This window comes from Vipera ursinii, assembly GCF_947247035.1.
Source record: "Vipera ursinii genome assembly, chromosome: 2".
Classification (NCBI taxonomy): domain Eukaryota; kingdom Metazoa; phylum Chordata; class Lepidosauria; order Squamata; family Viperidae; genus Vipera; species Vipera ursinii.
In genome coordinates, this window is record NC_139513.1 from 192,405,638 (window position 1) to 192,549,816 (window position 144,179).

At 39.0% G+C, this 144,179-nt stretch overlaps 6 protein-coding genes across 8 annotated transcripts; 4 read left to right on the top strand and 2 right to left on the bottom strand.

The window, feature by feature from the left end:
* Positions 1 to 8,597: 8,597 nt before the first annotated feature.
* Positions 8,598 to 9,536, bottom strand: LOC310634936 (olfactory receptor 2A12-like; the record flags this gene model as incomplete). Its single annotated transcript, XM_083353472.1, has 1 exon — positions 8,598 to 9,536. The coding sequence occupies one exon, from the start codon at positions 9,534 to 9,536 to the stop codon at positions 8,598 to 8,600; it is 939 nt and encodes a 312-aa protein (XP_083209598.1).
* A 13,497-nt stretch (positions 9,537 to 23,033) lies between these two features.
* LOC310633793 (olfactory receptor 2A12-like) lies at positions 23,034 to 23,945 on the top strand (the record flags this gene model as incomplete). The annotated part of the gene is made up of 1 exon (XM_083351674.1): positions 23,034 to 23,945. One exon carries the CDS (start codon positions 23,034 to 23,036, stop codon positions 23,943 to 23,945), a length of 912 nt encoding a protein of 303 aa, XP_083207800.1.
* Positions 23,946 to 32,080: 8,135 nt separating this feature from the next.
* Positions 32,081 to 32,998, top strand: LOC310634937 (olfactory receptor 2A5-like; the record flags this gene model as incomplete). Its single annotated transcript, XM_083353473.1, has 1 exon — positions 32,081 to 32,998. The coding sequence occupies one exon, from the start codon at positions 32,081 to 32,083 to the stop codon at positions 32,996 to 32,998; it is 918 nt and encodes a 305-aa protein (XP_083209599.1).
* Positions 32,999 to 41,223: 8,225 nt separating this feature from the next.
* LOC310633932 (glutathione S-transferase kappa 1-like) lies at positions 41,224 to 55,135 on the top strand. 2 transcript variants are annotated; one of them, XR_014491119.1, is made up of 8 exons: positions 41,224 to 41,474; positions 43,990 to 44,071; positions 47,153 to 47,281; positions 47,476 to 47,576; positions 49,194 to 49,229; positions 50,421 to 50,537; positions 51,794 to 51,890; positions 54,314 to 55,135. XR_014491119.1 is itself a non-coding variant. In XM_083351928.1 (8 exons), the coding sequence occupies exons 1-8, from the start codon at positions 41,334 to 41,336 to the stop codon at positions 54,355 to 54,357; spliced, it is 744 nt and encodes a 247-aa protein (XP_083208054.1). In that variant the 5' UTR covers positions 41,224 to 41,333; the 3' UTR covers positions 54,358 to 55,127. The 2 variants fall into 2 exon arrangements, 1 of the variants encoding a protein (XP_083208054.1); XM_083351928.1 differs by having other exon boundaries at positions 51,797 to 51,890; positions 54,314 to 55,127.
* A 4,301-nt stretch (positions 55,136 to 59,436) lies between these two features.
* Positions 59,437 to 77,633, top strand: LOC310633931 (glutathione S-transferase kappa 1-like). Of its 2 annotated transcripts, none has more exons than XR_014491118.1 (8): positions 59,437 to 59,645; positions 63,256 to 63,337; positions 64,899 to 65,027; positions 65,626 to 65,726; positions 69,420 to 69,501; positions 70,888 to 71,004; positions 74,750 to 74,843; positions 76,843 to 77,633. XR_014491118.1 is itself a non-coding variant. In XM_083351927.1 (8 exons), the coding sequence occupies exons 1-8, from the start codon at positions 59,505 to 59,507 to the stop codon at positions 76,884 to 76,886; spliced, it is 744 nt and encodes a 247-aa protein (XP_083208053.1). In that variant the 5' UTR covers positions 59,437 to 59,504; the 3' UTR covers positions 76,887 to 77,633. The 2 variants fall into 2 exon arrangements, 1 of the variants encoding a protein (XP_083208053.1); XM_083351927.1 differs by having other exon boundaries at positions 69,420 to 69,455.
* Positions 77,634 to 88,088: 10,455 nt separating this feature from the next.
* LOC310634454 (rap1 GTPase-activating protein 1-like) lies at positions 88,089 to 127,060 on the bottom strand (the record flags this gene model as incomplete). The annotated part of the gene is made up of 17 exons (XM_083352850.1): positions 88,089 to 88,209; positions 92,418 to 92,521; positions 94,968 to 95,129; positions 100,255 to 100,389; positions 102,073 to 102,159; positions 106,054 to 106,125; positions 108,591 to 108,746; positions 110,001 to 110,130; positions 115,194 to 115,294; positions 117,225 to 117,308; positions 117,398 to 117,451; positions 119,742 to 119,820; positions 120,204 to 120,307; positions 122,912 to 123,103; positions 123,468 to 123,506; positions 126,014 to 126,061; positions 127,043 to 127,060. 17 exons carry the CDS (start codon positions 127,058 to 127,060, stop codon positions 88,089 to 88,091), a joined length of 1,686 nt encoding a protein of 561 aa, XP_083208976.1.
* Positions 127,061 to 144,179: the final 17,119 nt, after the last annotated feature.

The window sequence follows — 144,179 nt, forward strand, 5'->3', positions numbered from 1 at the left end:
TAGCATATAGATTCAAGTTATCCTTTTCTTTTAATGATTATTAATTTGTGTAAATAAAAACAAAGCCACAATTGGTACTTTTTTCTTCCGATAATAACTGGAAACTACAGAGGGATCTATTTATTCTAGATGTTTACTATAGATCCAAGTCAGCCTGAGGTTGATGATGTGAAAATTTGCACTATGTAGACATCTCAAAAAAGCCACTAGTAAAATTTCAGACTGATATTTGGCTATGGCTTTGTCTCCTTTTAAAATTAAAATATTCATTTGTTTCTTATGTTTACAAAGAATTCAAATTATATTTTACTGCATACCATTCCAAATTCATTGTGACTAAAGGTGCAAATTATATATTCAATAAATGAATAATTGTAATTCTTTATACATCAACATTTATTATTTAAAAAGCCTTCAATACATCATGATATGTATTATAGGCATTATTAGGTCAAGCGCGCCTCCAGTAATTCTTTTTGGAACAAGAAAAGTCAGAATTATATAGAATTGCATAGAATCATAGGGCTGGAAGAGATATCAGAGGAATTTAGAGCAATCTCCTGTCCAAGGCAGGAGTCGCCTACTACTCCAAGTTGTTCCAATGATTAATTGTTCCCACTGTCAGGAAATTTCTCTTTAGTTCTAGGTTGCTTCTCTTTAGCAGGCTTCTATCCATTACAAGTCCTTCCCTCAGATGCTTTGGAGAATAAATCAACCCCCTCCTCTCTGTGGCAGCCACTGTAGTACTGCACTCATGTCACCTTTAACTCTTCTCTTTGTTGGCAAAATATACCTAGTTCCCTTAGCCATTCATTGGAAGAGATGGCGAATCGATCTTACCAGTGGACCAAAGACAAGCTTTTTTTCTCTTTGGGATGTTTGTGGTTGTCTACAACATCACATTAATGGCCAATGTGATCATTGTGATGCTTATTTGGCTGGATTCTCAACTCCAAACCCTCATGTACTTCTTCTTAAGTAATCTCTCCTTCGTAGAATTTATTATAATTCCTTTGGGAACCTGTGGATCCCAAAGAAGACCATTTCATTTGCTGGTTGTGGTACTCAGATCTATTTTTTCTTTGGTCTGGCCATTACTGGGTGTGTCCTCTTTGCAGTCATGGCCTATGATCGTTTGTGGCCATATGTTACCCTCTGCGCTAAACCCTTATTATGAACCAGAAAGTCTGCATCAAGTTGATTTTAACAGCCTGGTTTTTTGGCTTCCTCCTTGCAATGGTGCATTTAGCCAATATCATCCAAATGCCTTATTGTGGTCCAAATTTCATCAACTGCTTTCACTCTGACATCCTGGTTCTGCTGAAACTTGTTTGTGTTCACCCACCTCAATGAAATCATTGTATTTTTGGTTGGGGTCTTCATCCTTTTCTGTCTTTTCTCATTTATACTGGCAACATATGTTTGTATTATAATAGCCATCTTAAGATTCACTCCATCCAAGGCATTCACAAAGGAAACTTTCCCACATGAATTTGGTGGCACTGTTTTATGGAACTGCTATGTTCATGTAATGAGACCTGGCTCAAACCATTCACTGGACCAGGCTAAAATAGTCTCCTTGTTCTACAGCATTGTCACCCCCATGTTCAGCCCCATGATTTGCAGTCTCAGGAACAAGGAAATGAAAGGGGCCTTGGTGAAAGTGCTGCAGAGATGCAAGTCTCTTGTGGGACTTCATGTTTGTTCTTGGAGGTAAGAATGAAATGTTCAGTTCAAATGTGTTGTAACTGGAAAGTGTTGGTTGATACTTTGTATTGATAACAGGGTCAGAACCAGTGAAAGTTGTGTTTTGTTGTGAGCCCGTGATCTCTGCTATTGTCTCCCAACTCAGATTATTATTATTTATTTTTATTTATTTTATTTTATTAAACTTATATACCGCCCTTCTCCTGTAGGACTCAGGGCGGTTCACAAGGTTTTTTAAAACAGTACAACAAATTACATAGATTAAAAACAATTAAAATAATTAAACTAACCTTGAAACTAAAAACCCCAATAACAATTAAGATACAATTAAAACCCCAGTTAATATTCTCACTCCAGGCCAGAAAGCTCGAAGAGCCAGGTCTTCAGGTCCCGGCGGAATGAGCGGAGGTCAGGGGCAGTCCTAAGCTCTACAGGTAGCTGGTTCCAAAGGGCCGGCGCACCCACAGAGAAGGCCCTCCCCCTGGGTATTGTCCGCCGGCAATCTTTTACCGGCGGTACCCTGAGAAGACCCTCCCTGTGGGAGCGCACAGGACGAAGGGAGCTTGATGCCAGCAGCAGGTGTTCCCTCAGATATCCAAGCCATTTAGGGCTTTATAGGTCATCACCAGCACCTTGAATCTCACCCGGAGGGCAACCGGAAGCCAATGCAGCTCGCAGAGTAGAGGTGTTACATGGGAGTATCGGGAAACCCCCATCACAACCCGCGTGGCTGCATTCTGCACCAGCTGAATGTAGAATGTAAAGTTTATGTAAAACTTTATCCATCCTCTGCATTAATTTGTGGTTTTTCCTACTTTTTAAGAACTATTATTAATATTGTTACTTCTGACAAATTAGACATTTTTGATTTAGGCATATATAGCAGGACTGGTTCTAATATCATTGCTTTTAATAGTTCCGATCATATTGTATTTCTCAATTTCATTTGTGGTTTATTTTTATTTGTCTTCAAATGAAATCTCTGGCTATATAAATAAAACTAGCATAATGTTAAACTAATGAATAGGATGTGTACTTAAAGAGAAGAGATTTGCTTGAGCAGGAATTAATTCAGGAAGGCTAATTTTTTTCCTGTTCTCAGGCTGTTTCTTCTCCAATCTCTTTATAGCACATTTTCTTCTGGATGGAGAAATTGTTCAAATTCAGACTTTGCAGTTTTAAACTGCCCTTCTGGCAGCACCAGAAGAAATGAAAACAGTAGCACAAACTACATTGATTACATTATAATTGCTATAGCTGAAACTTTGTATGATTTTTTTAGACAGAAAAGTTTTATTAGTATTAGTATTCTATTGATTTTGCATTTTTAATAACCCCAGTGCTCAGCTGGTCTGCATAATGAGAAGTATTAAATCTCTTCTACACCAAGACTCCCCAACTTTGGGGCTGGCATATTTAGTGTTTTGAGAACATGCCCTTAATTTCAATTCAAAATAGCAAATTTTGAATTTATAGTACTTAACGATTGGATTAAAAAAATGTGAAAGTGGATGAAAAAGCAGGTAGTAATGAAGAAAAAAAGGAAATATGCTTTATTTTGTTTATTTACAACATACGTATTTCAGTTTCCACCACAAAACTACTATTAAATAAAACACAATAAGAAAAACGGCATGTTTTTTTCTTAATCCTAGTTAGCCACAATGGACTTGAACAATTAATCTTGTATCTATAAGCAACATAGTTCATTTTCAGTTACAAGGTTTACTGCAATTCTTTGTTATAGTTGACACAGTTGTATTGCATAATGAGTAGAAACACTAGCTCCTTGACCAAATTCACTGTGCGCTTGTTAGTTTTAAAAACTTTCTGTGAACAATTTGTACTGAAGCTAATAAGTATCTGTACATCAGTAATGTATAAATGAACAAAGTCAAAATGCCGTTCAGAATCCTATACTTGAGGCCAGGTTGTATTGCTAATAAATGTATTTTGCTTTGAGTCTTTTACAGCACCAATACTTTATAAAGCCCAAATCAGAGACTTCTATCATCTCTTGCTTTGAATTTTGAATTTATAGTACTTAACTGTTGGATTAAAAAAAATGTGAAAATGGATGAAAAAGCAGGTAGTAATAAAGAAAAAAAAGGAAATATGCTTTATTTTGTTTATTTACAACATACGTATCTCAGGTTCCACCACAAAACTACTATTAAATAAAATACAATAAGAAAATGGCATGTTTTTTTTTCTTAATCCTAGTTAGCTACAATGGACTTGAACAATTAATCTTGTACCTATAAGCAACATACTGCAATTCCTTGTTGAAACCAGTGACTTGTCCCCTAATAACAGAATAACGGAATTGGAAGGGACCTTGGAAGTCTTGAAAGGGGCTTTAGAACCAAAGAGTGAAGCAACCTGGAATTAAGGAGAAACTTCCTAACAGTGAGAACAATTAAGCAGTGGAACAGCTGCCTCCAGAAATTGTGGCCGCTCCATCACTGGAGGTTTTTAAGAAGAGACTGGACAGTCACTATTCTATTCTATTCTATTCTATTCTATTCTATTCTATTCTATTCTATTCTATTCTATTCTATTCTATTCTATTCTATTCTATTCTATTCTATTCTAGTCTATTCTAGTCTAGTCTAGTCTAGTCTAGTCTAGTCTAGTCTAGTCTAGTCTAGACTAGTCTAGTCTAGTCTAGTCTAGTCTAGTCTAGTCTAGTCTAGTCTAGTCTAGTCTTCTAGTCGAACTCCCTGTTCAAGCAGGAGACCCAATAACATTTCAGACAAAAAATCTGTTATTCTTTAAAGTTCAGAAATTAAAGAGCTTGACTAATTTGAATTTCAGCCTGCATCACAACATGTAGCTGAAGAGCATGTCCAGCAAATATATCAAATTTCCAACATGGCAGTTAGCAGAAGACTGTGCTCCTGAGGAGACATGGATATAAATCTCAAGCCCAGCAGCACATCACAAATTAAGAAGAGAAGAGTAACTAAGTCAAGCTATCTGCATAAAATAAAAAAGTGTGACTCAGGAAACCAATGAAGCTGGTAGGAAGGGATATTTAATCTTCAATCGGAATATGTTTCATTAGCCAACTAGGTAACTTCATTAGTACCTTCATCATCATCATTAGTTATTATCATGACCAACATCACTATCCCTGATGAAGTTGAATAAATTAACAAGTGACAGGGTTAAATGAAATCTTCCAACAGATACAGGAGAGGGTACTAAATGATATGGAGAAAATAAAGGCAGAATTAAAAACTGAGGTTAAGAATTTTATAAAGAAGGATCAAGATAAGAGAGAATAAAATTAAAAGATAAGGAAGTTTGAAACAAAAAGTGAAAGCTCTTTTTACCTGAAAAGTAAACAAATAGAAAGGACAACAAATACTTTAAAATAGGTGTGCACCTTTGCCAAGCAGCTCTGTCCAGCCCACTTGCACTTTTGGAAAACTCATCCAATCTACTTTGATAAATGCTAAATGCAGGGTATCTGAAAAGTCATCTCTCCCCAAGGGGTCAAGACTGGTCCACTCGCACCAGCAGAAAATGCCTGCTAGAGAATTGAAACAGGCGGGATCAAGAAGAAGAGCCTTTTCTGTTGTGGCCCCATCCCTGTGGCATATTCTACCATCAGAGGTAAGAACTGCCTCCTCTCTCTGGACCTTCCACAGGGGTATCAATACCTGGCTTTGTCAGCTGACTTGGGGCCCTGACGGGTGGGGGGGATGTTCACTGCTGAAGGTGACTGATGGGATAAGAAGGCCTCATCCTTATTCCATCCAGCTCTTAACTCTCTTAGTTCAGTTTTAGTATAGTTCTTAACTCTGTGTTGTTTTAATCTTTTAATTTTAAAACTATTTATATTTGTTTTATAACCTGTAAGTTACCCAGAGTCACTTTGTATGGAAGATGGGTGGCATAATATGATTGATTGATTGATTGATTGTTGCACTACCAGGAAGAAGCTGTCATCTAATTTTCCACAGCCAACTCCAAGCCTCAACAACACTGCCAGCTCCATCGTTCCTACTGGCCACATAGGTCAGCAGAGAAAATGAACCAAGCTGGGATCATGTTTTGAACATTGAAAACTACTTTCTATCATGGAAAAAAAAAACTGCTTCTTGAAGATGATAGCCATTCATAGCTCAAGTAGATCAACTTTTTGGGGGAAAGAAAAGCAGAAAGCTCTAAACCACAGACATGTTCAAGGCCCCTATGTAAAACTTCATCAGGACATTGAATTACCAATATTAAATAATATATTCCTGAATCATGTATTTCTTGTTCCCCACATTATTTTGAGACACATGCCATGTTATAGAACATATTAATGTTACCGATGAAGATACATCTGCCGGGACCCAGAATAAGGGCCTTCTCTGTGATGCCCCCCCCCCGATCTCTCTGGAACATCATCCCCCCAGAGATTGGACTGGCTCCCACTCTAACACTCTATTCTGCCACCTGGCCTGGGGAACCGAGAGTGGCATTAAATGGCTAATATGAATGTGTGTTGTTTCCAGGGCGGGGTGGTGGGGTGATTATTTTATTATTTCTCTTATTATTTTTATTTCTTTTGTATGGTGTTTTTATATCTGTGTAAGCTGCCTTGAGTCGCCATGTGCAAGTAGGTGGCAATATAAATTTTCTAAATAAATAAATATCCATTTGTGCTGTTGATAGCTCACAACTGCTCACACATATGGTTCAACAATATGAAGTTTGTCATCTTGCATTCAGGGTCTCAGTTGGAGATTGCAACTGTATACTTTTGTTTTAACAATAGAGTTTTGGAATCTGAATGCTCCTGATTCCTTTTCTTGACTTTCATTATCTGTTAGAGGTTGGTGATCTAGATATGTTTAAATTTTAAGGAATTGTCATTAAAAGAACTTTGCTTTACTGTTGGGAAGATGCTTTAATCACAACACTTCAACGTATGGGTCAATCCCCCCTCCTTGACCACAAGCAATCCCTGTTCCACTGCAATAATCTAAGAATATGCAGAATGAATGAATTGTTATCCCAGAATTAATATGTGCAAATTATTAAAGCTGATGAAAACATCAAGATGCAATCCAAACAGATTCTCCACCCTGACTTTTATTGGCCAAATATGAACTCATATGTTGGATACTTTATCAAGAACTCAGCTGCTTGTGTGCAAGCTCACCGTTTACCCAACGATCAAACACTGTTGCCCTGTTCTACTATCATCGCATCCTTGGATCAAATTGAGAATTGCTTTTGTTAAACTGGAGAACCAGTTTGCCCTAATGGCTAAGGAATCAGTCTAGAACAGGGGTGTCAAACTCAATTTCATTGAGGGCCGCATCAGCATTGCGGTTGCCCTCAGGGGGCCGGGTGGGTATGGTCTGGGTGGGCATGGCCTAATGGGTGGGCGTGGCTAGAGTGCGTATGGCCTACTGGGTGGGCATGGCCAGCTCTACATTGTTCGCATCAAGGGTGCTTATGGGGGCCTGGGCAGGAGTGGGACAGATCTGAGGGTCTCTGGCAGAAGGAGGGTCTCTGGGCCAGGGCCAAGGCAGTGGGGGCCGTTCCCTCAATGTTTCCAGGATGGCTTCGCGGGCCACATGAAACCACTTCGCGGGCCGGATCTGGCCCCCGGGCCTTGTGTTTGACATGTCTGGTCTAGAATCTGGGAGACTGGGGGAGGGGGTGTGTTTCTAGTCCTTCCTTAGGCACAAAGCAATAGAATGACTAGAACTATACTGAGATAGGCTATAACAAAATCATGCAAGACTGAGTGTACTGTGTCTTCCCTTCTTCGTATACCCCAGGGAATCAGGAAAATGTTTGCCTGAGCTGCTTCTAAATATTATCTTGTTTCCCAGGTCTGAAAGAATGTTTACCCCTCTTTGCCTAGGAAATGGTTCTTGCATATTTCTGTCATGGTTTTCCTTTACAATCCAGTCGTGCCCACATCCTCACATCACTGACATTTTGGGGGGATTCTTGGTCTGATGGGAATAATAATCTGAGTCTAGTTTGGGCTTGATGGTACTTAGTCTGAATCCAAACCATGTTGGAAATCTTTTCTTTTATTGTAGTCTATTAAAATTATTATTGAAGTTGCTACAAGTTCAATGAGTTGCTATGACACAGGAATTGCAAGTGCCTTCTCTAAATAATAAGGCAAAATAAAAGTTTGAATGGTTTTGGAAAAATAAACACACAATAGTCTAGAAACATTTTCCCTCTGGTAACTATTTAATTAGCCATTCATTGCAGTTTTATACCACACTTCCTCTTAGGCTGGAGTACATAAAATAATTTCATCTTATCAACACAACAAAACAGGGTAAGTTAGACTCACCTGAGAGCAATTTGTCCAAAGTTACTTGGTTAATTAAATGAACACAATATTAATTTTAAAGTTTTTAATATATAAGCTATGAAGTCATAATCATTCTTATCAATGAGTAGTTTAAAAAAACACTGGGATTTAACAAATGACAGACCAGAAATGGAAACAGAGCATGCCCAGTCTCAATTCCTCTAAATAACAATCACAGCAATTTTTTCCCAGCAAAGAGAGCTTAAATGGATATTTCAATAAAAAAAGCAATTTCTATCGTGAAAAGTCAACATTGCTAATATGACAAATATTAGGGATGAGGAAGCTAATAACTTTCGGTTAACTCTAGCCTCACCCACCTGGTGTGCAAAAATGAAAGTGTCCCTTGCAAAATCTTTACAGTTTTTCTCTTTGCCGATGCCTTGAATGTAGCAAGATCTTACATATCCACTGCTCTACTACCATTACATTGTTAAGAGGACATAAGTCACCAGGTTATCGATACAAAGCATCAGCCACTTTGAGTCTAATGTAGTTAGACCACATTTGAGGTGAACATTTCATTGTGACCTCCAATAAACTTTTAAGTCCCATGACAGATGTTGCATCTCTGCAACACTTTCACCAAGGCCCCTTTCACTTCCTTGTTCCTGAGACTGTAAATCATGGGGTTGAACATGGGTGTGACAATGCTGTAGAACAAGGAGACCATTTTATCCTGGTCTGGAGAATGGTTTGAGCCAGGTCTCATGTACATGAACATAGCACTTCCGTAAAACAATGCCACCACAGTCATATGGGAGGCACATGTAGAGAAAGCTTTACGCCGGCCTTGTGTGGAGTGAATCTTCAAGATGGTTATTAGAATGTGGACATATGTGATCAGTATAAAGGAGAAGGGACACAAAAGAATGAGGACAGCAATCACAAACACAATGATTTCATTGAAATGGGTGTCAGCACAAACAAGTTTCAGCAGAACCAGGACGTCACAATAAAAGTGGTTAATGACATTTGGACCACAATAAGGCATTTGGAGAGTATTGGCTACATGCACCATTGCAAGAAGGAAGCCAAAGAGCCAGGCTGCTAAAACCAACTTGATGCAGACTTTCTGGTTCATAATGAGGGTGTAGCGCAGAGGGTAACATATGGCCACAAAGCGATCATAGGCCATGACTGCAAGGAGGACACACTCAGTAATGGCTAGGCCAAAAAAAAAGTAGATCTGAACACCACAACCAGCAAATGAAATGGTCTTCTTTGGGATCCACAGATTGGTTAATAACTGAGGAATTATACAAGTTATGTACCAGATGTCTACAAAGGAGAGGTTACTTAAGAAGAAGTACATGGGGGTGTGGAGTTGAGAATCCAGCCAAACGAGCATCAGGATGATCACATTGCCCATTAATGTGATGCTGTAGACAATCACAAACATCCCAAAGAGAACAAATTGTGTCTTTGGTCCAGTGGTAAGACCCAAGAGGAAAAACTCTGTTACTGTTGTTTGATTCGCCATCTCTTCCTCTACTGCAGTGGAAGAAAGAGCTTCCCCTGTAAAATACAATGACTTACATTGTCAAGTATATTAATCACTGGAGAGGTTCTATTAGAATTTACTGCATTTGTTCACTTATATTAAAGAAGAAGTAACCTTTATGCAACAATTCTAGTTTTCTTCATTCCTGCAACATTACTGGAATCATTTCTACCCAGCAGCATGTCATCACAAAATTTCAGGAGCTTCAGTTTTTGTCATTCTATTTATCTGTGTATTAAATTCATAAATTGGATCCTTTGTCACAATGACCTCAGAACTATATTTTACAAGAATGTAATTCAATTACTACCAGTAATAAAAAATAAGGCATAAACTGAGGGCATAAAGCATAAACTTTTAAAAGGAGACAAAGTGGAGCCAAAAATGAAATGTACGTGTAACAAACTGGTTATACAAATATCCAAATTATTATGCAATGTCGCATGGTCACACAGAGAGACGGACACTTGAGCTGGGTAGTAACTTCTTTATTGGATCAGGAATGAAGCTGGGGCAAAGGGGTTACCTGGAGTCTCTTTATATCTGCCCAGGTGAATCGCGACCAATAAATTCAAACCTGGGCTTCCCGCCAGTGCAGGTGGCCAATGGATTTAAACCCTGGCTTCCCACCAGAGCTGACCATGCCCTGGGGCTGTCAACGGCTTGCTCTATTCAGGCTTTCCCGCCACAAGCGGTTATAGCCTGGAGCTGTCCAGCCCCCTGCTGTGCTGACATTTCCGTGTATGCTTCAAAGGCATACACTACATTATTAGCCAAAATTAATAAGGTCCTTAAAAACAACTTGTAAGGGCCATGTGAATACATACAACTGAAAGCATCACAGATAAATAGTGAAGTTTCTTCCAAGCAAGTATGATCAGAAAGCGGGAAGACATGGTGAAACTGTGGCCATTCCCTCAATAGCAAGTTTTGCCCCTTTCTAGACCAAACTCGTCACGTCATGTGACATATCGCAACATATTGTGACTTTCCCCCCATTGCTGGAGCTGGGGTGGGCGCGGTTTCAGCATGATGCATCTGGCCCGCAGGCTGGCAGTTTGACACCCCTGTTTTAGAGTCATCCAACTATTGTTGTGCCAATCTAAAAGTAATCAGGACTGGCCCTACATCACTTCAGTGATGTTGGGGTGATGAAGTGCTTTAATTTTCTAATGAGGAAGCAGCCTAAACTAATTTAAAAATACATTAGAATAATAATATTACAAATATTGTAATATTTTAATGTAAATGTAATATTTAATATACTTTAAATAATATAAAGGTAAAAGGTAAAGGTTCCCCCGCACATATGTGCTAGTCGTTTCCGATTCTAGGGGCCGGTGCTCATCTCCGTTTCAAAGCCGAAGAGCCAGCGCTTGTCCGAGGACATCTCCGTGGTCATGTGGCCGGCATGACTAGACGCCAAAGGCGCACAGAACGCTGTTACCTTCCCACTGCAGTAGTCCCTATTTTTCTACTTGTATTTTGACGTGCTTTCGAACTGCTGGGTTGGCAGAAGCTGGGACGAGTAACAGGCGCTCACTCTGTTACGCAGCACTCGGGATTCGACCTGCCAAACTGCCGACCTTCTGATCGACAAGCTCACCCACTGAGCCACCGCGTCCCTTAATTTATGGTTACTGAATCTATTTCACTGCAAAGGGTTTTAATTAATCAGATTTATCAACAATTTCCCAAGCATTTATGGCTTTACTATTGTGTATTAAACAACTATCTATATTATAACTTTTTAGAGTATCATATGAAAGTTTAAGAAATTGTGACCAGCATTACATATCTCACAGACATGGTCGCTTTAAATAATATAAATAATAATAAACAAGAGAGAACACCTTATTAGGTATGACAAATTTGCAATTGAAAGCTAGCAGAAATTTAGCACTTAATCTTGGCATCGGGAGACAACATCAAAGATAGCATTTCTTATTTTTGTGCTCTCCAAATGTGGAGGAGAAACAATTTGCAGAATTCCTCGTCAAAGTTTCCAATACACCAGCACTGGGAAGCAGCTTTGCTTTTCACTAGAGCCCCATGATCCATCTTTAGGAATAACATGCCAAAATAGTGAGTGATTTGGCATTTAGAAATTTGTTTACCTTAAAATTACATCAGGCATTTAATTCACAAGTGCACTCCCCATACTTACTTGTTTGTTTACTTGCTTGCTTGCTTGCTTTATTTATTTAAAACATTTATTATCATCATCATCATCATTTTCATACTGCTATCAACGTTATTATCGGAAAACACTTTCTTTTTTGAACTGCTAACAAATTGTGAATCAAAACCTTTTGTGCATCAGCTGCAAACAAAGTTGGACCAGCATGGGTGAAATACTCTCCAATCCGTTGCAGACCTAAAATAGTTCCAATGTGTACACAAGTGACAACACACCAACCAAACCTAGTGCTATTTTTTTTGTGTTGAATTATAAGATTCACCATCCTCATTCAGCATATTGTCTAATCTGGAAAATATCAGAGAGGGGAGGGAATGCTAGTTAAGTACAGTTTTAATAGTGGCTTCTTAGAAAACCCTTATATTGCAAATTTTCAAATTATTAACCCCAGGCTGTCTAAAATAAATATCTGCAGTTAAAAAAATTGCTTCCTGTATAGTTTTCAGCTATGAAAAAAAAAATCAATAGCAGCTTTTTCTTTACTTACCCAGATTAGTGATGACTAAAAGAAACAGATAAATTGATTCCTGTTGTGGGTTATGTGCTACTGAGACCCTCTGTTGAGGCTATACAACTTTGTTTCAACTATATGTGGCATTTCTGAAGCCAAAGGAGCCTATTCCATATCTGTGTATTTTGTTATCACCTTCTGTCCCACCCAGTGGGGATGAAGACCAAATAATCCTCAGAGGTGAGTTGAACAGTGATGGTAAAATACGTCTGAAGAGCGCCTTGGCAGACTTTCCAAGAAACATTTCCAATCTTGGAAGCCCTGCCACTTCAGGGAGGTGTTTCCAATGTAAAGTTTTCATAATCTTTCATTTTAATGAGCATTTGGGGACTAAAGTTAACCTGAGGTTTAAATCAGAACAGAGCCAAACATGGAGACAGCACATCAAAAGTTGCTAAATTGCATTAGAGAGAGGGCAGTAAATAGCTCTTTGTGGTGAAACTATTTTTGAAGCGTAGGCAAACTATGTAATACACAGCTGGCACAAGAGGGAAAAATTTAGGGAGAACTTTCTGCTGAAGCTCTAGGCTGGAGCACTTTTAAACATCAGAAGTTTACAAAAAGGAATTGTCACTTGGTCACATCCTTTTCAAAAACCATAAACGGGCGCAAATTTGTGGAAGATCAGAAAAAGGATTGAAAACTCATAGTTTGGTTTACTGGTAAAAAAATGCCTTCCTTATGGAAGAGGAACTGTAAGTCCTCTTAATGATATCTACTGTTGTACTGTAAGTTCTATTCTTCCTGCCATGTTCATTTATTGGAAAATAAATTGTTACATACATCTTACTTTTGAAAAGTAATACTTTTGTCATAATTTTGTTTTTTTAAACAATCTTTTCTTCCAAAAGGCTTGGATCAGAATCAGAATTATTGCAAATAATACGTCTTTGTCCTTATATTTTAGGGGGGGAAAAACAGGAATGGGTGAGGTGGCAAAGCCTAGCCCCTTTCTAGTGATATCTGATGAAAGACCATGTGGAATGGAAGATTTAGGCAGTCATTTTGAGATTAGCAACAACCTCAAGCAGAGTGAGAGTGAGTGAGATTGACAGCCCTGACTCTCTAGCTCCCCCTGCGGTCAGTAGAGTTTTTCCTGCTCGTTGATTCCCTGGGACCGATGAGTTGATCACCTCTGTTCCAAGTAGGATTACATCTCTCCCTCTTTCTCTCTCTCTTTTACACTGACTTAATTCTTATTACTTCCTATTTATTTATTTATTTATTTATTTATTTATTTATTTATTTATTTATTTATTTATTTATTTATTTTCATTTATATGGCTAACCAGTGCATTTTTTGTAAAAGAAAAAGGTGCCGGAACTCACACATGTCAACCCACCTTGCCTACTCTACAGGGTTCCATCCAAAAAAGGTGCCGGAACTCCGTTCTGAGCGTTCTATGAGAAAAAAAGCCCTGTGGCTAACCCTCTTGCCACACAGATTCTGAGTGGTGAAGAGAATTTAAACAGAAACTGCAATATAAAACATTACAAACACGGAAAGTGTTGAACATACAGTTCAAAACAAAAAGGGCACCTGAGAGTCAAAAGCAATATAAAATAATATTAATGCTCCCAGGATGTGGGAGAACTGTGTGGGAAATGATTGATTCTCTGTTGCATGCTTCCACCCTGTGCCCTTGGGGACATCAGTTGTGATGGGATATATGATTTTGTACAGAATGTAGGGCACTTCCCAGCTTCTCCTACAATTGGGTCTGTTACTTTAGTTGAATATAACTGGATTTAACATTTTTTGGGGGGGTTGTATGTTAAATTGGTTTTGCATGTAATCTTCATGTGTGCTTCATGAAAATTGATTAGCCTTTTTAAAATCTCAATCCATTAGAATTTCCCTGGTATTGTGTGAAGTGAATTCACTGTTTAAAGTTTGATTTGTTGAAGTTTTGTACATATCTAAAGTTAAGAAATTGATACCGTAGAATATTAGAAAACTTTTGAGATTGGAATTATTTCTATATTTGTGTTACATCATTATTTGTGGGGAGAGAGACACTTTTTGTAGTTAGTCTTGGTAGGTTTTAGTGTTTATACGTATAGTTTATTTTATAAGAGTTTTATGATCTACATGCTGGTCAACAATAAATGGATCAGATCAGGAGGGCATTGAATGTGATTGTCTTTGACCAATTTCAAGAAAGTATTGCATTGGTTTCTCTAGATTTGCAAAAGACTTTTGATCTACTGGAAAGGACCTTTAGATTTGATGTTCTTCTCCAAAGTTAAATTTTTGAAATATTTATATCAGTTATGAAGTGCCTCTATATCAGGGCTTTTCAACCTTTGCACCCATTGTACCACTTTTAGGATATGGCAACATCCGAGTACCACCAGTCACCTAGCAAGGTGTCAAAACCTTGATGACCCAAAAAAAGGGAAAAAGGGAAAAAGTGATGAAGTACAGGTAGTTCTCGACTTACAACAGTTCACTTAGTGACTGTTTGAAGTTACAATGGCACTGAAAAAAGTGCCCCCCAAGCCACAGCTGAGCAAGACACCTGCCTGCCTGCCTGCCTGCCCGGTGGTGCTCTTCCTCCTATCCGAGGTTTTCATTGTTGTGAGCATTTCAGTTGAGGATTGGCAGCGGGGATGGGGTGGGGGTGTTTGGTTTTTATCCCCCCCCCCCCCGTCTGCTGAGTGGTTGCAGCAGGTTTTGGTCACTTCACATGATCCTGGGACACTGTGACCGTCATAAATATGAATCATTTGCCAAGCATCTGAATGTAAATCACAAGACCCTGGAGATGCTGCAACATTCCAGCTGATCGGTGCTTCTTCTGGACTCAGCAGAAGCTCCAGGATCAGTGCCGAGCTCCAGCTGGAGCCTGGCGCTGTTCCTGGCGCTTCCGCTAAGCCCTGACAGCCCTGCAGCTCCAGCCGTCACTTGCTCAGGCTTGTGCAGTGCTGCTACCAGTTCAGCTCACTCCCCTCCCCCACTACCACTTTTCTAGGATGGTCACGTACCACCTGCCAGGTGCCAATGTACCACAGGTGGTACCTATACCACTGGTTGAAAAGCCCTGCTCTATATCACAAATGATGCTGTGGATACAATGAATTGCCATGCTATTGCCACAAGAACACTGTTTTGGGAAAGCCGACAATAATAGTGCCCCCTTTCTCCCCATCTTTTTGCTGCAGAGATTACTATTTTGTTAAATGTATTGGACCTAATCTTTTAGAGCTAAAGGGAGTTTTTTTTTAAAAAAATTAACAATATCTAATAACAAAGAGTAAGTTGATGGAGCAACTTATGAAGGAGCCAGGGTGGCACAGTGGTTAGAATGCAGTATTGCAGGCTAACTCTGCCCACAGAGAAAAAGCCTGGAGTTTGATCCTGACCAGCTCAAGGTTGACACAGCCTTCCATCCTTCCGATGACTCAGATTGTTGGGGACAATACGCTGACATTGTAAACTGCTCAGAGAGTTCTGTGAAACTCTTTTTAAAAAAAGTTTTATCAATTTTCTGATTTTACACTTAAATATTTCAAAAGCAACATGGCGACTGGGTTAACCGATAATTCAATAACATACAGATTCCTATAATACAGATCTCAAAGTACCACTTTAAATATTCCCTCTCTTTTCCCCTTTAACATTTACTGTCTCTTAATTAAACTAATACATTTCTTGTTATATCAATTGAATAGAAATAACATTCTTACAATTCTCAATAATTTTTAACTTATACATATCCTAATTATTTTAACATTCAATCTTTATAGACAATCAACTTCCTAATCAGTTTTCCCAATTTTTAGTGTCTCATTAATATTTAAATTTAACATTTGTTGATTATAGTTCCCAAATTTTGAGTACCCAAAATTCCCATTATCAACTTCATCACACAGTCTAATATTCAGGATATACTTGTCTGAATATTATATATACTTTGTCTGAAATGGTATACGGTTTCCTGCCTAAGCAGGGGGTTGGACTAGATGACCTCCAAGGTCCCTTCCAACTTTACTACTACTACATCTTATCCATTCAAACATATTCTATTTCCCACCATCTTACATCATCTAATTAGTAACACAATATAACATTCTTATTTTCTATTAATTTCCAAATATCTTAATCTTAGTATTCAAAATTTCTCTTTTTCAACATCAGATGTTATCTCTTTTTCTCTTAATGTGTACCATCTCATGTTAAGCCAATACAATTCTTTATATATCAGCTAAATAAAACATGTTCATTACATTTTTCAGTAGATTTTTAGCTTATATGTGTCTTAATTGCAATTACATTCAATCTTTGTAGACAAATCAATGTTCAATTTTAACTTTTGATATTTATACTTCCAAGTTTTAAATGCTCAATATTATCTTTATCTCAGTTCATAATAAAGTTCAACTTTCAAAGTATACATATTATCTATTTAAGTATATTCTCTTTTTATCTTCACTAATCAGTTAAAACCTCATTCTTCTTCAGTCTTATTCTAGCTTTCTTTCTTTGCCAGGTTGTCTTCTATCTCCATGCTGTCAAGTCTTCAAATGGAACTCCCTTTGTTATTATACGTATTAATTGAAACAAAGGAGAGCATCCAATCTTCATTTTTGTGGGGGTGCTAGCAAAACATCTCTCTCTCTCTTTCCGTCTCGACGTAGTTGACCTGAATCATTTACCTTCCCTTCAATCTGTTTTTCTTGTTCCTCAGGCTTCTTCTGGTTTATATAGAAAATCTTTTCCACTTTCTGTATTGTCAGTCTCTTTTCTGGGTTTTCCATTAAATCAATTTGTTGATCAGTTGAATCTTCTGTAATAGTATTTGATTGTTCCGTTTTTTCTATTATATTCTGTGCAGTTGATTCTTTAATTGTAGTCAAAGTTTGAGTTTGTACACCTGGGCTGACTTCTTGTTTTTTCTATAACCTCTTATTTCATCAGTAGCTGTTTGAATAGTTTTAATAAGTGATCCCATCAAAAAAAGAGTCTGTTCCTGGTCTTCCTCCATGTTTTTTTAATAGTGCATAGAATTAAAAGCTTTACAGTCAGAAAATAAGAGTAATTTTATCACTGAGTGTAGAGCACAGCTGGGCTTCTCAAAGGAGATACCTTCCAGGTTTCCAAGAGTCTTATCTAAAGTCTGGGCTGCAAGCCAAGTCTCAGTTTAGCAATAACAAATTGTGATCTCACGTTTAGCCACAAGGTGTCACTCATACCACTTAAAACTTTTACTTCATTTTGTAGATAAAAACCCCAATCTTCAGTGAAAATGAAGTAAAAAATAAATCTTTTAATCCTCAAACTTTAGGAATATAAAAGTCCAGTTAGAATCAGTTAAAATCAGGTTAATTCTTTCAATGTTTTAAACTACCCTGCATAGTCAGTCGCTGCTGTTATTAGAGGGTGGAATAGAATTTCCCTTCCCTCTCTCCACAGTGGGAAAAGTACTTTAGGGAGCTTATGCAGGTAAAAAAAATTGGATATAAGAGAGGTAGATTTCACCCAGTCTCTTCCATGCTGCTTTATAGGTGCCAGATGGTAGATGCGACTTCAGCTGTCTGCAGCCTAGTGATTGGCCATATTTCTATGGCTGGTCTTTCATCTGCTGGTTTGGAGGGATTCGACAAGGGCCAGTGAGGGCCCCTACTTGCTGGTTGCCCCTTCAGGGCTACTTTCGACCCTTTTCAGGGTCCCCCAGCAATCCAAAACTGGATGGGGGAGACAGATTTCATCTCCCAGGCGTCCATGGTGACTGTATTGGCAAACCGGAAGAGAGTTCTGTAAAACTCTATGGAGTGATATATAAGTTTAAATGCTATTGCTATTGCTATTAAGTTGATGGTATTTGCTCTTTTATATATATATATCCTATACAAATTCTATCTGTATCTGTTAGTCTCAATTCTCTTTCTTTTTAAGAAACATCTAGTATGAGGGACAACTAGATCAAATCAAATTTGGTATGCTAAACTATTTCAGTTTATATACACCAAAAGTTGGTTACACTATGCAGGCTGAATCCTAAATGAGTTTCAAACTTCTGGTATTTCAAAAATACCAAGAAATTTCAATATATTAAAGACTAAAATGACACTGGATCTTGTTTTTTTGTTTTGCAAGCAATGCTCATCCCTCTACCAACCAAGACACTTAACCAGTAGCAAGGGCTTAAGTAGATCAGTTGAATTTGAGGAGATTCGGGTAGGAGGTTTGCCTACACATAACCAGATATTGTTCGTTAACTGAAATAATTGATTTTTCATTGCTGTAAATGATATAACAAAATTAGGCAAGAACAGTTCTGACAATAATGCATCATATGAGTTCTTTAAAATGAAAAATAACCAACAATAAAACCCAAGACTTATCAGTGGGGTTTTTTTTTAAAAAAGCCTACACTTTCCTGATAAAATAATACTGTGAATCATAACACCATGAGGACAAGGGCTTTCAAACTTTGTATTGCAAGGAATTACTGAAGTTTTAAATACGATGGATATTTCTTAACCACTTGAAGATAGGAGGAAGGTGTATGTTGGATATGTTGGCCACCTTGAGTTATTTGTAAAAATAATAAAAAGGATACAAGCAAGCAAACAAAATACTGCAAGTAGGAGCAGGGGGATTTTTTTATAGTTCTGCCTTTGCTTTTCCTAGATTGTAAGAATGCTAGACAGATGCAACTACTTGAAAGATATTTTATAAGATAAGCCTCAACTTAAGGAACCATTCTAATTTATGACAGCCATGAAAAAAAGTGACTTATGCTCAATCCTCATACTTACAACTATTGCTGTGTCTCCATGGTCACATAATCAAATTTTGCATGCTGGGCAAACAGCATGTATTTATCACAGTTGCAGCATCCCAGGTCATAAGATCATCATTTGCAATCTTCTAAGCTGGCTTCCGGCAAGCAAAGTCGATGGGGCAAATTGGTTTTGCTTAAGAACCAAATAAGTCACTTAAACAATCGGGGTGATTCACTTAACCATGGCAAAAGAATTCTTAAATTTGTGTGCCACCTCACTTAGCAACGGAAATTCCTGTCACAACTATGGTCATAAGTCAAGGACTACTTGTAGTGAACTTGCTGAATTCCTGTTCCACCTGTTCATGTCACAGTATCTATCCTGAGGAAATAGGATCATTTAAGATTCTTTAGTGAAACCTCAGATAAGCAAAGTCTCTAAGTGGCAAATGCAGACTTCTGTTTCCTCTTAGTCAGGTGTCATTCATACACCCTTCTGTACAGTGCTAGGTTTTCTCTCTATAGACCTATTAATGATGGTGCAGGTATATTCTAGAACTGAAAAATTCCAAGAGAAGAGATATGAGAGGGAACCCCTGTTTTACATGGAGATGTTTCCTGAAGATGGATAAAGGTAAAGGTAAAGGTTCCCCCGCACATGCGTGCTAGTCATTTCCGACTCTAGGGGCCGGTGCTCATCTCCGTTTCAAAGCCGAAGAGCCAGCGCTTGTCCGAGGACGTCTCCGTGGTCATGTGGCCGGCATGACTAGACACCAAAGGCGCACAGAACGCTGTTACCTTCCCACTGGAGTGGTCCCTATTTTTCTACTTGCACTTTTACGTGCTTTCGAACTGCTAGGTTGGCAGAAGCTGGGACGAGTAACAGGCGCTCACTCTGTTACGCGGCACTCGGGATTCAACCCGCCAAACTGCCGACCTTCTGATCGACAAGCTCAGTGTCCTAACCCACTGAGCCACCGCGTCCCTTGAAGATGGATAGAGTATATTGAATGTCATATGAATGCACACATATCGAACAGAAAAAGAAACTGGGTGACAGACTTCTGAAAAATGGCTTTGATGATCAATTATAGTTTGAGATGCTATTGATATCCAGTTTTTGTTCTGTTTCAAAAATATTTACAAAAATATAATTAAGTATAATCTTATACTTTATCATTAATACACACACATATACACACATATCCCACATATACAGAAGCATCAGAATTGTGTTGCACTTTGGTTTTTTTTTATCCATAATTCAACATTTCTACTGTGAGTAAAAAGGAAATGATAGGGTCCTATACTTGTCTACAGCAGAATTCACACTATACTTCCAGATGAGGAAATGAACAATTTGCCAACTAACCAACCAGCCTACTAGCATTTTTTCACAGGGCCTTGAAGGTCTGACGTTTTGCCCAGGCTTTTGGCTAGGATGGTTGAAACCCCTTCACAATTTGGTGTGTGGGTGTGAGTGAGTGCATGGGCACACACATTCATGTAGATATATTTTGTACCCTAGTTTTGCCATCGTTTTGCTCCTTTGTTTTTATTGTAGTATGTTTTTTTTCCTGTGGCGTTTACTTTGTGAACCACCCAGAATCTCAAATTCAATAAAAATAACAAATAAATGAGTTTACAATGTTGACCATGAAAGATCTACATGTTCAGTGTTCTGGAACACTTTATTACTTCACGGAGGGAACATTTCCTTATATTCACATGGCTTAAGGTCAGTAAAAAAATGTTTGCTAATATGGCAATTATTTGTGTCTTTGTTCTTGGGTGTGTATTATTTGACAGAAGCAGTAAAGATTTCAAATTAGATGCTTACATGAACACAAATGTTAACAGTTATTTCTTAGAAACATATCCCTTATCATCTTGTAAGCATTAGACATCACTATTTCACTATTAAATGAAGTGAGATTTATTTTTCAACCCCACTCGTTGTAGCAAGGGAGCAGGAAACAAGTTCTCTGAGGGAATATTTGTGCTTCAGATAAACAAGTTGGAAAATAAGTGGGCTTTGCACAGCTTCTGTTGGTGTTTTTTCAGGAACACTTAGTGGATCACAGCAGGGCTGCAAGCGAAGGGGTAGTTTTAAGTTGCAATGAGAGTAGTTCTCTGATGACGGTCCTTTCAGCCACATCTAGGAAGAAGTCTTCATAAAGTGCTGAGTTAAGATTACATGCAATTCTGGTAGCTGGATGAAGTTTGGAGACAGCAGTTGGGAGGGGTACAGGGAGCGTAGAATGGGCAGGTAATGGTGGAAGACTAATCTGAGAGGAGAAGAACCACAATGGAAAAATGGGCATAAATTATTAAAAAGTTCTGCTAAGGTAAGTATTACTTATTTGCAAGAATGCTAGAATAAAAAGTTGGAACATCCCATAGTAATAAACCAATGCCTGAGTCCTTACAGAATATCAAAATGTTACTTATTTAGAGGAGACTAATTCAGGTTTTTGCTTCATGTTTAAACAATGATGCTGCGTTGATATATCTTTAGACAAAAGATTTGTCTGTTATGTTGAAATTACTAAATGGAGGAAGAGCACTATATTCATGATAATGGCCCGTCCCTCATTTATCTGATGCCAGCAAAATCTATACTTTGCATGGGTGTGCGTACAATCTCCTCACTTGTGGTTTCAGTGAGTTTTAACATTGTAGAAGAAGCATAGAAATTTCATTATCCCATTTCTATAATGGGATATGGTCATGTTTGGTAATGTTTGTCCTTCTGCAACTTTAGGCTGAGATTAAGAGACCCATTCACTGTTCTGGCTCCAAAGTATTTGCGGTTTGGAGGCAGATATCTTTTCCAGTTCCACCATTTTTTTCCCAGTATAGACCATATGTGACTATAGGATATCAAGCATGGTCTTAACATAGATTTATTATATTGGCAGTTTACCTTTCAGTTCTGTTCTTATTAAGTATGAAGTTCATTTTTTTACAGCAGCTGTACACTCATTCTGTTCATATACACGTGAAATTGTATAGTATTTAAAGCCAATTGATGGAGGAAAAATTGCAGTTACTGTTTGCATTGCAATTGCATATACTGATCAATAGTCTTAATTTTTATATGAACTGGTGATAATTTATGGTTAAAGGTAAAGGTAAAGGTTCCCCCGCATATGTGTGCTAGTCGTTTCCAACTCTAGGGGCCGGTGCTCATCTCCGTTTCAAAGCCGAAGAGCCAGCGCTTGTCCGAGGATGTCTCCATGGTCATGTGGCTGGCATGACTAGACACCAAAGGCGCACGGAATGCTATTACCTTCCCGCTGTAGTGGTCCCTATTTTTCTACTTGCATTTTTACGTGCTTTCGAACTGCTAAGTTGGCAGAAGCTGGGACGAGTAACAGGCGCTCACTCTGCTACGCGGCACTCGGGATTCGACCCGCCAAACTGCCGACCATCTGATCGACAAGCTCAGCATCCTAACCCACTGAGCCATCGTGTCCCTTAATTTATGGTTACTGAATCTATTTCACTGCAAAGGGTTTTAATTAATCAGATTTATCAACAATTTCCCAAGCATTTATGGCTTTACTATTGTGTATTAAACAACTATCTATATTATAACTTTTTAGAGTATCATATGAAAGTTTAAGAAATTGTGACCAGCATTACATATCTCACAGACATGGTCGCTTTTTCTAATCATCATTGCCATATGTATCTTTGGGTGGAAGAACTATGGTACTGCCCAATACTCTGTGATCACTGCAGTTTCTGCAAAGGGGAAACTTTGCAGGTGTGCATATTCTCCCCTAATCTTCATAATGCAGCTGTCCTGGTTCGATGAAAATATGTGTCTATACAAGTAGGCTTCTTTCCCTTTTCAAATATTCAAATGAATGCTGAGAATATAAGAGGTTTTTTTCACACAGTGGCATACTTTGGGGAAATTGAAGATGTTTGTGTAAGATTTATAAGCACAATCATTTTTTGTTGTTGTTCCTCATGTATATATTCAGGTCCTTGTCCATAGATCCAGTGACCACCCCCCAAAAAGCATGATGAACCAAACATCTGTGACTGAATTCCTTCTGCTTGGTCTTTCCAGGAGCTTGAAGATCCGTCTCTTATTGCTTGGACTTTTTTCAATTTTCTATGCTCTCACTCTGCTGTGCAACACGATCATCCTGATGCTTATCTGGCTGGATGTGCGACTCCACACCCCCATGTATTTCTTCCTGGGCCAACTTGCCTGTGTAGACATCTGCTATACTTCCTGCACAGTCCCCCAGATGTTGGCTAACCTTCAAAGCCCAACACAAACCATCTCATTGGCTGCCTGTGCCATACAGATGCATGTTTTCCTGGCATTGGCTATTACTGAATGCATTCTGCTTGCAGTAATGGCATATGATAGATTTGTAGCAATATGCCACCCACTGCATTATGTCTTCCTCATGAACAAGACAGTGTGCATGAAATTAGCTATGATCTGCTGGACTACTGGTTTTTTATTGCCAGTGGTCCATACTGTTCTTACCTGGCAATTGCCGTTCTGTGGCTCTAATTTGATCAATCATTTCTTTTGTGAAATGCCGGCTTTGCTGAAGCTGGCATGTGCTGATACCCAAATGGTTCAAACGGTTACTTCGGTGGGGTGCATTTTCACCTTACTTATTCCCATCTCCTTTATCTTGATGACTTATATCCGCATCTTAGCAGCCATCTTGAAAATCCAGTCTGTACAAGGACAGCACAAAGCTTTTTCTACATGTGGTTCCCATATGACAGTTGTGGTGCTTTTCTATGGCAGTGCCATATTTATGTACATGAGACCAGAGTCCAGCCATTCTCCAGGCCAGGACAAAATAGTCTCTCTTTTGTATAGCATTGTCACACCCATATTCAATCCCATGATATACTGTCTAAACAGCAAGACAATGAAAGACGCCTTTCTAAAAATGCTATAATGATGTAAGTTTTGAATGATGATTAGATTGCAAAAATGGCCACTTTTTGAGATAATAGAATAGAATAGAATAGAATAGAATAGAATAGAATAGAATAGAATAGAATAGAATAGAATAGAACAGAACTGGAAGGGACCTTGGAGGTCTTCTAGTCCAGCCCCCTGCTCAAGGAGGATAACCTATACCATCTCAGACAGATGATTGTCTAGTCCAGGGGTGTCAAACTCAATTTCATTGAGGGCCACATCAGCATTGAGGTTGCCCTTAGGGGGCCGGGTGGGTATGGCCTGGGTGGGTGTGGCCTACTGGGTGGGCATGGCTACAGTGCATATGGCCTACTGGGTGGGCGTGGCCAGCTCTACATCATTCGCATAAAGGGTGCCTATGGGGGCCTGGGCAGGAGTGGGACAGATCTGAGGGTCTCTGGCAGAAGGAGGGTCTCTGGGCCAGGGCCAAGGCAGTGGGGGCCGTTCCCTCACTGTTTCCAGGATGGCTTCGCGGGCCACATGAAACCACTTCGCGGGCCGGATCTGGCCCCCGGGCCTTGTGTTTGACATGTCTGGTCTAGTCTCTTCTTAAAAATCTCCAGTGATGGAGCACCCATGAATTCTGGGGGTAAGCTGTTCCACTGGTTGATTGTCCTCACTGTCAGGAAGTTTCTCCTTAATTCCAGGTTGCTTCTCTCTTTGGTCAGTTTCCAACTATTGTTTCTTGTCCTTCCCTCTGGTGCTCTGATGAACAACCTGGCCTCCTCTTCCTTGTGGCAGCCCCTCGGAACAAATATAAGTTGTAATGAACAGTGGTCTACATTATTATTACTATTGATCAGAACTGATTGAAATAATCTATATGAGTTTTTACAGATTGATTGATTGATTAAATAATTCTTCATAAATGTCCACATTAGAGAAATCATGTGTAATTTCTTACTGAGCCCATTTCTCCCTGGAATAGCATCTGCAAATGGAGCAAAATTTCCCCTCCCCTGCTGACCATTGTGGCTATCCACACTAGTTTTAAAGCATTGGGATGTATTCTGGAAAACATTTTGGAAACACACAGGATGCCTCTGTAGTGGGTGGAAGAGATTGACCAGGTTAAGTCCACTGTGCAAGTAACAGTGTGCTCGCAATGAGATACTATTGCAGAAATTAAGTCCTTTGTTTTCAAATGATAAATATAGATGTTACATTAGGTAACTTCTTAGAGGAAGTATTTCCTTAAATGCAGTGGTGGAATTCAAATATGTGAACAACCGGTTTTCTGTGTGGATGTCGCCTCCGGAAGTTCATTCTGGGCCTGGACAACAAAAAATTAGCTACCGGTTCTGCCAAACTGGTGCGAAGTGGCTGAATCCCACCACTGCTTAAATGCACTAAAGCAGGAAGTGCTTATGCAAAAATGCTCTCTGTTGTAAATTTTTAATTGATGAAACAGTTTTTTTGAAAATAGAAAATCTGTTCTCTGATCAAGAAGAAAACTTTTAATCAACTGAGTAATCAATAACATTTCCACAAAGTACAATTTATGCTTTCTTCCTGGTAGGGATTCCAGACAGTTCAATTAATCAATAAAGTAGAATATTTGTAGCTCACGATTGAAATCCAAAAACACCAGGGAACTTCTAGAAGCCTGGCACTCTGACAAATCAGCCATCAATAGACACACAGACATTAACAACATCTATAGACTATGCAAAAGAGACAATCAACCAGCCCAAAAAGGAACAAAAAGACCCAAGCATCTCTCCACCAGCAATCAGCACCCAGATCAGCATAGATTAACTCCAAGGTTAACATCAGACCAACAATCAAATAAACAATCCCCCTATCAAGAAACTGCCCAAGAAACCAACAGCAAACAGTCCAACCAAAGCTCTAAGACCACCCTCACCAACGCTGCCAGCCCAACCCTCTAGAACAGTAATGGCGAACCTTTTAGGCACTGAGTGCCCCCAAACTGCCCCGCCCTGCCCCCGCTCCGCTCTAGAATATAAACTGATACAAACCACACTCCTTACTAGAACTGATGTTGTTACCTGTTTGGGTAATGCTGCAAGAAAACAAGCAAGCCCAGAGAGCACCAAGTACCCCTCAAATCAATTAAACCAGGGGTGTCAAACTCAATTTCATTGAGGGCTGCATCAGCATTGCGGTTGCCCTCAGGGGGCCAGGTGGGTATGGCCAGGGTGGGCGTGGCCTACTGGGTGGGCGTGGCTAGAGTGCATATGGCCTACTGGGTGGGCATGGCCAACTCTACATCGTTCACATCAAGGGTGCCTATGGGAGCCTGGGCAGGAGTGGGACAGATCTGAGGGTCTCTGGCAGGAGGAGGGTCTCTGGGCCAGGGCCAAGGCAGTGGGGGCCGTTCCCTCCCTGTTTCCAGGATGGCTTCGTGGGCTGCATGAAACCACTTCGCGGGCCGGATCCGGCCCCCGGGCCTTGTGTTTGACATGTCTGAATTAAACTATACAAAAGAATTAAACACTGAAGTCATAATTATCAAATGGCTAGTGCAAAGACCTTTACAAAATATGTAACTGAAGTGGCAAGTTCACATATTCTCACAAATTATGGTGAACAGCATCGAATGCTTTCATAAATACACAATTGACTTATTAATAATCAAAGGGACGGGCTTTGGAGAGAAACCTCATTGTTCCAACATCACTCATGCAGCAGCAGAAGCTGTTAATAATAGAAAGTTGCTTATAGCATCATAGCCATTCAAATCAAATGGGGGAGAAGAACTGCAGGGTCACCTGTGTGTCCATGCAGTGCATATTCTCCTGGCACTGCTAGCACAAATGTAATTTATCCACCCAGATGAAAAAGATTGATGTTGATGGAAATTATTGATGGATAGAGTAGTAAGTGTGTAATGCACAACTCTCTTCCAGCTGACTGTATAGCTTCACAGAGAATTCTTACTGCTCTATATGGTGGTTTCCTTATAGGTGCCTATCATTGCTAGGGATGATTGGCTGCAGTTACATAATCCATTACCAAAATGTCAATGATACCACTGAGATGTCTTTATGCATTTATTTGAAGCACGCTTTAAAGCAGGGGTCCCAACCCCTGGTCCGTGGACCAGTACCGGGCCACGGCGTGCCAGCAACCGGTCCGCACAAACAATCAAAGCCCCATCCGTGAGATGCAGGCAGCACACAAATCCATGCATCCTCCGGACTGTGAAAAAACCTCTCTCCATGAAACCGATGCCTGGTGCTCAAAAGGTTGGGGACCTCTGCTCTAAAGGAAAGAAAGATGGAAAGCCTTGTTTAATAAATGGCAGAGAGTATTGGAAAGGGAACAAAATCAACACTGTTCCGGAGAATTGCCTAGCTGCAGTTCCAACAAGGCAATTGTATTCTCTTCCATTGAAAAGAGCTGTCCCAAGTGAAGCCACATGCAGTAGTCCAACTGAGTGATGCCAAAGAATGGATCACTCACTTGTCCAGGAATAGCATATCCACTAAAATGGTCAAAAACTCTTATTAGGCATAGCTTCCAACTGCTCTTTCAGCAGAAGCTATGAACCTTCAGAGTAGCTTTCAGAGCAATAGCTGGAATATCCATGGCTTCTGTATTGACAGTCTTGCTAGGATTCAATCTCAGCCAGTTTCACCCCATCCAGTACCTCATGGACTCTAGCAATTCTCCACTGTATCTCCAGCTCAGCCTGGGACAGAAATGCAAAGCTAGATATCATCGTGTTGATACCAAATCCCCGACAGATAGTTATTCTAAAGTCTTTGTGCAGAGGTTAAACAAGATGTGAGAGGATCAATTTCTGGGGTCCTCCAGACTGGGGTGCCCGAGGGCAAAACTGCTCCTCCTGCAACTAAATCAGAAGGAACTACCAGGAAAGATCAGAACTCCCACAGAACAATTTCTTCAATCTGCAACCCTCACAGATAGCCCAAATGAATGCCATGATTAATTGTATTAAATAATACTGAGAAATATCACTTAAAAAGTGCTCCTGAAAGACTTGCTACAGGTCATCCACAAGAACAACTAATCTGTTTGATTTTTTTGTGTTCAACTACAGTATTTTCCCAAAAGGCTAAGTACCAATTAATTGTAGACAGACAAATTGGAAATATGGTAGGGATTATTTGTATTTTTGTCTCCCAGTAGATTTGAAAACAGCCAACAAATTGTAGGTGCGTTTAAACTGGATTGACTGGATTGGCAGATGAGTGGACTTCAAATCCCAGTATTCCCTAGCCAGTACGGCTGGTTGAGGAATTCTGGGAGTTGAAGTACACTCAAAGTTGCTAAAACAGAGAAACACTGGTCTAGATCCAAAAGAAAGTCTCCAGGGCACCACACAGCAATTTGTGTTATGAAAGCTCCACTGAACTTAAGGTCTCCTTCAGAAGAAGCATGTGTTTGGCCACTGGAGCACTAGTTCCTGCCACAGCGACAGAGATTTAAAACTGAATTGAAGAAGTCTCTCTGCCCATAAATGAAAGCATGAAAAAATACTGGATGTAATACAGGCAAAAACAGAGTAAACCTTTCCAAAACATTACAACTAACAGGTGGGTGCATTTCAGTACAGTCTTTGTATTTTTAATTGAAAATCAATACAATGTTTTAGCAAAAGTTTCAAAATATACATTTTAAATATGAAATAGAATACAGTACCAACAGAAAAAAGATAGTGAATATACAAGGAAAAACATATACCTAGGTACATTATGATTGAAATAAACTAAACATTACAAAAAAGAGAAAACAGGTTAATAGAAAAAATGATTTCAAAGAGTTATATTATCCATTAATAATACAACATTAATTCAGCCCTTATGTTTATCATTAAATCTATGCCCCGAAAGCTCTAATAAGCAGGCATATACATAGAATGAAGGCTATTGCTAAGCACATTTGATTTGTGCTTAGATTGTAAGCCGCCCTGAGTCTTCGGAGAAGGGCGGGGTATAAATGGGATTAAAAAAATAGAGATACATATTGCTTCTCATCTCTGGAAGACAGAGCATTTTCAAAAATAGACAACATACTTAATCTAGAATCCATTCTTTAAAATTAAGAAGGCAGATTTCTTTACATGAAGGTAAAATTATCTTGTCATGCTGGATTTCAATAGAGCCAAAACTCTGTGAGATGAGAGATTCCATTCTTTAAGTATAAAGATCCTTCACTTTATTTCTTCCCAAAATTATTCTAATTGATGTAAAAATCTGAAACCAAACTGATTCTAGCTGGACAGGATCAGTTCATAAGAATTTTCAAATTTCTTGCTATGCCAACAGACAAAAATCTAACATATCACCCCTTTCAAACATACTTTGAGAGGTCCAATAAACATGAAATGGTATTTTTGAGGAATTAGTATTATGTTTAATCATAAAAATTATGTGGTTGTTGAAGCATTGATTCTCCACAAATTGGTATTATCACTTTTATTACAAAATACAGATATATAACTAATACTGACTTTCATTTACTTTTAAATTCCTATTAATATTGAGTTTTGGTATTATTCAAGTACTACTCTGTTAAAGATATTTAAACTGTAGGTATCTTGTCAAGAAAAATTATAGGAAAGTCCCATCTCTCAATATCTTCAAAATAATCATTAGGAATCTGCTAAATATTTTACTAAATCTTTGCACTATTTTCAAATTTGTGTCATTTCACCACAACAATTTCTCATGATTTGGAATCAAAACATCAGTATTTAAGGAAGGAAGGAAGGAAGATTCCTATTTAATGTGCCTGGATCCTAAAATGTGTTAAATTTTCAGAAGTGTAACAAACTTTCCAAAAAGACTCATGGAGAAGAATATTCATAACTTTTTTTCCTAAAAAGTTTTTATTGTTAAAACAAATGCCCAATTATGTAGTTGAGGCTCTATAGCCATTATAATTGTAACTAACCTCAATTTAGCCAAGAATACTCAAGAGTTTTAGCCTGCCATAAAATAATTTTTTCCAATAACTCTCTACGTACGAAAATATCTAATGGGGTTAATATTGGATACCTCTTAAAATATATATTAAACTCCATATAATACTTATTTTGATAACTGTACTAAGTATATTAAATGCAACATTATTGTATGGTCCACTGAGTCATTCCTGCTTCCTGGTGACCACATGGAAAAGTCCCTACAGGTTTATTGGGAACATTTCCAGAAGTAACTTCCTACAGCTGATAACTGAGGGATAATGAGAGGCCCAAAGTTATCATATGTAGATTAGATTAGAATTCATTCTCTCCTGACTTCTGGTCCAGTATCTTAAACAAGGGAGCAAACATTGGAGAAGAATAACTCCTTCCAAATTTACGTAACCTCCACGTTTCTTTATTCAAAGTGTGGGATCTGGTAAAGTATTTACTGTTTATCTGTCTGGCATTAAATAGAGGTAAAGCTATATAGAAACAGAAGGACATATTGCTAATGATTTGAAACAATGAGAATCAAGACATTAACACAATTCAATCCCAGATTTAGAACAAATGAATACATAAATAAGTAAAAGCATGTCATAATCAGTTGGATTTAATAGAAGTAAACGATACTTATAAGTTGAACATTATTATACAGAAACATTTTGAGAAAGGTAAGGATGAAGATAAAGTCAGCCTTATGAAGTTCAGAAGAAATAGAGCAAAAGAATTGTTACCTCCATTTGGGATGGAGTGAGATAAGTTTTTACAACAAAGAAAACGAGGAAGCAGTTTTAAATATTATTTTACATTATAAAATAAACAGAAATCTAATCTGGAAGATGATCAAGCAATATTTGAACAAAACTTTGCTTGCAAAATTTGCTGATCTCAAAAAGACGTTTTTAATTATGCTGTAACTAAAATTGAAACTAACGAGTCAAAGAGATTTTAGAAACCTGTGTCTATTTTTTTAAATAATTTTAGCAAATAGTCAAAAGTATGTGTCATGAATTTAAATTGGAGATACCGGTATATACATTTTATTTATAGTATGTACTGACATAAAAGTCTAACATTTTATTCCATAGTGAAGAACCTTTGATTTAAGAATACAGAGTAAAAATTCTTACTTGTCTCATCTTCCCCATTTTGTACATGAATGCCAAATTTTCTAACTGAACTTAGGCAGACAGAAAATTTAGCATGCAGACAGAAGGGAACATCAATGAAGAACTGCATAGCAAGTAGGCAACCTAAAGGAAGGTTTAAAGCCATCATTTTCTTTCTTTCTGCAAAACATAATAATTGGGCTTCTAGTCTCTCAATGAGTCTACACAAACTATCAATATAGGCGAAGTCTTAAAATTCTTACAGAATTACAATTGATTTATTCTGCAATCAATTTTTGTATAGCCTTTTTTGACATTAAAAAATGCAGATGAAGAATTCACAGAACAAAAAAAGTCTATAATGAAAATAAATTGATGTTTGGGCCAGAAAAAATGGTTTTCTAGACTAAAATCTGCACAAAATGGTTTGTTGCACTTCTCTTCAAACTTAACCAATAACCAAATATATGTATGTATGTATTTTAGTAAATTACCATTATTCCTAGAGAACAGCAAATCTCTCATGTACACTAATTTTCATGGTCCCTTGATGCACTGCTTTATTTTATTAGACACATAGTTTTGATGAAATAAATGGGGCTGTGTTTGCATTGAATATGCTCCCCCCACATTTTATTATCTTTATCGCATTTCATTTGAACAATTTGTTTCTAATTCTTTCACTTGACTTTGCTTTGGATGACTAACATTTCTGCTGATTATGAAGAGATGTTTGGTTTTCTATTTGTTTATTAGTTGTATGCCACACAGAGTCACTTTATTGTAAGATGGATGGTCATATCAATGTGACAAATACATAAATAACTACATAAGTTATTGATCTGAAATGGACTAACAACACTGCAGGAAAAAATGGGGTTTCCTAGTGATAAATAGAGAAAAAAAGAAATGCATGTAGATCAAGGATATTTGGTAAACGTATTTAACCCTATCTTTTATAGGAATAATTGCATTTCAGATATTGAGTCTACTTCTTTTTTTGACAGCAGTGGATGTGACTGATATTCATTGCTCCAGACATACTATAGTTGACAGGATTTCCCTCTTGTGTGTGTAAAACGAGACCAGGACGCTGTAATGGCAAACCAAACCTATGTGGTTGAATTCCATCTGCTTGGCCTTTCCAGAAGCTTGAAGATCCGTCTTTTATTGCTTGGACTTTTTTCAATTGTCTATGCTCTCACTCTCGTGGGCAACACAATCATCTTAATGCTCATATGGTTGGATGCCCGACTCCACACCCCTATGTATTTCTTCCTGAGCCATCTGGCCTGTGTGGACCTCTGCTATACTTCCAGCACCATCCCCCAGATGCTGACCAACCTTCAAAGCCCAGGACAAGCCATCTCAGTGGTTAGATGTGCCATGCAGATGTATATCTTTCTAGCCTTGGCCACAGCAGAGTGCTTTCTCCTGGCAGTGATGGCCTATGATAGATATGTGGCAATATGCCATCCATTGCACTACACAGTCCTCATGAACAAAAGAATGTGCATCTTTATGGCCATGACATGCTGGACTAGTGGCCTTGTCCTCCCAGTGGCCCATACAGTTCTCACTTGGCAGTTGCCGTTCTGTGGCTCTAACCTGATAGATCACTATTTTTGTGAAATGCCAGCTTTGCTGAAGCTGGCATGTGCTGATACCAGAGTTATTGAAAAGATTACCTCTGTGGGATGCATTTTTACCTTGCTTATTCCTATCACTTTTATCATGATGACTTATATCCGCATTCTAGCAGCCATCTTGAAAATCCAATCTGCACAAGGGCAGCACAAAGCTTTCTCCACATGTGGTTCCCATATGACAGTTGTGGTGCTTTTCTATGGTAGTGCCATAATTATGTACATGAGACCTAAATCCAGTCACTCTCCAGGCCAGGACAAAATGATTTCTCTGTTTTATAGCGTTGTCATTCCTTTGTGCAATCCCATTATTTACAGTTTGAAGAATGGGGATATGAAAACAGCCTTGGCTAAAATCCTGCAGTTCTGAAGGCTTTGTGGAGTGCCAAACAAACATCTTGTAGTGGTCTATAAACTCTGGATTGTTTCTTCTTTTGGGCAACAGTTCTTTATTGTTTCAGGCAGGAACTTTCTGCTAACTTATATTGTCACTTTTTTAATATATTATTCTGTTGGATTTTTATTTTCTCATATTATTATTGTTTTAATGCTTTTATTTGCGGGTCTGTGACCATAATAAAGATTGATTGATAGGGATTACAGGGTCGTAAAAAAGGGAGTTTTACTCATGATAGGGATTTAATTTGAAATCTTCTAGGAAATAGTCTGTTCAGATTTGTGATCCCACTCTTTCTAGAATTGAGAATCTACTTGAAAATTTTGAAACAAAATCTTCAGTCATTGCATTCATTAAATAAATATTTGCTGAAAAAAATACTGTAGTGCAGTAGCAACAGGAGCTGACATGTACTGAGGTTACTTAAACAAATTGGAGATTTGCTCAGATGGCAATATAATGGTACTATTTTGCTCTGGGTTCTCAGGGCATACCCTCATAGGATCTTTGCACCACTCCAAGATAAATTTTGCATCAATTTGATCTCTGCAATTGTCATTAGGGCTCAGCTCCTGAGCTGATTTATTTCTACTTGAGACACAGTGGTGGTTTCCTTACAGGTAACCCTCATGCTAGAGATTCATTGGCTGCGGTTACATAATCCAGATGTGCACTGGAAACCAGAAACAATTTCTTTCCATTACCAAAATATCAACAACACACTGAGAGGTCTTTATGCTTTTATTTGAAGCATGCTGTAAGGGACAGAAAGATGGAGAGCCTTGTCTAATAAATGGTGGAGAGTATTGGAAAGGGAATAAAAACCACACTATTCCAGACAATTGCTTAGCAGCAGTTTCAACAAGGCAGTTGTATTCTCTGCCATTGCAAAGAGCTGTCCCAAGTGAAACCACATGCAGTAGTCCAACTGAGTGATGCCAAAGAATGGATCACTCACTTGTCCGGGAACAACGTATCCACTATAAATGGTCAAAGGTCTTTTAGGCATAGCTTCCACCTCAGTGGTGGGATTCAAATATGTCAATAACTGGTTTTCTGTGTGGATGCCGCTTCAGGAAGTCCATTCTGGGCCTGGGCAACAAAAAATTAGCTACTGGTTCTGCCGAAGTGGTGCAAACCGGCTGAATCCCACCACTGTTCCACCTGTTCTTTCGGCAGAAGCTATGAACCTTCAGAGTAGCTTTCAGGGAAAGTATAAGCCCTTCTAGATCAATAGCTAGAATACCCATGGCTTCGGGGTTGACAGTAATTTTGTCTTGCTAGGATTCAATCTCAGCCAGTTTTACCCCATCCAGTACCTCATGGACTCTAGCAATTCTCCACTGTATCTCCAGCTCAGCCTGGGACAGAAATGCAAAGCTAGATATCATCATGTTGATACCAAATCCCCAACAGATAGTTATTCTAAAGTCTTTGTGCAGAGGTTAAACAAGATGTGAGAGGATCAATTTCTGGGGTCCTCCAGATTGGGGTGCCCGAGGGCAAAACCGCTCCACCTGCAGCTAAACTACCAGGAAAGATCAGAACTCCTGCAGAAAGTTTCTCCAACCTGCAGCCTTCACAGATGGCCCAAATGAATGCCATAATTAATTGTATTAAATACTACTGAAAAATGTAACACGCAAAAAAAGGTGCATTGTAACCCTGAAAGATTTGCTACAGGTCATCCACTAGAGCAACCAATCTGGTTTGAGCCCCATACCCAGAGATCCAAACAATCTGTTTCACTCAGGATCCCAATCATCTTCCCAAGAAATGAATTGGAAATTGTCCAATAGTTTTCCAGGATTGCTGAGTAAAGATATAGCTTTTTGAGAAAAGCTACGTCTTAACCTCCTTCAAGAGACCCACCTGGATATCTTAACTTGAAGGAGCAATCTATACTCTCTTTAGAAGGAAGTTATTGATCCTTCTGTAACTAAAATTGAAACTAAATAATGAGTCAAAAGAGATTTCAAACTCCTGTGACTATTTTTAAAACAATTATAGCAAACAGCCAAATGTATGCCTCATGGATTTAAATTGGGGATTCGTACGTTTTATTTATTATATGTACTGACATTCAAGTCTTAATATTTTATTCCATAGTGAAGAATCTTTGATTAAGAATACAGAGTAATAATCCTTACTTGCCTCGTCTTCCCTATCTTGTGCATGGATGCCAAATTTTCTGTTTAAATTCAGTTACAAGCAGACAGGAGGGAATATCTTTGAAGCACTGCATTGCCAGCAAGCACCATAAGGAATTTAAAGCCATCATTTTAACAGAACAGAATAACAAGTGTTGGGAGGGACTTTGAAAGTCTTCTAATCCAACCCCTTCCTCAGGCAGGAGACCCTATACTATTCCGGACAAATGGTTGTCCAATCTCTTCTTTAAAAACCTCCAGTGATGCAGCACCCACAACTTCTGATTAATTGTTCTGTCAGGAAATTTCTCCTAAATTTTAGGTTGGTTCTCTCCTTGATTAATTTCCATGCATTGCTTCTTGTCCTGCGTTCAGATGCTTTGGAGAATCGGTTGACCCCCTCTTAGTGGCAGCCCCTTAGATATTGGAAGACTGTTCTCATGTCACCCTTAAAGGACAAATGACTGTCCAGTCTCTTCTTACAAACTTCCAGTGTTGGAACATTCACAACTTCTGGAGGCAAGTTGTTTCACTGATTAATTTTTCTAACTGTCGGGAAATTTCTCCTTAGTTCTAGGTTATTTCTCTCCTTGATTAGTTTCCATCCACTGCTTCTTGTCCTGCCTTCAGGTACTTTGTGGTGACCCCTGAGATATTGGAACACTGCTATCATGTCATCCCTACTCTTCTTTTCATTAAACTACACATAGCAAATTCCAGCAACTGTTCTTTATATGTTTTAGCCCCCAGTCTCCTAATCATCTTTGTTGCTCTTCTCTGCACTCTTTCTAGAGTTTCAACATCTTTTTTTACATTGTGTTGGCCTTTTTTGGCAGCTGCAGCACATTGCTGGCTGATATTTAAATGATTGTCCACTAGGACACCAAGACCCCTCTCAGTTACTACTATTGAGCAAGGTATCATATATGCTATACCTGTGCATTTGGTTTTTCTTGCCTAAATGTAGAACCTTACTTTTTTCACCATTAAATTTCATTTTGTTAAATAATACCCAAAGTTCAAGTCTGTCAAGATCCTTCTGTATCTGAAGCCTATCTTCTGGAGTGTTGGCTATTCCTGGCAGCTTGGTGTTATCTGCAAATTTGATGAGTTCCCCGTCTATCCCCTCATCCAAATCATTGATGTTGAAGAGCACTGGCCCTAAAACAGAGCCTTGGGGTACCCCACTGCATACTTCCCACTATGAAGATGCAGTTACATTGATGTCTACACATTGAGTGTGATTGGTCAGCCAGTTACGAATCCTGTGATTGGTCAGCCAGTTACGAATCCATCTGGTGGTGATGCTGTCTAACACACATGTCTCTATTTTATCAAGTAGTAGGTTGTGGTCTACTTTATCAAATGCTTTACTGAAGTCCAAGTAAATTATACCCACAGCATTTCTCTGGTCCACTAATTTTGTCACTTTATCAAAGAATGTAAGATTTATCTGTCATGACCTGTTTTTTGACAAGCCCATTTGGGGTTTTGGTTATGACTTTATTTGCCTGTAAGTATTCATTCTAGGTTTTCCCCCTTTCTGCAAAACATAGTAATGGGGTTTCTATTCTCTCATTGAGTCTACATAAAGAATCAATATAGGCAAAGTTTTACAATTTTCACAGAATGTTTGGTATATGTATTTAATCCTATCTTTTATAGGATTCATGATTTCAGATATTAAACCAATTTCTTTTTTGACAGCAATGAAGTGACTGATATTCACTGCCCCAGACTTACTGTAATTGTCAGAATTTCCCCCTTGTGCATGTAAAATGAGACTGGGAAGTGATAATGGCATACCAAACCTATGTGTCTGAATTCCATTTGTTTGGCATTTCCAGAAGCTTGAAAATCTGTCTTTTATTGCTTGGACTTTTTTTCAATTGCCTATGCTCTGAATTCCCAACTCCACACCCCCATGTATTTCTTCTTGAGCCATCTGGCCTGTATGGACCTCTGCTATACTTCCAGCACAGTCCCCCAGATGCTGGACAACATTCAAAGCCCTAAACAAGCCACCTCAGTGGTTGGATGTGCTATGCAGATGTATATGTTTCTGGCCTTGGCCACAGCAGAGTGTTTTCTCCTGGTAGTGATGGCCTGTGATAGATATGTGGAAATATGCCATCCACTACACTACAGAGTCTTCATGAACAAAAGAATGTGAATCTTTTTGGCCATGACATGCTGGACTTGTGGCCTTGTCCTTCCAGTGGTCACTTGGCAGTTGCCATTCTGTGGCCCTAATTTGATAGATCATTGTCACTCTCTTATGCAATCCCATTATTTATAATTTGAAAAATAAGCATATGAAAACAGCTTTGGCTAGGATACTGCAGTTCTGAAAGCTTTGTGGAGCACCAAACAAAAAATAAGATGCATTGTAGTGGTCTATAAACTCCACACTGTTTCTTCTTTCAGGCAATCGTTCTTATGGTTTCAGGCAGGATATTTCTGCTATCTTTGATTGTTGCTGTTTTTATTTATTTATATCACTGATGATAAAGACATAATCTGGAATCTTCTAGGAAATATTCTGTTCATATCCTGAGTCCTTCGGGAGAAGGGTGGTATATAAATATTATTAAATAAATAAATAAATAAATATTTATGATTCCACTCTTTCTAGGAGTAAGTGAGAATTTACTTGAAAATTTTGAAATGAACATTTTAGTCATTACATTCATTAAATGATTGCTGCAGAAAAATACTGTAGTGCAGAAGCAACAGGAACTGACATGTACAGATGTTACTTAAATTGATTTTTGCTCAGATGACAATATAATGGTACTATTTTGTTCTGGTTTCTCAGGACATTCTCTCACAAAATCAATTTTGCATCAGTTTAATCTCTGCAATTGTCATTTGGGCTCAGCTACTGAGCTGATTTATTTCTACCTCAAGACAGTATGTTTGAAAGAATAAACACAATCTTTTGCTTGAAAATATTAAACCAGAAGAATGATGTGGATAACCTCTCTTCAATGAATTTAAAAAATGGATTTGTTGTTATTGTCAAAGATTTCATAAGAAGTTACAGTGATAATGTCAGGGCTTTTTTTTGTCATAGAATGCTCAGAATGGAGTTCCGGCACCTTTTTTGGATGGAACCTTGTAGGGTAGGCAAGGCGGGTTGCATGACATGTGTGAGTTCCGGCACCTTTTTCTTTCACAAAAAAAGCACTGGATAATGTAATCAGTGACATGGATAATTTTTCAATGCTGGAATTACAACAGATTAGATAACATTTTGCTTGATGGAGTTTGTGGGAAGTACATACCCTACTGGAATGAAACGTGCTTCAAGTTGTAAATAGCTGGGATTCAACAGGTTCCGTTGACGTCAGAGCCATGTAGCATTTCACAAATGTAAGGTTTGACCAAACCTCACTTTGAAGCTCACTTTTTAAATACTGTTTATTAAAGACTGAAAACTTTAAGAACTGTTGGGTTGTATTTGCTGGATGAATTCCCCTTCAAACTGTTAAGAAAGAAAACTATGTATTTAAAATTTTGTAACAATTTTTTTGGGAATATATATACCCACAAGATGAGCACAGCATTAATTTTAGAAAGTTTAAATGGCTCAGTGGGTTAGGAGGCTGAGCTTGTCGATCAGAAGGTCGGCAGTTTGGCGGGTTGAATCCCGAGGGCTGCGTAACAGAGCGCCTGTTACTCGTCCCAGCTTCTGCCAACCTAGCAGTTCGAAAGCACGTAAAAATGCTAGTAGAAAAATAGGGACCACTGCGGTGGGAAGGTAACAGCGTTTCGTGCGCCTTTGGAGTCTATTCATGCCGGCCACATGACCATGGAGACGTCCTCAGACAAGCGCTGGCTCTTTGGCTTTGAAACAGAGATGAGCACCGGCCCCTAGAGTCGGAAAGGACTAGCACGCATGTGCGGGGGAACCTTTACCTTTACTTTACCTTTATACCCACAAGATGAGCACAGCATTAATTTTAGAAAGTTTAAATAGACTAGTCACTAGGGGTTCAGATGGATTTGATTTCAGATTTTGAAATTAATTAAAATAACCCTTTTTTCGTGGGAAATGTCTGTATGCTTATATCTAAACAACTAATAAAATGACTTGAAGGTTGGACACCAGAGGGCACTAGCAGGAAATAAAGGAAATTTTGGGGGAATGGGCTAAAGGTGTAATCTGCTACAACAGAACTTGGAAACTGATATTGATGAAGAGCAATCCACTGAATAAAACTGAAACTAATTGGAACATGAATTTTAAAACGATAGTCTATGAAAAAAGTTGGAAATAATAGACTTACAAATAAAACTGGAAGATGATTAAATAATTACAAATATTAAACCAGAAGAATGATGTGGATAACCTCTCTTCAATGAATTTAAAAAACAGATTTGTTGTAATTGTCAAAGATTTCATAAGAAGTTACAGTGATAATGTAATCAGTGACATGGATAATTTTTCAATGCTGGAATTACAACAGATTAGATAAAGATGCCAATAACGAGAAAATTGGTAAAAAAAAGAATATGAGAAAGGAGATGTTTGGACTTCACTGGAGGGAACTAAAAAGTGTGGGGAAAAAGAAACCCCCCCCCCCCCACAAAATTGGTTTATTGCTCAAGTTTCATATAAATGGGCTGCTATTTTTGGTAATGTTTGATGGATTTTTACTGATTAGGACTGTATGATGATGTTTTTAAAATTTTATTTGAAAATGGGATAGGGAGATTTGTTTAAATAGAAAATGAAATGTACAGATAAATGGAAAAGGAGAGATTCAAAAATGTTTATTAATATAATTTGTATGTTATGTTGTTATTTCTGATAACCTGAATGCACTTTTGTTGTTAAGATGGAATGATAAAACCTAAAGATTTGAATGTAGAGAATGTGTTTGAGGTATGGAATGAAGAAGTGATTGGGGGTTTTTCATTTGAGAAATGTGGGTAAGTTGTTGGGGTTGATTGTACTTGCTGAAGAGATGGACACTTTTTCCTTTCTTCTGCTCTGTTCATTTTTAATATATTTTTACTGTATGTAGACTGTTTTCAGTTTTATTTGTGTAATTCTTTATAAAATTATTGCAAAAAATAAACGTTTTAATGAAATAAAACACAAACTCTTGGAAACTGTCATAGGGGCCTGCAGTTCTCATTCTAAATAAAGTCTTTTTGAATGTTTAAATCTTTTTCTCTCGCTCAATCTGTTGCTGCTTATGTCTAACTTGCTTCCTAATATATTCAATGTTGTTATTGTTATTTATTTAAATTTACTGACTCCCAATTCCAGTTAATTATAGGTCGGATACAAAAAACATAAAAATAGGTAAAAACGTTAAATCAAACAGACAATTCAAACTAAAATAAGACAACAAAATCAACAAAACACGGCCTTCCTCATAAACTCTCACAGATTATTTTAATTTGCTGTATTTTCAGATGTGCTAGCTGCAGGAGAGCTTGCAACAACTACTGCCATTCCGTGCCTGGAAACAGAGGTGCAAACATTGCAGAAAATACATAAGGGATCTTGGTTTTTTTAGAAACTGCTCATAAAAGACGAGTCGTTCATTTTCCGTTGTTACAGTGAGACAACAGGAAAGAAATAGAACGCATCTCTTAATGACATTTCTTAAAAATCCCATTTATATCCCGCCCTTCTCCGAAGACTCAGGGCGGCTTACAATCTAAGAAGCACAAACCAATGTGCTTAGAAGTAGCCTTCATTCTATGTATATGCCTGCTTATTAGGGCTTTCGCCCCCCCCCCCCAGCGGCATTTTACAAAGTCAGCTTATTGCCCCCAACAATACGATTGTGGAATGCTAACAATCCTGGATACCTGATGACCAGGAAATAAACTATCCTCAATCTAGCATAGTCCAAAGGATACATTACGCATTCCCGTATTTCTCAAATCTAATACATCCGAAGGTCGCGCGTGTCTGTGTGCAGCTACTTTTCCCTTGTTGCACTCAGGCTCCCGTGAGTGTGGAGGGACTGGCGACTTGCTCCGAGCAAAGCCAGTTGTCGTTGTTACTGTAATTGTTGCTGCTGCTGCTGCTACCTACGTGTCGCTTCCCCGCCTTCCTCCGCGTCCTGAAAGGCATCGCCGGAGTGGAGGAGGTTGGGCTCTGAAAGCTACACGTGACAGACGTAAAGCGCGTCATGTTGACCCACAGGCTCGCTCTCCTTCGCTTGGCTTTCCGACGCAGCATGGCTTCTGCGCGCCAGAGCTCCGGGGTCAGCAAGAAGAAAGTGGAGTGTTTCTACGATGTCCTGTCCCCCTACTCCTGGCTTGGCTTTGAGGTAAGCGCGCTGCAAAAAGCTGTATTAAAGCAAGCCATTCCCTTTTACCTTGTGTCTTTCAAATCAAGCAGTTTGTATGTTGCTCGGAAGCCTATACTACCTGTTGGTCCTAGGGCTTCAGTCCGATTTCTTGCCCTGTTAGCTGAGATTTGGAGTAGGCGAGCAGTAACATTTTTGCAGTTTCTTTAAAAAAAAATGCGATTATAATTAACCGCAGCGTAGACTTAGAAGAGTAAATCTGCAGTACAAAAAAAAAAAACCTGCTTTGATTCCTGTATTGCAGGTTCAGATGACCGGAACTTTCTTGTTTCTCCAGTGTCATGCCGTTTGCTAATGTGGAGATGCACGGTAGCAACACTGGATGATGGCCCAAAGGTGTTTTTTACCCTCCAAAAAAAGCACTTTTGGGGCAACAGTGACCTGGATGATTTGAGAATCTCCATAGAAGGCGGGTGTTGGCATTTTGCAAACGGGGCCTTTTTGTACTTACAACCACAATTGAGCCCATAATTTTTATTGAGACATTTGTTAAGTAAGTTTTACCCCATTTTACGACCCTTCTTGCCACAATTGGTAAATGAATCTGGCTTCCCCATTGACTTTGCTTGTCAAAAGGTGGCAAAAAGTGATCACATGACCTTGAGACACGGCAATGGTCATAAGTTCCCAAGCATCTCAGTTTTGATCACATGATCATGGGGATGCTACAAAGGTTATAACTGAAAAATGGTCATAAGTTGTTTTTTCAGTGCTGTTGTAACTTTGAACGGTCACTTAATGAACTGTTGTAAGTTGAGGATTACCTGTATCTGTCAGTACAAGACTTCCCCCAAGCTCTGTTGCCCTTGACAAAAGTTTGCAACTTCTGGATAATGTTCAGTATGCTGTAAAATTCTCATCTGGAAATACTCCAGGCTAGAAAAAATGGGTGTCAGCAATGATCACAAAGCTTCTAGGACTTTCTTGTTTCGACTTTGACCCACTTTTCTGTGGCTGCTGAAAACATTGCAACATTTGTCAGGTCTGCACTATATATATGGATTGTGAGTATGTTGGGACTTTGGAACTATTTGTGAATATGGGGTATGTTGGATGAAAGCAAATCCTGATATATATATATGAATATTTCAAAATACACTTGTCAAGCGGGAAGTGGATCATCCAGTTCACTTGCACATATCACACATATGGATTCATTATATACACTAGGGCCAGCATATTTTGTCTGCCCAATCCAAGACTAGATATTTAGGGGTTTCTGCATCTTTTTGCTGCCATCTAGTGGTGATCCCTATTTCTGCAGCCCCTATATGGGGATACTTGAAGTGCAGCACCTTAATGTGAAATTTGGTGAGATATGATGTCAATATGAATATTCAAAACCAGATTGATCTATTTCATCGGTCATAGTAGTCAAGAGTACTGTGCTGTGTACAGTATTCTAATCTTGTATATGATTACACAATATGGCTTACACTACCAGGATATCCATAAACCTAATATATTATTTCCAAACTTTATTCATTTCACCTTGGGAATGTATTAAAATAAGTTTAACCACTGCTTGCATTTTTCAGTGCAATTGTAATTCCTGCTGTGGAAGAGCTGGTTTGCAACTAAACCAAATGGGTAACCATCCCAGATACTAATATAATAAAGATAGGTTTTTTTAAAAAAATAGCCACAGTTTTTATTTAGGTCCTGTGATACTTTACTTTTACTGGATTTATAGCCTAATAAACTACATCTGTTTTTCAACGAACATATTATGACCTTCTATGATAGTGTAGCCTACAAAGGTGCATACCAAATGATAAACTTGTTTGCTTCTTGAGTATTGTCTTTAAATAGATGCATGGAGAACCATTGTGGTGTAGAGGTTAAAGCATTGGACTACTAGGGACATGGAAGCCCAGCTTCTAGTCCATCCAATCTATGGAAATTCTGAGTGAATTTGGGCTAGTCCTCTCAGATCAATCTACATTGCAGAACTATTGTGGGGAAAAATAGGAGGAAAGAATGCTGTGTATGCTCCTGAATGAAAAATGGAATATAAATAAAATATATTTGTGATAGCTCTGTTTTCCTATTGCAGGAGTACACAAATTCTTTTGTTGCTTTACATTTTCTGATTTCTAGTTCTTAATACAGGTCCTTGGTTTACAACATTTGTTTAGTGATAGTGACTTTTGACTGTTTTCCCCCCCGTGGTCACATGATCAAAATTCAGCCACTTGGCAATTGGCTAATATTTATGATGGGTACAGTGGCCTGGTGTCATGGGATCACTTTTTGCGACTTTTTGACAAGCAGAAATCAATGGGGAAGCCAGATTCACTTAATAACCATGTTGCTAACATAACATCTGCACTGATTCATTTAACGACCGTGGCAAGAAAGGTCATAGAATGTGGCAAAACTCACTTGAATGTCTCACTTAGCAATGGAAATTTTGGGCTCAATTGTGATCATAAGTCGAGGACCACTGTAATAATACTCCCTGTCATCTCTGTAGATTATTTGCAGGTACCGTTCCATCTGGAATCTAGATCTGCATTTACGTCCAGTTTTCCTTTCGGGGATAATGAATGCCACTGGTAAGCACTTAATTGTTCAACTGAGCTTAGATGAAGATTAGACACACTCCTGTAGCAACTAATTACAAAAATGGAATTACAAAACTAGATCAAAGAGATTGGTGAAGTATTGCATGTTTGTTTTTCTCATGTCTTTCTTTAAAGGCAATTTGAACTAGCTCTATTATATATATGTGTGTGTGTGTGTTTGTATATGTATATGCATAGTATATATGGATAGAAAGCTGTCTAAAATGATGATTTTAGGGAACTAGAGGCTAAAACATGAAGAATGGTTGCAGGAATTGGGTATGTCTAGTTGCAGGACTAGGGGAGAGCTGATAGCAGTGTTCCAATATCTCAGGGGTTGCCACAAAGAAGTGGGAGTCAAGCTATTCTCCAAATCACCAGAGGGCAGGGCAAGAAGAAATGGATGGAAACTATTCAAGAAGAGAAGCAACCTAGAATAAAGGAGAAATTTCCTAACATTGAGAACAATCGACCAGTGGAATGGCTTGCCTTCAGAAGTTGTGGATGTCCCATCACTGGAGGCTTTTAAGAAGAGACTGGACAGCTATTTCTCTGAAATGGTCCAGGGTTTACCTGCTTGTGCAGAGGTTGGAGTAGAAGACCTCCAAAGTCCCTTCCATCTCTATTATTCTGTATTCTGTATATGCGTTGGCTGTAAGTTGCTTTTTAAAATTTCCCTTAACATCTTCTTTGGAACCCTCATGCTTTCTAAACTATTAACATCTTGGTCTATTTTTGAAGAACTCTTCAAGTGACTCAAAACGTATACTGGATTGGCCGTTTTAAACCTTAGTTTAAACATTGATAAATGCACTTTCCCTTTTTTCTTCTTTATGCCTGGTCCTTTAGTCCCCTCTAGAGTTTATTTGCAACATTCAAAGAATCTCAGTTCCTAATAAGGATTTAATTCTGTTCTCACTAATGTATGTTATATATATTTTTTCCAAACTGTAAATGTTCTAAATTTATTCCTTCCTTTTCACTTTTTGTTAATATGTTGTTTTATACCAAGGGTGTCAAACTTGCAATGTCACGCGATGTGTTGCGATGTATTGCGACTTTTTTTCCATTGCCGGCAATGGGGTGGGCATAGTTTTGCCATGATGCATCCGGCCCGCTGGCTGGCAGTTTGACACCCCTGTTTTATACTGTTAAAAGTCTGTGTTAAAAAATCCATATATCAAAGAAAAAAAATAGAACTCACCGGGTGTCAAATTAAACTTGTCATTTTTTAATATCTCGTATCCATGAGATCCTTAAATTGATCATTTAGCAATTAGTAATTAGAAATAAGTGCAGATGTATTATTTTCCTTTTTAAAGGCTTTGTTGGGTTGTGAGCAAGATCACAGCTGATGCTCAATCCTGTTGGGAATTGCCGCTGTCTAGTATGATTTGTTCATAGTTAACTGTGGACTTGGCTATTCTGTAACAACTAATTTTGGTTGAATTTCTTAAAAGTTAAAAAAAACCATATAATCTCTTCTCTCTGTTAAAATGAAGTCTGCAGTATTCAGGTTTCCATAATCCTGTCCAAACCTAGAATATTAGCTTTCCGTATTTTGTTGGATGGGAAATAACCACAAACACAAAAGAAAAGGTTTACTATCATTGTGCCGATCAATTAGCCGATCAATGACAAGGATCTTTAACATCTCCTTGCAAACAGCCTGTGTACCATCATGCTTGAAAGCAGCCACCATTGTCCCAGTCCCAAAGAAAACAGTAATCGAGTGCCTAAATGACTACAGACCTATTGCATTAACGTCTGTAGTGATGAAATGCTTCAAAAGACTGGTTCTCCAACATCTTAGGACATCAACATCTTCCACTGGATTTCGACAAACATCAGTTTGCCTACAGGGGGAATAGGTTGACAGACAATGCCATAGCTACTGCCTTACATTCTGTAGCAAGCCATCTGTAGCTTTTCATAGACTATAGCTTGGCTTTCAACACTATTCTGCCGAGCATCCTTATTGAAAAGCTGACTGACTTGAATTTTCCCCCCTCCATCTGTGATTGGATTAAAGACTTTCTCAGGGACCGGCTACAAACAGTGAGGGTTGGGTCTGTTTCATCCACCCCTCTGAAGCTTTGCATGGGCTCGCCACAGGGCTGCGTGCTTAGCCCCTACCTGTACTCACTGTACACATACGATTGTGTATCGTTCGACCCATCCACCGCGATCATTAAGTTTGCAGATGATATCACTGTAGTGGGTCTTATTACAGGTGGAGATGAAATGGGGGAGGTACAAAAACTATCCTTTTGGTGTTTAGAGAACAACTTGCACCTGAACATTGGCAAGACAAAGGAGATGGTGCTAGACTTCAGGAGGAAAAGAGAGGAACCTGTCCCACTTTACGTCGGATGGGGGGTCTGTGTGGAGAGAGTTTCCTGCTTTAAATTCCTGGGAGTCTACCTCTGTGAAGATCTTACCTGGAAAGTCAATACAACCCAGGTGGCCAGAAAGGCCCAACAGAGACTCCACTTCCTCAGGGTCTTGTGGAAGAACAGGATAGAACAATGACTAATGACCTTCTTTTACCAGTCTACTATAGAGAGCGTCCTCTCGCACTGTATTGTGGTTTGGTATGCTGGCCTGACAGTCGCGGGTAGGAAAATATTAGAGAGGGTGGTGAGCACAGCACAAAACATCGTTGGCTTTCCCCTGACACCACTGGATGACATCGCCAGGTCTCGCTGCCTTGGAAGAGTGTGGAAAATTCTCAGGGATGTCTCACACCCTGGTTGGTACCTCTTTGTTCTCCTACTATCCGGTAGGAGATACAGAAGTATAGCCAGCCGTACCAACAGGCTGAAGAACAGCTTCTATCCATGGACTGTCAGGCTCTTGAACAGGAAATAACTATGTATGATTGACTTGCGAGGCTGGTGTGTTCTGCAATTAGCTCACATGGGGTAACAAGATGGTGGGTTGTTGTCACTGTGAGTTGGGGGGGGACGAAGGGAGACTCAGCCAATCTCACTGTACACATGTTGTACTTTGATAATAAAGGGTCATTCATCTATTAAATTACATTTTGTGACATGCTGTCTTTTGCAACAGGGAACCAGCCTCCAGCAAAGATTCCCAAGAAAGGAGAGTATTTGCTAAAGGATGTCAGTCGAATGGCAAAGTATTGCCAAGTACCATTAAATATACCAAAGGATTTTGTAAACTCTGTGATAGTGAAAGGTAATGAAAGAGATTATTTTCTTCAAATTGGTGACAGTTAGGCATTTGGGAAATGATGGTTTCTTCCCATGTGGAAGACATCAGGAAGTGAAAAGTCAAAAATGTCCTTTTAAAAGTAAGGGTGGGTTTGTCCCCCCATCAGCATTTGTACAGCTTCTCTAGTGCACTTTTGTGTCTGTCTCTGCTGTCTACAGGAAGTCTGTCTGCCATGCGTTTCATCACTGCTGTGGATATAGCAGAACCTCAGTTTCTAGAGTCTGTTTCTAGAGAACTCTGGATGCGCATTTGGTCCAGGGTAAGTATTGAGCTCTTGCACACATATGCATCTCTCTTGGCATTTCTCTGTCCTTTCTGATGATCTTTTTTGGATACTTGAAATCATCTGAATGAGACCTGCACTCATGTCAGTTAACTAAGCCAACTACAGAACTATATTGGGACCACCAGAAATTTATTTTTAAAGACCCATTTAAATGAATAGGGCAATCTGAAGTTTCAGCTATATCTAATTTTTCTTTTCATTCTCCCCCTTCTCTTTTGGGTAGGTTAAATTGGGGGAATTGGACCTAATTTAATTACCGTATTTTCCGGCATATAAGACGACTGGGCGTATAAGATGACCCCCTACATTTCCTGTTAAATTATAGGGTTTGGGCTATACTCGCCGTATAAGACTACCCCTCTTCCAATGCACACCAAATAAAAATTAAAAAACATCAGATTTGATTTTAATATGGTAATTTTAATTCAAATGCTTATGACATGCAGGTGCTTAGTAGGAAAACTGTCACTTATAAACATAAGGCTGTTTGTCATCAAACATGTAAACATAAAACAGTGCAAGTGGATTAAACTATAATAATAATAATAATAATAATAATAATAATAATAATAATAATAATAATAATAAGAAGAAGAAGAAGAAGAAGAAGAAGAAGAAGAAGAAGAAGAAGAAGAAGAAGAAGAAGAAGAAGAAGAAGAAGAAGTAGTACTTGGAGGGGACCTCCAAGCTTGACTCCCTCTTCTTTGTGGCAGCCCCTGATTCCAGCAACCATTCCCTATTTTCCTAATTCACTTTTTCACTTTTCCTAATTCACTCTAAAGCTTTCCCTGCAGAGCCTTAAGTAACACAAGCTGCCTGCAATTAGTGCAGGTTCGCATCCCACCAGGCTCAAGGTTGACTCAGCTTTCCATCCTTCCAAGGTAGGTAAAATGAGGACCCAGATTGTTGGGGGCAATAAGCTGACTTTGTAATAATGCCACTTGGGGGGGGTGAAAGCCCTAATAAACAGGCATATACACAGAATGAAGGCTATTGCTAAGCACATTGATTTGTGCTTTAAATTGTAAGCCACCCTGAGTCTTCGGAGAAGGGCAGGATATAAATGGGATTTTTTAAAAAAAAAGACCAAATGGGAGATCCGCTCCAGGTTTTCCAGCCAGCCCGCCCAGTTCCTGAGTCAAATGTGTCCTTAGACCTAAGGACTGGCTGCTGCCTTCCCCACCTGCCTTTCAAGTTGGGATATACTACAGCTGCTCTTCAACTTTAGAAGGAAAGACGCCCAGACCCCAGCCTGTAAAAAATCACAGACTGCAGCTTCTTCTCCAATTGGTCCCGCTTTCCCTGCGCAGACTAAATGGGAGATCCGCTCCAGGTTTTCCAGCCAGCCCTGTCCCTAAATTTTCAGCACCTGGCGTATAAGACTACCCCTGACTTTTGAGAAGATTTTCATGGGTTAAAAAGTAGTCTTATACGCCAGAAACTACGGTACATTAGACGAAATCAGGCCAACAAAGGCAATTGTTGTCCACCATGATTTTTGTTCAGTTTTATTTTCTTATCTCACTATTTCCATGACCCATCTTATCCACAAGGTTTAATAACCATTTGCCATATTTTTTGTTTTTCCAGGATGAAGACATAGTTCAGCCAGAAAGTATATTATCAGTAAGTTCCTGCTCTTCTCTCGTTCTTTTCCTGCAGGTGGTTCAGATGCAAAAGGTTGGGTCTGTGCTGCTGGCTGGATAATTTTGAAAGATGTTTAAATTGGGGAGTGTTTTAGATGCCTTCCCTTCCCACTCTGTTATCCTCAGTATGGAACTCTTGTACTCTAGAATTTCCTTTGGGAGCAGTATTGCTGACAGTGGAGACTCCATGCACGAGCGACCTTGTGTGGCTTCGTTGTCTCCTTCAGTCATGAATTCTTCGAAGGATGTAGAAGTGTTTTACTCTTTTAACATTGGCAAACTGGGAGAAAATAAGTTTGGCAATAGCATTATCAGTAGGTCTGGTGCATGGAAATGCAGTTTTCCTAGGTCTAAGAATAATAAGAATTCCCTATGATCTATGGCTTATTTTTCTAAAGTATTGTGTATTATTTAATTTATATGGTGGATGATCTCAAGGTCAATAAATACTTTGCATGTTGAGTGTCCCAGGTTCATTCCTATAATTTTTAGTCAGAAAAATCTCAGCCTAACACACTGGAGACCCCCAGAGAGAAGAGGAAAATTCTAGCTAGGACTAATTTTGGAACAATTACAAATAATAATAATAATAATCCAGAATCTGGTAGTACTTTTATGACTAATAATTTATTAAGAAAGGGCCTCAGTTTTCATATGCATTCCATTCGTCATGAATTGCAGCTGACAAGAACCTAGGCTTTTTCATAACATTTGTTGCTCAGAAAAGGTGCTACCAGACTCCTTGTGATTGTGGATAGATTGGCATCTTAATGTTGGAATAAAGAAAGAGAACATTGAAAACAAGGACTGTCTTCTTTATAGAGGTTTTAACAACTTTTGTAATTAAGGATAGAAATTACATAATTACCAAGAAAACAAAAAGAAGGTGTTGGAACAATTCCAGTTGGGTCATAGTGTAGTATGTTCCCTCTTTGCTAGGGCCATTTGCTTTCCAGTTCAATTAAGAAGTACTTAAGTAATTTTGTAAACCTCCTGTTTCCATTATAGTATCTCAAGTGGTTAAGAAGTCTTAGTACTTAGGTAATTTTGTAAACCTCCTGTTTCCATTATAGTATCTCAAGTGGTTTATATGTGTCTCAGTGTGGAAAGCTGAGGTTTTAATCCAGTCAACCTGGGCTACATCTTTAGGATATTTGTCTTTTTTTGTCAGGCTGCAGAAAAGGCAGGTTTGCCCTCAGCCAAAAGCCAGGAGCTTCTGAAAATGAGCACTTCACCTGAGGTGAAGAATCGCCTGAAAGAGACAACAGATGAGGCTCTGAAGTTTGGGGTAAGGGCCAACGTTTTATGAAATATACTTTCCAATCTGAAGCTGAAGCTCAAATACTTTTGGCCACCTAATGAGAACAGAGGACTCATTGAAAAAGACCCTGATGTTGTGAAAGATTGAAGGCAAAAGGATGAGGATGGGAGAAGATGAGATGGCTAGATAGCGTTGACTCAATGAACATGAATTTGGGCAAACTGGGAGGACGGGGGACTTGACAGGTCCATGGGGTTGCAAAGAATCAGAAACGACGTAATGACTGAACAACAACAAATCTTCCAGGCAGTCCATTTTTAGAAGATGCGGGATCTTGGGAAGCTGAATTCTTATGCTCTGAAGAGCAACTTTGTTGGATAATGAAATTACTTTAGAAGACGGGTATCACCTGTGAGCCTTCTGGCTTGTTTTTCTGCATTTTTTTAGCTATTGTCCAGAGCTAGCATTGAAATATTGCTGCCAGATTCATGAAGAGCAGGGCAGATGGGCAACTTCATGATAAAATAACAATAGCAGCAGCAAGATGACTGCCTGTTACTTCCCATTGAGTTATTTCACTAAACTATTCCATGCACAGTAGATGATGACGTTTGAACTGATGTGAAATAATGCATAAGTTCTGTTTTATGAGGACTGATGTATACTTGTGTGCAACATTACTGCAGTGAAAAGCAGTGAGCATAATCCATATTTGGGCCAATGGGATATAAGTAGGGTTTGCCTAGGAGCAATCGCACAGGTGCCTCTTAATCTCACTTAAGCTTTACAGTCTAAGCTAAAATGCGCCAGCACCTACAGAAGTACAGAGAGTTGGCAAATGGCATTCAGAACTATGAAAAACAGTGATACATAGAATAGTCAAAAAGTTGACAAAAGGCAAAAACTTCCTAAAGTTGGGAGATTTTGCAAAGCATGGCAGTTGATCTATCTTTCCTTTTATGGCTTCTGTTTTTTCCTCATCCAGGTGAGCAGGTGAACTTTGATGGTATTTGAACACATTTCCCTACAAAATAGCATTGGTGTGCAGGCACAGGAGAATTGGACCCATTTCCCAGTTCTTCGATGGATGGGTGGAATCAATAATGTGCAATTTAAAAAATAAAACTTTAAAAACTGTCCTTGGGAAATGCTGATTAAATGTGCAACCACCTAATACAGAAGCTAATTGACATATTTGAACTCTTCTGGTTTGCATCTGTTACCATGAATTAGTTAGATGAAGCAAAATTTTCTACTTATATCTTGTGTTGGGTTTTCCCAAGTAGGCATTTGGACTGCCATGTTTTGTTATCCAGACTGACGGACAACCCCAGCTTTTCTTTGGTTCAGATCGTGTAGAACTACTGGGGAGTGTTTTGGGTGAGTGTTATTAATATTTTTGTTGAGAATTATTGAGTTTTCTTTAGGTTCCACCACATTACAAAAGAGGATTTTGTTTGCTTGTACCTTCCATAAAAAATGAAAAAAAAAAGACGAAAACCTTGAATGTCCTAGGTTTTGGGGAAAATATTTTGCTTCTATTATCACTTAACAATATGGAAGTTGTTTGCCATTGCCTTTTAGCTTTTTTTATGTTCCTGTGTTGCCCTAAAACTGTTTAGCTTTCTCAAAACACTCAAGTTGACATCATCCAGCTGAGTTCCCTGATATTTAAAACAGCTTGCTATTACCCTACTCTGTTTCTGAGGACCTTAGAAGGCACATACGGGTAATCCTCAACTTACAATAGTTGATTTAGCGACCATTCAAGGTTACAACAGCATTGAAAAAAATGACTCATGACCATTTTTCAACACAACCTTTGTAGCATCCTCTTGGTCATGTGATCAAAATTCAGAAGCTTAGCATCTGACTCATATTTATGACATTTCCAGTGTCCCAGGGTTACTTATTCACCTTTTGTGACCTTCTGATAAGCAAAGTCATAAAAAGCCAATTCATTTAATAACTGTGGCATAAAATGGGGCAAAATTCACTTAACAACTGTCTTGCTTAGCAATAGAAATTTTGGGCTGAGTTGGGGTCATAAATCAAGGAGTGCCTGTATAAGTGTTGTGTTCACAGAATACTAGAAAGAAAGAAGTGAAATATTATCCCTGACCGAGAATTTACTAAAGAGATGCCAAAAATTCCCATATAAATTAAACATTATGTAAATAGGTATGTAATTTATTATTTTATAATTCTACTCTTGTTCTAAAGCTCATGAAAGAGAAAGAAAGAACTCAGTTTTTTCCTGACTATTGATGCTTTGATCCAAGTTGTTTTTTCACTTTTGGGAATTGCTTTAGATAACAAAAATAAGAATGCAAAAGAGTCTGAATGAAACTCCACTGGGAAAAACCTGGAGCAGATAAATTTGGAGTACAGAGTAATTCTTTTGCTAAACCGCCAACTTCCTTTACAGGGGAAACAGCCTGTTTTGATGTTTTTATAATTTAATTGGTTTTTTAGTGAAAATGTTGTTAAAGTTGCTCTTCTGTGCATTTTAATTTGGAAGTACTGTTTGAATACAGAAACATTTTGAGTTGTTGAAAACAGTCTAAAATTGGATAAGATCACCCAGAGTTTCAACTAGACAGCAAGTAACATGTTGCAGATACTAGAAGAAAGCTGCTGGAATATAGTGGCTAGAAACATCCTCTGTCCAAAAGCAGTTAAAAATCGTTACAGCTGAGAATATCAAACAGATTTGGTACAGCCATTGATATGGATCTAAGCCTCATTCATTTATTATTGAAACAGAAGCATTCAGTAAGCACTGCTCTCGGATGAGATCACTCAAATAGTGGCAGTGTCTGCAGGCAGTTATGCATTATATATATATATGTAATACCTGGAGATGTGGACTGGATTAGGCTGACTTCTGAAGTCAGACAGACTCTTTGGGAAGGTGGCTTTATAAGATAGAATCCCTGCAACTGTGTCCTGAATTGGACTGAAATAACCTTTTAATATAACCTGCATGTCAGAGTACTCCAGAAAGGAAGACGCTGATCTGTATAAACAGGATTTATATATATTTTACACTTTTACAAGTGGATGTCTTTCTATCATGCCAAAAACCAAGTTATGAGAGGATAACACAAATAGTAAAATGTCTGTGCAATGTGTTAACTAGATCAGGGTTGTCAAACTCACAACGTCACGTGATGTGTCGTGACATATCGCAACTTTTTTGCCATTGCCCGCAGTGGGGTGGGCGCGGTTTTGCTATGATCTATATGGCCCGCAGGCTGGCAGTTTGAGACCTCTGCTCTAGATCAACCATATATCAGATCTTTTGTTGAGGTCTCAAAGCTTTATTTTGCTTTGGAACAAAGCTCTTCTATTTCTTTCATTCTGAAAGAGTTTTTAGGACCTTTGATAAAAATAGATTAGAGTAGATACAGATCATGCTTTGGACTCAAGTCTTGAATCCAGTTGGGCAGCCTGGAATATTGAGTCAAACTGGATCTTGTGAGGTAATAAAGCAAATTTAATACCATTTTGTACTAATAATTAGAGGTTTGTGAAATAGGTCAAGCTCAAAACATTTTAAGCTTAAAACACATTTCAGTTTTGCCAGAGGTGTTTGTTAAATGGCCCTTGAGCAGGGTTAGAACACTTTAGTAAGATGAGGGCAACGCTTCTGTGCTCAAAATCTTTCAGACCTGAAAGTTTGTAGTGTAGGATGAGATGTAATTACATTTATCCTCATTTGTGGCTTTAACCTGTTTCTTTTTAAGTCCTCTTTTGTTTTCTGAATTTGATCTTTTGTTTGGTATTGATTTTCTTTGCAGGGGAGAAGTGGCTGGGCCCCGTTCCCACATCGTCTAAACTCTAGTTCTCAGGAGCAGTGAGAAAATCAGCCTGCTAAAATTATAAACCTCCCGTCCTTTCTACTTCTACAAGATGACTGGCATTTGAACTGGCTTAATATAAAAGATCATGATTGTCTTCAAATATCATGCAAGTGTCAAGATAGAAGCTCTCAGAGCAGGGAGCTGTTATATACCTTCTTGCAACCATTGAGTACCAGGATCTAGATGGCTCCTAAAGTAACGAATTGTCATGGAAAGGTCCAGGAGTTCAGTTCCTGGTAGAATAACATCTGGTTACCTGCAGTTGATGATTCCCCCAAAAGATGAAACTGGTCACCTGGTGGTCAGGAGAACTGTCAATTTCCATGCATTAGGAGTCTTCAGGGTTCAGGATGCTTGTCTGCAAGAATTGTTTTCTCTGTCTTTCACCCTGTAACCCAGCCTCCACAGCAATGAGCTATAAAAAGTCTAGTTGAGAAAAGCACCTGTCTGTTAAAACATTGGTGGTCACCATCATTTATATAATACTGAATTTTACACCTTCTTGTTTAGCAAGAGCATTGTTCCGGCAACTTTTGTCTTTAAGGGAAATAGTTTCTAAATAGGTGTATGTGAAAGAGAGAGATGCTGTGAAAATTACTGATTGCTGCCTTCTCATTCAGATGAATTTTCATACAATTACGGTAGTATTACTCTCACTCCATCTTGCATTGAACTTGGGCATGAGAAGTTTGCTCATGTATGTATGTGCATTTGGTCAGAAAATGATTTTGTATTACCGTTTTATTTGCAAACGGCCACTGACCAAGGTAGTTGCTAACTGAAGAGTGATTGAATATCCCACCTTTTATCTATGAGCACTGATTGACTCATGATGTTCCCTACTTGTTTTCTGTGTTTCAGTGAAGGAATCAGAGGTTATCATCAAACTGGAACAGAAATACTGCACTGGAAACACCCATTAATTTGAATGTGTTGTGATGTATGTCAGTGGTGTGTTACACATGTTTATGAGTACTAATATAACCATTATATGATCATTTGATTTGAAAGGCCAGCTGTGAGGGAGGGAATGTCCATTATAACACAAATTCCAGTACTCATACGGAATTTATTTAATTTATTTCATTTATGTGTTATTGTCATTCAATAAGTGATAGAAATGATATCCTTTACATAAATTGAGTTGATAGAAACAATTTTTCATTTTCATGGTGACATCATTACACAAATGGTATAGATCACTATAATACAAATGACGTAAAATCAGCATAAATTAACTGCAGAATATTTTGAAGCTATGGACTTTTAAGGAGATGCCCCAGATAGAAATTTGGTCAACGACCTCCGAAATAATCTGAATGAGGTACTCGAATGGTGTCTGCAAAACTAGTTTCATTGTAATATGGAAACTTCTCTTTCAGTTGTTTCTTACATGTTTTTATTATTTCTTTCTTTCTTGGCCCTGGAAAACCTGTTGTATGAGTAATAACACAGAACCACTAGGAATGACTGTCATTTTAGGGCATGTATTAAGCCAGTTATAAAAATCATTGCAGGTGGTATGGGACTTGAGTGCACATAGCTGGGGGCATCTATTGATTGAAAGGCAGAAGTTTATAATATGCAAATTTGCATTTCTGTGGAAGGGCAAAGTTTGAGGAAAGGGGCAAGAGATAGTTTAAGGGATGGGTTAAATGAATTCCCACTTGCTCGTGAGAAGGGTTTATGAAAACATCTCAGATTGCTGCACCATTCAAGCAAGTTAAGAAGTTTTCTGATTCAAATACAATTGAGAACAATCTTTGATTGAGAACAAGAGATTTTTAAACTAGTTCAGCAAAAAGAAAAGGTTGCAAAGATCTTTGTGCCTTCTATTCACACTGTGCTTTTTTTTGCTCAGATTTTCTTGTAGTAGCTATTATCTTCTTCTTTTGACTGATAAAAAGAAAGTCCTTTTTCCTCCAAATTAAACATTCAGTTTGAATCTTAAAATGGTGGGTAAGTCAGAGCTAGGGATCTTGGCTAGGATCCCCTTAGACACTGTAATCTCTTAGCTTGTAAGCATGTTTCAGTTAGCTACTGAATAAACTCATTTTCCAAGTCAACACAATTCAGTCATAAGCTAATCAAATTGGCTGGAGTTCTGTATCACACACAAGCTATAGAAAAGCTAAGCAGAATTAACATGCCAGTTCAGCCTTTAAATACAATGCAAACTTTTGTTTATTAATCTCTAAAGTTAGAGATCTTCAAGGCTGCAGATGAATTGTACGTTATGAGTTGCTTTGGGGCAACTGGGGGCCATTGCAAATGTGTTGGAATGCTTTACCAGATAGCAGAGGATGAGACATTTTGTCTGTAAGATCCTCCTTATGTCCTTGGTAATTATATTACTTTTATTTACTGCTACAGATAGCTCCCTTAGCTTTTTTACCTAGTCCCAAATTGCAGGACTCCTAGACCAGGGGTCGGCAACCTAAAAAAGAAAAAGAGCCACTGGGAACCGGTTCCATCACAAATTAAAAAAAGAGGGAGCCGCGTGCGTCCATGCACGCGCATGCGCAAAAAGGTTTTTTGCGCATGCGCGGACGCACGCGGCTGCCATTTTTTTAAAAATGAGATGGAACCGGTTCCCGGTTGCCCGATGGCGACGTCCCGTCTGCAAAGAGCGGCGCCCCTGCCCATTCCGAGAGGTGCGCGCGCACCTCTCCGAACGACCGGAGGTGCGCGCGTACCTCCGCGCGAATGGGCAGCGGTGCCGCTCTTTCAGGAAGCCCGCCGCGGCCCGTCTGTGAAGCTGCCGAAAGCGGCAGCTTAGCAGACGGGCCGCGGCAGCTTCCGCAAAGAGCGGCGCCCCTGCCCATTCCGAGAGGTGCGCGCGCACCTCTCCGAACGACCGGAGTTGCGCGCGCACCTCCCCAAACCTTTGGGGAGGTGCGCGCGTACCTCCGTGCGAAGGGGCAGCGGCGCCGCTCTTTAAGGAAGCTGCCGAAAGCGTGGAGTTGTCGTTGTTGTTGTTTTCCCAGCAGTTACGTCCCCCAACTGTTGCAGCAGTACAAAGCCTGCCTTCCCGACCGACGACACGCGGCCGACGCCCCAAGGGACTTTAGCGAGGAAACTGAGGAAAGTTCGTTGCGCGGCTGCCCCTCCCCCCACCCCCCGCCGGCCTCCTCTCCTCTCCTGCCGCTCGAGACGGGACGGGAAGCCCCGCCCGCTCAGCTTCTCAAACTTAATTTCCAACGGGCAACTTCGACTTCCGCTTCGGGGGGGGGAAGCGCCCGGCCGAGTTTGCGCAGGGAGCCCGCCAGCGCGCGCTGCTGCGCACGAGTCTTTCCTCCCCCCTCCCCCCCCCCACCACTCCCAACTCCCGCCCGTCTCGAGAGTCTATAGGCGGGGGAGTTTTCCAAGCGCCGGAAACTTGTCCGAAAGTTCCGAGAAGCAAAAAAAAAAAAAAAACACAACCTCCCCCGCCCCACCCCGTTGCCAGCGGCGGCGTTTTTACGGGTTCGGCGTCGCTCGGAGTGAAGTGGCGTGAGGGAGGGAGGGAGGGGGCCATGTCCGGCGCCTCCAACGTAGCCGCTATGAAGAAAGTGGTGCAACAGCTGCGGCTCGAGGCCAGCGTGAGCCGCGTGAAGGTGAGCCCCGGAGTGGGGCGGAGACCCAAGGCCGCCCGCTCGCTCGCTCGCTCGCCGGCCCGTCGGAGCGCCTCGGCCGCCATTTGCGCACCTCAGGGGAGAAGGCTGCGTGGGCGCTCAGTTTACGGCAGTTTACGAAAGCGGCAGCTTCCTGAAAGAGCGGCACCGCTGCCCGTTCGCGCGGAGGTACGCGCGCACCTCCGGTCGTTCGGAGAGGTGCGCGCGCACCTCTCGGAATGGGCAGGGGCGCCGCTCTTTGCGGAAGCTGCCGCGGCCCGTCTGCTAAGCTGCCGCTTTCGGCAGCTTCACAGACGGGCCGCGGCAGCTTCCTCAAAGAGCGGCACCGCTGCCCATTCGCGCGGAGGTACGCGCGCACCTCTCCAAAGGTTTGGGGAGGTGCGCGCGCACCTCCGCCCATTCGGGGAGGTGCGCGTGCACCTCTCCAAACGGGCGGTGCCACTCTCCATTTGGAGAGGTGCGCGCGCACCACTGCCCGTTGGAAGAGGTGCGCGCGCACCGGGCGGCTGGGAGCCGCAAGAGACGGCTCAAAGAGTCCAGCAGTTTGAACCCTACCCCGTGTGATGGAGAGCGCTCCCGTCACTTGCCTCAGCTCCCTCCAATCTAGCAGTTCAAAAGCATGTAAATGCAAGTATATAAATAGGTAGCACTTCGGTGCAAAGGTAAGAGCGCTCCTTGTTTCACCGCAGGCTCTGTGCTGCGTGATGTCATGCAGTGATGACCGTGGAAACGTCTTTGGGTAGTATTGGCTCAGTGGTCTAGAAACCGAGATGTGCACCGCCCCCTAAAGTCGGCTACTGCTAGCAGAGTAAAACCCACAGGGACTCAACTTTTCTTTTTTTCATATCTTACAAAGCTCTCTGTGCAAACTGCTAAGCCATGAAAGCAGAGGCACAGCACATAAGTCTGTAGGCCTGTAAGGGTCCTTGCGTGTTTAAACAGCAGAGACAGGCCATAAAAATGCAAGTAGAAAAATAGGGACCACTACGGTGGGAAGGTAACAGCGTTCCATGCGCCTTTGGCGTCCAGTCGTGCCGGCCACATGACCACGGAGACGTCCTCGGACAAGCGCTGGCTCTTCGGCTTTGAAACGGAGATGAGCACTGGCCCCTAGAGTCGGAAACGACTAGCACGCATGTGCGGGGGAACCTTTACCTTTACAGTCTAGAAGATACATTACGCATTCCCGTATTTCTCAAATCTAATAGATTGGAACAGCACGAACATCCGAAGGTCGCGCGCCTTTGAGTGAAGATACTTTTTCCTTGTTGCACTCAGGCTCCCGTGAGTGGGCAGGGACTGGCGACTTCCTCCGAGCTAAGGCAGTTGTCGTTGTTACTGTTCTTGCTGCTGTTGCCGCCGCCGCCGCCCACGTGTCGTTTCCGGACCGACTTTCTCTGCGTCCCGAAAGGCATCGCCGGAGTGAACCCTGGAGGAGGTTGGGCTCTGAAAGCTACACGTGACAGGCGTAAAGCGCGTCTTTGGGGTTTTGTGCTTCCCTTAGATTTGGAGACATGTTGACCCGCAGGCTCTCTCTCCTTCGCTTGGCTTTCCGACAGAACTTGGCTTCTGCGCGCCAGAGCTCCGGGGTCAGCAAGAAGAAGGTGGAGTGTTTCTACGATGTCGTGTCCCCCTACTCCTGGCTTGGCTTTGAGGTAAGCGCGCTGCAAAAAGCTGTATTAAAGCAAGCCATTCCCTCTTTATCTTGTGGCTTTCCAATCAAGCAGTATGTATGTATGTATGTTGCTCGGCCCTAGGGCTTCAGTCCGATTTCTTGCCGTGTTAGCTGCGATTCGGAGTAGGCGAGCAGTAACATTTTTGCAGTTTTTTTTAAAAAAAATATGCGCTTATAACTAAGCGCAGCATAGACTTAGAAGGTTAAATCTGCACTACGAAGGAAACCCGCTTGGATTCCTGTATTGCAGCTTCAGATGATCGGAACTTTCTTGTTTCTCCAGTGTCACGCCGTTTGCTAACGTGGAGATGCACGGCAGCAACACCAAAGGTGTTTTTTTTACCCTCCCCCCCAAAAACAACAACAACTGGACTTTCTTGAAGTCTTTCTTGAAGTCCAGTTGCCTTTTGGAAGAAGCACCTTTGGGAGAACCATGACCTGGATGATTGAGAATCTCCATAGACGCTGGGTGCTGGCATTTTGCAAACGGGGCTTCCTTGCCTCTGTCAGTACGGAGTGCCCTCCCTCCTGTCAGCTGGGCTGTCCCCTAAGCAATGTTGCTCTTGACAAAAGTTTGCAACTTCTGGATAATGTTCAGTATGCTGTAAAATTCTCATCTGGAAATACTCCAGGCTAGAAAAAACGGGAAAGGAGTAGAGGGAAAGGAGTAGAGCCGCCCCGAGTCTTTGGAGAAGGGCGGGATATAAATGGAATAAAAAAAATTATCACAAAGCTTCTATCTAGGACTTTCTTGGTTTCAACTTTGACCCACTTTTCTGTGGCTGCTGAAAACATTGCAACATTTGTCAGGTCTGCACTATATATATGGATTGTGAGTATGTTGGGACTCCAGTGCAATATTAAACTAAGCTGTTTACCAATTAATAAGTCAGATAAATCTGACTCTAGTTTGAATTACTGGACTTTGGAACTATTTGTGAATAAGGAATGTGTTGCCATTTTTATTATTTATTTTATTTTAATTCCATTTATATCCCGCCCTTCTCCGAAGACTCAGGGCGGCTTACAAGCTTAGCAGTAGCCTTCATTCTATGTATATGCCTGCTTATTAGGGCTTTCACACACCTCCCAAGCGGCATTATTACAAAGTCAGCTTAATTGCCCCCAACAATCTGGGTCCTCATTTTACCTACCTCGGAAGGATGGAAGGCTGAGTCAACCTTGAGCCTGGTGGGATGCGAACCTGCACTAATTGCAGGCAGCTGGTGTTACTTTCATCCATGAGATGGATGAAAGCAAATCCTGATATATATGAATATTTCAAAATAATCTTGTCCAGCACGAAGTGGATCATCCAGTTCACTTGCACATATCACACATATGGATTCATTATATATACTATATTTGGTCTGCAAGAATCCAAGTCTAGGGGTTTCTGCATCCTTTTGCTGCCATCTAGTGGTGATCCCTATTTCTGCAGTCACTATATGAGGACACTTGAAGTGCAGCACCTTAATGTGAAATTTGGTGAGATATGATGTCAATATGAATATTCAAATGCAGATTGATCTATTTCATCGGTCATAGTAGTCAAGAGTACTGTGCTGTGTACAGTATTCTAATCTTGTATATGATTACACAATATGGCTTACACTACCAGGATATCCGCCCTGAGTCTTCGGAGAAGGGCGGGATATAAATGGAATTAAAATAAAATAAATATCCATAAACCTAATATATTATTTCCAAACTTTATTCATTTCACCTGGGGAATGTATTAAAATAAGTTTAACCACTGCTTGCATTTTTCAGTGCAATTGTAATTCCTGCTGTGGAAGAGCTGGTTTGCAACTAAACCAAATGGATAACGTTGTTTATTAGGAAAAGAAAGCCATGTTTACTGTGGTGTTATTGTTTCTTTATTTTGCTAATATAGATTCTTTAACTCTGGTTTTTTTCCTGCCAAGAATGTTTAATATTTTGGGTGGTTTAATGTCAGTGGGCTATTATGTATAGTATTATTTAAAGCAGCAGAGTACTTTATTCCCATTTCATACTCCAGTAAAAGACAGTCCTTGATTTAAGATAAGTTGCTTAATGACCATTCAAAGTTATGACAGACATCACCACCCCAGCTACTATTGCTGCTGCTGCTGCTGCTACTACTACTACTACTACTATTATTGATGTTGTTGTTGTCGTTATTATTATTATTATTATTATTATTATTATTATTATTATTATTATTAATTGGAAGGGACCTTGGAGGTCATAAAGTTCATACCTTCCGCTCAGACAATTCAGACAAATGGCTGTCCAGTCTCTTCTTAAAAACCTCCAGTGTTGGAGCATTCACCACTTCTGGAGGCAGGTTGTTCCACTGGTTAATTATTCTAACTGTCAGGAAGTTTCTCCTTAATTCTAGGTTGCTTCTCTCCTTGACTAGTTTCCATCCGTTGCTTCTTGTCCTGCTTTCAGGTGCTTTGGACAATAGCTTGACTCCCTCTTCTTTGTGGCAGCCCCTGAGATATTGGAACACTGCTGTCATGTCACCCTTCTAAAGATGGGATTTAAAAAAAATAGCCACAGTTTGTATTTAGGTCCTGTGATACTTTACTCTTACTGGATTTATAGCCTAATAAACTACACCTGATTTTCAACAAGCATATTATGACCTTCTACGATACTGTAGCCTACGAAGGTGCATGCCAAATGATAAACTTGTTTGCTTCTTGAGTATTGGCTTTAAATAGATGCATGTGGAACCATTGTGGTGTAGTGGTTAAAGCATTGGACTAGGGCAGGGGTAGGCAACCTCGGCTCTTTTATGACTCGTGGACTTCAACTCCCAGAATTCCTGAGCCAGCTATGCTGGCTCAGGAATTCTGGGAGTTGAAGTCCACGAGTCATAAAAGAGCCGAGGTTGCCGACCCCTGGACTAGGGACATGGAAGCCCAGCTTCTAGTCCACCCAATCTATGGAAATTCTGAGTGACTTTTGGCTACTCCTTTCCTCTCAGATCAGTCTACACCACAGAACTATTGTGGGGGAAAATAGGAGGAAAGAGTGCTGTGTATGCCTCTCTATTCTCCTGAGTGAAAAATGGAATATATATAAAATATATTTGTGATGGCTCCCTTTTCCTATGGCAGGAGCACACCAATGCTTTTAACTTCTAATCTTACAGGTGTAGCTGGACATTTTCTAGTTCTTAATACAGGGAGTCCTCGATTTTACATTTGTTTAGTGATTGTTCGAAATGACAAGAGCACTAAAAATCGTGACTTATGACAGTTTTTCTCACCTGTGACCATTGTTGCATCCCTATGGTCACATGATCAAAATTCAGCCACTTGACAATTGGCTCATATTTATGATGGGTGCAGTGTCCTGGTGTCATGGGATCACTTTTTGCGACCTTCTGACAAGCAAAAATCAATGGGAAAGCCAGATTCACTTAATAACCATGTTGCTAACATAACAACTGTACTGATTCATTTCACAACTATGGCAAGAAAGGTCATAGAATGTGGCAAAACTCACTTGAATGTCTCAGCAATGGAAATTTGGGCTCAATTGTGATCATAAGTCGAGGACCACTGTAATAATAACCCCTTTCATCTCTGTAGATTATTTGCAGGTACCGTTCCATCTGGAATCTAGATCTGCATTTGCGGCCAGTTTTATTTATGGGGATACTGAAGGCAATAGGTAAGCCCTTAATTGTTCAACTGAGCTTAGATGAAGATTAGACACACTCCTGTTACAAAAGTGGAGTTACAAAACTCTAGATCAAAGAGATTGGTGAAGCACTGCATGTTTGTTTTTCTCAGGTCTTTTTTTAAAGGCAATCTTAACTATTTTGTGTGTGTATGTATATATGTATATGTATATGTATATGTATATGTATATGTATGTATGTATATATGTATGTGTGTGTATGTGTGTGTACACACACACACACGTGTGTGTGTGGAGAGAGAGAGAAAAATGGCTAGTCTAGAGAAGGAAGGACTAGGGCTGGCATGATAGTAGTGTTCCAATATTTGAGGGACTTCCATAAAGAATAATGGGTCAATCCCTTCTCCAAAGCACCTGAAGGCAGGACAAGAACCAATAGATGGTAGATGGAAACTATTCAAGGAGGGAAGCAACCTAGAATAAAGGAGAAATTTCCTAACATTGAGAACAATCGACCAGTGGAATGGCTTGCCTTCAGAAGTTGTGGATGTCCCATCACTGGAGGCTTTTAAGAAGAGACTGGACAGACATTTCTCTGAAATGGTCCAGGGTTTACCTGCTTGTGCAGAGGTTGGAGTAGAAGACCTCAAAAGTCCCTTCCATCTCTATTATTCTGTATTCTGTATATGTGTTGGCTATAAATTGCTTTTTAAAATTTCCCTTAACATCTTCTTTGGAACCCTCATGCTTTCTAAAATATTAACATCTTGGTCTATTTTTGAAGAACTCTTCAAGTGACTCAAAACCTATACTGGATTGGCTATTTTAAACCTTAATTTAAACATTGATAAATGCACTTTCCCTTTTTTTTCTTTATGCCTGGTCCTTTAGTCCCCTCTAGAGTTTATTTGGAACATTCAAAGAATCTCAGTTCCTAATATGGATTGAATTCTGTTCTCACTAATGTATTATTTAATTACATATGTTTTTTTCAAAACTGTAAATTTTCCAAATTCCTCCCTCCCTCCCTTCATCTAGCTTTCTAGTCTGTTTATAACTTAATGTTTTTTTTCCTTTTTGTCACTATATTGTTTTTAAACTCTTAAAATCTCTATTTAAAAATCCTTATAACAAAGGGAAAAAAAGTAGAACTCACCAGGTGTCAAATTAAACTTGTCATTTTTGAAGGTCTCTGGTATCCTTGAGATCCTTAAATTGATCATTTAGAAATTATAAATTAATAATTAGAAATGAGTGCAGATGTATTTTCCTTTTTAAAGGCTTTGCTGGGTTGAGAGCAAGATCACAGCTGATGCTCAATCCTGTTGGGAATTGCCGCTGTCTTGTATGATTTGTTCATAGTTAACTGTGTAGTCAACTGAATTTGGTTGAATTTCTTAAAAGTTAAAAAAAAAACATATAATTTCTTCTCTCTGTTAAAATTAAGTCTGCAGTATTCAGGTTTCCATCATCCTGTCCAAACCTAGAATATTAGCTTTCCATACTTTGTTGGATGGGAAATAAACACAGATACAAAAGTAAAGTTTCACTATTGAAATTATATTTTGTGAATTGCTGTCTTTTGCAACAGGGGCCCAGCCTCCAGCGATGATTCCTAAGAAAGGAGAGTATTTGCTAAAGGATGCCACTCGAATGGCAAAGTATTGGCAAGTGCCATTAAATTTACCAAAGGATTTTGTAAACTCTGTGATAGTGAAAGGTAATGAAAGAGATTATTTTCTAGACAGGTATCTTGGTCTATATACCAAACGAATAAACCCATTGGGATCCCCATATCAAAATAACTTACCTTATGTCCGGCCAGAACTTGAAAATAACATCCAACGTAGCACAGTATTTAAACAAAATGATCCAGTTAAAATCTGCATATGTGGGACTGATTGGGGTAGATTGTAAGGGCGACTCCGAAATATAATGTTACCATATTTTATCTACCGGTATATCTTAAATTTGTATTTTATTACTATTTTAACTTAAATTGTATTTTAATTCCATTTTAAATTGTATTTTATCAAATTCCATTTCGGATTGTTTTTATTTAGTTTTGGTGACGGTTTGTTACTGGAACTTTGTACTTTGATATGGCCCAAGGGCTAATCAATAAAGTTGTTGTTGAGATTATTTTCTTCAAATTGGTGCCAGTTAGGCATTTGGAAAATGGTGGTTTCTGCCCATGTGGAAGACATCAGGAAGTGAAAGTCAAAAATGTCCTTTTAAAGTAAGGGTGGGTTTGTTCACCCATCAGCATTTGTACAGCTTCTTTAGTGCACTTTTGTGTCTGTCTCTGCTGTCTACAGGAAGTCTGCCTGCCATGCGTTTCATCACTGCTGTAGATATAGCAGAACCTCAGTTTCTGGAGTCTGTTTCTAGAGAATTCTGGATGCGCCTTTGGTCCAGGGTAAGTATTGAGCTTTTGCACACATATGCAAAGCCCACTCAGGTAGCCCAAAGCCTCCGTTTTCCTTATCATCTTGTAACGATTTCATCTTTATTCTAGCTTTCCTTGCCAAACAAAGTTCAAAATTAATGAACTTAAATCTTGGAAGTTTTATCAAGTTTTATCGGAATTGTTTGGAATAAAAAGAAAATCTTTGGCAATATATTCATTTTGACTGTAGCAATTCTTCCTAGCATTGACAATTGCAAATTCTTCCACTTTTCCAAGTCTAATTTTATTTGTTTCAATAGCCTTATATAGTTCTCTTCTTTTATTGTTGAGTATTTGGCCGATAGGTATAAACCCAAATGTTTGACCTTTTTCACTATCTGTACCTCTATTGTTTCTGACATTCGTGGTTTTTTTTTTGCTTATCTGTAAGATTCTTAACTATTACCTTAGTTTTTTCTCTATTTATTTTTAATCCCACCATTTCTCCATATTGTTCTATCTTTCCCCATAATTTAGGGATCATCTCCAGAGGTTCTTCCAAAATAAATACTAAATTGTCAGCAAATGCTTGAAATGTATATGTTTCACCTTTTATCCCCAGCCCTTTAATTTCTGTATCTTGTCTAATACCGGTATTTCTATTTAAAACTTCCAAAGGGAAGATGAATAACAGAGGGGATAGTGGGCATCCTTGCCTTGTGGTTCACTTAGTATCTCTTGGAGATTCTTATATAACTCCGCCAGAAGCCCATCTGGACCCGGTGTTTTTCCATTTTTTTGTCTATTTATGGCATCTGATATTTCCATCATTGTAACCCTTTTATTTTCTTCCAAATATTTTACAGTTCTCCCTTTTGAACTTTCCTCCTTATCATACAATTCCTTGTAGGATTCTTTGATTATCTTTTTTATTTCTTCATTTTTATATTGTAGATGACCTTTCCCATCTAGTAAGTTATGTATCGTTTTCTTCTCTTTCTGTTTTTTAAGTTTATAAGCTAGCCATCTTCCTGGTTTATTGGCATTTTCAAAAAAGTTCTGTTTCACTCTCTTATCTGTTCTGCCACTTTTTCTGAGTCCAACAGATTTAATTTATTTTTTTATTATGTCCATTTCTCTTTCAAAGTCTTTTTTCATGGATTTTTTTGCAGTTCTGATTCTAACTTCCCAAATTTTTCTTTTAGTAATACATATTGCAGTCTTCTGTGTTTGTTTTTCTTTGCCATATATGTTATAGCTATGCCTCTAAAGTATGCTTTAGCTGTATCCCATACATTTTGTAATGTTGTATCTTCTTATTTTTCTTTGAAAAAAAATTCCATTTCTTTTTTCGCTAGCTCTTTTAATATAGAATGATTTAAAGTCCATCTTGGTCTTTTTTGTATTCCTTTCCAAGTCACTTTCAGAGGGTTATGGTCTGCCCATGTGCCTATTTCTATCTCAATATCCTGTATGTTCATTCTCATGTCAGCAATCATCCAAATCATATCGATCCTTGACCAAGATTTTTGTCTGTTTGAATAAAAAGTGCAATTTTTCTGGGTTAATCTCCCTCCAGACATCTTGGATTCTAATTTCCTCCACCATATAAAAAATGTCTTGGGTAATCTTCTGGTTTTTCCTGTTTTATTGCTTTTATAGTCAATTTTTCTGTCTACTATTGCGTTGAAATCTCCTACTAAACAAATATTTTGGTACTCCCATTTCTATTGTTTTTCTGTGTAGGTTTTTATAAAATTCTTCTTGATTGTTGTTTGGTGCATAAATTGCCACTAGCAGTGTTTGCTTTTGGTGCAGATATATTTCTACCATTAAGATTCTTCCTTCTTTATCTGAATATACCAATTTAGAATCTATTGTCTCTTTAATATATACAGTGACCCCTGTTTTCTTCTGATGTGCTGATGCGTGGTAAAGTTTCCCAATTTTTGGATATTCCAATAATTTATGATGCTCATCTCTTAACTTTCTGCAGTACTTCATCTCTTGTTGTCTTCTTTATGAACCTTACATGTACTTCTCTTGGCAGTTTATTTCTTGTTGCGTGGTTTGATTTCATGCGGAATATTTCATCGACCTCTAATTGAATTTCTTCTCTATCTGCCTTTAAAGCCACTTCTAAAATGTCAGTAATCACCACTGCTATGTTTTCTTCTCTGTCCGCAGGGAAATTTTGAAATCTCAAATAGTGTTCCATTTCTAAGATCTTAATTGCCCCCTCTAAGTCTTGGTTTGCTTGTTCTGATTTTTCATTTTCTTGTAATAACATTTCCATCTTTTTATCAATGTCCTCTGATTTTTCTTCAACTTTCTGAATTCTTTGTTCATTTTTAATTATCATTTGATTTTGAGCTTCAAATTTTGCCTTTATATCCAGGATTTCTTGAGTTACTTTCTCAAGTTTACTTTGTGTCTCTTCGTGGTTTGTTTTGTGTCTCTTCGTGATTTCTTTGCATCATCTCTTGATTTCTTTGCATCATCTCTTGAAGCAGACATTGCTGTGTTTTGCTTTGCTCACGTTGCAGTATTGCTTCAATAGATCCCTGTGTTGTTGGACTAGATTGTCCTACAGAGGGTGCAGAAGAGGTTTTCTTCATAAGTCTGGTAATGTTTGATGAACTCATTTTACAGCTTACAGTCTAAAACCAAAACAGTATCTGTTTGAGTTTAGCCAGTCAACAGAAGTAACTTTAAAAAGTCTTTTCCCTTGCAATCTCACAAGAAGGCACTTTTGTTATTTGCAGGTGTCTCCTCGAGGTCACTATTATGAAAGCATTTTTTCCATTTCCTTCTTTTCTTTTTCTCTCTCACTATTTATTAGTATTGTCGTTTCTTCTTTCACCACTAGATGCCCTCCTCAGCTTATTTATCAATGTCCGATATTCTTAAAATGAACACTTTCCCCTCTTTGTAATTACTCACCACTTTTAAATTAGTCCTTCTGGAGGTCTTTACTTTTCAGCTCTTTCCCATTAGGAGCTCAATATTTATAATCCTCAAGGAGAAGGAAAGAAAATTTTGGCTCACCCAGCCTCAGCACACAGTTGACAGTCAGCTGTTTTGCGGTGCTTCCCTTTCGGCTGGAGACGACTTGGGCTGCCTTTGCTCACCCAGCAGCCTTTCCTCCACCTTTTTAGAGGGGTCTTCAGTCCGCTCCGATTGGCCGCCGCCTGATCCGAGCTCCTGGAGTGTCCCTCCTTCGTTGCCCCTCCAGAGCACCTTTCCGACCCTTTAAGGGTCGCTGCGCGAAGAGAAACTCAACTGGAAAACTGGAGTGCTGCCTTTTTCCAGTCGTCCCGTTGGCGACCAAACCGGAAATCTCTCTCAGCATTTCTCTGTCCTTTCTGATGATCTCTTTTGGATACTTGAAATCATCTGACTGAGACCTGCACTCAACTACAGAACTATGTGGGGACAACCAGAAATTTATTCTTTAAGACCCATTTAAATGAATAGGGCAGTCTGAAGTTTCAGCTATATCTAATTTTTCTTTTCATTCTCCCCCTTCTGTTTTGGGTAGGTTAAATTGGGGGAATTGGACCTATTTTAATCTTATTTCATTAGACAAAGAAATCAGGCCGACAAAGGCAATTGTTGTCCACCATGATTTTTGTTCAGTTTTATTTTCTTATCTCAATATTTCCATGACCCATCTTATCCACAAGGTTCAATAACCAGTTGCCATATTTTTTGTTTTTCCAGGATGAAGACATAGCTCAGCCAGCAAGTATATTAGCAGTAAGTTCCTGCTCTTCTTCTGCTGCAGGAGGTTCAGATGCAAAAGGTTGGGTCTGTGCTGCTGGCTGGATAATTTTGAAAGATGTTTAAATTGGGGAGTGTTTTAGATGCCTTCCCTTCCCACTCTGTTATCCTCAGTATGGAACTCTTGTACTCTAGAATTTCCTTTGGGAGCAGTATTGCTGACAGTGGAGACTATCCATGCACGAGCGACCTTGTGTGGCTTCGTTGTCTCCCTCAGTCATGAATTGTTTGAAGGATGTAGAAGTGTTTTACTGTTTTAACATTGGCAAACCGGGAGAAAATAAGTTTGGCAATAGCATTATCAGTAGGTCTGGTGCATGGAAATGCAGTTTTCCTAGGTCTGTGCTAATAAGAATTCCCTATGATCTATGGCTTATTTTTCTAAAGTATTGTCTATTATTTAATTTATATGGGGGATGATCTCAAGGTCAGTAAATACTCTGCATGTTGAGTGTTCATTCCTATAATTTTTAGGCAGAAAAATATCAGCCTAACACTCTGGAAACCCCCAGAGAGAAGAGGAAAATTCTAGCTAGGACTAATTTTGGAACAATTACAAATAATAATAATAATCCAGAATCTGGTAGTACTTTTATGACTAATAATTTATTAAGAAAGGGCCTCAGCTTTCATATGCATTCCATTCGTCATGAATTGCAGCTGACAAAAACCTAGGCTTTTTCATAACATTTGTTGCTCAGAAAAGGTGCTACCAGACTCCTTGTGATTGTGGATAGATTGTCATCTTAATGTTGGAATAAGGAAAGAGAACATTGAAAACAAGGAATGTCTTGTTTATAGAGGTTTTAACAACTTTAGTGCTTAAGGATAAAAATTACATAATTACCAAGAAACCAAAAAGAAGGTGTTGTACAATTCCAGTTGGGTCATAGTTGAGTATGTTCCCTCTTTGCTAGGGCCATTTGCTTTCCAGTTAAATTAAGAAGTCTTAGTACTTAGGTAATTTTGTAAACCTCCTGTTTCCATTATAGTATCTCAGGTGGTTAAGAAGTCTTAGTACTTAGGTAATTTTGTAAACCTCCTGTTTCCATTATAGTATCTCAGGTGGTTAAGAAGTCTTAGTACTTAGGTAATTTTGTAAACCTCCTGTTTCCATTATAGTATCTCAAGTGGTTAAGAAGTCTTAGGTAATTTTGTAAACCTCCTGTTTCCATTATAGTATCTCAAGTGGTTAAGAAGTCTTAGTACTTAGGTAATTTTGTAAACCTCCTGTTTCCATTATAGTATCTCAAGTGGTTAAGAAGTCTTAGTACTTAGGTAATTTTGTAAACCTCCTGTTTCCATTATAGTATCTCAAGTGGTTTATATGTGTCTCAGTGTGGAAAGCTGAGGTTTTAATCCAGTCAACCTGGGCTACATCTTTAGGATATTTGTCTTTTTTTGTCAGGCTGCAGAAAAGGCAGGTTTGCCCTCAGCCAAAAGCCAGGAGTTTCTGAAAATGAGCACTTCACCTGAGGTGAAGAATCGTCTGAAAGGGACAACAGATGAGGCTCTGAAGTTTGGGGTAAGGGCCAACATTTTATGAAATATACATTCCAATCTGAAGCTGAAGCTCAAATACTTTGGCCACCTAATGAGAACAGAGGACTCATTGAAAAAGACCCTCATGTTGTGAAAGATTGAAGGCAAAAGGATGAGGATGGTAGAAGATGAGATGGTTAGATAGTGTTGACTCAATGAACATGAATTTGGGCAAACTCTGGGGGGCAGTGGAGGACGGGGGGGGGACCTGGGGGACCTGGGTCCATGGGATTGCAAAGAGTCAGACACAACTTAATGACTGAACAACAACAAATCTTCCAGGCAGTCCATTTTAAAAAGATGTGGGATCTTGGGAAACTGAATTCTTATGCTCTGAAGAGCAACTTGGTGGAGCAGTGGGCTAATGCCTACTTAAGTAACACCAGCTGCCTGCAATTAGTGCAGGTTCGCATCCCACCAGGCTCAAGGTTGACTCAGCCTTCCATCCTTCCAAGGTAGGTAAAATGAGGACCCAGATTGTTGGGGGCAATAAGCTGACTTTGTAATAATGCCGCTTGGGGGGGGGGGGGCGAAAGCCCTAATAAGCAGGCATATATATAGAATGAAGGCTATTGTTAAGCACATTGATTTGGGCTTAGATTGTAAGCCGCCCTGAGTCTTCGGAGAAGGGCGGGATATAAATGGGATTAAAAAAAAACTTTGTTGGATAATGAAATCACTTTAGAAGATGTGTATCCCCCGAGAGCCTTCTGGCTTGTTTTTCTGCATTTTTGTAAGTATTATCCATAGCTAGCATTGAACTATTGCTTCCTGATTCATGAATAGCAGGGCAGATGAGCAACTTGATAGTAATATAACAATAGCAGTATCAAGGTGACTGCCCATTATTTCCCATTGAGTTATTTCACAAAACTGTTCCATGCACGGTTGATGATGACGTTTGAACTGATGTGAAATAATGCATAAGTTCTGTTTTATGAGGAATGATGTATACTTGTGTACAACATTACTGCAGTGAAAAGCAGTGAGCATAATCCATATTTGGGCCAATGGGATATAAGTAGGGTTTGCCTAGGACAGGGGTCGGCAACCTAAAAAAGAAAAAGAGCCACTGGGAACCGGTTCCATCACAAATTAAAAAAAGAGGGAGCCGCGTGCGTGTGTCCATGCACGCGCATGCGCAAAAAGGTTTTTTGCGCATGCGCGGACGCACGCGGCTGCCATTTTTGTAAAAATGAGATGGAACCGGTTCCCGGTTGCCCGATGGCGACGGCCCGTCTGCAAAGCTGCCGCTTTCGGCAGCTTTGCAGACGGGCCGTGGCAGCTTCCTCAAATAGCGGCGCCCCTGCCCATTCCGAGAGGTGCGCGCGCACCTCTCCGAACGACCGGAGGTGCGCGCGTACCTCCGCGCGAATGGGCAGCGGTGCCGCTCTTTCAGGAAGCCCGCCGCGGCCCGTCTGTGAAGCTGCCGAAAGCAGCAGCTTAGCAGATGGGCCGCGGCAGCTTCCGCAAAGAGCGGCGCCCCTGCCCATTCCGAGAGGTGCGCGCGCACCTCTCCGAACGACCGGAGTTGTGCGCGCACCTCCCCAAACCTTTGGGGAGGTGCGCGCGTACCTCCGTGCGAAGGGGCAGCGGCGCCGCTCTTTCAGGAAGCTGCCGTCCAGCTCCTGACCCTATTTCACCCGCTTCCCCGCCTTGGGTCTGCCCGGTGTCCAACCTGGCTGAGCTCGGCCGAGCCCCGCTGAAGGGAGCGGGGGCATCCCCTGAGCCGCCGCCAACGGGGCCTACGAGTCCTCCTTCTCCGCTTACAGCTCTCCCCGACCCGGTTCCTCTCCCCACCCCCTTCGTTTGAAGGGTTGGCCGCTAACCTTCTCGCTCACCTGCGGGCTCAGCGCGATCGGCCAGCTTCCCCGCCCATCCTTGCCGGCGCCTTTCGCTTGCCGGGGCTCTCAGCCCCGGCGACGAGGAGGCAACGGGGGGCGGGCGGGCGCTTTTCGCTTGCCGGGGCTGGCGGGCGCCTTTCGCTTGCCGGGGCTCTCAGCCCCGGCGACGAGGAGGCAACGGGGGGCGGGCGGGCGCCTTTCGATTGCCGGGGCTCTCAGCCCCGGCGACGAGGAGGCAACGGGGGGCGGGCGGGCGCTTTTCGCTTGCCGGGGCTGGCGGGCGCCTTTCGCTTGCCGGGGCTCTCAGCCCCGGCGACGAGGAGGCAACGGGGGGCGGGCGGGCGCTTTTCGCTTGCCGGGGCTGGCGGGCGCCTTTCGCTTGCCGGGGCTCTCAGCCCCGGCGACGAGGAGGCAACGGGGGGCGGGCGGGCGCCTTTCGCTTGCCGGGGCTCTCAGCCCCGGCGACGAGGAGGCAACGGGGGGGGCGGGCGGGCGAAGCGCGGCTTTCGCTCGGCGGGGCTCTCAGCCCCGCCGACGAGAGGAGCCAACGGGGGGTGGGTGGGCGGGCGAAGCGCGCCTTCTTGCTCGTCAGGGCTGCTTGCCCCGGCGACGAGAGGGAAGGGGGGGGGGAAGAAGCAGATCTACTTACGTTTTACTTCTTCCTCTCTTCCTCCACTCTGCCAAGTGCAGTAAAAAAACAAAGGTTTGTGGGTAGCCCACAAACGGTTTGTGGGCGGTCCCACAAACCAACCAATCAATTTAAACTTTTCAAGTTTTTTTGTGAGAAGTTTAAATTGATTAAGTTTTTTTAGTACCATTTTTTTTTCAAGAGGGAGGAGGCCTGGGAGCCGCATGGGCCGGCTCAAAGAGCCGCATGCGGCTCCGGAGCCGCGGGTTGCCGACCTGTGGCCTAGGAGCAATCACACAGGTGCTTCTTAATCTCACTTAAGTTTTTCAGTTTAAAATGCGCCAACACCTACAGAAGTATAGAGAGTTCAATGGCTGGCAAGTGGTATTCAGAACTGTGAAAAACAGTGATACTCAGAGCAGTTAGAAAGTTGACAAGTAAAAGGCAAAGACTTCCTAAAGTTGGGAGATTTTGCAAAGCGTGGCGCTTGATCTATCTTTCCTTTTATGGCTTTTGATCTGTTTTCTCATCCAGGTGAGCAGGTGAATTTTGATGGTATTTGAACAAGTTTCACTACAAAATAGCATTGGTGTGCAGGCACAGGAGAATTGGACTCATTTTCCAGTTCTTCAATGGTGGAATCAATAATGTGCAATTTCTAAAAAAAACTTTAAAAACTGTCCTTGGGAAATGCAGATTAAATGTGCAACCACCTAATACAAACTAATTGTCAAGTTTCCGACATATGGGCTTTTCAAGTGACTCTGAGGCATTGTTTACGTTAAAAATCCTTTATTAGCCTAATACACCGGCAAATGCTTGCTTGAAAGAAGCTGGAATCTGAAATCTCCGCCCCTTGCACAATATATTAAAACACAATTCTCCACCTTTCTAATTTTGTCAGTAATCATATTCTCCAATTAATTTAAAGAATCAGTTTCCCTTCTGTTAGAAGACCCGGCAAAACCCTTATCTTCTTAGTGAAATAGCCTTGAAAGTGCATTCCTACTCATTCCCCCTCCTAACCTTAAACTAAAACAATACAGTACACTAGTCTTAAAGCAATATACAAGTTTAACATATGAAACGGTTACTTCTTCATCTCTTGTCAAGCAATAACATTAGATGTTAGCAGCATTGACACTAATACACCTAGTTGACACATTTGAACTCTTCTGGTTTGCATTTGTTACCATGAATTAGTTAGATGAAGCAGAATTCTCTACTTATATGTTGTTTTGGGTTTTCCCAAATAGGCATTTGGAGTGCCATCTTTTGTTATCCAGATTGATGGAAAACCCCAGCTTTTCTTTGGTTCAGATCGTGTAGAACTACTGGGAAATGTTTTGGGTGAGTGTTATTAATATTTTTGTTGAGAATTATTGAGTTTTCTTTAGGTTCCATAATGGACCAACACATTGCAAAAGAGGATTTTGTTTGCTTGTAGCTTCCATAAAGAAATGAAAAAAAAAAGGAAAACCTTGAACATCCTAATATTTTGCTGCTATTATCACTTAACAATATGGAAGTTGTTTGCCATTGCCTTCTGGTAGATTTTAAACCCCAACTATTTTTATTAGGTATATTATCAGAAAAATATGATAAAGGAAGTGTATATTTAATGTTGCATGTATTAACAGCAGCAAGAATAGTATTTGCTCAGTACTGGAAAAATGAAACACCATCTGAAGAAGAGAAAATCAAGAAAATATTGGACTGTGCAGAAATGGATAGACTTACATTCAAGGTTAAAGAAAAAGAAGACACAGAATATTTTTAAATATGGGTTGTATTTTATCAATGGCTGGAAAAACCGGGTAGAGATTAGGAATTTAATGTGTATTGTTAAGTAAAACAAATGGACCCAGACAACATGTTGTTTACTAAGCACTCATGAATTGTAAATGTAGAAAACTTAATAAAACATTATATAAAAAACCCCAGCTCAGTCTTACCCTACTATTTCTGAGGACCTTAGAAGGTATATATAGGTACTCCTCAACTTTCATTTAGTGACTATTCAAAGTTACAACAGCAACACAAGCCTTGCAGCATCCTTCAGGTCAAAAAACCCAGATTCACTTAACAACGGTGGCAAGAAAGGTCATAAAATGGGGCAAAATTCACTTAACAACTGTTTTGCTTAGCAACAGAAATTTTGGGCTGAATTGTCATAAGTCAAGGACTGCCTGTATAACTGTTGTGTTTAAAGAATACTAGAAAGAAAGGAAATATTATCTGTAACTGAGAATTTACTAGATCCCAAAAGCTGCTATAGCTTAAGCATTATGTAAATAGGGGTGTAACTTATTCTTTGTGTAATATTCTAAAGCTCATGAAAGAGAAAGAAAGATCTCAGTTTTTTCCTGACTATTGATGCTTTGATCCAAGTTGCTTTTCACTTTTGGGAATTGCTTTAGATAGCAAAAGTAAGAAAGCAAAGGGATTCTGAATGAAGCTCCAGTGGGAAAAACCTAGAGCAGATAAATTTGAAATACTGTACAGACCAATTTCTTTGCTAAACTCCCAACTACTTTTACAGGCGAAACAGCCTGTTTTGAATGTTTTTATAATTTAATTGACCTGATAGGAAGACATCAATGTGTATAAATGGGATTTGTGTATGTTTTATACTTTTACACATGGATGTCTGTCATGCCAAAAACCAAGCTATGAGAGGATAACACAAGTAGTAAAATGTGTGTGCAATGTGCTAACTATAGATCAACCATATTTCAGATTTTTTTCTTGAGATGTCAAAGCTTTCTTTTGCTTTGGAACAAAGTTCTATTTCTTTCATTCTGGAAGAGTTTTCAGGACCTTTGATAAAAGTTCTAGGGTCTGAAATTCAGTGCAGTATTTTGGGCTGCACAGTAAATCTTTCTCAGAGGATCTTCTCTCTTTATTTCTTCATATTGTATTTTAGGCCTAGGGTTAGAATAGATTAGAGTAGATACAGATCATGCTTTGGACTCAAGTCTTGAATCCAGTTGGGCAGCCTGGAATATTGAGTCAAACTGGATCTTGTGAGGTAATAAAGCAAAATTAATACCATTTTGTACTAATAATTAGAGGTTTGTGAAATAGGTCAAGCTTAAAACATTTTAAGCTTAAAACACATTTCAGTTTTGCCAGAGGTGTTTGTTAAATGGCCCTTGAGCAGGGTTAGAACACTTTAGTAAGATGAGGGCAACGCTTCTGTGCTCAAAATCTTTCAGACCTGAAAGTTTGTAGTATACGATGAGATGTAATTACATTTATCCTCATTTGTGGCTTTAACCTGTTTCTTTTTAAGTCCTCTTTTGTTTTCTGAATTTGATCTTTTGTTTGGTATTGATTTTCTTTGCAGGGGAGAAGTGGCTGGGCCCCGTTCCCACATCGTCTAAACTCTAGTTCTCAGGAGCAGTGAGAAAATCAGCCTGCTAAAATTATAAACCTCCCGTCCTTCCTACTTCTACAAGATGACTGGCATTGGAACTGGCTTAATATAAAAGATCATAATGATTGTGTCAGAACCCATATATTATTAAAGGGGACTCTTTTCTATGTCTATTTCTTCCATTACTCTGGGTTCTGCCATACTCCTGAAGGGGAGGGGGGGAAGACACTGTGGACTGTCTCTTTGTTTCTCTCTGGCTACAATGTATCACTTCAGCTATTCTGCACATTTGCTGTTTAAACTATTTCTCCCTTGATGTTACCTTGGGGTGAGAAAGGAATGTGCCTCTGGCCATCTGCCTTATCTCCCGTGAAGGGAAGGTGTGAAGACCCAACAACCTCGCTCTGAGCCTGGGAAATACCAATGTTATTTGCTCCTTTCCCACAACGGACTTACCACCTGAGGATTGGCCAGTTCAAACTGAGTGGATGAACCATTGGTGTGGGGTTTGCTTGGGACTCTTTTAACCAGGGCTTTTTTTCTCATAGAACGCTCAGAACGGAGTTCCGGCACCTTTTTTGGATAGAACCTTGTAGGGTAGGCAAGGCAAGTTGTATGACGTGTGCGAGTTCCGGCACCTTTTTCTTTTACAAAAAAAGCACTGCTTTTAACCTATTGATCTGAGCGGGAAACCCTCAGATCCTTCTTATTATGCCTACTATCAGCTTCTCCTAATAAAAGTTCCTTTTGGAAGAAACTGCTTCCATGAGTCCTGCTTTCTTAGGATGAAGTTTTGAAGTGGGCCCTGACAGATTTGTCTTCAAATATCATGCAAGTGTCAAGATAAAAGCTCTCCGAGCAGGGAGCTGTTATATACCCCTTCTTGCAACCATTGAGTCCCAGGATCTTGATGGCTCCTAAAGTAACGAATTGTCATGGAAAGGTCCAGGAGTTCAGTTCCTGGTAGAATAACATGTGGTTACCTGCGATTGATGATTCCCCCAAAAGATAAAACTGGTCACCTGGTGGTCAGGAGAACTGACAATTTCCATGCATTAGGAGTCTTCAATATTCAGGATGCTTGTCTGCAAGAATGGTTTTCTCTTTCACCACCTAACCCAGCCACCACAGCAATGAGCTATAAAAAGTCTAGTTGAGAAAAAGGCCCTGTCTGTTAAAACTTTGGTGGTCACCATCATTTATATAACACTGCATTTTACACCTTCTCCTTGTTTAGCAACAGCATTGTTCTGACAACTTTTGTCTTTAAGGGAAATAGTTTCTAAATAGGTGTATGTGAAAGAAAGATGCTGTGAAAATTACTGATTGCTGCCTTCTCATTCAGATGAATTTTCATGCAACTATGATAGTATTACTCTCACTCCAGCTTGCATTATTCTTGGGCATGAGAAGTTTGCTCATGTATGTATGTGCATTTGGTCAGAAAATGATTTTTTATTACCAGTTATTACCGTTTTATTTGCAAATGTCCACTAACCAAGGTAGTTGCTAACTGAGGAGTGATTGAATATCCCACCTTTTATCTATGAGCACTGATTGACTCATGATGTTCCCTACTTGTTTTCTGTGTTTCAGTGAAGGAATCAGAGGTTATCATCAAACTGGAACAAATACTGCACTGGAAACACCCATTAATTTGAATGTGTTATGATGTATGTCAGTGGTGTGTTATACAGGTGAAACTCAAAAAATTAAAATATCGTGCAAAAGTTCATTTATTTCAGTAATGCAACTTAAAAGGGAAAACAAATATATGCAATAGACTCATTACATGCAAAGCAAGATAGTTCAAGCCGTGATATGTCATAGTTGTGATGATTATGGCGTACAGCTCATGAAAACCCCAAATCCACAATCTCAGAAAGTTAGAATATTACATGCAATCAATAAAACAAGAAGTGTATATAGAACAATATCAGACCTCTGAAAAGTATAAGCATGCATATGTACTCAGTACTTGGTTTGGGCCCCTTTTGCAGCAATTACTGCCTCAATGTGGCGTGGCATGAAAGCTATCAGCCTGTGGCACTGCTGAGGTGTTATGGAAGACCAGGATGCTTCAATAGCGGCCTTCAGCTCTTCTGCATTGTTCGGTCTCATGTCTCATTTTTCTCTTGGCAATGCCCCATAGTTTCTCTACGGCAGACATGTCAAACACAAGGCCCGGGGGCCGGATCTGGCCCACGAAGTGGTTTCATGTGGCCTGCGAAGCCATCCTGGAAACAGTGAGGGAACGGCCCCCACTGCCTTGGCCCTGGCCAAGAGACCCACCTTCTGCCAGAGACCCTCAGATCTGTCCCACTCCTGCCCAGGCCCCCATAGGCACCCTTGATGCAAACGATGTAGAGCTGGCCATGCCCACCCAGTAGGCTATACACACTCTAGCCACGCCCACCCAGTAGGCCACACCCACCCTGGCCATACCCACCCAGCCCCTTGAGGGCAACCGCAATGCTGATGCGGCCCTCAATGAAATTGAGTTTGACACCCCTGCTCTACGGGGTTCAGGTCAGGCGAGTTTGCTGGCCAATCAAGCACAGTAAACCCACGGTCACTGAACCAGGTTTTGGTGCTTTTGGCAGTGTGGGCAGGTGCCAAGTCCTGCTGGAAAATGAAGTCAGCATCCCCATAAAGCTCATCTGCGGAAGGAAGCATGAAGTGCTCCAAAATCTGGTAGACGGCTGCATTGACCCTGGACTTAATGAAGCACGGTGGACCAACACCAGCAAATGACATGGCTTCCCAAATCAACACAGACTGTGGAAACTTCACACTGGACTTCAAGCATCTTGCAGTGTGTGCCTCTCCATTCTTCCTCCAGACTCTGGGTCCTTGGTTTCCAAATGAGATGCAAAAGTTGCTCTCATCAGAAAAAAGGACTTTGGACCACTGAGCAACAGACCAGGTCTGTTTTTCTTCAGCCCAGGTAAGACGCTTCTGACATTGTTTGTTGTTCAGGAGCGGCTTGACAAGAGGAATACAACATTTGAAGCCCATGTCCAGGATCCGTCTGTGTGTGGTGGCTCTTGATGCACTGACTCCAGCCTCAGTCCACTCCTTGTGAAAGTCCCCAACACTTTTGAATGGCCTTTTCCTGACAATCCTCTCCAGGCTGCGGTCATGCCTGCTGCTTGTGCACCTTTTTCTTCCACACTTTTCCCTTCCACATAACTTTCTATTAATGTGCTTTGATACAGCACTTTGGGAACATCCAGCTTCTTTTGCAATTACCTTTTGAGGCTTTCCCTCCTTATGGAGGGTGTCAGTGATGGTTTTCTGCACAACTGTCAGGTCAGCAATCTTCCCCATGATTGTGATTCCTACTGAACCAGACTGAGAGACCATTTAAAGGCTCAGGAACCCTTTGCAGGTGTTATGGCTTAATTAGCTGATTAGAGTGGGACACCTTGAGCCTAGAATATTGCACCTTTTCACAATATTCTAATTTTCTAAGATTGTGGATTTGGGGTTTTCATGAGCTGTACGCCATAATCATCACAATTATGACAAATCACAGCTTGAACTATCTTGCTTTGCATGTAATGAGTCTATCTTATAGTTTCCCCTTTTAAATTGCATTACTGAAATAAATGAACTTTTGCATGATATTCTAATTTTTCAAGTTTCACCTGTACATGTTTATGAGTACTAATATAACCATTATATGATTATTTGATTGGAAAGGCTAGTTGTGAGGGAGGGAATGTCCATTATAAAACAAATTCCAGTACTCATACTGATTTATTTCATTTATGTGTTATTCAATAAGTGATAGAAATGATGTCCTTTACATAAATTGACTTGATAGAATTTTTCATTTTCATGATGACATCATTACACAAATGGTATAGATCACCATAATACAAATGACATAAAATCAGCATAAATTAACTGCAGAATATTTTAAAGCTATGGACTTTTAAGGAGATGCTCCAGATAGAAATTTGGTCAATGACCTCTGAAATAATCTGAATGAGGTACTCGAATGGTGTCTGCGAAACTAGTTTCATTGTAATATGGAAACTTGTCTTTCAGTTTTTTCTTACATGTTTTTATTATTTGTTTCTTTCTTGGCCCTGGAAAACCTGTTGTATGAGTAATAACACAGAACCACTAGGAATGACTGTCATTTTAAGGCATGTATTAAGCCAGTTATAAAAATCATTGCAGGTGGTATGGGACCTGAGTGCACATAGCTGGGGGCATCTATTGATTGAAAGGCAGAAGTTTATAATATGCAAATTTGCATTTCTGTGGAAGGGCAAAGTTTGAGGAAAGGGGCAAGAGATAGTTTGAGGAATGGGTTGAATGAATTCCCACTTGCTTGTGAGGAGGGTTTATGAAAACACCTTGGCTCGCTGCACCATTCAAGGAAATTAAGAGGTTTTCTGATTCAAATACAACTGAGAACAATCTTTGATTGAGAACAAGTTTTTTAAATGACCTTTAGGACTGTAAGTACAATAGTGATATTAAAGTAGCTTTTAACATTCTTAAATAGACAATTGTTAAGAGACTGTGGGGGTAGAAGAGATGATATGTTGTGATACAGACATTGAGAATGGTTCTTACAGGTTCTATACAAGCAATGCAAACCACCCTGTTTCATTGTATTTAAGAGTTTTCACCAAGACATAATTTGGTGGAATACATCTCTACTAGGGCTGATGAACTCCCAAACTCGGTCCCTATTTGGACCGAGATGCCCTATGCACTCGTGACCTCTCGGATAGACTACTGCAACACTCTCTACATGGGGATGCCCTTGAATACCACTCGGAGGCTCCAGCTGGTGCAGAATGCGGCTGCGCGAGTTGTGATGGGGGTCTCCCGATACTCCCATGTAACACCTCTGCTCCGCGAGCTGCATTGGCTTCCAGTTGCCCTCTGGGTGAGATTCAAGGTGCTGGTGATGACCTATAAAGCCCTAAATGGCATGGGTACGGATTATTTATGGGAGTACCTTTTGCCGGCGTTAACTTCCCATCGTCCTGTGCGCTCCCACAGGAGGGCCTCCTCAGGGAATGTCGATTGGCGGCCCCAAGGGGGAGAGCATTCTCTGTGGGCGTGCCTGCCCTCTGGAATCAGCTCCCTGTTGAGCTCCGGATGGCTCCTGACCTTTGCTCTTTCCGCCGCGACCTGAAGAACTTGCCAGCCTGGACTGAGGGACTGGGATATTAGATTTAAAATTTAAAATTTTACAGTTTAGAATGTGTTTTATTGTTTAGGGCTACTTGGTTTAATTTATTTTAATTTTTGTATATTATGTGTTGTATATAGTGTTTTAATTGCCCTGTACACCGCCCCGAGTCCTTCGGGAGAGGGGCGGTATATAAATCCAAATAATAAATAATAATAAATAAATAATTAAACATTTTAGGTGAAATGTTGAAGAGTTGACTAAGCTACAGATCATTATGATTCTAGGCCTCCTCCTTTCAATACGGTAAAACCTTTGATGTTTGTTAGCTTTAAACAAACAAAAAACCTTCAGGAGTGAATTGGTCACAGTAGTCTTTTATTGCAAGCCCAAGACACCACAGACACAACAAGCATTGGACAAGGAGTCATAGATTCACATTTACAGGTTTTGGTTCTTGATGGCACAAAGACTCAGGAAAGAGGGTGGCAGTGGTACAGTGAAATATTTAACAGATTTGAGAAATCTGATGAATAATGAAACAAATACTCTTTAACTGTCACACACACACATGCTCTTTGGCACTATGTGTCCTGCCTACACTGCATAATGCAGCTCTGATGTTTTATGAACCAGGCATAATCCTGGGAGCACTAAGATATATATTCCTCCTACGTTTTTGAGGCCTTCATGCTGAAGAATGAACACAAATACAGCCTTCTGGAAACGGCCCTGTAGGACACCCAAATCCTTCCAGGTGGGATCTTGGATATCTACATTTTAGCTGTAATAACACAGAGAGAAAAGCACTCCTCTTTTGTTGGCTTCTAAAGCTATGGCAGATGGGAGAGCCCTCCCTCTTTTTTTTCTTTTAAGATTTAGATTGGTTCTGCTCTCCTGAGGTTGCTAAATCGGAATGATACATATGGATGAGTAAAATGCCAGATTTGGACTCTGATTCCTGACTGCCTGTGGTGCAGCTGTCAATGAAGCAAAAGGGCCAGGTTGGGTGTGTCTGGGAATCCACCACTGTTTCCTCTGAATTCCAAAGTGAACTGCTGTGAGTTCTCACTTCAGCAGCAGATCCTACGGTACATACAGAGAAAAGATGAAGATAGCTTCAAGAATCCACTAATGGACAGATGCAATCACCGGATGCTGCAGGCACGTTTTCCTCTTATACTTCAGCTGAGAGGGATAGGCTTAATGAAGAGAGACAATAAATATACAGCCTTATATCATAATGTCTTATACCATTCATCATAGCAACTGGGAAATCAAAAGATCTTTTTCAGCAACTTCATAAAGAATAACCACTTGTGAACAGGCGCACAGTTGGACGAGTAAAGCTTCCTTTAGGGTGGCCACTTTTATATTGACAGCTTTGAAAATAAAAGTCCTGGGAAACAGTCCAGTAATTGACCAAGCTTTAAAACTGCTAGTAAGCCAAGAGGTTGCATGGGCTCAGTAACAAACTCTTGCCCTAATCAATCTTACAGGAAATACAAGGAAACAACTATGTAGATTGCTTAAAAGCTTTATCAGAATTACTTATTCTGTTGCAGAGGATACAGTATTCTACAGAGCAAGGATAGGGGAGCTAGAAGAAGCTATAACCTTATATTTGATAAGGATAATGCTGTGGGGATTAAGTAGGCAGAAGGCAGTGATCAACCAGAGCTGGATTCAGAGGGTTTCCTGTTAATTGTGGTAACATCTTTATAAAGTTGTCAGAATAGCTTCACAACTTGATATATCCATTCAGCACTCACGGAGCCTTAAACTTGTCTCTCTGCAATGCTCAGGGGACAAGTAATGTTCCATCAGAAAAATGTGTTCAAAAACATTATCAAGGAAGAAAATGCATATTTGCATGAAAAAAGGTCCCCTCGCCCCTTGGGAAATTTCTGCTCTCTTTCCCAATCTTCACCATTTCACACTTTCCTAGAAAGCAGTAATCCACAAAAGATGCACACCTCCCAATGACAGTGAAAAAGCAGAAATAGACAGAAACACACAAAACTAGCTAGTGAGCTAAAGGATGATTCAGCAAATAATAAAGTCACAGCAATGGGAGGAGATGGGCTGGAAAAGGGCACTGTGGGAATCAAGAGGATACAGTATTAAGGAGTTAGCTAAGTTATGTAGTAAGCCTCGATAGATACATGGATGTGGTTTGACAAACCATGTTAGGCAAGGACTGAGTGGCTACCTCAAAAAAAAAGGTCCCAGACAGCATCTGGCTGTTTTCCAACTAGGTGGGATATGTAGAGTGTAGCAAAGATAATCAATTCTCCTGTCACTTTTTCCCTACGTGCCCTTATCCCCCTGTGTCCTAGGGTATTGAGACCCCCTAGGAAGCAGATTACCTGTGAATTACCCAGCATGCACTGAGATACCCTCCAGCGATGGCATCACACACAGCATAAAATGGAGGCCTGTGGAACAAGGAAGTGGCAGTTTCTTTAACTTTCTTCTCCTTGCCCTGATTCCCTATATATGAAGAACCCACAAATCACCTCCCTACCTGAATTTCCTACATGCGTTTAAAAAAGTATAAAAACATACTGGGCTGTAACGTTGAGCATCCACTTTACTGCTTTTCCCCTTTTCCATGGAGCCTGCAGCATTGCTAGAAGGGAGCAGCTGAGTTCCTGAAAGGAACCAAGCACAAAATAACAGTAAGTTAAAGCATATTCTGGGGAGAGTTCAGCTGTGATGGAAAAAGTCTGGGAATAGGATCAATCAATTATCAACAACCTATGAAACACAAATGGCACATTTATCGGGGATATTTCTCATTTGGTAATGCTCCTTAGTAAAATTATATTTTTCCTTCTCCTATGTGGTGATGATACTTGGTGATGATCTTTTGATTAACTTTTTAAGGTGAAGTTACTGAATTTGCACCGAATGTGTATGCTGAGATCTGCTCCTGGCTGAATATTGTGAACTAGTTCATTGCTAAAAATGAACACATTAGAGAAACTGCAAATGTCTAATAATGCATATTAGAGAAATTACTAATAAACGTGGTAGGGAAAAGTCCATTCAAAAATGCATGCTAGCAGCCTTTAAAGAAAATGCATACAATTGTTCAAACTTATCCTAAATTGAGGAAAGAAACACATTTCTCAATTGTCCTGTTCATCAAGTAAAGACCCTCCAGAATTTTTCTTCATTGAAAAACAGAACCACCACAATATTCCATTTTTGGTTTGGTCAAACTGTAGCCCAACAACTTGGTGAAAATCTTGAGACACAATGTATTTGTTTTGGGTTTAAAACAAAATATATTTGCCCCTACCTTTACATAACATATAATGTCAGGTAGTGGCAGTGCCAATCTTTTCTTAGATTGATTGTACCTGCTTAGTACTTGGGCTAGAGAGCACCAGAGATTTCTAATGCTGTAGAGAAAACTTCCTGAAAGAAGGTTGTGACAAATTATTTCCATGCTGCTTCAAGAAAACAACATGGAATCAAGCTTACTCAAAGAAGTCTTTACTTGGTTAAAGTGTAATCGTTGGGGTGCGGAATGCCTCCAAGGAAATATTCTTGGCAAGAGTATAGAGAAAAACTGTCAGTATTTCTGCACGACCCTCAGTTCACTTGATCAACTACTCACCTTGGTTATAAAATTAGAAATAGCCAGATTAATCATAAACCTAAATAAGTGGGAAAAACAATTACACTTTTAGCAATTTATGGCAGAAATCAAGCCTGCATGTAATGTAATTGGATTCTATATTGTCACAGGGCTTCTCTGGCTGAATTGACATTGGCTTATAGTATGTAGGTATACTAGCGGACCACATTGTAGAAAAAGGAATCTGTGATATTTGATGGGGGAAGAGCAACAAGATGGAGCTTTCAAGGAAGATGAATGCCAGCTGGGCACTATTCAATCTCAGTGGAAAGATCTAGAAAGAAAGCCTAAAAAGTGACTAAATGACAAAAAGATTTTCTATTCATAGAGAAGGGACGTGAAAGGAGCAACAGAGAGCCCCTGATTGAATCTAAAAGATCATTAAAAAAACACCCAAGGGGAATATTGGGGAATCATCTTTCTCTTTAAGATACACCGACATTCTTGCCTAAACATTTGCATAGCTTATTTGGGGGGTAGGGGAGGAGGAGGGGGGGGGAATCCTGAGCATACACAAGTAATAATAATGCCATTTCTATCTTAAAATTCTGAGAATATGGCCAAGCTAAATGCGATCTCAGCTTATTTTTATGCTAGCTTCAGAAGCTCATTAAAAGAGTTCTAGGATAAAATGTTCGCAGTTTCTACATTCATCTGCTGGAATAGACACCTATCTGACATCCAAGGGAGTTTTAGCCCCCCCAAACCAGGTAAAAAGTTAGAATGTAGATGTCACTACAGTCTGAAATTATTTCACAAATGCTGATTGCAATTCAATTGGGTAAGGACTGCACCAATCTTGTACTGACGAGGTTAAGTGCAGGTGTGTGTGTGCGTGTGCAGATACACACCCACACCCACACCATTTCTGTTCCCTAAGTAGCCTATCTGCTGAACAAGTAAAAAAAAAGAATCTTCATTAAATGTTACCTTTTAGTACCACCACGGTATCCATTCTAGAAGGTGGTAAAAATATATGAAATTATACTGAAAACTCTACTGGTAAACATGTAGCTGATTGACAGTAGGCTCAGAAATTGTAATACAATCAAAGTGGTACTTCGGTAGCTTTGAAACTCATCAAATTTGGTACTCAACACATTTTGACACACAAATTTTGTCCCGGTACTCATCATTTGTTTGGTACTCAACACACAAGGTAGAACTTGTTGGTGTAGGCTGTCTTGTGACTCACTAGATTATTTCTTATGGAAAAAATGTGTTTGATCATTTTTGGTACTAATTAAAGGTGAGTACCAAAGTACCATTGTACATATTTCTAATAATGCATTAGTAATTTACAATGCTTGCTGTTACAGGACGTTCTTTAGGCCAAATGAGCAATAGACAAATCCTGTCATAAATGTGTGTTGTTTCTCTGTTTTGAAAAATCAGAACTTAGATCGGGGGGCGCGGATTAATGCTGTGCATTTCTTCCATTTTCTCATCTGCCATTTACTCTGAAAGGGAAGCCTAGATAGAAAACATAATAATCAGGTATAGAACTTTATTCATTATGCCTCCCCTCCCAATTGATCAACCTTCTGTGGACCTTCAGTCCTTCATGGTGCTGTTTTTAGGGTGGGTGAGGGAGTAGTCTTTTTCTAAATAAATGTTATGCTCCCCCAAAAATCTATAAAAGGAATCTACTCTGCCTAGCAGACCTGCCCTACAAATGAACTCATTCAGTGTTTACCTGGTGAGCTGGTACTACTGGGTGTACAGACATTGTCATCTAACCATGCATTCTGAACCAGGGAATCCTGCTTCTGGGGACCTTCAAGAGAACACATTAACTCCTGCACAAGAAAAACGGGAAAGAGTTTTAGAAGTCACTTAGTCTGTATCTGGAAGATTGCTTCTATTAAAGGGTGTAATAAAAGATCCCACACTGACCGCTTCATTCTCCTCCTCCTCTGATGTTTCATTCTCTCTCACTCCACTACAACAGCTGCTCACATTAGATGAAGAACGGGACAAGGGCTGCATCACACAATATCCTGATGTCTGATTGGAGAGACCTCGGCTGAAGGAACACAAGCTCCGAAGAATCACAACCTTCAAGAGCCATTTGCCCATCCTAAAGATTAATCTTCCCTTCTGACAAAAGTCAGCCTATGTAGCATAGCAATCTGAATTACCGCTTCCTCTAGGACACGGGGGTCAAACTCGCCATGTCACGTGACGCGTTGCGATGTATCGTGACTTTTTTTGCATTGTCGGATCTGGGGTGGGCGTGGCCTCCGTATGATGCAACTGGCCCGTGGGCCGGCAGTTTGACACCCCTGCTCTAGTAGATTAAAGAAAGGTGTCTTCCCTAATAACACTGGCAGGTGCAACATTTTTTTTATTCTGTGGAAATAATCTTAAATCAGCCCTCCTGCCCATATATCTTTCAAATTCAACTCACTTGCTCTTCCTGTTAGGGAATTCTGGTGAACTAGGACTGGAGGAGCCATCTGATTTGAGATCAAAGAAGGGTCCAGGACTCTCCAATACCTTCTGTATCCTTTCAGCCACATCTTTGCTAGAGAGAAAAGAGTAAGTGTTTATTACAGAGAAAAGAAGCCTTCTATGAGATTCATGAATAATTTTATGGATTTCTAATCTTCAGAATAAAGGTTGGCCCTTTCCCAGAAATCCAACTACTTTTCATAATCTTGGGACCTCCACAATGTGAAACAAAAACACTAGCTACTCTGTAACAGCCCTCTTGGAATTTGTCAAGATTCATTAATCTCTTATGGCTGCTAATAAATAAAACTGAACAGTGGGATATTGGCTAGCTGTAAAACAAAGTATTAATCTATTGCACCTTTTTTTTACTTCCAAAAGTGTCTCTGGACCCAGTACGGTTTCTAAAGTAAATGAAAGACTTTTGCAATTCAGTGTTTGTTCAGAAATGGATCCATTCTCCCAGTGGTGGGATTCAAATATGTGAACAACTGGTTCTCTGTGTGGATGCCACTTCTGGAAGTCCATTCTGGGCCTGGGCAACAAAAAATTAGCTACCGGTTCTGTCAAACTGGTGTGAATTGGCTGAATCCCACTACTGCATTCACATGTGAAAAGGACAAAGATAAGCAGAGCTTATAGGGAGTACCTGGCATCATGGTGGTAGTGGTGGTTAAGGCAAGTGGGAAGTAATGCTCTGATAAATTTCCATAGCAACTATCCAGTGAATGAATAAGCCTCCCAGCTACCATTTTGCAAAAGCACTTCTAGTATGATAAAATTCTGATTGTGTCCACCAGAGCACAAAAGTGTCTTCATTACAATTACCTTCCCAGTTCATTGTAAAACATATGTCCCTAGAGCTGGGCTGAAAAATTTTGTTATGGCTGAGAGCTGCACTGTTTTTTATGTCTCAGATGAACAGAAGCAGTTACGTCCCAGCCGTTTTAGTTTAAAGAAAAATACTCATAGGGACCTGCCCATATTGCATTTCTTTGGACTGCAATTGATCAATTGATTTACACAATGCATAATTCAAGTTTGAAGTTTGCTAGCGTGAGATGTGATTGTTGTGATTCAGCGTCAGCCTGTGGTATCAGCAGCTGAGTCTGATGATTCTGAAGAGGAGGAGGAGGAGGGGTTTGCAGAGCCTTTGGTATCAGAGGGAGGTTCTGATGCACTGCAGGACTCTCAGCCAGGCCCCTCCCGTCATGTTCCTCTTCAGACTCAGCCGTGTGAGCATGAAGTATTGGATGTAGACGATTCACAGCTGGATCTATTCAGGGATGCTAGGAGCCGGAGGCAATCCAGCAGAACAGAATAGGGGAAGGCAATGAGGCAACTCGGGAGAAGGCAATTGTTTTGTGGGTAAGGTAATTATCTCCTTGATCCACTGTAGTGGTGAAAGAAAGACTGCAGAGACAGTATTCTGACCTCAGGAGACAGGCTGCAGTGTTGCCTTTTCATATTGATTAAAAGTAAAGCAGCTACAACACATGCTAAATTTAATTTTAACCAAATATGGCAAGGGAAACTAGCCCCTTTCCTTCCGTCAGTGTTCCTAACTTTCTTTGTAAGAAGAAAACAAGTTCCCTGAATATTGCACTAAAGCAAGAAGACATTCTCCAGAAATGTTGTTTGGATCTCCCATCAAACCTAACATTAGTTGAAGTTTCTCTCACTTTGCAAAAATGTATATCATTCTTGCCACATCTGCTAGCATTGAAGGAACTAGTTCTATTTTGGGTCCTCCTCCTCCTCCATTTTGAGAAGTTGTTGGACTTGATCCTAGATTAGCCTAGCAGGAAAGTGGATTAAATTCATTCCCCAGAAACCATTGTGCACCTACCAATGGCACCATGGCTATTGACCAGGCGGAGGCAAGGAAAGTGTGGAAGTGAACCACAAAGTCTCTGCTCAGCCACAGCCTGTTGTCCTCTGTCTCTTCCTTGGAGGAAGAGGAAACATTTAATCATCCTTCCTCAGTTTAAAAACTTGAGCAATAATACCACTAAAGTAGAACTTGTACGAAAACTTTAACACCAAATTACGATAGCATGACATTTCCCATATAATTACATTTGCAAGACTTCAGCATGCTTTTGCAAAAAAACATCTGTGTTGCTTTTCTGACCGAATACCACTCCTTTTATTAAGTTTTTCTTTCTTGTGCTTTCACTCCATTTTCAGGATAGAAAAAAAGGGATTTTAGGTTTTATTTGTTTTTATTCTGAGGGGCTGAAGGGTATGTGACAGTGGCACTGCTTCCGTAAGTTATTTGTACACTGTGAACAAGCTGAAAGGTTGGTGAGGAGCTGCGCAGAGTAATTAACAGTACTGTTCCAAAATAATTACTATTATAGACCATGTTCATCTGGTAATCAGACAAAGAGAAGCAGGTAAATTAGTTATAAAAGAGTAAGCATCCAATATGGATCAGGGTTATCATTATTTACAGCAGCGTTTCCCAACCTTAGGAACTTGAAGATGCGTGGACTTCAACTTCCAGAATTCCCCAGCCAGCTATACTGGCTGGGGAATTCTGGGAGTTGAAGTCCACGCATCTTCAAGTTCCTAAGGTTGGGAAACACTGATTTACAGATAGAAGGTTAATTGTTAATAGGCCATACAACGGAAGGAATATACTAAGAATATGTCATCGTTCAGCTCTTCAAAAATTACTGTCTTGTACATGCATCTGTCCATCTAGACCAGTAGCAGGCACCCCAGAAATTTAATGGAGCCACAGAGCCTCATATTTTGTGTTGCCCCCCAAGATCCAGCTATAAAATTTAAGTGAAAACAAATCATTTCAATGGCACAGGTTTGCACTTCAGACAAAAAGGCAAAAAAAAAAGGCAGATTAATCCTCCCCACTCAAAAATACAAACATGACAATGGGCTAAAGAAATTGTTTTTGTTATACCACATCACTATCATGCCCTCCTTGGCTCTCAGGAACCATCTTGATTTTATATGTGCAGCTCCTAGCCAGAAAACAGTTGCCTAACCTGAGCTAAGTCAACAAATGCATTAATGAAATCAGTTTCTTTTAGACCTTTTTGCTTAATTTGTGGTGCCATAGCATGTCCCCAAATCAGTTTACTATAATTTTGGAGCATGTTTGTAATTTGATCAGAAAAACACAGTGAGATAATTGTTTAGGCCCAGATTCAAGCAAAACAGTGCCTCTCCTTCTCTTATTTTTAATCCTCATGTCAATCATGATATTTGTTCCTTCCTCTCTGCTTCTTTTCCCTTGAATCTTTCTCATCTCTCTATGGAGATTCTCTTCTCAACCTAGTGTTCTCTTAATATATTTAAGCTATATTCTGCAACCAAAAATTATGTTCTATGCCCAGTTCAGAACTTGAGTTTTCAATTGTTCAAGAAATTAAATTCAGAACTGCTATGAAATTGTCCCATGAAAGCATTAAGGTGCTTACTACCTAAATCACAGAACTGTTGGGAAAGTTATCCTGATAGACTCCAGGATAACACATCAGAAACAAAATAACTGATACACAGATGAAGAAAATGGAGTCAACAGGCTGCATGATAAACAAAGAGGAACACTTTGTTGGTTTGATAAGCAAGTAGCTTTGGACAGAAGTGCTCTTGGTTCTTGGAATAAAACTAGAGTCCATGAGTCACAAAAGTAGATTAAAAGTTACAGCTGAAATTGCTACTCTGCAACAAACAAAATTACCTTTTTTATTTTTTTTAATTTTAATTCCATTTATATCCCGCCCTTCTCCGAAGACTCAGGGCGGCTTACAAGCTTAGCAGTAGCCTTCATTCTATGTATATGCCTGCTTATTAGGGCTTTCACACACACACACCCCAAGCGGCATTTTTACAAAGTCAGCTTATTGCCCCCAACAATCTGGGTCCTCATTTTACCTACCTCGGAAGGATGGAAGGCTGAGTCAACCTTGAGCCTGGTGGGACTCGAACCTGCACTAATTGCAGGCAGCTGGTGTTACTTAAGGAGGCATTAGCCCACTGCGCCACCAAGGCTCTTTTAAGTGCACTAAAGACCTGTCGTGCCAAAAACTTACCTATAGACATACTAACCCCATCTTTCAAAATTAGTGCCCTCCTGATATATACAGACTGCACCTCTCTTACATATTGGTTAAATGCCACGATAGCTAGGAATTCTGGCAGATGCAGTTCCACTAGACCTTGAGGGTACAAAGTTGGATTACCTCTTGCACCAAACACTGTTTTCTCCCCCTGCTTTATTTCTAGCCTTGCCATTCTTGGCATGGTCCATACCTCTTTTCCTCTTGGATGTTCTCAATGCCAATGGCACTACTACGTCTCCCACTGAAACGGCTGCCTCGGTTGCGCGATGGGCTTCTCCCAGGCAGGGCAAAGGACTAGTGGAGAGGAAGTGATAGAAAGGAAAAAAAAGAGGGAGGAGGAAAGAAATAGAACAGCACGAGTTGGAACAGGAGCAAAAGATGGAGAACTAGATTTCCAGATTCTGCCTATACATTTAATGCTAACAAATCAATCTGTGCAGCATGCCAGACGGTATATATGACATGGCGCTACTTAGAAAGCTAGATAAGCTAATTCAATAGAGAAAAATGTAGAGTAAGAAAAGAAAAAGCAATACACTAAAAGCAATAAACTAGTAACTGCAGAGAAAACAGTGAGAAATACTTTAGATATATAGAGTGATACTGGTGCCAAGACAGGAGAGACAATATAGATTGAAGGAGAAAGGAAAATAGAGGGAAAGGTATACAGAACCACACTTAGAGTTTAAAGTAAGTTTCAACTACGATGGTCTAGTGACTCTAGTCATTCCCTTCCTGAATATCCAGCAGAACTTCCCTCCTCCTTCAAAACAATTTTTTGTTATATCACTGATAACAAGCAACACACATCTTGAACAGAATTATCAATATCTACATGTCATTCTAGCATTTATTTTCTGTGTACATAATTTCTCCAAATGGAGATTTCCTCTCCTGGCGTTCCTTCCAACAAGTAGTTTGGGACCTAGAAATCTACAGCTGTGGTCAGAGAAAGGAAGTAATTAGCATCTTGGCATAGATTTGTAACTATGGATCTCAGTGTCATCTTCAGGCTACAAATTAAAACTGTAGTCCCCTAAGACGAGTGATTCCAATACCCAGAATTAATTGTAAACAGCAGCTTCACATGCGTACACCGACCCAGATCTGCAAGTTCAGTGTTGGGGGGAAGGCTTGTTCTTCATTAACAGTGGACTGAGCCATGGTTGAATGGAAGAACATATGATTTGAAGGCAGTAGATCCCAGCCAAAACCTCCCAAGCATATCTGTGGCCAAGTCAGACTAACTAATAATCCACGTATTTTCAAACAATAGTGACAACTCCATCCTAATTGCCCAGTTTGTCTATAGGAAGCTTTCTCCACATGCTTTCCATGCCTGTTAAACCAGAAATGTTACTTGCATGCTTAGAATTCAACCTGAACTATTTCAGTGCACATCATCAGGTTTAATGCCTGATGAAAACAACCTTATCCTAGTTGCTCCTATTTCCTTCATTTGAGGCTGTCAAATAATCATGAAACAGGCTTTATTTGCTATATCCCCTACCAAATTATCCTTAATAAGAGCATGTGAAATTAAAGGTTCAGAAAACTGCCAAAACAGAGAACAGGGGAAATACAATTCTATTTCATTTTTTAAGAATTTCAGTATCATGGCATTCTTTTACTTGGGTCCTTCCCAACTTCCTAACCTGACATAAACATGCCCTGCAAATCTCCTTAATTCCTGATATGCCTCCGCAACATGGCCAGTCAAGAACACAGTGAAATTGGCTGGCAATGAGAGGAAAGAGGGACTATGTAAGGAAAATTGGGATGGGTAACAGGGACAGTAAATTTCATGCTGGCATGGATTTCTGTTAATGGGTGGGAAACACTTCAGTTCAGCATTGAGGAAAAGTCTTTAGTTGAATTGGATGGAGAATTGAAAACATAATGTTTTGATGGAATTGGTTTTACAAGGAAGTGCCATGAAATCACAGTTTAGACTAAGGACATTAACATGAAATATCCCCAAGAGTTCCATCTGGTTTCACACAATTATCTATAAGAAATCACTTAGCTTGGTCATGTGGGATTTTCAAGCTCCTTCATTTAAACATATTGTTGCTTACTAATTAAGCTTTGTTACTGAAGCCTCAAGGGACAGACACTTTTAATTTTTTTCCAGAGATAAAATGGCCAGAATGTTCCATATTCTGACAACCATCAGTCTTCCAGAAAATGTATATGACAACCTACTATTATGTACGAAGCCATTTACAAATACAGTTTCAAAGTTCCAGTGCTTTTCTGATACATCATTGCCCATTTTGGGCCCTTGTTGAATTTCTCTCAACAATCATCTTTCTTGCACCAAGATCTTTTCCCAAAGCCCTCCTGTAATGCTACTGGCATCTGAGGCTGGTAGGAAACAATCTGATGTCTTTTGGTGTTAGGATAAAAGCTTGTTATTTTTCTAGCCTTTAAAATATCTGGTGTACTAGTGACAGTTCAAATTTTGTTGACTTTTACCTTAGCTTATCTCCCTATTGTCAAGTTCTTCCACTATACCACTTTTCAAATTAATGGAGTCGGGTTCCAGAGACAGAGGACTATGAATGACAAATGAACATAGAGACATGAAAACAAATCCATATAGACATCTGAGGTATTTTTATGGAATTACAGCTACCAGCAAAGAGCGCTGACAAGCAGCAGGTCTGGAGAAAAATGGGGAAGGAGGGCTGAAGGCATGCTGATTAGCCTCCCCAGTCCCTACCCCACAAAACCTTACCGCAGCAATAGCCTTGGGACCCTCGGCGACACTTGGGTTGAGGGCAAGGCCTGCAGTAGCTGGGCGGCTGGGTAGAGTTGCTGGGGGCTGCTGCTGCTGCTGCTGTTTCCTCATGGCTATCCCCATAGTGTCCAGGCTCTGGCTACGGCCTCGGATCACCCGCTGGAGAGAAGGGCAACAGGGAAACAGACACAGAGACATTGACATACACACACAAGGAAAGCACAGAGTAGCAGAAATGCTGGTGGATAAGAACTGGGAGGCAAAGAATACGAACCCTGGACTTCCTCTCAGTACTGGTTCTCAAGCAAAGAAAGTATTTTTTTTCCAATATCCAAGTAGACAGAATCTGCCCAAACTCTCCAAGGCTACAATCTTCATTAAGAACTTTCTTGCTTTCCTCTAGGTGATACTGACCAGATACAATCATGATTCTCTAGCTTAACTCTTTCCTTTATTGTATGAACCTTGAAGATACAAGCTGGGATACCAAATCTACATTATAGTACTGAAAGTAAGACAAGCAGCACTGTATAATGAAAAGCAGAGGAGCCACATACCCTGAATTCCTGAATGTAAGCATCAATTACTCCTTCTGATGCTCTGAATACTCACCCTGACATTTAACAACTTTCATGTCAAATTTAATATTTATCCTGAAGGTAATATTTATCCTGAAGTTTCTTATCTGAAAATGTCATCAGTGAAAATTAAACTATCTTTTCTAAGATAGTACTTCCGCTCCAATTACTGAAAAATAATTATTAATTTAGTAAAGTAAAATGATGGTATATTGTATTTTAAATCGAGATACTCATGATTTTCAATTAATGGCATAAAACAATAAAAGTGGTACTGACTTTCATTATGTTGGGAACAGTTTTACACATAACCACATCTCTTATCTTTCACTTTTTACTTTTGTAGGAAATGTATTTCTTTCAGCTATTCAACTGCTCTTCCACAAAAATGACATTATACCAGGAAGCACTGCTTGCAGCCTACATTGAAATGTCTTTCATTTCATTCAAGTTTTGCAATATTGACAGTGATAATACTGAAGATATTATCTAGTTTGACTAATGGAACATCTGCAAGAAAACAACCAAGCTCAGAGAGCACCAAGGACCCCTCATTTCAACCCTGAGCTGCAAATATTCTCCTCTATCGAAACCATGACCTTTTTTTTTTTACTTTGAGCCTTTCCTGCCCTCCCACATTCCTTCCTCTAACCCATGTCCAGGTGATATGTTTTATATCTGTGTACTGCTCAAGCACAAAACAAGTTAAAGAATTAGAAATCCCATGTTATATGACTATAATTCAACCTTTCCTTAAAATGTTTTCAGGAAGTCAACTAGAAATTGAAAGCTTCCCAATACAAATTAGCACATCCTGGGGAATGTCCAAACTATGTACTATTCTGAGATCATATCTATACAATTTTGCCCCATTTTACAACCTTTCTTGCCACAGTTGTTAAGTGAATCGCTGCAATTGTTCAGCTACTAACATGGTAGTTAAGTGAATCTTGGTTCAGCATTGACTTTGTTTGTCAGAAGGTCACAAAAGGTAATCACATGATCCTGGGACACTGCAATTGTCATAAATATGAGTCAGCTAAAGAACTAAAGAGCCTCTTGTTGCGGGTGAAGAAGGAGAGTGCAAAAGTTGGGTTGAAACTTAACATTAAGAAAACCAAGATCATGGCATCAGGCCCTCTCAATTCCTGGCAAATAGGTGGGGAAGAAATGGACAGATTTTATTTTCCTGGGCTCCAAGATCACTGCAGATGGGGACTGTAGCCAAGAAATTAAAAGACGCTTGCTCTTGGGGAGGAAAGCCATGGCAAATCTAGGCAGCACACTAAAAAGCAGAGACATCACCCTGCCAACAAAAGTGCATATAGTCAAGGCTATGGTCTTCCCAGTTGCAATGTATGGCAGTGAAAGTTGGACCATAAGAAAGGCTGAGCGCCAAAGAATTGAGGCCTTTGAACTATGGTGCTGGAGAAGACTCTTGCGAGTCCCTTGGACTGCAAGGCGATCAAACCGGTCAGTCCTAGAGGAGATCAACCCTGACTGTTCTTTAGAAGGCCAGATCCTGAAGTTGAAACTCAAATACTGTGGCCACCTAATGAGAAGGAAAGACTCACTGGAGAAGAGCCTCATGCTGGGAAAGGTTGAGGGCAAGAAAAGAAGGGGACGACAGAGAATGAGGTGGCTGGATGGAGTCACTGAAGCAGTAGGATAGCTTAAATGGACTCCAGAAGATGGTAGAGGACAGGAAGGCCTGGAGGAACATTGTCCATGGGGTCACGATGGTTCGGACACGACTTCGCAGCTAACAACAACAAATGAGTCAGCTGCCAAGCATCTGAATTTTGATCATGTGAGCATGGGGATATTGCAGTAGTAGTAAGTGTGAAAAATGGTCATAAGTCCCTTTTTAAAGTGTTGCTGCAACTTTGAACAGTCACTAAATGAACTGTTGTAAGTCAAGGACTACCTGTACATCACCTGCATATATCTATTTTACATGGATTTCATATTAAGGCTTTCTAACAAAGAAAGCAAAGACTTGGAGTTTTCTGAGGATGATCAAGTAGGGGTCTCTAGTACCTGAATATGTACAAAGTATGACCATTACAAATGTAAAGCTACAATCCTAAGCACATAGCCTGTAGTATTGCCCATTAAAGTTGGTGGAATTTCCTTTTTAACCTGCCATCAACCCAGTCTGCAGTCTGAATTGGAATAATTGTAGAGTAATTCCTTCAGTTTTTTTCCCTACCTCATGACTGGAAGCAGGGGGGATTCCATAGAAAGATTTGCCATAAAAAGGTATCCTACTTTCTTAGGGAAATGTTTTGTTGTGGCCAGATTTTTATCACTTTACACCAGACATACTACTGTAATACATTTCTGCATAGGAATTGCAGGATGCAAACACAAAACTGTTATGCTAAAGTCTTTTCAAAACTCTCTACAGATGTGTCAAAGAAGCTCTGTTGAGGGAAGGGACACACAGGTCTTATTATTCTGTGCAGATACAGAAAAATGGAAAATAACGACAATTGCACTTTTCTGACAATATATTTCCACAACCATAAATATTACATTATCTATTTCAGACATGTCAAACACAAGTCCCGGGGGCCGGATCCGGCCTGTGAAGTGGTTTCATGCGGCCCACAAAGCCATCCTGGAAACAGTGAGGGAACGGCCCCCACTGCCTTGGCCCTGGCCCAGAGACCTGCCAGAGACCCTCAGATCTGTCCCACTCCTGTCCAGGCCCCCATAGGCACCCTTGATGCAAACGATGTAGAGCTGGCCACGCCCACCCAGCAGGCCACACCCACCCTGGCCATACCCACCCGGCCCCCTGAGGGCAACCGCAATGCTGATGCGGCCCTCAATGAAATTGAGTTTGACACCCCTGATCTATTTGAATAAAGAATTATGTAGCATATATGGTAGCACTGGAAAGAAAGCTTTGTTTTCTTCCTCTGGTGCCTAAAGAAAGCTAACTAGCTAAATAAATAAACAAAACTTTCCAGGCCTGTAGCACCAGTACAGAAGCAGATTCTATGCTGAGTAAAAAAAGAACAGCATGTTCTCAGTCTAAAATGCAAAACAATTTTCTTTGTGATGGCATATAGCACAGAGCAAAAAAAACCCAATATAATATTTTTGTGTGTGATTTGTAGCCTGAAATCCTTCAAATCCTTGATTTGATTCACACATGAAATACCAAAGAGCATGCCTTTTTGTACCCACTACAAAACTCTAGACTAGAGTTGGATTCCCTTTTCTAGTCTAGTCTAGTCACTTCACTCAAATATACAACATATAATTGATCCTGGCTATTGCTACATAGCTGTGGAAAGGAATACCCTCTGAAACACAATTAAGCCTCATGACATTTTGCTTATTTCAAACACAGGGCAAGCAGAGGTGAGGAAACATGGACCATGATACCAGCCCTCCCCCTTATATATTTTCATACAGTGCAGGGATGCTAGCATGAGAGGGCAGTTCTTATGCTGTGATATCACAACACATATTTCAGCATTTTTAGGAACAGCATCATCATGATTAGGCCTCCAGATTTCCAACATATTCTCCAATTTCTGATTCCCGTTCTCCTCCACTGTATTGATAGTGGGGGAGGCAAGACTACATAAACTGGACAAAGAGAAAGCTTTCTTGAGAATGTATGTATTGTTTCTATGTTTAAATAATTTATTGTACACTGTCCAGACTCCATCTGGGAGGGAGATAGAAAGTTCCAAGTTAAATAAAGTTTAACAAATTTTCCCCTAGAATGTAAAATGTGCTATATTTCAAGTATTAATGATCAAATAGACTTTCCCTTCCACATAATGATCAAATACACTTTCATTTCCAGCTAATGTACAGATTCAGATATATATAGATGCCAGGTGGGAGTTATATTACAGATATTACAATTTGTCCTCAAAACATCAAGTGGGGATTTTCCATGGCCTTATTTTCCAAGAAAAATGAATAGACTGATAGCTAGCATATCACCTAACAGTTCTGAGGTGAAAAATTCTGTGACTTCCTTTTCAGCCTTGGAATCCTCTCCCCCAAGCACCAAACATAATATGAGCATATATTTATAGGCCTATCTATTGCACTATTTTAAAGTTGGAGGTAAGTGACCAAGTGTGCCTTTGCACAACTTTATCTTGTGCACCAACTGTTTCCATTCTTGGAGTGAGAGGCTCTGTTCATGTCAGTTGTGTTGGTTGCCGGTACTTCTGAGTGCAATTCAAGGTGCCGATAAAGACTTTCTGTTTACTAGGGAGTACCATTTGATGGGGCAAGGGCACCTTTTCCAATCTGGCAACTTTTGCTTGGAACATCCTTTCCCCAAGACTAAATTGTCCCTGACTCTGTGGGCCTTTTGCTTGGCTTTAAAGACACAGTTTTGTCACTGGGCTTGGGGAACTGAATGTCAGTCCAAGCTATACCTGTGAGGATTTGTGTTGTAGCTTTATTACCTTGGGTCTGTGTATGTAACAGATTATGTGTTGTTTCTTTACTGTTTTATGTTTATATGCCATTTTAATTATTACTAGCTGCCCAGAGTCATGAAGTTGAGATGGGTGACCATAGAAATTGAAATAAAAGACTAAATATGGTCAGGGCATAAACCCTTAGAAACATGTGAAATATTATAACCATACTACCCAGAGCAAGCATCAGGTTAGTAAATATGGAAGGATATTGAGAAATTCAGTATTTATGCTATATCTCACCTTGAAATTCTCAAAGAAGCCACCACCCCCATTCTCTATTTTGTCCTCGTCCCCCGAGGCCAGGCCCATCATACTGCGGCTACGAATCTGAAGTTCTTCATAAAGGCTTTCCAGAAGTGCACTGCGGGTGCGCTCCTGCTCCAGGAAGAGAGAAACAAAAAGAAGCATGTTGTCAAAGATTTCAAGTCAAACTATGGGAGTGCATGTTGAAAAGAGGAAGAGGCAAAACAGAAGGCGTTTTTATGTCTGGATGGGTTACATAATCTGTTGAGTCACTGTTCTTAGCTGACATCCTCCAGTGTTGTCCTGTATGATATTGCGTTTTCAACAGTCTCCTATTTATTTACTTAAACGTATGTTAACGGTAGTTTTCATTTAAAAGGGGCCAACACTAGAAGGGACAAGCTTATGAGGATATTCTGCCTGCCTGATCCTACTACTAAAAAGGAAGAATAGGAAGATGGCAGATAAACGTAGGTTCTACTTAAAAGGAAATCTGGGCAGTCATTTTGAGAGAACATCCAGCTATGCTTTCAAAATTCCAAATTCCAGTTCAAAAAGACTGCCCACCTGCCTGAGCAACTATTTCATAAATGCCTGCATGAAAACTATCATTAATATCAAAAGCCTTAATCTAGATCCCTTCTCAGAGATTCAGCAAGAGATCTTTTGAGAAAGAAATCTTTCTGTGGTGATGCTATAGAATGTTTCCTAGCTGAATTTTGCCAGAAAATGAAGATCTGTATCTTGACAAGTTGGTGATGAAAATAATTACTAGTTTTAAGGTAAAAAAAATAATTTATTCTTGTTGCCAGTAAGTTCAGGCTTTCCTTTGATTTTTGTTGTTGTTTTTACTCTCCTTTTACACAACACTTCTGTATACCATAGAGTCAGCAGAAATAATATGTTATTGAAAAGCTTTTTTTCTGGATGGTTTCAGCAAGGTTCCAAATAAGAGTCAGAATGCATCTGCCAAAAACATCATATATGGTAAATACAGTCATCCACTTCCCCCTTTTTAAAATTATTCTGAACATTATTTAAAGAAGGTTACCATATTATTAACCAGCTGGATTTTAGGCCCATAACTAATAGGGCCAAAAGTGGGCAAATCAGAAGGCATCAGATTTTGGGTGAATTTCTTAAAAAGGAAAATAAGAACATCTATTTTTCATTTTGGATTTGCTGAAGTTTTGTGATTTCTCAATTTTGTGAATTTGGTAGTTTAAACTGGGGTGCTTAGGAGAAACAAATCAATCGAAATGACTGTAATCAGTAACTTCTCTATTTATTTCTGAAAGCTAAATGCCTGTACAGCTAAACTAGCAAATAGTAGCAAATTAAATATTATCTTATTGGACAGAGTTCATACAAATCAACTGCTGATATATTCAAGCAGATTCGCATGGACCAAACTGTACAAATATTTCAGGAAAGCCTTTAACCACTCCACTTCCAAATACAGCCAGTCTCTCATCCAGCTTCATCCAAATGTTTCAGGGTACAGTAATTGATGATAGTTACTGTAAGACATTAAAGCCAGAAATGATGGCAAAAAATGTATATCATGTGATTATGTCCTTACTTGAGAAATTATCCTTTTCTTGAGGGAAATGTTAAAAGGTCATCAAATTCTTTTCATCCCTTCCTAACCATTAGGAATCTTAAATGTGAATAACATTGGGAGGAATTTTCCAAAGCTGATATTTCAGCAATTTATACACATTGCTAATTGTGCATTTTCATTTCATATATTTTGTTTCATATAAATATTTGCTTGAGAAGTTATTAATACAAACATTAAGTAACCAGACTTACTTCCAACTTGGCAAATTTCTCAGCATGGTAACAGCTATACTCTGCATTGATAAGCTTTGCCAGAAGAAATTCACGGAAATCTGCGCCCTGTAAGGAGGAAAAAAGGAAGGGTCCACCATCACGTTGGACATTCTGTAGGGTCTCTTCTCACTTTAACCAATGAGAACCATAACCATTCTGGTTTAAGAACGGAGTGTTGGGGCTTCGGGTTTGCCATTGTGGCCCCTGCGGACACTGGAAGGCAAGCTCCATCTTCCGCGCCCAATTTCGTCCCACTGGGGGACCCTGGAAAGGGTCAAAAGTCACCCTGTAGGGGCAACAAGCGGACCCCTGCTTTATCACGGAAGGGCAGCAGCCCTTCTGCTTGTTCCGGGGCATAGCAATATAGCTTGTCACTAAGCTGCTGACAGCCGAAGTCAAAATTACCATCAAGCACCTTTAAAGCAACGGGGATGAAACTGGGTGAGATCTGATCTTCTCTTTAAGATTTTAAATATTTTTTTCCTGTAAAAGCTGCCCAAAGTATATTTTCCCCCTGTAAGGAAAGAGGGAAGGGAATTTCTACCCCACCCTCTAAGAACAGCGGCGACTGACTACCCAGGGGAATCAAAGCACTATAAGAACAATTTTAATCTGAGTGGATCTATATGCTTCTGAAATTTGGGAACTAAAATTTTCCTATTCTTACTGGAGATCTTTGTTTTTATCTAAAAAAAGAAATAAAACTTGAACAATGATAATAAAATTTTTGGACTTACAAAGCTTTAAATGGCATTAGTGACATCTTGTGCCGAAGTATGGTATTACAACTCATTATTGCCTAAAAGAGACTTGGCTTGAAGTATGGTATTACAATTGTTATTGCCTAAAAGAGACTTGGCTTGAAGTCCAGACTCCAGATAAAACTCTTCTGACCTTGACAGATATCACCTGTGAAAAACTCAGCTGTAAAGAGAACTTCTGGGCAGCATATTTGGCCTGCTTGAACTTTGAATGTAAACCTTTACTGACTTTCAGAGCTATAGGTGGGGAATTGCTTTCCTATTTCTTTACATGAGAAACATCTGTTATTACACGAGATGATGGAATACCTTGGATTATAAATTCTTATTTGACAAATAACTTCCACTATAAAGACACCTATAACATGTGAAATAGATGTCCCATAACTAGTTACAAAAAATATTTTTAACGTCTGATTTTAGAGTCTTCAACTTAACACACTATTAAGAGAATATGGATGAAGATCAGGAAAAAATCCTTTCCATGTTGAAAGCAATAGACGAAACCATTATTTCAGCTTGTGACAAAATAAGATGCAATATAAAGGAACAAGATGCCAGCTTAAATATACAAACCCAGATCTTGACTACAACCAAAGAACTAACAATGCAGAAAATAACAGGAGAAGTGGAACAGCCAAACACTAAGACAGAGGACTCAATCGACCAACAAATCCAGCCAATGGAAAATTCAGAAAAGGGAGTGATAACACTGAAAATGGAAAAGACTTTCGATATAAATCAGAAGAAATTTGAGGAGAAGGAAGAAGAACAGATTGAATGGAAGATAAACATATCAGGACAATTGTGGGACATTGGAGTAATAGGGAGGCGATCTACTGAATACCAATGGGCTAGTTCTGCAACTAAATGGTCTTTCTTATTTCAAATAATATATAATAATAGAGGGAGATCTATTTGATGATTTAAAAGCACTAACATGGAAGGCTAGTTGGCAAAGGAAGAAAGCCAAAAAAAGGCTGAAGAAAATTAGGGTTTTAATTTATTAGAGGGGATTTCATATTACTAATTAGAGGGTTGAATATGGTAGAAAATAGAAATTTTTTAGAAAATAAAGTATAATTATAATTATAACTGAATAGGTAAGATGTGTAATAGACCTTGGTATGAAAAGGGAAAAAGGGAGAAGTTGAGATAAGGGGAATTTTGGTCACCTAATTTAAAATATTTGGAAATCAGTTGAAAATAAGAATTCTGTTTGTTTAATATGAGATAAAAGATATTACCAGAAAAAGAGAGGGAGTATTTGAACTTTTAAAAATTAGACCCAAATGAAAAAAAATATGAATATTATTGATTTACTGGTTAACCCAGATAATATATATAATGGTTTTGATTTATTGAAGGGGATACTGTATTATTAATTAGATGATTTAATATGGTGGAAAATAGATAACTTTTAGAAAACAGAATAAGACTATACTCAAATAGATAAAATGTGTATTTAGAATATTAGATTTTGTCATGAATTGAGATAAGGGAAACTTTGGTTACCTAAAGCTTGGAAATTATAAATATTAAATGTTAATTTGAATATTGATGGGAAATTAAAGCTTGGGAAAAAAACAATAACAGGACATTGATTGTATATAAGGACTGAATGTAAACACAATTAAGATATGTATAAACTAAAAAATATTGATAAATATAATAATGATGTTTTTACTTGATAATAATAAGAACTGTATTAGCCTAATACAAGATAGTAGATATTAAGGGAAAAAGAGAGGAAATATTTGGTGTTGTAACTTGAGATTTGTACTAAAGATTTATGTATGTTATTGAACTATTAACCCAGCCACCATGTTGCTTTCTAAATACTTAATTGTAAAATTAGAAAACTAATAAAATATTATATATAAAAAAGAATGGAGGATTGGGAATGCTTTTTAGCAAGCCAAATTAACATGGACTTTGTGGAAATACTAGAACCCAGAAGAATGTCTTAAGAATATGATTCCATTCACAGCATATACTTGATGAATGCATTGAAATATACTTTAATAAGGCCTTGTTTGGACTGTGTGGCTATGAAGTCGCTCTCCCCCCCCTCCCCCGATAATGTATTGCACATGATTCTCATAGGGGAAAAAATCCTCTTCTATATAAAAAGAGTGTGAGCTTTTCTTCAGATGTGGAATTTTTTGCACAGAGGAGAACATAGACAGCAGGAATGTGTAATACAGGTAGTTTTTAACTTACAACTGTAATACAGCCTGATGTTTGTAAAGTGGGACGCCCAAGCTTCCAACCTGGATATTATGACCTTTAATGTTTAAAGTTGGTCATTAAACAGTCAGTTCACTATGGGATGGTTTTTATTTTTGCCAAAAACCAGGAGTAAATGCCACTTTTTAGCAAAACATCATAAAATGCGGTCATATAACTGTGGGACATTGCAACTAGTCATAAATATGGGCCAGTTGCCAAGAAAAGCAGTCATATGACTGTAGGGGAGTGGTATTTGGGACTGGGTTGTAAGAACCACTGGGAGATCCGTCGTAACTTTGAACAGTAGCTAAGTGACCAGTCATAAGTCAAGTACTTCCTATAAGACCCAAGAGATTTACCTAACCAAGGTTTCACTGGTGTCTCAATTGTTCCTATTGCCTCAGGATATATACTGGGGACTGCGACATGAATGAGCATCAGTAGAACATGAATTCAGTCAATGCTCTTGCACCTGTCAATGCAATGCACCCGTGACTTAGGAACAGCAAAGCCAAATCTATAAAAATCTCCCTGCTCCTGTTTGCTGACTCCTTACTGCAGCAAACTCTAAATCCTTCCAGCTGGAATTTGCTCTGTACCCCCGTTGGACATAAATTGAAACAGTCCCCAAATCTGAAAAAATAGATTTCAGATTTGCCCGGGTAGGTCTAAAAAGCAGAAAAACAAGATCTGTTTGTAAGATTAACTGTATGATGCTGTTGTTCTTGTTGTTAACTGATTCACTGTTTGACAGTGTGAAATGAACTGCAATCATTGCCTCCAAATTGGCTGTTGTGTTAAAAGGGGAAGAAGGATTATTACTCAGACAGTTGAATTGCACACTACAGAATGAAGGATTAGATCACTAAGAGCATTTGACATAAGATTTTCCCAGTCCTGGATAATCTGCAGAAATATCCAGCTTGCAGTGTTGAAAAAAGCTGCTCTAGGGACCAGACATACCAACCTTTTTGAATACTGCTGGATTTGGAAGAGGGGGTCCAAAAAAGGGAACATCATCCCGGGCAGTCACAGAAACCTGAAACAATCATAATTAACAGTTTAAGAAACAGCTGAAAGGTCACTGCAGCCTTAAGACAAGAATTAGTAACCAAATTACATTTCTGCCAACCTGTCACCAAAGCATGGGACTGACAACACTCCAGTTACAAGTTTCATTTTTAATGCCACGTTGACCCAGGAGAAGAAGGAAGCATTGTAAAACTTGTTTTTAAAAAATCAAGCATTTGATCAAACTATTGTTTATTGAATTTTTTTATTCTAGTTCTTTGCAGTTAGCTTTAACTTTAATTTATTATACCACTTTGATTATTGTATTGCCCAATACAATAATCATAAATTTCCAAATTCCATGGGGAGGGAATTTGGTCTAGATTTCATATACTTTCCTTTCTATCTCTTACAATATTAGGCAAAACAGTATAAATAGTAGAGACCTTCAATTTTCTAGGTTCTATTATCTCCAAGGACTTGAAAAGGAAATCCTAACATTAGAAACCTTCATTACGAAGACACAACAAAGAATGTTCTTCCTGCGTCAACTCAGAAAGCTCAGATGGCCCAAGGATCTGCTGATACAATACTACAGAGGAATTATTGAGTCTGTCATTTATACCTCAATAACTGTCAGGTTTGGCACAGCAACCAAACAGGACAGACACAGATTTCAACGGATAGTTACGACTGCAGAAAAAACAATTGCAAGCAGCCTGCCTTCCACTGAGGACCTGTATACTGCACAAACCAGAAAGTGGGGTGAGAAAATATCTACAGACCCCTCACATCCTGGACATAATCTATTTCAACTTGTCCCCTGAGGACGCTGCTATAGAGCATTGCGTGCAAAAACAACCAGATAAAGATAAGTTCCTGTGCCATCACTCTGATGAACACTTAATTTCCAAAACAATGTCTCATTTCTCATCTTTTCTCATCTTCTCATCTTTCCTATCTTCTCCTATTGATTTCTTATGATTTATCAGTTGTTTGTAACTTATGATTAATGATTGTAACTATGATTATGACCTATGACCTACTATTAGGGGTATGAAAGCCCTAATAAGCAGGCATATACATAGAATGAAGGCTACTGCTAAGCTTGTAAGCCGCCCTGAGTCTTCGGAGAAGGGCGGGATATAAATGGAATTAAAATAAAAAAAACCTTGCTGTTCATATTTTTACTGTGAGCTTATGCGCTGGAGAAAAAATCCTTGTGTGTCTGATCACACTTGGCCAATAAATGTATTCTATTCTATTCTATTCTATTCTATTCTATTCTATTCTATTCTATTCTATTCTATTCTATTCTATTCTATTCTATTCTATTCTTTAAAAACATATAATGTTTACTATATTATAAAGATTTATATAAATTTACTGATGGTTTAGTATTTGGTTTAGATCAGACATGTCAAACACAAGGCCCGGGGGCCGGATCTGGCCCGTGAAGTGGTTTCATGTGGCCCGCGACGCCATCCTGGAAACAGTGAGGGAACGGCCCCCACTGCCTTGGCCCTGGCTCAGAGACCCTCCTTCTGCCAGAGACCCTCAGATCTGTCCCACTCCTGCCCAGGCCCCCATAGGCACTCTTGATGCGAACGATGTAGAGCTGGCCACGCCCACCCAGTAGGCCATACGCACTGTAGCCATGCCCACCCAGTAGGCCACGCCCACCCTGGCCATACCCACCCGGCCCCCTGAGGGCAACTGCAATGCTGATGCGGCCCTCAATGAAATTGAGTTTGACACCCCTGGTTTAGATCCTGATACAGTTCATATTCTATTGATGCTTGAATTTTAAAAGTTCTAGTTAATTTAAGCAGTGCCGTTCTGAAATTCTAAATTAATTATTAGTATCCTTTAATTTAGTTCCCTTATTCTTTTTAGGTTTCTGAATGCCTGATCTACATGACAAGTAAGGCCACAGCATCCACCAGGGGGTCAAAACATGCAAGATGGTGGTCACACCATTGAGACAGAGGACTGCCATTTGCACACAGACCCACACAATCACAGAAGCTGTATACTATTACTTTACATAGATATTTGTATAGTATTGATATTAAAGTAATAGGCCCCTTTTAATGCAATTGGAGTATTTCTTCCGAAAACTATCATCAAGAATAATTACTCTCACCATGTTATGGCTAATGCATATTTTTTACCCTACACATGAATGGAAGAAGAAATACATATATTTTATTTTTGTTGAAAAATGAGAACAAGAATGGACTGGAGATTCTGAAGAAAGAAAAGGGAGAACATGGTGTTTTTCCCCTTGACATCTGTTTAGTCTCCCCAAAATATGAGCATAACTAATGATTGTTGCTGAGGAATAAAAGAAGGATAGTCCAATGGTAGAAACAATAGAAAAGTTAGAGAATGATAAAACAGGAACTGAGAGTGCAGTGGGCACTGTAATGCCACAGAACATTATATGGCTTCCCCACGAATGGTAAATTGTGGACTGTGTGTGCATTTTACCTTGTACAGAGTCTCCCCACTGGCATTGTGATGGAGTTGCACCACCATATAGGCATGTAAAAAATTTGATGCAATCATATCGGGCACAAAAGGAGTATTTTCATCTTGGAAGACAATGGCCACAATATCGTTCCCGATGTGGCGCTTGCGTTGGAGCTGAAAAGGAACAAAGAAGATTGCACAAAATGGTAACCTTATCCTACACAGTTTAGGCAATCCTCAAACCAATTCCATCCTATTCCAAATTGAGGAATGTTGGTAGCAAGCAAGGTTCTAAGCTGCCCACAGTCACCTTGTAGAAGATGGATGGCATAAAAAAATTAATAAATTAGTTAAAAAATAATAAAACAAAATAATAAAATTAAAATAAATAATAATATAAAATAATAAAATAAAATAAAATGTTCATTATTCTACAACTTGAACTTTCCCCCATGCAAATCCTGTTGCTCAAAAACAATGGTGCTATTCTGTTATTTTGGAACAGGAAACCTAAACCTAAACTTAAAACTGTGGTGTAAATCCTGAAATTGGCTTAATGACATTTAGATATAAAGAATTATTGCCAAATTCCTTCCCACCAAATCCAAGAAATTACAAAAATCATAGCTCCACCAGTACACTGTGGAGACTGTGGTCTTTTCTAAAGGTTTGTCCAGCCCTGGGCCAGGGTTTGGCTATCCAATTCTGTAAAACAGAATATTTTGCACATATACATTTTATTTTCTCTTTTTTCACACAGGACTAAAAATGACCATAACCCAACTAAATTGGGAAATTTACGAATGACTTCAAAATAACCCATGTAGTAGAGTTTGAATCTAAGACTAGATCCTGAATCCTGGCTTATCACTATTGGCAAATTCCAATTCACGCACAGCTGAAAGTTAGATTTAAGTACAGATTTTTTTACTTATTTACAATAAACAATTAGCAAAATTACAAAAACATATAAAACATAAAACAAGGCATAAAACAACAATACCTGTTGCCTAGTCTTCACTGCTACTACAGTTTATTTGGCTAGCATGCCGGAATGTTTGGGTCTAAAAGGAAGCAATTTAACACATCCATTCTGGCAGAATATCAGTATAAGAGGGCCAAAACATAACACAGAGATCACTGTAAGAACAATATAATAGAACAGACTGCATTGTTTCAATTTCCCCAGTCATATGAGGAAGTGCACTCATTTAATGGGGTTTTAGGATACAGTATCTATCCTGCCAATACTGAGAAGGGAGTTCATGCTGCCTTCTCATTCTGGAAAAAATGAGCAATTTAGATAATTTGAAGGTTCCCAAGGAGACATTGCAGCTCATCCTGTCCTTCTCTATGAATTTTTATTAGCCTCAAATTGACAATATGCGAAGACAAACTCTGCCCTCTTCCTAATTCTACTCAACATACCTGCTGGGCATCTCCCTCAGTGAAAGGCAACATTGTAGAGACATGGAACATGATCTCTTTGCCCCGAAAATTTGTGTAGACAGATTCTGTTCCTGTCTGACCTCTTGTGACATCCAGTCCACCTCGGAATCTGAACAGAGCAACATAGGGAGGGCAAAGGGAAAGAAAGCCAAGAAAAGAAGGACAAAATTATTATTTTTATTATCAAAGATGGGGACCTAATTCATGCCCGTAATAATTACATCTACCACTATTGGTCAAAATCTTTCAAAACATTGCATGCTGTAAACTTAATACCCTTTTTCCACATCCTCTCCCAGTCTTCCATCATAACGTTGTGCCCCACATCATTAGCCCAATCAATCATCACTGATTTCACTTGTTCATCTTCCGTGTGCCACTCCAGCAATAAATTATACATCTTGGAAAGATTCTTTGATTTTGTATCTAACAGTAACGTTTCCAATTTGGATTTCTCTATTTGAAAACCTCTTTTTTTATCCATTTTATACACTTCATTCATTTGGTAATATTGCAACCAATCATCCACATTATCTTTCAACTGCTCATATGTTTTTATCTTGAATTGGTCTCCTTCTTGTACCAATATATCCTTATATTTCAGCCACTTGGTTTCCATATTTGACCTTTTCTGGGTCTTAGCCTCTAGTGGCGAAATCCACCTGTGTGTTTTACTTTCTAACAGGTCTTTATATCTCATCCACGCATTAATCAATGACTTTCTAATTATATGATTTTTAAAGCCTTTGTGGACCTTTGTCTTATCGTACCATAAATATGCATGCCATCCAAATACATTGTCAAAACCTTCCAAATCTAATACATCTGTATTCTCTAACACAAACCAATCTCTCAACCAGCAAAAAGCAGCAGCTTCAAAATAAGGTTTCAAATCTGGCAGGGAGAAGCCCCCTCTATCTTTTGAATCTGTTAACAGCTTGAACTTAATTCCAGGTTTTTTCCCCTGCCAGATAAATTTCGATAATGCCTTTTGCCATTCTTTAAAACTATTCAGCTTTTCAATAATTGGAAGTACTTGAAATAGAAACAACATTTTTGGCAATACATTCATCTTAACAACTGAAACTCGGCCCATCAAAGACAATTTCAAATTTGTCCAAATATCTAGATCTCTCTTAATTTCATTCCACATTTTGTCATAATTATCTTTATACAAATTCAAATTTTTTGCCGTCATATTTACACCCAGATACTTCACCTTTTTTACAAACATCAAACCAGTGGCTTCCTGTAAGTTATTTTTTTCCTCTAATGACAGTTTTTCCCCTAAAACTTTGGTTTTACTCTTATTCAATTTAAAACCTGCAACATGTCCGAACTCTTGTATTATTTCCAGTGCTTTAATTGCACTGGTTTCTGGATCTTGTAACGTTAACACCAAATCGTCAGCAAAGGCTTTTAACTTATATTGTTTCGAACCCACTACAATCCCTTTCACACCTTCCTCTTTCCTTATCATATTCAGCAAGACTTCCAGAACCGTAATAAACAAGAGGGGTGAGTGGGCACCCTTGCCTGGTACCCTTTTCAATTCTAATTTCCTCTGACACCACATTATTAACTATAATTTTTGCTTTTTGCTCAAAATAGATTGCATTTAAACCATTCATAAAACTCTGCCCAACCTCCATATTTTCAAAATTCTTCTTCATAAAACTCCAAGAAATGTCAAAGGCCTTCTCCACATCAATAAACATTAACATAGCCTTAAAGTTCTTTTTGACCTCTAACCTTTCCAAAATATCTACTATATTCCTAATATTATCCTTCATATGTCTACCAGGTAAAAAACCTGCTTGATCATGATGAATAAGATCTTGAAGGACCTTCTTCAAACTTGTAGCCAAGATGGACTATATGGAACTCACTGAACTGACTGGGAGAATCCGTGACCAGGGAGAAGAGTCGGTGGAAGAAGATTGGAAGAAATTCAAGGATTATTTGAAGAAATATTGTTATATCAACTAGTTTGAAATGGACTTGGAAGTGTTTATAGGTTGTAGTTTTAGAGTTTAATGTTTAGTATTAAGGATAATGTTTGGTTCTAATAGACGAGGACTCAGAGTGGTTTAACAATGAACGAGTTTATTGAATACACAAAGTCAACTGTCAACTGTCAATTGTTGCAACCCTTTTATAGAGAAAGCGTTAGAACTGTAACCAATCGATGGAGTCTCTTTTCCCGCTCCTAGGTTGTGGCGTCCAATGATTGCACCTTAATTTCCCGCTCTAAACCTTGCTAAGCTGCAATGTGTTTGCAATCTCTTAATTGCCTTGTTAATAACTATTTACATACACAACAGATAATATGAAATAATGATTGTTAAATGATAAGAAATTAAATATAGATATTAAATATGATTTAAAATTATGAAATAGAAATTGCTAATGATGATTTACGATGAAGCGCAGATAGGGGGGACTTGAGGAAGTCACCTGAAAATGATTAGAAAGATTAGGAATAAGTATTCTTTTTGTATTTTTGTTGATTGTATTGTTTATGTTATGTCTTGTTTTTTATATGTATTTTTTTTTGTTTAAATATATGTTTTCATAAAAGCAATAAAAAAAGAGAACAGCTGGGCGGCATAACTGGCCTACTTGAACTGTGAATGTAAACCTTTACTGACTTTCAGAGTTATATGTGGGGAATTGCCTTCCTATCTCTTTATTTGTGGAATATTGGTTACTATATGAGATGATGAAATACCTTGGACTACAAAATCTTGCTTGACAAACTATAAACTACTATAAAGACTATTTATAAACACGTGAAAGAGATGGATGAGGACCAGGAAAAGATTCTTTCCATGTTGAAAGCAATACATGAAACTATTCTTTCATCTTGTGACGAAATAAGATGTTACAGTAAAGAACAAGATGTCAGCTTAGATATACAAACCCAAATTCCAACTATAACTAAAGAACTAACAATGCAGAAGGTAACGGAAGAAGTGGAACAATCAAATACTAAGACAGAAGACTCAACTGACCAACAAATACAGTTAATGGAATATCCAGAAAAGGGACTGACAACACTGAAAATGGAAAAGACTTTCTATATAAACCGGAAGAAATTTGAGGAGCAAGAAGAAGAACAGACTGAATGGAAGATAAACATACCAGGACAATTATGGGGATTTGGAATAATAGGGAGACGATTTAAGGAATACAAATGGGCTAGCTAGCCCTTCCAAACAAATGGCAACTAAATGGTCTCTCTTATTCCAAACAATATATATAATAATAGAGGGAGATTTATTTGATGATTTAAAAGTGTTGACATGGAAGGCTAGTTGAAAAAGAAAGGAAGCCAGAATAAGGCTGAAGAAAATTGGAGTTTTGATTTATTAGAGGGGATTTCATATTACTAATTAGAGGGTCAAAGGGAGAAGTTAAGATTAGGGAAATTTTGGACATTAAATTTAAAATATTTGGAAATTAGTCAAAAATAAGGATGCTATTTGTTTAATACTTAAAAATTAGACCCAAAAGAAAAAAAATATTATGACTATGTTTGATTTATTAACTCAGACAATATATATAATGGGCTTTGATTTATTAAAGGGGATATTGTATTATTAATTAGATGGTGTAAGATGGGGGATAATAGATAATGTTTAGGAAATAGAACAAGATTATACCCAAATAGATAAGATGTGTATTTTGAATATTAGATTCTGTTATGAATTGAGATAAAGAAAACTTTGGTTACCTAAAGCTTGGAAATTATAAATATTAAATGTAATTTGAATATTGATGGGAAATTAAAAAAGCAATAACAAGACATTGATTGTATATAAGGACTGAATGTAAACACAATTAAGATATGTATAAGCTAAAAATTATTGATAAATGTTATAATGATCTTTTTACTTGATAATAATAAGAACTGTATTAGCTTAAATATGAGATAGTAGATATTAAGGGAAAAAGAGAGGAAATATTTGAAGCTGTAGTTTGAGATTTGTACTAAAAGTTTTTGTATGTTACTGAGCTATTGATTAACCCAGCCACCACATTAATAAAAAAATTTATTAAAAAAAAGAATTGAAAATAAAATACAGTAAGCAAAAAAAATTAAGGTTTAAGAAAAATAGATTAGGAGACTTGGAATATTAGCTATTTTTGCTATAAGATCTAAAAAACAAGTAGGTAGTTAAATAATATACTTGTTGAAAATGACTAAAATGGAACTAAACCCATATTAGGAACTGAGACTTGATGAAAGTTGCAAATGTACACTAGAGGGAACTAAAGGGCCAAGCCAAAAAAAAAAGTCAAAATGGCTAAGTTGGCTATAACCTTTTCTTATCCTAAAGTTTTTGATAAGTGGATCAAAATGTTAACTAAAATCTCAGAATAAATACAAATTTCAATGGATACATTTTTAAAAGATGAGAAAAAAATAAAAAACTTAAATAGTATGGATATTATGAAGTTTGAAGGCATGAAAGACAACAAAATTGAGATCACCAAAATGGGAATACAAAAAGAACAATTCAAGAAAAGGATCTGGAACAGCTGCAACAAGAAATCCTGGACAAGGTCTCTTTATGGGATTTATAAAGTAGGCTAGTGAAAGCTTTGAAGACTCATCTTAGATGCCAATGATCGATGAAAAATCAAATCCACTGGAATGAGTTAAGGGCTAAAATTGCGAAGAGCAAAAAGAAAGAATATAAAGTTGGACTGATTGATCAGGGATAAATTATTTCTTTAATATTTCTGGTAACTCTTAGTGGACTTTTGTTAAACCATCTGAAAAGATGACTTTATCTGAACTGCAGATAAAAAGTTAGGCTATGGGGAGAAGGGTTTTTATTTGTAACTTTAAAAGAGGGTGAAATGTTTGATGAAGACTTATCCCCAGCTTGGACTGAACCGTGATGAAGACTTTTCCTTCAACAAGCTATTATGCTTGGCGAGACAAAACTTGGAAGACACTTCCTAATTATTATTGTTGCCTTTTTCTTTTCTGCTTTTTTCTTTTCCTTTTGTTCTTCTCTTCTGCACTTTCTAGTTTAGTTTGTATTAGTTTTTACTGTGTTTATTAAAAACTTTATTAAAAAATATATTTTAAAAAGAAGGCTATCAAGGGCAATGCAGGAGAGATGACTTGGTAGTAGGTGTAACATGGAAAGCACTTACCCACGAAAATCCTGCAGCTGGATCCTATCACCTAGGAGATCTAAAAACTCTAAGAAGCCTAGACTCTCTTCTGTATTACTGAAGACTTCTTCCTCTGTGGTCTGGGGGAAAAAAGAGAAGAAAAGAAAAGTGGGAGGAGACAGTCATTTCTCATTCTTTCTTAAATGATCCTAGGATCCTTGTGTACAAAGGATGCAAGTGCGAAATGGTGTATAGCTAAGGTGCTTAGGTTCAATCACAGTAAGTTATTCACCTCATCGAGTGATTCTGGACAAGCCACTTTCCCAGCCTTGTCAACCTCCTTAAAGAGTTGTTAAAGGAGTGAGATGTATTTGGGGTGAAATATGGATTCCAGTGTTTGATTTTCAAAAAAATATATATTAAAAAAATGTAAGTAGAGAAATAAAACTCCTACTGTCTCTTCCTGTTCAATACTTCCTCATTTTCCCCTGACCCACAGAATGATGAAACATGCTGTGCTGGTTTAGGCTGCCAATGCAGGGCCTGTGAGACACTACCAAGCTGTCTTTATTCTTGGTTGGCCCATAACCCTCATGAAGCCTACGAAAAACCACGGTAAACTTTATGTTAATGCATAGCACAGCCTTAAATACCAAAAGAAAAGTGATTTTGATGCTTATTCTAGTTAACAACAACAATAATAATAAAAGCTGGAAGGGACCTTGGAGGTCTTCTAGTCCAGCCCCTTGCTCAGGTAGGAGTTCTTATATCGGTTGTCTTGTCTGAAATGATATAGTTATTATGTGATTCTTGGCCCAGGGCCCTTCTAAGTCTTCTTGGAGTACCTTTCCCCCACCCTTCATCTGACCAGCTCTACAAACAATAACAAAGATTCTCCAGACTGAATATGTATGGCCTGAACATGGAGCAGAAAACTCAGTATCTACTTTACTCTAGTCTGAAAAACGTTTCTTTATGGTCGGGAAAAATCAGAACTTTTCAGTGTGCCTCATCTCTTTGTGTGGCAAGTGAACATTTGCTAATTGCTGGCTATACTCAACCCTGCTTTCCCCCTGTGCAGGTTTTAAGAAAGATGCAGCCAAACTAGATGCAATGGGAAAAATAAATATTAGGTTTATAGCAAAGGTAGGAGGCATATCGAGTGGCTTCCTGCATGAAACAGTCTCTATGTTTTTACCTTTTAAAAAAATATTAATTTTGTTTAATTTTTTTATTGCTGTTTGAATACTCATTTTCTATTCTGCACTTTAAAACAAAAGCGTGATGATACAGATGCTGGCAGAGTTATTGTGCTGTAAGCTGCGAAGATGTGGAATGAGAAAACTTTATCAGATCAAAATTTTCTGCAGAATATTTTCCATTTCAAAATTTTTTTAGCACTTTCAAAACTATATGGAGTTTGATTATCTATTGCCCAACATTGTTTCCAACATTACACTAAAACATTTTTTCTCCACACATCAAAGCTTTTAATTTCTTTGAATGCACAGTTGTACCTTCATCAAATAGAGTTTGATTGTTTTCACATCAAATAATGTAGCCCCAAACACACTTGCAGGATATTAAGGTAGAATCACATTCATTTGCAGAAGAAAAAAATTCCCCAAAGTCCACATCTCTAGTAATAGGTATACTGTAGTCTTCCACTTAGATTAAGGAACAAAAGGCAACTGATCTTTTCTTCAAAAAGAGTAACATATGTCCTGAAATGGCTGTAAACCGTTGAAGCAATTTCCCCCCACAAACCTTGACTGTTATTTCCCACTGCTCCTGTTTTCAATTACTGAGATAAGGCAAAAGTGGCTGAGAAGACCAGGCATAAGATTAACAAGAAAGAAGTCACTATATACAAACAGCAGAAGAGAGGGAGGATGCAATGGAAGGAATGGAGGTTTGTCTCCAATTTCCCCACATGTATATATTGGAGATGAGCACCGGCCCCTAGAGTTGGAAACGACTAGCACACATGTGTGGGGGAACCTTTACCTTTACCTTATACATTGGATGGAAAGCCAGAGCAACAAGTGTGAGAGTGAAAAGTATTTTTACCTGCCCAAATTTTTGGTAGATGACACCAAACTTGAAGTTATTGCTGATGACATGTTCATCAAATGCAACAATAAGTTGGGAAGCCTAGGAGATGGAGAAAGAGCTTAAATTAGCAGGCAAGTGCTTGGAGAAAAAATATCTATATGGCACGTTTAGAAACATAAAGGGGTTACCTTAGGATACAACACAGGAAAGAAGCGGTCAACATTCACATCTTCACAGAGTAACTGCAAGGCAAAGTAGGAAGACTTAGCATTCCTAATGTAGGAACCTGACTTCCTAGCCAAAGGACAAATGCCATTATGATTAATAGTCACAGGAGGCTTTGCATTTTCAAAAGATTTGCATTTGCAAGGGATTTGTCTTTTAATTTATTCCTTCTCTTGTTCAATTATTAAACTCACATTTATAAATTTTAAATGTAGTGAATGACTTTGGAAATTAAATGTGGGTTTTAAACTTGCAATTGGTTAAACTGTCACACTATCAAGACTGGATTAAGCATATGTACTTGGGGGTTTTACATGCAAGTTAGCTGAAAATAAATGATTATACTTCTCCAAGAGTAAACCTCTTAATAATTAATGTCAATAACTCTCTTCCATTCATCTTTCAAAGGTAGCAAAGTAAAGAGTTACCAGTTGGGAAAGATTGCTGCATTAGGTGAATGAAAGTAAAGGATTCAATGAGCAGAGGAGCCCATTCAACAGAAAAGCAGGAATTCAGTGAGAAAAGAGCCAGAATGCCAAGTTATTGGAAGCTTCATAATGAGAAAAGCGGATATTCACGTCCTGACCTAAGCTGTTTAGGAATGCCAAGGTCAAAATCAAAATTTTAAATTGCTCCAGTAAGCAATTGACAATCAATGAAGATCTCTCAGTCTGGATATCTTCTGATTGATGTTCCTTGCAGTAATCAGTAGCTTGTCCACTGCAATTTACATCAGTTGCAATTTGTAGACACTTTTTAAGATCAGCTCCAAATAAAGCAATAGTTGGGATAGGTCGGATGTATCTAGAATATCATTAGGACTGTAGGAATGACTGGCAATTAGCCCATTGCTTATAGTTGTGCAAGCATGCTTCTCTTCACAGCTATCCCCTAATAACTGAATGACAGCTCAAGTCCAGGAGCTTATTCAGACTGGAAATCTGCTCTTTCTGAAGAACAGTGCCATTCCAAACAGTTTCCAATTTAAACCTCAAGTCAAACATTCTTCTTACCAGTAGCACCTTCAGCTTGTTCTTCTCCATTCAGAATTTAACCAACATTCCAAGTACTAATTGCTTCCTTTGAAATAGATAACGAGGAGTGTAGAGATGACATTATGACATCCCAAAGTTGCAAATGACCTCCCACAACAGTTTCATGTAGATGTTAAAGAACATGAGGAAGAGATTGAACACTCTGAGACTGAGTCCTCTGGACTCCTGTAAATCAGTGATCTAGATGTTGAGTGATAATTCACACCACCTTACATTTAGGGTGCATCCAAAAGATCTGAATTACTCAAGGCCAATTCCAGCATACAGTCCACAAGGACACATTGTGGATGGCAATTGCAGCTCTTAAGATTCCCAGGAACACTAGAAGGATCACATTCATCTCCATCTACTTTCTGCCATAGGACAAAATCCGAGGCAACCAAATCCTTCTTAGCACCATAGGAAAAACTTCACTTGAAATGGATCCAAATAATTATGTCAAGAAGCATCTGAACTTTGATGCCCCTATCTTTTCAGTCACCTTATCCCAGAATAGATACTTTCTATTTCTATAATTATGAAGATTATCCAGGTCCAGTAAGGGCTTTAGTTGAGACCTTCAACTAAAGGGAAAGACATACTGTATATCATTCATGGAGAAATTAATCACCTCCCAGTCATAAAACTAGTTCCATACTCAAGCCCTCCACCAATTTCCTTAAATGCACTCAGCTTCTTGATAAACCCAATGTGCTGCTGGAAAAAGAGGGCCATAAGAGCCATATTGCTGGCTGTGCTCAACAGATTGCCCAGGGTTTGAACAACATTGTTGACTGGTGAGGCAGGAAATTCCTCAAGTACATCCAGGAAACTATCCAGATCCATCAGAAACCTGGGTCTAATCAATCTAGCAGATCCTCCACTCCTGTAGAGATTTATAGCAGCTTCTCCTTTCCAGTGTTACTTCACACTGCTGTTTCTCCAATGCTGATAGATTGTAGAGATTCATTGATCTGGATCAATGATCCTGCATGTGGACATGTTTGAAGGATAGGGATGTAAGAGCAGCATATATCTCCATGTATGAATGTCTGTATACACATGTAATCCCCAAACAGGTAAAGGTTCTCCACCCAACCTTTGAGAGTATGCTAATTGTCATAACTTGAAGAAGTGTGCAATAATAAACTGAAGGAGGCAGAGTTTTCATGGAACCTTTGAAACATCACAGAGAAAACAACATTAAGCAACATTAAATCGCAAAAGTTTAAGCCTGGCTTTGAGAGTAAAAGATAAAGTTTGGAACACTTACCTTGGCCATTTGGACAGCATTAGGAAACTCTGTCAGGCAGGATATGGGAATCAGATCATGCTTGGTAGAGGCTCGGGCTCTATTTGAGCAACAAGAAAAAGCAGAATAAATTAAAAAGCAACCAAGCAATCGGGGATGGGCTACAGCCCACTTTTTCCCCCACCACAATCTATTCTGATGGAAAGAGAGACACACAGTGGCAAATTCTGCTACACATAAATTAATTGTCACACTAAAGGGATTCAGATGAGACTTGTGGACATTTCTTATATCAGCAGTAATGAACCTAACCAAACAAGTCACTGAGAAAAGGTTTAAAAAACAGACTGGGACAAGGACAGGCAGTTGCCAATTTAAAACAAGGTTTAGAAAAACCAACCAACAGAAAGAGAAGTTACTAAAAAGGGTGGCTGACTAGCCCTGTGATATCATGAGGGTGGTGGCACCAAAGGGCAGTTTTACCTCAGCAACAGATGGAGATGGTCTTGCTCTTCCACCTGTTCATACTTCACAGAAAGAACCAAGTAGCCCAAAGCTGAATCACTGGCATAGAAATTCTGATGCTCCTAAAACAAAGACATTGAAATGCTTGTCTTATCTTATGATATTCCAAAATGAACAGGCTCAGACTCTCCTACAAATGCTGGATAACCCAGCTATGATGTAACGAGAGAGAGTCAGTTTGCTGTAGAGGTTAAGGCATCAGGCTACAAACTTTGGAGACTGGGAATTCTAGCCCTGTCATAATTAAATTCCTGAAATTGGGGAAGTCCTCCAGACTTCATGGTTTTTCAGTGGATATACAAAACGTATTTCAGCTATTTATATCTTTTATTTTACTAGAGGCATATTGTAGCTTTTTCAAAGGAAAAATCCCTGGCTTTTAATGAGGCAAATATAGTCATCATGGGAAATGATCTCTCTGTGTTCTAATTATAGATATATTTCCTTGATAAATATGGGAGTTAAGTTTGTAAAAGCTGCTTTGGCCCACAAATTATATTTTGTTCTTCTGACTACTGAACAACCAGTTCAGGCCGGATTTGTACATGTACATAAAAATTCCAGCATTATTAAAGTTTTCTTTACTGATATTTATTCTAGCTCTGTCTGAAATAGACGGGACTCAGCAGCTATACTATAATTTGGATGCTGACAAGTCTTTGATGAGGTTTCTTGGAAGTTTTTGAGTTTGGTTTTAACTCATTCTGGGCTTCTCCATAAGTTTAGTCTTTGGATTGATATGATCCACTCCACCAGTGCATCATAAGTGACAATTAATAGCTATTGTATAAATGTATTAGTTTATGCCAAGTTATACACCAGGGAAATTGTTCTCGCAAATTCTGAATTCTTAATGTATTCTCTCTCTCTCTCTCTCTCTCTCTCTCTCTCTCTCTCACACACACACACACACACACACACACACATTGTATTTTATAGACAGGTTTTCATACTCTAATTAATACATGTACAATATCCTATGGTATTTAGTTATTCTATAAATTAGAGGAAGCCAGGTTGGATCCGGTTCAATCATAGCAACAATTCTGGCAAACAAATGGATTGTTTTATATTTTATTTATTTATTTTATTTATTTTAATTCCATTTATATCCCGCCCTTCTCCGAAGACTCAGGGCGGCTTACAATTTAAAACACAAATCAATGTGCTTATCAATAGCCTTCATTCTATGTATATGCCTGCTTATTAGGGCTTTCGGCCCCACCCAAGCGGCATTATTACAAAGTCAGCTTAATTGCCCCCAACAATCTGGGTCCTCATTTTACCTACCTAGGAAGGATGGAAGGCTGAGTCAACCTTGAGCCTTGTGGGATGCGAACCCTGCACTAATTGCAGGCAGCTGGTATTACTTAAGGAGGCATTAGCCCACTGCTCCACCAAGGCTCCAAGGTTTAGACTTCATTTCAATACTGAATGTAATCAGCAGATATACACTGAAACACTGTGTTGCCAATACATTTTTCAGCTCTAATGAAAGTGTTACAGTATGGGATAGTACAGTTTTAAAATAGTTGGTTAATCCAATTTTGCATAAATTGGGGCTATTTATAAATACTACTTTGGATCAGTTCAATTCTGAAGAAGACATTTAAAATACTTTTTAGAAAATTAATAAATTAATATTTCATATGGTGCATGCACTGGCAATTCATTCAATTCAAGCACATGTCCAGATGCTATTGTTGTTTTTTAAGATGTATGGTGATTGGACCTTATAGAGGAACTATAGCTCCTAAGTCAGTAAATCTTTTTGGGAGCTGAAGGAAGTTGATAATAGTTATTTGTGTGACTTCAGAATAATGAGCTTGAATGTCTTGTCTTAGTGAAATAGTAAAGAGTTGTTTTAAATAACATAGCATTAGTTTTTTATTAAACGAGATTAATTTTTAAAAGTTTCATGCTTACTGTTTAGCTCAAAAATGTTTAATAAAGATTCATTGCAATTATCTTGCTAATAAGGACTGTTTGCAATCATGAGTTGGAACATTAACACAGATGCTTTGCATTTGTTCTGTTACAATGGGTCTAACATTAATAGGATAAATATATTAATATGGATAAATATTAAGCATACAAGATGCTTATGTTCTTCTTGATTCTAACTATTAGTGTACCTTATCAGAGCATATCACAAATCAATCAAACCATCAAGAATTTTGACTTTGAGGGGCATGGGATTAGCTACATGCTGGGACAAAAAAAAATCTATTCCTGATTTACAGGGTATGTGTGGTCTGTCAATATTTGAATTCATTTTTTCTAGTATGGTGAAAGACTTTCAAGCAATAAAAACGAAGTTTTGGAACTGTTCTGTTGATTACATAATTTCCTAACCCTTTTTTGTTTTTTTATGATGATTAATTTTGAGTTTATGTTATACTGTTAATATATATATATACCTTTCCTTCTCTACTCTACTAGAGTACCATATTCTACTATAATAAAATTAAAAATTAAGTTGACATAGTAAAGTTCAAATTTGAATCTCTAATAAAATTACTTGAAAAGTAACATTTTTAACATTGCTGTATAATGTTTTGCTTTCTTAACCAAGTTGTATCCACAGATTTATACTGCAAATTACTACAAAGAAAATACCTAAAATATAAAGGCTTGGAGTATGTTAAAGTAATATAAACTTTTACCTTTCCTAAGAAGTGTTTGCGGTACAGCTTTGCTGTTGGATCACACTCCAACCTCACTTTGCCACTGCAAGGAGATGGCAAGTCTTGCAACTCAGGGCCTGATACCGGTAGGCTGTGAGAAGTCCCTTCAATCCAGTAACCCCCAAACTGTGGTAAGATGATTAGAGGGTATGGCCAGCCCCTCTGCAATACCTTTTAAGAAAGAAGGGAATCTGCACTTGCATTTGAAATTAATCAAGTTCCATAGCTATACACATCTGAACACTTTAAATCACCCCTCCTCAATCCACTTCTTCCACATGAATTGGATTACAACTTTTGTCAAGTATATCTCAGCATCCTCCTTCTACTTCAGAGCTCCAGGAGTTCATCCTCATGAAATAGCCATGGATTAATAATAATAAAAAAACTAGACCAGCAGAAAAGAAAATTCTATCAAAAAACTCAGATGTGCAATCACCCAAAGTGATACTTTATCCTTCTTCATCTGAAAAACCTGAGCCAGAATTAGCTCTGTTCAATTAAAACATATGAACTCAAACCATCATTGACTCACCTCATGGATGCTGGGATATGGGATGTATTCCTCTTCTCTCTGAAAACGCATAGAGGCCATTAGTAAATTCGTAGAATGTTGGAAAGAAATATTATAATAATAAAGAATGCAGGCAGTTGTTTGAACCAGAGGTAAAGTTTATTTCTGAGAGCACAATGTATAGAATCAACTGTCAGAAATCGCCCAGTTTGAGTCTTTTCTAAGAGTCTTTTATAGAGAGAAATCTTACCTTGGTTCCTCAAAAGCATGCACAAACACACCCTTTAAGAATTCCACAAAACTAGACTTAGCCAGCACTCCAAGAGAGACAGGGTGCTTTTGCATTTAGACACCCTGCTGAGTGGCAATTTCTGAAGCATTTTGTAGAATCACATGGTTGATTCTTATGAGTCTTATGAGTCTTCCAGTCCAACCCCCTGACCAAGACAGAAGTCCTCATACCATCTCAGACAAACAGTTGTCCAATATTTTTCTTGAGAACCTCCAGCAATGGAACATCCACAACTCTGGGAGACCAGCTGTTCCACTGCTTAACAGTTCGGTCTGGAGATTCCTTATTTTCAGGTTGAATTTCCTTCTGATGAGTTTCCACCCATTGCTTCTTGTTCTACCGAAAGGTGCTATGAAGAATAAATCAATGTCCTTTTCCCTATGGCAGCCCTTCAAGTATTGGAAGATGACTATCATGTCTCCCCTCGATCTTCTCTTCATTAAGATAAAAATACCTAATTCCTTTAGGCGTTCTTCATAGGATTTAGCTTCTAGACCCCTTATCATCTTTGTTGGTCTTCTCTGCATTCTTTTCAGAGCCTGGGTAAAAAATTTTTGCATTGTGGTGTCCAGAACTGGATGCAGTATTCCAAACGTGGCCTCAAAATAGTACTACGGTATTTTTATTTTTTTCAAAAATATATTTTATTGATTTTTACAATCACAATTCCTAGTGCCTAGTGAACAGTGTGATGTCTTGGTTCATATATTTTTTAAAAATCAGTAATAATTAATTAACAGTCAATAATGATTTTTATAATTACATAACTAGTGTATTAATTAGTAGTATATTTCTTTGATCTTCCCTTCTTCCGATAGTATTCTCCTTCGTCAACCTTAAACAAGTATAATTCTTAATATTTTCATTTTTTCATATTTGTAGAAATAATGTTTATATATGATGTTTTTTTCTAATCAACTTGTATTTATAAAAATCATGTTATTGATTCATCATGCATTGTATTTTCATAATTCTTTTTTAAGCTTAATTTCACAAGAGAACAGGAAATAGGTGCAAAGAGTGACTTTTCCTTTTCATCTCTGCCATTCTTACTCTTCCAGAGTTATTTGGAAGTATTCCTGAATTAAAGCCCCTTATATGGTAGTATTGGCTTATTATGAACTTTGAAGTTATATTATTCTGTTCATGCTAACTGAGAATTCTTGGCCCTGCAGTCTCAGTACAATTAGAAGGTGTCAGGGAAGATTAGTTTCCTTTGGAACACCTCATTTAATTGTTTTAATTAATCTCCCACATTTATTATTTTAATAAATAATTCAAATTGGTGAATAGACCCAATATTCTTTGCTCTTCCTATTTTTTGCACAACAACCCTGTCAGGTGGGTTGGGCTAAGAGAGAGTGACTTAGTCATGAGAGAAACTCTCATGCCTAAGGTGGAACTGGAACTCACAGACGTTTGGGTTTCTAGACTGGTGCCTTAACCACTAGACCAAATTGGTCTACTTTCCTGAACACTGAAATATATACGCAAACAATGGTGGTTTGCCTTGCTCTGTTTTCTGCCTTCCCCTTAGGGCCAAGAATTCCCAGATAGCATGACTAAAGTAATACAACTTCAAAGTTCATAATAAGCCAATACTAATGCATAAGGAGTATTGATTTACATTAATATTAATTTTCCTTTATTTCTATAATAATTTCTATTTCTTTTATTTCTCTTTTCCCCTCACCTGGACTATAACTCTCACCCTACTCCAATTTGCCTCTAATCACAGTGATGCCCGCAGATCTTGGGCTTCCCCTGGCAGCACCACTAAACTTTAGTGGTACAATCCTGAAAAGTCATGGTATAGTTCTCTGACATCTTGAGATGTGAAATTCATTAAAAGTATAATGCAAGCCATAGATGACGTTTAACTTAAGGAAGAAAATCAAAGACAGAGGTAATCTAAATTGGGCACAGGTCCAAAAATATGTGAGCCTACTCCCAAACTATACAATCCATTGTGACTTCTGCCCTCCCCAAAATTGTAAGCCTTGCTCCCATTCCTCTAAGGATGTCCATTCCCTGCACCAGCTCTTCTAACTCCACAGTTGTACAGAAACATAAAACTGCTATTCATTCCATGGTGGAGAAAGAGAGGATTCCACTCAATTGGGAGTGAAGTCCTTAAGAACAGCCCCTCCCCACAAATCTTATCTGCAAAGCCTCCTGCTGGGTTGTTCGTTGATTGAATAGAATAATGTGCAGACCTTTGCTGGGGTTTATCATTCCTAATTCAAAAAAAATGCAATGAGCAATGGTAACTGACCTTCAATGTTGCTGGAAGTGAACATCTTTGCTCATCCAAACGACTTCTCTAGACAGACAGATAAGGAGACAAGGAAGGCCAGAAGAAAGAGTGGAAGGAAGGAGGAAAGAAGAAATCAATCAATCTCTACTTTATTTTCCCCTCTCCCTCAGAGCGGGAAGGTTGTTGAAAGTCCATTTGGCCTTTGAATAACATGGTGGGGGCAATACTCCAAAAATTCTGGGGCAAGGATAATAACTCATCAGAGTAGTAACTCAATGAAACTAAATCTTCTCCTAATTTACCTTCCCCAACCACTTTCTTCTGAGAGCATCAAATGGAAAGACAAATTTCATTCATCACATTACCAAAAGCTTACTCTAGGTAGCACATCTACATGTGTTCGGGTCAGACTTTATGTGATCTCTACCACACAATTTGCCCTGGAAAGCAAGTTGGGTTTTTTTATAATTCATTTCACAAATTTGAATTGAGCTTATCAAAGACGTAGAGTGATTTTAATTTAAACTCCAGTACATAAGAAACAAGAGAGGAGCCCAAAAAAACATTTCACCCAACATATTTCCCTCATGTAGGTAGGTATCTCTGCATATTTGGCCTCCTGTAGCCAGATAATTACCAGGCCCAAATGAAAACAGGGAGAGCAAGAGAACTGAGGTACTGCTGAGAGAGAGCATACCTACTGGAGTTACAGGCTTCCAGAAGTACAGCAGAAAGAAAGCATCCATTTCTAACAAACAGTCACACCAGAGAGGTAAAAAACATTTTCGTAAATTACAAGGAGAATCTCACAGGAGCCAGATGAACCAACAGAAACATCGCGCAGGAACAGGAAGTGTGAAATAGAAGGGCAAGAAAGTAAGAAGCCAGATGTGTGGAGTGTATTAACAGCTTACACAGCTATAGAGACCTTTGAAGTAATTATTGCATTTGGGTTATGGTAAAGTTCAGGTGCCAGGACAATTCTATAGCAGAAGCAGCTTGTTATTTAGAAGTTCAAATTTTGATCATGAAACAAGAAAAACATACCTGCATTTTTTCAATCATTTCAAATAAGTCGACTACCTGTATGGAATCACATAAAATAAGAAATCAATTTGCAGACCCCCCAACTTTAGATCATAATTACTGTTTCATTAGATTGTGTCTTCAAAACCGCACAGTTTATGAAAACACAAAATACAGAGCGCTTCCTGATAGCTGCTGTCTCAGAAGAGAGAAAAGCATCTTGTATAAGCTCTAATTATCTGGAAACCAGGGCATTTTGGAAAAGTGTCATGTCTTATACCTTTTAGTGAGCTGCTCATCACTATTGTATTCCTTACTCAGATACTTCTTTTTATCTAAAAAGAACCAAATATTTTGCCATTTAAAGGATAACCTTTAAATTCTAAACCTTAAAAAACTATAATTGGAAGACACCCTGGAAAGTCCAAGTATCTGCTAAAAGCAGGACAAGCACTATAGCACTCCTAACATATTTTATCTATCAATCATCTCTCTCTCACTTTCTCTCACTCACTCACTCATCTAATTTAGATACCACCCATCTCACTCTCAGAGTGACTCCAGGTGGTGTGCATAAGGCTGCCCAGCTTTGCTTAAACACTTTAAGGGGCATCAATTATCCTATTTAAGGAAGTCTGTTACCATTAAAAGTTCTACATTTTAGCCAAAAAATTACCTCTGCTTGATTCCATATATTTCTCATCAAGACAAAAGAAATTAATCTACTGCATATTCAACATGAAAATCTTTCAAACTGTCAGATACAACTGACATATTTCTCATCAATATTTTCCTGGCTTCCATCTCTTAAATGACTAGTCCTAAATTGAAGACTACCTGTACACATAGTACCTTCATGAGAGAAGGCTGAATAGAACCTTCTCCTTTGTTCATTAAACACTTGATGATGCTTTTTCATAGACAAAACACAGGAAATAATATTAACTTAGCAATATATATAAGGTCAGAAAAGAATTATATTACTGACAGCATCAAATTGAGATAGAAAAGGTAGGTTTGTTATATAAACACCTAAACATGATCGAAAGAGACTAGAGCTTTTGTGGAAAAACAGTATGCTCCAAACTTTCCCAAATCCCTAGATATATCAGTTCCATTTTCAACCTTTGACACTTGGGTGCCAAGAACTGATGTTCTAAGCTTAGCCAGTTGAAAGAGCTTATCCAGCTGTGCTAACCCAGTTCCTGTCCCTGAGGAGGCAGATGCTAATTGCATTCAGTTTAGAAGATCCTCAGTCAGCCAGAAAACTGTCTGGGTGACCTTAGACTGGCTTCTCTCTCAAGCTAAGTTATATCCCTAAGGGTAACGAGGATTATTTGAAGCTCCTAATCAAAGACAATACATAAGCACATCTGTACTATTAGTGATAGGCAGAAAGCAAGTGCACTCCTTACCTTATTCTGAACACCTAGATTAAGGGCAGCCTGAGAGTCCTGAATAGGTGAATCTAAGATGTCACTGATGCAGTGTTCTGCTTCATCAGATCTCCTGTATGAAAAGGAGGACATGCCAGTTAGCATAATTAAAAACAAACAACAGCTGCAGAACTGTCACCTTTCCCAGATGCTGACACCCTTTTTCATACAGTAAGCTTAGGAACTGGCCTGATTGCAGTTCAGACAAGGCCTAGACCGTATTTTTATAAAATCCATTTAGGAAAATATACATAATTCTTTTTAAGGAAAGATTACAGCTGTTAATGGGCAGGAAGAGAAGGTTTTAAATGATATCTAGGCAAAGCATAGCACTAAAAGAAAGAAACCCTAGGTAAATTCCCCTAGTCATCACAGGCATACATTTATTAATGCGCCTCACACAAGCATTCAACACTGAATATGATTTCAGAGGCAGAAGCCATCTCGCAATTAAACCTCAGTGAGTAGCCAAATAGAAGCATGTTTAAAAACCAAGAACAGAGCTTGTACAGCTATACATGCAATCACAAATCATCCTTGCCAATCCATTGTTGCATTCCCGCTTGCATTCTGGTTTATTTATTATTTATTAGATTCAAATCATCTTTCATTCAGGAGCTTAAGCAGTGTATGTATGCTACCTCTTCCCATTTCCTCTACACAGCAGCAACCCAGTAAGATCAGTTAAGTTGAGAGAGAATGACTGGCCCCCAAGCCACCCAGGAAGCTTCTATGGCTGAGGATGGACTTGGACCTAAGCCTCCCTAATGCCAGTGCACCCCTTAAGCACTATCTCTCCCTCCCATTCCTGGAGTGAGGTAAAGGTATCCCTGCAAGTTTAACCCCACCAGTTGTGACTGACTTTAGGGGGCCATGCTCATCTCCATTTTTTAAGCCAAAAAGCCAGCAATGTCTGGAGATGTTTCCAGTGTCTTGTGGCCAGCATGACATCACCCCTTGACTGAGACCTTTTATATATTATCCTGTCTGCCATGTCAGCCTTCTATCACAGTTGCCTTTTCCCTTTCATGCAAAGCAACTGCTTGGGAGACTTTAACAGTGCCACTGAATGAAAAATGGTTGAACTCACATATATCAAAAAGTTCCAGTCAATTTCAGAAGATCTCAGCAAGCACAAGGGGTTTTAACATGCTACAATAATTAACTGAAAAGATAATCTGTTGAATACATAACATGTTTCTTCCCCCCACCTCATCCCCATTTAAATCCTACATCAGTCTAGCCACTCTATGCATCTGATGAAGTGACTTGCAACTGGTGAATGCTGATGCCTTTTAATAAAATGTGTCAAAAAAGGTGCTGCCAGACTCCTGATTTTTCACATTCCATTTCAGATGCTCAGGACTCTCACTTGCTGCAGTGACAAATTACTTCTCCACCTCTTCTCCCACACATGGATGGGATGTTCAGGAAAGTATAATTAGAAAGAGAAATCCTGAAGAATCATATTGGGATCATTCATAAATAAAAAAGGAGAATGCTATGAATACAAAATAGCATCTTCCTGGAATGATTCCCCCAAAGTTGCTTGACGTGGAAGTCCTGCAAATAATAGTTTGACCTGATTTAACTTTTTACCACAAAAAAATCCTCCTTTAATATAGAAAGGCCTCCTATTTGGTATGCGTGAAATATCTGTTTCTATGCATACAAAACCACAATGTAACAGTATAGAAGTTCTTACAATACATTGCAAAATACCTGTCAGTAAAACAAAAGACCATCTACTCCAACGTTCTGTACCCCAGCAGCTGACACGTACATCCACAAAGTTCAGAATTAGGACATAATAGCAATAGCCTTTGATTTATGTGTTAATTTATCTTGTGGTCCTTAGCAACAAGCTCCCTATGTTTGGTCTCCAACAGCTGGTATTTTAAGATAGGCTGTGTTTGATTCTAGAGTAATTTACTAGCTTAGTAGCCAATGAAAGTCCTGTCCTCCATGAAGTGTCTTCTTTTAACAACCATCTAAGCGTGAAGTGTCTTCTTTTACATCCATCTTACATCTTTCCTATTTGTTTCTGTATATAATCATTTATTTCCTTGAGAGTCCTGAATCTCCTTGCACAAGGAAAAAGGGAGGGAGAAAAATACATCTCTGCCATGTTTTCCATCAATGCTCAACATTATTTTATATGCTTCTGTTGGATCTTTTCTTATCTGCCCTCATTTGGGCCCTCAAGGTCCAAATGCTTTAATATATGTTTTGGAAGTCAGGTAACAAAATTTCCACAGAGTTTTTTTTCTCTTAAAGCCTACCTTTTGGCAGTACTTTGCAGACATCTATCTTAACAGGACATAGCAGCTGAATTACTTACAAATGACAGCTCTCCCCATCCTAAAAGGCACAAGATAGCAACCAGCAACCTACTTCTCCACTCCAAAGTGGCAGGCATTATCTGTAGCTAGTGAAATATGCTTGGATGTCAAGGATCATTTATCAAAGCAATAAAAAGACTCATCCAGTACTATAGTAAGAATTACTTCTGAGTATGATCCATTTGCATAGAGAATGCCAGGATACATATTTCACTGCTCCAGATGCACTTCTGTCTGGATTACCTCTAGCTGCAGTCTGCTATACACTCTGTCTAGGATTCAGTGAATAAGCTGTGGTTTAGTTATACAGAAGAGAGCTTACCTGCATTAATAGCGGTATTATGTAAAGAGTATTATTATGCAGTATTATGTAAATTTTCTATTATTAGCAGTATTATGTAAATTTCTATTATTAGCAGTATTATGTAAATTCTCAGACTCTGCTATGTTCTTCGGTCTGACTATAAACCTAAATAAGACAGAAATACTTGACCAGACTGTGCCAAATACCAATCCCATTGAATCAAAGATCACTGTTGATGACACCCAGTTGACAAATGCAAATAGCTTCAAATACTTGGGAAGCATTTTCTTGAGTGGTGGCTCTTTGGACAAAGAAACTGACTTCAGGATCAGCAAGGCCAGCAGCTGCATACTAGAGTGCTCAATTACACAATGTCTGTACATTCACAAAGTCTACAGAGTTGTGATTATCCCTTCTCTCCTATATGGAAGTGAATTCTGTATCAATGATGTATCAAACAACTGGAGAAGTTTCACATGGGTGCTCTCAGCTTCATCCCTGACATTTGATGGCAAGACCTTGTTTCCAACCTGGAGCTCCTGGGTCACACAAAGTCCACCAGCATTGAGTCCCTTATTATCAGAGCCAAGATGCAGTGGGTGGGACATGTCATCCAAATGGATGGCCATTGTATACCTCACCAACTGTTCTATGATGTACTGGAGGCTGGAAAGAGACCTTGAGGTAATTCACCCAAACATTTACAATGATGTTCTGAAGAAAACTAACACCACTGTAACATTCCACTAAGTGAGCCAGAAGCTCTGGTTGCTGACATAACCTGTTAGTCAGCTCTGTGCTATGAAGCCTCCTTTTGTCAGCTTTGAAGAAAGGTGCTGACAAAAGCTGATAGAAAACTGTGAACTGCAACACATAACAGCATCCATAGTTACTGCAACAATGGACTTTCAGTGCCTCCATTGTGTTAGACGCTGCATTTCCAGACTGGGACTGCAGAGCCATCTCTGTATCTATCATGGCCGCATTGCAGCCTGGGTCGGAAGAGGAGGAGTTGGAAATGCGATCATCCAACGGAGATAGCACATCTCCCTTGGCATGGAGAGCCCATGGGCTGAGGACAATGCTGCCTGTCTGCCCTCACAGACACAGGGAAGGATTGGCTGCTGACAGGCAGTGGTGCTGATAGGCAGCAGATCCCCTCTGATGAGAAACAGCTGCCTCCCCCATTTGATCTAAGGGCACAGAGAGCAAAGCATAGGCAAGCTCAGAGATTGGCTGCAAGGCTATTTGGGAGAAGGTCACCCCACCCCTCCTCACAAGGGACACCTAGAGTGGATTGACGTAAGGAGAAGCCGTGGGGAGTTAGTCTCTGCCAGGAACAATTCTTTGTTTTGGCTTATACTCCCCCAGCTTTGACTTGTGCCTTTTGCTTTACCTAGCCTTGAGGACTACCTTCTGCCTTGTATCTTTCCCTTGCTTTGAGGATGCTTTTTGCCTTGTATCTTGTCTTTGCCCTGAAGACTGCCTTTTGTCTTGTGCCTTGATGTGCCTTGTGGACTACAGATTGCCTCATGGACTCGCTTAGCTGTGTGGACTGGCCTTGGAACCCTGGAACCTGCCCTGTGAGCGTGCTCCTACTCTGTGGTCTTTCTCCGTTACATGCGGCCTATTGTTTGGGGGACTGACAGTAGCAGCCTTTAGGGTAGCGTGGGGTGGAGCCTTACCAGTCGTTGGAGGGCTGTTTGTTGGAACATTTATTTAAAGCAATAAAGGATACTCTAGAGGTCTGCCTTGCCTTGACCACCTGGGTCATAACAGTAGCTGCAGATGAACTGCACAACAGCATGTCTTCTTTGAACCTGAAGGACTACCTATATGTAAAGAGGAAGCAGCTCTGCCTTCACATCAGTTTATCACAGATAATCATGTAAAAGGGCAAGGCAGACTTTTCACAGCAAGGAGCCATTACTGTTTCCAATAAACCCACTTTCAGGATTTCCTAGAAGAGCCTGATCCACAGTGTGCTTCTAGAACAAATGTGCACTAGGGGAAAAAATTACCTCATCATGGCTCATTCACATAGGTAAACCATTTGTGTCTAATGCAAATTAAAGTGTTCAATGTAAGCTTTGTAATGTGGATTTAAAGCAGCTACAAAATCAAATAAGAAGAGCTGGGTTACCCGAAGTTGCCTATTGCAAATCTAATTCTGAGACATCTCAACAATTACCAGAACAATCTACTTCAAACTAAAAATGTTAATTTCCTGGGAACAAGAAATAATGGGAACTGAACCCAGAAATATCGACTGATCAAAAAGAACGGATAGGATCAACAGCCAGAGGCCAACAATAAAACTCTTGTTGAGTGGCCACTAAAATATATTAGCTTTTAAAACCCTCCAACAGTGGGATATTTGATTGGTACCACAGAATAATGGCTATCTGGCAAGTTTCAATAGTAATAAAAAAGAGAACATTTGCAGGAGAAGGCAGCTTGGTGTCCTCCAGTGGTTTTGGCATTCAGTTTCCATCAACTACATTCAGCATGGTCAGACAGTGACCAGGGACTATTTATAGTCCAAAACGTTTGGAAGACATGAAGTTCAGACCCTGAATGTTTCTATAGCTTATTTGACTGGTCAAAGTGATCATAATAATGCATTATCCCCTTTCTGCAGGGAGCTCCAAGATCCAGACACAGTCATGTTAGAAATGATACCTTTGAGATTTTAATGAAACAGGAATATTTGGGAGAAGTCCCACTATTTCCCAGGATTCTGTACCATAAAGCCTTTGTATAGCCATTATATTTCCAAACAGTTTCTAGCAGAATAATGAATAAAGTTGATAGGGGCCTCGGAGGCCTTCTAGTCCAACTTCCTGTTCAAGCAGGAGATCCAATACCATGTGAAATGGCTGTCCAATCTCTTCTTAAAAACTTCCAGTGATGGAGCACCCACAACTTTTGAAAGCAAGCTGTTCCACTGATTAATTGTTCTCACTGTCAGGAAATTTCTCCTTAGTTCTAAGTTGGATCTCTTCTTGACAAGTTTCCATCTGTTGCTTCTTGTTCTGCCTTCACAATAGGTTGAGTCTCTCTTCTGTGTGGCGGCCCCTTAGATACTGAAAGACTGCTACCAAGTCACTCCTAATCCTTCATTAGACTAGACATGCCCATTTCCTGCAGCTGTTCTTCATATGTTGTAGCCTCCAGATCACTCACAGCATTAGAAGTCAAAATAAATTGGGCAGCCCTTCCATCTTCCACAAATCTCCAGTAAAAAAATGAAAGGAAATAATGGGGCTAGACCCTTCCCTCATAATAATCCAAAGTAAAGAGAAGAGTTCAATATTAAGAAGACTTGCCTAAAGCTATCTTTTGGATTTGTGGCTAAAGCAAGATTTCAAATGATGTCAGCAATGGCACTCTTGACTTTTAGGAATAAAAAAAATGAGGTGAGTACAAGGGAGAACTCATTTGCTTCAAACCCCCTTTTGCTAGTATTCACAACTGTTTATCATATTTGGGAGAATGACTCTCTTCCTCAAGGGGATTTTTGTATTTCTGGACACTCCTTGCCCAATTGAGAATGCAGATTTCTAAGTTGTGCAGAGGAGCCTACAGGAACACAGAACAAATGTCCATGAACACATGGACAGTATACAAAAACTGGTGATGGATGCAGAGGGATGAAGGAAATAGAATACTTCCACTACCCACCCACCTTCCATACTTACTGGATGTTCCCCTCCGAGGAGTTGCGGGGTGGGGGGGGGAGGCAAAACAAGTGATAAAATATTTTTGTTCTACTGACTTGCAGTGGAATGTGCAGGCAGAAATGATTCCTAATTGCTCTTAGCCTGCAGTGCTTTGCCAAGAAGAGCAAAACTCCCATCTTCTGGGGCTAATTGACACGAGGTGCTTTAGTTTATAAAAATAAGTATCCTATTAATAATAACATTAAATAACACATTTGGTTACCTACCCTGGGTTAATTTATATTGATACTCTGGACTTCTAAGCATACCATTAGGTCTTTCGTAAAAATGTAAATGGAATGAAAACTTCCTTCGCTTTAGCCCTCCATCTCCAGTCTAATTCATAACTGAAGACTACAAAGTCCTGCTGTATCTACACATTTTAATGGTAATGCCTTATGAACAATCAAATTTAGCCATTTCTACATTTCCAAAACTACGTAGGCCAACTCTCCATAAACTGGTTCCTTCCAGACTTACTGGGATAGCAACTCCAACAAATCCAAGCAACATTAGCATTAGCTACCAATTTCAAGAGCTTCATTTCCAACATCCCTGGAGAGAACCAAGTTCGGGAAGGGAGAGAGAGAAACCGAGGCAAAAGCATCCTGAAATAATGAAGCACACTCCTCCTCCTCACCAAGTTATACAAAGCCATACTTCTCTTGCAAGTGGCTCCAGATTCTTAGATGTGCTAAAAGCACATGGCAGCCTTTATTTCCCTGGAATAAACATGGAGAGATATAACACAGGTTGAAGGAAGGTAGAGTAAAGCCAGAGTTCATCTAGATACCTACCCTCCATAGGTCCCAAAGGTCAAACTACGCTTCCAAGGAAACATCCTCTCTTCTTACAGGGCTCTTCTGTGCCTGTTGAGGCTTTGTTGGTCTCCTGCATGTAGGCTTTGTTCTTTCTGTGCAGTACACACTGGCCAGCCTGTCTCCAGAGGGCACAACTGCTATCCCCAAATCACTTCCTCCCTGGAAGTTAAATGGCTCCTGCCTTTCTTTCCTGAGACACACTTCAAATGAGAAAAAAGAAGAGCCTATTCTGCGCAAGAGCAGGAAACTCCTGGGGAGACACTGCAGGTTACCAGCAGTGTGAGCGAGTGAGCGAGCATCCACAGAGAAAATGGGAGAGGAGGGGCTTCATGTAAAAGAAAATCACAGAAGAACTGAATGAGATAAACATAAAAGAGGAAAGCGAAAATACATTTTAAAACAGGGCATATCTTCCATAGGAGTATTGTAATCTGGGCCTCCATCATGTTTACGATGTTATGGTTAACCTGCCACAAAAATACACAGAGGGATATCTGGTATATCATGCAAAATAAGATACTTAGATCCTACAGAGATAACATTTCCAAGGAAGTAATGATAGAAATGTAATAGTGTACTATTGAAGAAGGACAAAACGATCCTCATTCTGAGAATGTATGTGGAATTTTTAAGGAAACATGTGGGCATGTTTCAATGGTGCTAATAATGTAGAGGTACAATATAATTCCATTTAACTGCCTCAGGTCACATCCTGGCCAATAATCTTTCATAGATGATTTTTCTCCTAAATAAATTAAAAGAATAAAATAAAATAAAAAGAAATTATTATTTTTCTTTTCTTCTGACTCATCCCTACATCAAATATAACTAGGTCTTCAAATCTAATTCTCCTACCTTGAACCACAGGATAAGAGAAGATCTTTATGTCAACTTCTCCTTATGCAGGATGAGAATCTACTCATAGATTTGAGAAGTTCTGTAAGTAGAGATCTTCACTAAGACCCCCTTTGGCCAGTGTCATTAATATTGCCTGTTTCTATCTTCAAGAACATTATAACAATAACAATAATAGAGTTGGAAGGGATCTTTAAGGTCTTCTAGTCCAACCCCCTGCTCAGGCAGGAAACATGAAGACAGATGGGATTAGGGTTCTAAAGCAGACTTCTTGGTAATATTTGAATCTTCCTCTTCTATATCAGGAATTAATCTAAACCATTTCCCTAGATAAAAATTAATATATAAAAGGAATAATACTAAACAAGAAAAAACACAAATTCTATTCTCTTAGTTACTTCATACAATAATAAATCTCAAGCAGAATTACTCATAACCTATTTATGATACCAATTTTTTGTATAAAAGCTCAAAGTATTACCTTTACTTTATCCTCACAATAATAATTTTGGTTAATAGGCTGCACTGAGGAATAGAGTTGGTTATGCATAATAGGCTAAGCCTTAATGTGGTTTTTTTAAAAAATTCAAACTTATTGTAGCATGTAGATTTGCCAATTTAAGATCTTCTGGCCATAAACTTATTTAGGACTCTAAAGATAAATTAAACTAAACCAGGAAACTATGAGGTAGCCAGTTCCTGTAGATAGATAGATAGATAGAAAGATAGAAAGATAGATAGATAGATAGATAGATAGATAGATAGATAGATAGATAGATAGATAGATAGATAGATACAAAGATAGATATATAGATAGATAGATAGATAGATAGATAGATAGATAGATAGATAGATAGATAGATAGATAGATAGATAGATAGATAGATAGATAAGATAGACAGATAAGATAGATAAAATTACTCTCTTAAGAGAGGTTTTGGGCTTATCTTTAATTATTATGATGTTGTTTTGAGATATTTTTTCCCTGCTGTGCTTTCTGTTTTATTGATATTACCCGTAGGCTCTTGCAAAAAGTAAAAGGAACAAAAATACATAATTAAAATACAAGCAACCAAAATCAAATTTGCAGCAGTCATTTAACAGCAAGAGAAATACGTTAAAATGGCTTTTCTCTGCCAGACACCCAGGGTAAACCTCATTTAGACACGAATGATCCAAATATAGTAAGTTATAGGAAAACATTCTAAATAACTTTTGCTTGGCTTTTAGCTGAATTTAATGCAAAGCATGTCACACTATATAGTGCTTTATTGTTTAATGTTTAATAATATATTTAATAATATATTAAGACTTTTAACACTGATAAGAAACATCTTGCCAGATTAAATGCAATAAATTATTGCCTACAAGTATGCAAAAGGTCTTTTTATGTAAGTTTTCTCCACAATTTTTAAAAAATCCAATCATCATTATTTGAGGTAAGTCTATTATAAAAATAAATATTAGAAGAAAACTAGAAGAACAAGATATTAAAAAGTCTTAAAAATGTCAAAGTTTCAGAGGAAAATACAGATATTTAGTCTGAAAAATGTAATTCTCTCCAGTAGTGGGGTGCATATATTGCATCAAGCCATATTGTGTTAATGGCTTAGGCTTAGCACATTATGGAATCCAGCCATTGTGGTTTATTAAAAATATTCTACTTAAAACAAACTATACTTAGCATGAGGTAGATTTTACTTTGCTGAGTACTATAAAACCCATGGGACAAATTGTTCTCTATCTTTTAAACAGTCTATGCTAATAAACTGTACACTATCTGTTTTGAAAAGTAGCCATGGAAAAGTCTTATAATAAAATGTTGGTGTCACCCAAATAACAACCTCTGGCATATTTTTTTTGGCAAGAAACACTATTTGAAGTTTGCTTATGAATCCTGACTTTCTGATCCCATGGCTTTGTCAAAAAATCAGAAACACAGATTTCTACCTACATGGCTTGGCCATTATTTCTGAATCTAGAATCTCTTTTCCCAGAATCCCCAACATTGTTCTGAAAGCAATGAAAAAATGAGAATCTCACTTCCAAATCCCAAACTACGTGTTGCATCAGTGCAAGAACATCCCTATTTCACAGATGAGAACCTAGGAGTCTCTGCTATCCTTATTTTATCTCAAAGTTGCTTTTTCAAAAGGCAACTGGACTGTTTTTTTCCTGTCCTTTGAGGAAGAATAACAAAACATTTTGTTTCTCATCCGAGAAGGGGGGCATGGAAGGATAGGTACTGACTGGATTCAGTGGCGGGGGGGGGGGAGGATTGTATTTCTTTGCAGTCATCTGGTCCTTAGCACTATACATGAGAGCTCTTGAGGCCACTTGGGGGTTTATCTTTGACCTCAGGGTCACCTGAATCAGAGTGCAATTGGTTGTGGAAGCTTCCTGGAACTGCTGCAGGGCTGTGTTGTAGACTGGAGATAGGTGGTGTCTTATCCCTCCCCCTCTGTTGAGAGAGGCCTGCTCAATGTTTCTGTAACATAAATGGCCTCTTTTACCCCTCTTTCAAGCCAATGGTCCTCTCTATCCAAAATGTGGACTTTGCTGTCTTTGCCGTGGACTTCCATCCCTGCCACCTGCCACTTCTAATCTGAACATTTTATTTTAATCCCATCCCATTTATATCCCGCCCTTCTCCGAAGACTCGGGGCGGCTTACAATTTAAGCACAAACCAATGTGCTTAGCAATAGCCTTCATTCTATGTATATGCCTGCTTATTAGGGCTTCCCCCCCCCCAAGCGGCATTATTACAAAGTCAGCTTATTGCCCCCAACAATCTGGGTCCTCATTTTACCTACCTTGGAAGGCTGGAAGGCTGATGGATCAAAAGTTGTAGGAGTACAATGGGGAAAAGAACAAGCAAGTCTCCATTCTGAGCAATAATAGCAGTAAAAGACTCAAAGCCCTGAAAAGGAGCGAGGGAGTAGAACTGTATTCCAAATTTTGTTTCAAGTCTTTACTTATACTAATTCTGCAAAAAGAATAGTCCTTTGGGGAAGGACTAATCCTTTGGGGAAGAAGTGCTGTTATAACCTTGAATTATAGACTAATTTCCCCCACACACCGGTCCTCCCCCCCAAAAAGTGGATAACAATCCTCACAATTTCCTATCTGTGGATAACGGGAGTTGAAATTCAACTAAGCTACAGAATGTTAGACTGGAGCAGGCTGTAAAAACCATTTACCGTAGCTTGGTTGATTGCTTGCAAAATTAAGCAACAGATATATTTCCAGATTGGAGGTCTGTATAAGGTCTTTCAGAAAAGAAAGCAGGTTTCAGATCAAGCCACTTTTCTGTACACAAACATTATCTATTACGACGTTTATAGATTGTAAGGTGGCTTCCACACAAAAATATAATGGGAGTTTAATTTCAGGTCTCAAGTGCTGCTGTTAAAGAGTTTGAGAATGACTTTTGACTTAGCAAATAGAATCACCCTGACTTAGATAATAAAATTATTCTTCCTTGTTCATAAAGTGATTCTGATAAAAGAAGCTTTTATCTCCTTCAATAGCATTTTCACATTTTATTTTACATGAAAAAAGGAGACAAAAATACTCTTACAAGCATATCACGTATAATACAATTAAATTGTTCACATATAAAATAGTTTGTGTAATACAAAAAGACAGAAATCAAAATAATAAACTAGTATACAGAGATAAAATGGCTTAACAGTTGTCAAATTAAGACTGTTACCAATAAAATCCTTGTTTGTATATAGAAACTGAGACATATCTCAGACCACTGTATAACTGAGTTGAAATGGATATCTTTTCGATTTTCTAATATCAGGTTTCCATATCAGCCTTTAAAATTTCTAAACCTCCACATTGGTTCATAGACCTGCCCATTGTGCAGCCCTCAGCAAAACTTTATATGGTCCTCAAGATGACCATAACTCTGCTCTTCTGCTTTAGAAGTTTAAGGCATTAGGCTTCCGCAATTAATTTATATATATATATATATTTATATATATATTTATATAAATATAATATATATAAATATAAATATAATATATATATATATATATATATATATATATATATATATATATATATTGTGTAAATTACTAACAAAGAATTTAGGGAGGCTGATATGCATTTCTGACTCATTAGTCTTCATCAGTCAGTCATACCCTTCTGAGATTCGAACCTGGGCTGCTTGCACGTTAGGCAGTGTTTTTACTTCTTGAGCCACAGGTTCTCTCTCGCTTTGTTAGCTTTTTGCAAGGGGAGGAATATGTGTCATATGTTAACTCTTAGATTACCTTGCTAGGCCCCAAACATGGGGCAAATCTTTATTTCCTGTTTTCAGCCTTATCTCAAAGGCCATCAAACAGGCTGTAGTCACACCGGACAGTTCATATATTTGTGTAAATTGAATCTCAGAAGGGTATGACTGACTGATGAAGACTAATGAGTCAGAAATGCATATCAGCCTCCCTAAATTCTTTGTTAGTAATTTACACAAATATATGAACTGTCCGGTGTGACTACAGCCTGTTCACTGTGTACAATATGCTGTTTGCCAAATATTGAATAACATTCAATATTTGGCAAACAGCATATTGTCTGGGTAGATATATATAAGTAAGAATAATAAAACTAATGATTGATAACAATAGTAAGTATAGTAAATTATCATAAACAATGTTAAATTTTCAATCCATAGTATTTTTCTTGCTAAGATAAAGTCGAAATTACATATCACATTCCTTTCTTTCTAATTTGTTTTTCTAGCCATTGATAAAATTTATTCCAAGTTCTATTGTAAACTGAATGCTCTTTCTCTTTAATCTCTAAGGTTAATCTATACATTTCTGCACAATCAAATATTTTCTTAATTAATACTTCTGTCGGTAAGTTTTCATTTTTCCAATATTGGGCAAATACAATTCTCGCTGTTGTTAGTACATGTAATATTAAAAACCCGCTCTCCTTATCATAGTTGGGACCTATCATTCCTAACAAAATTCTGGTCTAAATTCTATTAGGTTTTTAATCATCTTCTCCAACCATAAGTGTGTCATATGCCAAAACCCTTTAGCTTTAGGACATGTCCACCAAATATGATAATGAGTACCTGGTCTTTGATTACATTTCCAACAAACATTTGAAGTATTTTTAAACATCTTCACTAATCTCACTGGTGTCATGTGCCATCTATAAAACATTTTATACAAATTTTCTTTATATGATACAGCTTTAGTTAATCTAATATTTCTGTCCCATAGTTTTTCCCATTCTTCAAGCTCTATAGTATGTCCTAGGTTTTTTGCCCATGTTATCGTTTCTTTGACTTGTTCTTCTTCCATCTTTAAATTAAGCAGAAATCTATAGTTTTTTAATCAGCTTTTCATCTGTTTTTAACAATATAAGGTCAATTTCTATCTGTTCTTTATAGAGTCCCATTGTTTTCACATCTTTTTCATATCTTGTTTGGATTTGTAGGTACGCCCACCGTGCTAGGTCAATACCTTGTTTTTGTAGATCTTGTCTAGATTTCAGTCTTCCTTCATTGTCCAGTAAATTAAGTTTGGGTAAGCAAAAGCTTCCAAATTGTTCATTGTGTTCTTGATTAGGGGCAGAGTCAAAGTGGTGCCTGGGGCAATGCCATGCAGTTATCTGGGATGCCTTCTTGCCTGTAGCTGCCAATGAAGTGGGTAGAATGTTCTGTGATGTGACTGCCATCCGATACTTCCTTCACGTTTCTCTATCTGTCTGTCTCTCTCCCACTGTATATGTGTGGAAGAGAGAGAGGGAGGGAGGTAGATAGATAGATAGATAGCCTGGGAGGTAGTCAATATCTCCTTCCCCATCTCCACTCTTCCCTTATTAGACTTCTCAATGTTAACTGGTATCACTGAACACAATTTCCTTCTGGACCATCAGCAAAAGTTGGGAGTTGGAGGCACTGTATCACAGTGGGTGGGAGGGGAAGAGAGATTGGGCTAGTGGGGGCTCACATGCAGGGTGTCTCACAGTTTCTTCTCCCTGCTTTTTATTTTTTGTTTTTAATATCCAATATTTTTTTAAAAAGTGGCAAAATACCTAAACATACTGAAAAATACAGTTAAATGAGACTGTGCAAACTTAATGAAACAAAAAAAAAGATTTAAAAAATGCATATATATATATATGTATGTATGTATGTATATGTATATGTATATGTATACACACACACACACACACATACTGCTAAGCTTGTAAGCCGCCCTGAGTCTTCGGAGAAGGGCGGGATATAAATGGAATTAAAATAAAAAATAAAATAAATCATATATTAAACTTATCAATAGTTACTGATTTACTAATATACTATATAATTAATATAAAATATTATTGTAAAATACTACAAAATCTCTCCTATAGTAGAATATATTGCTTCATCTTTTATTAGTAAAAATATTCCCTTTTCTATAATAGATGAGTCACACATTTCTAAAAGCGTTTCCTTAATCTCTGAAATAATAGTGAATTTACCAATTTCTCAACATGTTTTAATCATCCTCTATGCTTGATACTGTATAATCATAATTTCCGATAAACAGTGAGATTTCAAAGCTTTGGTATATAATTCAACATCAGGTTAACATCTTAAAATTTAAAGATTTTTCCTTTGAATCCACATATATATTAAAATACTATTTCAAAAAAGATACATGCCCATATAATATGGGTTAATGAATCTTCAGTTTTTTTAAGTCACCATAGAGAAACTATGATGTCCATCCTTTCAAATACATTTTTTGGGGTGTCAAATATACTCCGAATACAATTTGTGATGAATTAACTTGAATGTCAAATCTGTAGATACCATTTAAGTAACATGAAGCAATTGATGGGATATTACTGCAGACTTTAGTTCTTTCGTCCATGTTTGAAATATACTAAAAATGTCCACTTTAAAAATATTACTCAGCTTCTGATAGAGATATGTTATAAGTTTTACTTCTGTCATGAAGTCCATGTAAGAAAGTAACTCTGAAGATGCCAAAGTATCAAGCCCATATTGGTCCATTAGAACATGCTTAAGTTGAGGATGTTCACTCTCTTTCTGGCCTTTAAAGGTAAAGGTAAAGGTTCCTCCGCACATGTGTGCTAGTCATTTCCAACTCTAGGGGTCGGTGCTCATCTCTGTTTCAAAGCCAAAGAGCCAGCGCTTGTCCGAGGACGTCTCCGTGGTCATGTGGCCAGCATGACTAGATGCCAAAGGCGCACGGAACGCTGTTACCTTCCCACCGTAGTGGTCCCTATTTTTCTACTTGCATTTTTACGTGCTTTCAAACTGCTAGGTTGGCAGAAGCTGGGATGAGTAACAGGCGCTCACTCTGTTATGCGGCCTTTTCAGAAATCCAAATTCTGAGATTAGTGCACCGCATTCTACTTGGGATTGTCCTTGAAGACTACTAAAAAAATGACAGTTGATGCAAAATGTAACAGTCTGCCTTGGATGTTCATATTCTGAGTACAACTCCAAGTGCTGATTTTATCCAGTGCAGCCCTATAGGAGTTTGCTCCTGGGTACCTTCAGGTCCAACTTCTTCATATAGAATTCATTGATACAGTGTGTCTTCTCCAACAAATCGTATTAATACTTCTCCACTTCTGCAAGATTAAGAAGGCAGGAACTCACAATAGTAGACTCCTTTATACCTGTTT

Coding starts and splice junctions, on each gene's coding strand:
- LOC310633932 (XM_083351928.1), top strand. CDS start 41,334: ATGTTGACCCACAGGCTCGCTCTCCTTCGCTTGGCTTTCCGACGCAGC. Junction 47,577..49,193: donor GGATGCGCATTTGGTCCAGG/GTAAGTATTGAG, acceptor TTGTTTTTCCAG/GATGAAGACATAGTTCAGCC. Junction 50,538..51,796: donor ATGAGGCTCTGAAGTTTGGG/GTAAGGGCCAAC, acceptor TTTCCCAAGTAG/GCATTTGGACTGCCATGTTT.
- LOC310633931 (XM_083351927.1), top strand. CDS start 59,505: ATGTTGACCCGCAGGCTCTCTCTCCTTCGCTTGGCTTTCCGACAGAAC. Junction 59,646..63,255: donor ACTCCTGGCTTGGCTTTGAG/GTAAGCGCGCTG, acceptor TCATCTCTGTAG/ATTATTTGCAGGTACCGTTC. Junction 74,844..76,842: donor ACTACTGGGAAATGTTTTGG/GTGAGTGTTATT, acceptor TTTTCTTTGCAG/GGGAGAAGTGGCTGGGCCCC.